The sequence below is a fragment of the Choloepus didactylus genome, chromosome 7 (genome assembly GCF_015220235.1).
Source record: "Choloepus didactylus isolate mChoDid1 chromosome 7, mChoDid1.pri, whole genome shotgun sequence".
Classification (NCBI taxonomy): Eukaryota; Metazoa; Chordata; class Mammalia; order Pilosa; family Megalonychidae; genus Choloepus; species Choloepus didactylus.
Genome location: NC_051313.1, coordinates 49082701 through 49226879, shown reverse-complemented (window position 1 = coordinate 49226879; position 144179 = coordinate 49082701). Strand labels below are relative to the sequence as shown.

The 144179-nt window shown below is 36.0% G+C and overlaps 1 pseudogene; it reads right to left on the bottom strand.

Annotated features, from left to right (window-relative positions):
* Positions 1 to 55144: 55144 nt before the first annotated feature.
* LOC119540560 lies at positions 55145 to 102012 on the bottom strand (annotated as a pseudogene).
* Positions 102013 to 144179: the final 42167 nt, after the last annotated feature.

Sequence of the window (144179 nt, the reverse complement as noted above, 5' to 3'; positions counted from 1 at the left end):
GAACTTTGAATAGGGGATGGGATCTGGTTGGTTTGTACAGTTTAGTGTGTATCCCTGACACATCCCAGAGTAATTTGTGCAGAATATAAAAAAGTATTTGAAAAGCCCCATTGAGGGTCTAGGAAAAAGTGTGGGAACACTAAACTTCCCCACCTGGGGAATTCCTGATATTCTTACAAGCATTGGAGACTACCCTTATAGTAGGCCAAGTCCTTGATCTTGGGGCTTGACCTTATGAAGCTTGTTATGGAAAAGGAGAAGCTAAGACTACTTATAATTATGCATGAGTCACCCCCAGAGAACTTTCTTTGTTGCTCAGATATGGTCTGTCTCTCTCTAAGCCCACTCAGCATGCAAATTGACTGCCCTCCCCCCAACATGGGACATGACTCACAGGGTGTAGGTCTCCCTGGCAATGTGGGACTGAACTTCTGGAGATGAGCCTGGACAGAGCACCATAGGATTGAGAAAGCCTTCAGGATCAAAAGGGGGAAGAAAAATGTAGCAAAATACAGTTTCAGGGGCTGAGAGAATTCAAATGGAGTTGAGAGGTCATTCTGGAGGTTATTTTTATGCATTATATAGATATCCCTTTTTAGTTTTTAGTGTATTAGAATAGCTAGAAACCATTGAACTACAATTCAGTATCCTTGATTCTTGAAGATAAACATATAACTATATAGCTTATGCAGTGTGACTGTGTGATTGTGAAAACCTTGTGGCTCACACTCCCTTTATCCAGTGTATGGACAGATGAGTAGAAAAAAGGGTGACAAAATGTAAATGAATAATAGAGGAGGAATGGATTATGAGATGTTTTGGGTGTTTTTTTTTTACTTTTATTTTTGGATTTTTTTTTTTTTGGTAGTAATGAAAATGTTCAAAAAATTGATTGTGGTGATGAATGCACAAATGAATGATGATGCTGTGAATAACTGATTGTACACTTTGAATGATTGTATAGTGTGTAAATATATCTCAATAATACTGCATTAAAAAACAAAAAACAAATGACAACACTTATGGAAATGAAAGGCAAAATAGAAGAAATGAAAAACACTATGGAGACATACAACGATAGATTTGATGAGGCCTAAGAAAGGATTCAGGAACTAGAGGGCAGGACATCTGAAATCCTACACCCAAAAGAACAGATAGGGAAAAGAATGAAAAAATATGTGCAGCATCTCAGGGAACTGAATGACAACATGAAGTCCATAAATATACAATCATGAGTGTCCCAGAAGGAGAAGAGAAGGAAAAGGGCACAGAAACAATAAGGGAAGAAATAAGCACTGAAAATTTTCTTCTCTTATGAATGAAAGACATAAAATTACAGATCCAAGAAGCCCAGTGTACCCCAAACAGAATAGATCTGAATAGACCTACTCCAAGACACTTAATAATCAGATTATCAAATGTCAAATACAAAGAGAGAATTCTGAAAGCAGCAAGACTAATGCAATCCATCACATACAAAGGAGTCTTGATAAGACTATGTGCCAATTTCTCGATAGAAACCATGGAGGCAAGAAGGCATTGGTATGAAATATTTAAGATACTGAAAGAGAAAAACTACCAAGAATTTTATAACCAGCAAAGCTGGCCTTCAAAAATGAGGGAGAGGTTAAAATATTTTCAGACAAACAGACACTGAGAGAGATTGTGAACAAGATACCTGCTCTACAAGAAATACTATAGGAACACTACAGGCAGATAGGAAAAGACAGGAGAGACAGAGGTTTGGAGAAGAGTGTAGGAATGAAGACTATTAGTAGGGTAAAGAGAGAGAGAGGGAAAACTATAAAAATAAAATAAGATATAACATGTAAAATCCAAAATACAGAATTGTAGACAGTAAACATTATGTTGAGTGAAATTAGCCAGAAACAAAAGGACAAAAACTGCATGGTCTCATTAGTATGAACTAACATTAATGAATAAACTTTAGGAGTTAAAAAGTTGGGAACACAGGTTATCAGGAGATAGAAAGAAGGTAGAGATTGGACATTTGATGCTGAAGGAGTACAGGATGTTTACCAGGATTGATTGTAAAGATCCAGAAATGGGTAACACAATATTGCATGATGGTAGCAAGATATTGGAAGTACTCTGAACAAAGATGAATATGAGTACAGTTGAAAGAGGAAGCATTGGGGCATGTATGACACCAGAAAGAAAGAGAGACGATGAAGACCAAGACTCTATAACTAACAGAAAACTAGAGTAGTCATTGCTGGTGATTAAATGTATTAACATAAGAATGTTTTTACATGAGGGAGAACAAATGAATGTCAACATTGCAAGGTGTTGGAAATTGGATGAAATGGGGGTGGGGGGAGGAGAGACAATTAATGCAAACTAGAGTCCAAAGCTACAAATAACATTGTAATATGTTTTGTTAATTGTAACAAAGGCAATATATCAAAGTTAAATGTCTATAAAAGGGGGATATAAGGGAGTGGTATGAGATTCTTAGTGGTGGTGGTGGTGTATGAACTATCCTTTTTATTTTATTTTATTTTATTTTATTTTATTTTTTTCTTCTATCTTTTTATTTTATTTTTATTTTATTTCATTTTTTTTTCTTTTATCTTTTTTTCTTCTTCATTTTTTTTCTCCTCTTCCTCTTTCTTTGTGAAAGACATGGAAATGTCCTCATAAAGATTGTGGTAGTGAATGCATACCTATGTGATCATACCAGGAATCATTGATTGTTTTCTCAGAATGGATTGTATGGTATGTGTATAAAATAGAGGGATACAAGTGCTGGAGAAAATGTAGAGGGATGAATATTCCTATTCACTGTTGATGGGGAAGTAAAATGGTGCAGCCCATCTGGAGGGCAGTCTGGTAGTGCCACAGGAAGCTAGATATGGGGTTGCCATATGGTCCTGCAACCCTGTTATTGGGTGTATATTCAGAGGGACTGAGAGTGGGGGCATGAGTGGACATTTGCACACTGATGTTTGTGGTGGCATTATTCATGATTTGCAATGGATGGAGTGGCCTAAGGGTACATCAACTGATAAATGGAATGGTGGACTGTGGTTTATACATGCAATGGAATATTGAGCTGCTACAAGAAGGAATGAAGTTTGAGGTATGCAGCTTAAGGTGAATGAACTTTGAAGACAGTATGTTGAGTGAAATAAACAAGAAATAAAAAGGCAAACATTATAATATCTCACTAATATGGACTAACAGTAATGTGCAAACTTGGAGAATTAAATCTGAGAGCACGGGTTATAAGGGGAAGGCTTATTGTAAAGGTCCCTAGATTTTAAGTTCCTACAGCAGTCACATCTATTCATGATTTGTAATGGTTATTTCTAAATCTGAGATGCTGAGCTGTTTGTGTGTGACCTGTTCTGTCCCTGGGGTTTCGTGTGTTTGTGTGGCACCTGGGACTTGAAGCCAGAGTTTGGCAGCTGTGAGTGTTGGCATTGCCTCATGCAGCAACTGATAAAGAGGCTGAAAAGGAAATTATACTTTGATTGGAGATATGAACGGAAAGGACTTGATTGAGATCAGGGTAGCTCAAACTAAAGGGTAGAGGATCATACTATATTTTAAAACGTCTGCTTCTGTGTGGGACCAAAGGAGAGATGTTTATTTGGTGCAAAGTCTCTATTTTCTGTAGCGCACTATATAATTTAACTTGAGTATGGTCAGTTTACTCAAACACCATAATTACCCAGAACCTTGAATTGGAAGTGAAATCTGGTTGGTTTGTACAGGTTAGCGTGAAGCCCTGATACATCCCTGAGTAATTTGGGCAGAGTATAAAAAGTATTTGCAAAGCTCCATTGAGGGAATAGGGAAAAACATAGAAGTATTAAACTTTGTCACCTGGGGAATTCCTGATATTCTTGCAAGCACTGGGGGCTACCAGTTTAGTAGGCTGAGTCCTTAATCCTGGGGATTGCCCTTTTGAAGTTTTTTATTGCAAAGGAGAGGCTAAAACTATTTATAGTTGTGCCTGAGTCACCCCCAGAGTACCTCCTTTGTTACTCAGATGTGGTCTGTCTCTCTAAGCCAACTCAACAGGTAGATTTGATGCCTTCCCTCCAACATGGGATATGATTCACAGGGTGCAACTCTCCCTGGCAATGTGGGACAGAACATCTGGAAATGAGCCTGGACAAAGCACCATAGGATTGAGAAAGTCTTCAGGATCAAAAGGGGGGAAGAGAAATGTATCAAAATAAAGTACTAGGGGCTGAGAGATTTCAAATGGAGTTGAGAGGTCATTCTGGAGGTTATTCTTATGCATTATATAGATATCCCTTTTCAGTTTTTAGTGTATTAGAATAGCTAGAAAGAAATATCTGAAACTGTTTAACTGCAATCCAGTATCCTTGATTCTTGAAGAAGATCATATAACTTTATAGCTTATACACAGGTGTGACGTCATGACTGTGAAAACCTTGTGGCTCACACTCCCTTTATCCAGTGTATGGACAGATGAGTAGAAAAAAGGGGGACAAAATTAAAATGAATAATGGGGAGGGTAAGGACTATGAGATGTTTTGAGTGTTCTTTTTTACTTTTATTTTTCTTTTATTCTTATTTTTAGATTGATTTTTAGTAGTAATGAAAATGTCCAAAAATTGTGATGAGTGTACAACTATATGATGACACTGTGAACAACTGTACACTTTGGCTGATTGTATGGTATGTAAATGTATTTCAAGAAATTTGCATTAAAAACTCAGTGAGAACATGAGTCTGCTCAGGGCAGAAGAAATAATAAATAATTAATTAATATATGACAAACATTTAGCACTCTTACTAATAATTAAAGAAATACAAAGCAAAAATACCTTAATATCCAATATGTCCCTTATCTGTTGGAGGAAAGATTTTTAACACAATAATGAGAAGATTTATTACAATTTGGGGAGGGAGATACACTCCTACTTCTACAATACTGGAGGGTGTTTAAACTTGTATAGATTTTCTGGAGGGCTAACTGGCGATACTTTGTTTCTACGGTTCCTGGCACATGATATTTAATAATAAAAAAAATGTGAAAATGGAAGAATATTGCTATCTTAATGGAACAGGATAATCAGGGGAAGGACGGTCCAAGCAATTTTTGGTTTAGGATAATATGACCATATTCAATTGCTATGAAGATTGTATGAACCGCTTAGTAGTGATCTTACTCAACTGCTGTACAAGATTGTTTATGAATATGAAGCTTGATTAAGACAGTAATAGGCAAATTCATTCCATATCTTAACCATGTCTTTGTGATCAACACAAAAAGGAGTTAAGAATTAGATACAATATTTATAAAGAAACAAAGGTAATGGAGAATGTGATGTTTTTAATAAAAATCATAAAAATCACATTGGCTTTACCATGGGATGTGTTACAATTGTTTGCTTTTCTACTAACATGAAAGATGAAACTTTATATTTCAAGTAGTCAGATTTCACATGCCTCCTCGTATGCTGTGTACACCACAAGTCCTTTGAAGTACTCACTCTTCTCCTTGCAGGAGTATGCCATTAGTGTTTGTGGGAGAGAAAGATGAAAAAAAAAATCACAGGGGATGAAGTATTAGGAAATACATGTTTTATTTACTAAAATGTTGAACTAGAAGATTTAAGTTTCATGAAATATTATGAATTCCTAAGGTATAGAAAGTGATAGAAAAGCACCATTCATTTCAATAATCTTACTTTTATTTGAAAGCTACAACTTTTTCTTTTGAGTTAAAGAACTTTGCAAGTTGTTTTATTTTCTGTAGGATTTGTCTATGTGGTTAGGATTTAGCAGGATGTAGGCTTTGAATATAAGTGAAATCTTGCAATAAGTGAGATAACAATCTCTGAAAACTTTCTAAAAGACTTATTCCAGTTGCACAAATTTATTATCTCCCAGTTTCTGTGCCCAGGAATGGGTTAAGTGAGTCCTTTGTGCAAGGTGTCACAAGGGTGAAATCAACTTGCTGACTGGGCAGCATTCTTTTCAAAATATTAAATCCTCTTTCAAACTGATGTAGTTGTTGGCAGAATTCAGTTCCTTGCAGTATTAGGGCAGAATATTGTCCCCATGCTCTTGCCAACTCTCAGTCAGGGGCTGCTTTTTTGATCCTAGAGGCCTCCTCCAAACTTCAGACTTCAGAAATGGCTCATTGATTTAATCAGACCTAACCAAATAATCTCCCTTTTGATTAATTTAAATCAACTGATTAATAGGAGTGACATATCATCATATTCCCAGATTTTGCCAGCACTCAGAGAGGGGAGGGAGGATAATGTATATTCTGCTTACCACAAATATGTGAGTGCAAATATCTTATTGGGGTTAATATGGAATTATTACTTGAAATTTTGACTTACATGTAAATGATACATTTGTCCTGCTTTACAGAAAGAACTAGACAACAATTAATTTTGCTAATATAGGTAAAATGGCTTTTTCTAAAAGTGCCTCTCCAAACCTTAGTGAATGACCTAGAATTTCACATTTTGAATAAAATGCTTAGCTGAAGGATAAAATTTACTTTTCTAACACTTTTTCTGCATGGAATAAAACTCCCCATTAGATCCACTGATGTGAATTAGAAAAAAAAATGAAAGGTTGATTCTTCTATTGTTACTAATATAACTTGACTAAAAGGATCTTTTCTGATAAGCCCTATCCAAGGTGCCTAATAAATGACATTTCTGTTATTCAATTTTCATATTAGTCCTCTGTAGTAAACATTGTTATCCTATATTACAGACAGAGGAAGAGAAGCTCAAAGAAGTTCACATCACTAGTAAGTGTCCAAGCTGGGTTTATATCTTTCCCTGCTCCCTCACCTCCCACCCCTGCACTGCACTGATGACTTAAACTCATTCAGATTAAAAACACAGTTCTAAAGCAGAAGTTATCCATGGAATCATGTATTCATAGGTCATAGAAAGATATATTAGGGCACCTCTGAAATAATTATTTTCCAAGTGTCTTCTATGGAAGGCTGAGATACTGGAAATGTGTCCCAGGGACTAACTGAGGGATGGCTTGGTGATGTTGTTCAGCCTTCTTTCAAATATATTCCTTACAGAGAGCCATTCTCTCTCTTCTAATACACCTATTTTAAAGGAGTGTTATACAGACAAGAAATTCATAAATGAGATCTCCTCAAAATTGAATACTTTTGCACATCAAAGGACTTTGCAGGAAAGTAAAAAGGCAGCCTACACAATGGGAGACAATATTTGGATACCACATATCAGATAAGGCTTTAAAATCCAGAACATGTAAAGAGATCTTGTAACTTAACAAAAGAAAAAAAAAGACAAACAACCCAATTAAAAAATGGGCAAGACATGGAGAGACACTTTTCCAAAGAGGAAATATAAATGGTTCAAAAACATATGAAAAGATGCTCAACTTCACTAGCTACTAGAGAAATGCAAATCAAAATCATAATAAGATATCATCTCACTTCTGCCAGAATGGCCACTATCAAAAAACAGAAAACTGCAAGTGCTGGAGAGGATGTGGAGAAAGAGGAGTACATATTCACTGTTGGTGGGAATGTAGAATGATGCAACCTTTCTGGAAGGCAGTTTGGCAGTTCCTCAGGTGGCTAAGTAGAGAATTGCCATATGATCTAGCAATCCCATTACTAGGTATATTCTTGGAGGAACTGAAGGCAGGGACATGAACAAACATATGCACACCAATGTTTATAGCAGCATTTTTCACGATTGACAAGAGATGGGAACAGCAAAAATGTCCATCAACAGATGAGTGGATAAGCAAATTGTGGTATATATACATACAATGAAATATTATGCAGCATTAAGATGAAATAAAGTCATGATACATGCAACAATGTAGATAAACCGTAAGGATATTACGTTGAGTGAAATTAGCCAGAAACAAAGAATAAATACTGTATGGTCTCACTAATACGAGTTAGTATAATGAGCAAAATCTGAGAGGTAAAGTTGAGAACTCAAGAAAGAGGGTAGAGACTGGGCATTTGATGCTGAAGAAGTACAGAATGTTCAGCAGGATTGATTGTAAAGATACAGAAATGGATAACACAATATTATCTGATAGCAGCACAATACTGTAAGTATAATGAACAAAATCGAGTATGAGTCTGGCTGAAAGAGAAAGACTAGAGCATGCATGACACCAAAATGTAAGACAGAGGAAACCTAGAGTGGATAATGATGGTGATTAAATCTGCAAATATAAGAAAGTTTTTACATGAAGGAGAACAAATTAATGTCACCACTGCAAGGTGCTGAAAATTGGATGGTATATGGAAAAATAAAATCAATGCAAACTAGGGTCCATAGTTAACAGTAACATTGTAATATTCTTCCATTAATTATAACAAAGGCAGTATACCAAAGCTAAATGTTAATAAGAGGGTATGTGAGGTATGGTATGGGATTCTTGTTGTTGTTTCTCCTTTTTTTACTCTTTATTTTTCCCTCTTCTTTCTTTGTGGAAGAAATGGAAATGTTCTTACATAGATTGTGATTATATCAGGATTATATGTGACTATACCAGGAGCCCTTGATTGTTCGCTTAGGATGAATTGCATGGTGTGTGAATAAAACCGTTTAAAAAAACCCAGAAAGATACAAGTGCTGGAGAAGAGGTGGAGAGAGATATACCTATTTGCTATTGGTAGGGAAGTAGAATGGTGTAGCCACTCTGGAGGGCAGTGTTGTGGTTCCACAGGAGGCTCAGTATAGGGTGGCCATATCATTCAGAAGAACTGAAAGCAGGGACTCAAACAGACATTTGCACACTAGTGTTTATGGCTGCATTTTTCAAGATTTGCAATGGATGAAGGTGACCTAAAGGTACATCAGCTGATGAATGGAAAGGCAAACTGTGTTGTATGAATACAACAGAATACTGAGGGGCTGCAAGAAGGAATGAAGTTGTGAGGCATGCAACTAGATGAATGGACCTTGAGGACAGTATGTTGAGTGAAATAAGCCAGAAACAAAAAGACAAACATTATTATGCCTCATCAATATGGACTAACAATAGTGTGCAAACTCCTGAGAACTGAATTTGAGAATATAGGTTATCTGGGGATAGAATGTGGGCAGAGATTGGGTAATTGATGATTTAGGAGTACAGAATGTTCAATAAGGCTCATTGTAAATGTTCCTAGATTGTAAGCTCTTATGGCAATCACATCTCTTCTGGAGTTTTAGCTGTTATTTCTAAATTCTGAGATGCTGAGCTCTTTGTGTAACCTTGTAGTTCCCTGGAAATTTGGGTGTCTCTGTGACATCTGAGACTCAGAGATAGACTTCTGCAGCTCCAAAAGGCATCATTACTCCATACAGTAACTATTAAAGAAGCTGAAAAAGAAATGAGAATTCATTTAGAGGTATGAATGAAATGGACTTGGTTAGGAATCAGGTAAATCAGAATATAGGTAAAGGATGATATTGACTGTATTTTAAAACTTCAATTTCTATGTGAGACTAATGGAAGAGATGTTTAGTTGCTACAAAATTTATATTTTCTGTAGCACACTATCTAATTTAACCTGTATGCTCCACTTATTTATACAACATAATTGCATGGAATCTAGAATAGGGAATGCAATCTTGTTATTCTATACAGTTTAATGCAATACCCAGATACATTCTAGAGTATTTGGGGCATAAAATTAGAAAGTATTTGTAATGTTCCTTGAGGGACAAGAGAAAAATGTGGAAATATTAAACTTCCTCACCTGGAGAATTCCTGATATTCTCACAAGCATTAGGGACTCCAAACTTAATAAGCCAAATCCTCAATTTTGGGGATTGCCCTTATGAAACTTATTCCTGTAAAGGAGAGGCTAAGCCTACTTATAACTATGCCTGAGTCATCCCCAGAGAACCTCTTCTTTGCTCAGATATGGCCTCTTTCTCTCAGCCAACTCAGCAAATAAACCTGCTGACTGCACCCCCCCCCCCCCGTACATGATTCCCAGGCATGTAAGTCTCCCTGGCAATGTGGGACATGGTTCCCAGGAATGATACTGGTCCTGACATCATGGGATTGAGAATGCCTTCTTGACCTAAAAGGGGAAAAGTAATGAAACAAAATAAAGTTTCAGTGGCTAAGAGATTCAAATAGATTTGAGAAGTCATTCTGGAGGTTATTCTTATGCAGTATGTAGATTTTTTTTTTTTTTTTTTTTAGTTCCTAGTGTACTAGAATAGCTGAAAGGAAATGCCTGAAACTATTGAACTGTAATCCAGTAGCCTTGATCCTTGATGACTGTATAACTATCATATGACCATGTGATTGTGAAAATCTTGAAACTGCCACTCCCTTTATCCAGTGTATGGGCAGATGAGTAATAAAATAAAGACAAGAAATAGAAGGGAGAAGGAATATTGGATGTTTTGGGTGTACTTTTTTATTTTAACTTTTTTGGTGTAATGAAAATATTCTAAGATTGAATGTGGTGATGAATGCAAACAATATGATGATACTGTAAGCCATTGACTGTATACTCTGGATGGATTATATGGTGTGTGAATATATCTCAATAAAATTGCATTAAAATATATAGATAGCAGGATACATTTTTGCCAACTTTCTAATTTTAAAATAAATTTATTCTTACAGAAAAGTAGCAAGAATTGTCAAGAAGCTCCTATTGCCCTTTTACTTTCTGTGTGTGTATGTGTGCTTTTACACATTTCTCTTCTCAGGTATTTAGGATTAAATTGGAGATATCATATCCCTTCACCTCTAAAATGCAATATTTTAAAGGCCAATCTAACTTAAAAAAAGTCTTCCTCTAATAGGGCAAAAATTATATTTTGAACATTCATTCACTGGTTCTAGTTTTGCTGCTGTAGCCACACAGAGTAAATATATGTCTTCCACAGATAACCCTTTGAAATTAAAAATGTCTACCATATATTTAAATCTTTCTTCAGGTATTGTTAACATTCCCCAAACAACCTGGGATGAGGACTTTGCTCCTTTTCTACACATGTGAGAGATTTTTATTCTCTCTATATTTGTTATTATCCCTACTTTTTTATCACCAGTGCCTGATTAACATGTTCTGTTTCTGCATATTGGACTTGTTCACATCTCTTGTCTGGACTCTGTTACCATGAAAGCAATCCAAGAATGTAGCCATGTTGCTGATGTTTAGCTACTGAGTGAAATTTACACTGAACTTCATGTTAACAAATGCCCCAGATTTTTAATTTTCCTTCTTATTGTGAGATATTTTGCATACATAAAAGAATAAATATTCCATGTTTTAATAATAAAATGACACCTGGGTTAAACATAGCATATCCTCAATCCTTTTTGTGGATCCTGTTTCCTTCCCTGATAATATATTCCCCCTACCCTATCCTGAATTTTATGTTTACCATTTCCTTATAATTCTCTATACATTTAACATGTAAGCATGTCTAAACAACTAATTACTGAGTTTTGAATGTTTTTGCACTTTATATAAAGGGAGTCACACTTTATGTATTTGTATGGTAACTGGCATATATGTGTCAAGTATACCCATGTTGTTGCCAGCAGCTGAGGCTAATTCATTTTCACTGGTATTACATTGTATAAAGATACCAAAATGTGCTTATCCAGTCTGCTGCAATGGATATATTAAGTAGTTTCCTTTCTTTTTCTTTCCTCTAAGTTATGCTGCTTTGAACATTCTTGAGCATATCTTGTGCACACGTGTAAGAGTTTTCTATAGAAAACCTAGGAGTGGAATTGTGTATCATTATCATTGTAGTCATTGACATAATCATAGCACTGTCAGGTTTCTCTAGGGTAACCAAACCAACAGGAGAATATCTATCTATCTATCTCTCTCTCTACCTCTCTATCTAATCTATCTTTATCTCCGTGTGTGTGTGTGTGTGTGTGTGTATGGATGTGTGTGTATATATATATATATATATATATATATATATATATATGTATATATATGTGTATATATATATATATGTATATATATGGTGTAAAAATTCTGAGATTTTTTTATAGGAATTGGCTCCTGCAACTGTGGGACAGGCAAGTCCAAATTACATAGGGCAGGCCACACACTGGAAATGCCACTGAAGGTTTTTGATGAATTTCACAGAAGCACATTGGTTTAAGAATCTGTTTCAGTTCCCTAGGCTGCTCAAGCAAATACCACCAAATGGGTCAGGTTAAACAATGGCAACTTATTTGCTCATGATCTAAGGCTGGGAAAATGTCCAAATCAAGGTGTCATCAAGGTGATGCTTTCTTCCTGAAGACTATGGTGTACTGGAGCTGGCTGCCAAAGCTCCTTGGTTCTTAGGACCACTTGTAAAGGCACATGGCAGCTTTTCCTGGTATCTTCCTTCTCTTCCAGGTTCCATTGACATTCAGCTTCTTGCTTCCTGTGGCTTTTTCTCTCTGAATTTCATTCCACTTATAAAGGACTCCAGTAATAGGATTAAGACCTATCCTGGGCCACACCTTAAGTAAAGTAACCTCATCAAATAGTCCTATTATAATGGGTTCACATCCACAAGAATGGATTAGATTTAAAAAAGAAGTTTTGGGATAAATACAGCTTCAAAACACCACAAATTGTGAACCAGAAACTTCTCTAATTGTTTTATCAATATCAAGACAGTTAATACTGACAATAGCCCTATGCAGGTATTGTTATTATCTCCATTTCACAGATGATAAAATTGAGGCATTGACAGGTCAAGTACCTTGCCCTAGGCTACACAACTAGTAAATGGCAGGGTCTGGAATTGAATTGGGGCCATCTAGCTCCAGAGTCTATGCTAGTATCTATTTACCTTACTTCTGCCTAAGTTGCTGCCTTTCTAGGGTATGCAAATGGTCAATATATGAGATAATTTTAACAAAATTATTTTCCAAAGTGTTGTACCAGTTTACACTTGCATTATTAATTTGAATTCTCCTGCTGTACAACCTCAGCAACATTTGAGATATCAGACTTTAAAATTTTGCAACATTAAGTATAAAATGATATCCCATAACAGTTTTAACATGCATTTCCTGATGTCGAGCATCATGTCTTATATATATTGCTCATTTGTGTTTTCTTTTTAGTAAAATGCTTGTTCATGCTTTTTGCTCATTTGTCTATTAGGTTTTATTTTTTTATCTTATATATTTTCAAAAATTTATATATATTCTTTATATTAACACTTTTCTGTTACAAATGATGAAATAGTTCCTTCTGGTTTGGGGCTGCTCTTTTCAACTTTCTTTTATAGTGTCTTAAGATGAAGAATTTTAAATATTAATGTGGTTTAATTTATTAGTTTCACCTTTATAGTTTGTCTATATTATTTACAAAAGCAAAAAAAAAACTTTTTTCCATAATTATGAATATTTTCTGTATTGTTTTGAAGCATTTAAGCATTTACTTTCTGCATTTCAGCACATAATCCATCTGGAACTGAAAGTACTTGTAAGATAAAGATGCATTTTCCTTTTTTTTAAATTGGGAAAAACTATTATTTCAACACTTCTTCCTCTCAGATCTGAAATAATGCTTTGTTAAATATAAAGTTTCCATATATGTGAGAATTTGTTTCTCTTTACTTAGTTCTATTGATTGATGTGACAATCCATATACTACTAGTGGCTCACAATGTCTAAACTGCCAGCAATGAAACCAATGCTAAGCCCCTGATGCTGCGCTATTTATTGAGGATACCAACTGGCTATTTTGTTGTGGAGCAGTCTTTCTACTCGATATTCCTACCTTCAGGTGTCAGAATTTGTATTATAGTCTGAAAGCTCAGCCTAAACTTCTTCTGCTTCCAAGCTCCTTATTCTTCACAGATATTTTCCCAAATAAATCTCTTACCCATCTAATCCATTTCTAGTGTCTACTTCTCAGATGTCCCAAATTGAAACATATATTCCTTCTGAAAGAATTTGCCTGTATATTTTTCCAAGTGCCTGAAGTCACTACCATCAGATGATCATTTTAGACTAAATCCACCTTGATTTTTTTGAATGATAAATGTTTGTTAGTAGAAATACAATTTCAGTTCCAATTTGTTCCCCTCTCATACGAAGGGACAGTGCATACACAGTCAAGTTTTCATACCATTTCCCATTGGATAACATTTTTTTCTTATTTACTCTTACCAGAGTTTGTACATGTAGGCTGTCCCCATTCCATGCAGAAGTCTCAATTCTGATTTTCCACCTTGCACAAGCTCTAATCTCTGTCTCCTGCCCTATCAATTAACCCATTAAAAACTTCTGCATCAATTTTCACTTTTGGTCGAGATGGAATAACCTGATCGGATTTGCTCTCCCACATGTAATAGCCAAAACAGGGAAAAATATATTATATAACAGTTTTCAAGACCCTGGACATCATCAATGAAGGACGGTGATCTCTATAATTATCCCAACATACAACCTTTAGAGTTTCCAGGCTAGCAGGCAGAACCCAGGCAGAACCTGGAAGATTTTTTGTGTTGAGGAGAGAAACTGAGAATTTTGGGCAGCTAGAGTTCACAGGACAGAGTACTGGAGAGGGAAAACATGCACAGAAATATAACTCCAGAGATATGCAGGGTATTCAGTTGGGTATTGGTCAATGCACGTTTTTAAGGAAAGCATTTGATGTTGAGGAAAGAAATTCCTCAAAGATTAAAGGAAACAGTGCCTGTTGCCTACAAGGGGACAAGAACAGTGCCTGTTCCAACCATCCAGACTGGGAAAAGTCATGATTCATGGGATATTATGTGGAATACAGAAAAGGATCTTGGCCTAGTAGTGGGGAATAAATACTCCTAGATTGAACAACACCACTAAGCAAATCTTAAAAGCAAGACCTGAAGAGAGCAAATGGTTTCCAAGAAACACAACTGAATCACAGATAAAAGATCAAGAATATTTAGAATAATATAAAAATACCCCAAACCTAAAAGGTTGAAATCATAATGTCCTGTATCAAATAAAAAAATAATGTCATGCAAAAATCATGAACATATGATCAATAATGAGGAGAAAAATCAATCAAAACTAACCAAGATGTAAGAATTAAAAAAAAAAAAAAGTACAGTAAGAGAGTTATAATATCTGTTTTCTGTATGTTTGAAAAATTAAGTAGGGACATGAAAGATAAGAAAAAAGGACCTAAATGAAAACTCTAGAGATAAAATCTAAAAAATATTAGTTTATAAATAATTGGATGGGATACTGCAGGTTGGACAACACAGAAAAAAAGAGCAGTGAGCTTAAAACATGACAATAGAAAATCATAGAAAATGTAATACATAGGGAAAAGAGAACAAAAAATATGGACAGAAGTGAGATATGAGATAGTTTTAAACATCTATAGATAAGTAATTAAGTAATCAGAACTCCTGAAGTACAGAAACAAGAAAGGGGGACAGAAAAATATTTTAATAAATAATAACCAAACATTTTCCAAATTTGATGAGAATTATGAACTCATAGATCCAAAGAATTCAATAAAGTTCAAGCACAAGAAATATGAAAAACTGCATTAAGGACTATCTTAAATTGTTCAAAACAGTTATGAAGAGAAACTCTTAAACAGACACTGAGAAGAAAGACATAGAGAAAAAAAGTGAAACAAGGCATCAGATTGCTATTTAAAGATGAGATAAGGTAGAAGGCAGTGGAGAAGTTGTTAAAAGGACTTAGAAAAAAAAAACCCTTTCAAATGGATACTATACATAGCAAAAATATCTACCAAACCTTAAGGCAAAATAAACAATTTTGCAGAAATATTAAAATGTTGAAACATTTCATCACCAGCATATTTCCTGTACAGGAAATGTGAAAGGACATTCTTTAAGCAGAATAAAAATGACATCAGATGGAAATATTGCTCTAAGCAAAGGAATTAAGAGCATGAGAAATGTTAACTATAAGGGTAAATATATAAGATTATTTAAACATCTACATTTCTTAAAAAAATAATCAAATCTTTAAACAAAAATAATAAAAATGCATTGTTGGGTCTAGAACATGTATAAAATAAAATATATAATAATAGAACAAAGACAGAAAGGAGAGATATGGAAATCTAACCACATGGATAATTATGGTAAATATAAATTGCCTAAATACTCCAATTGAAAGGCAGAGATTTAAAAACACCCAAATCGATGCTGCCTACAAAAAAGAAATCATTTTAAAAATGAAGACATGAATAGGTTAATGGTGAAAGAATGGAAAAAGATATGCCACCACTACACTAATCAAAGAAAGCTGCATTGGTGACTATGATATCAGACAAGGTAGATTTTGAGCAAACCATATTAACAGGAATAAAGAAGGTTGTTTCATAATGTTAAAAAGGACAAGTCTTCAATAGAAGTTAACAATCCTAAAAGTTTATGGATCTAATAACAGAGCTGGAAATACATGAAACAAATCTGATAAAATTGTGTGGAGAAATAAACAAATCTACAAATATAGTTGGAGATTTCAATACCCCTTTCACATTAATTGACAGAACAAATAGAAAGAAGATCAGCTAGGACACACAATATTTATACAATACCATCAACTAACTTGACCTAATTGATATTTATGGAATAGTGTACCTGACAAACAGCACATTGTTTTCAAGGAGACATGAAACATTTTAAAAGATGGACCATATTTTAGGCCACAAAACAAGTCTTAATAAATTGAGAGGAATTCAAGTCGTACAAAGTATGCTTTGTTACCACAATGGAACTAATTAGAAACCAATAACATAAAGAAATCTTGAAAATTACCTGAAATATACTAAAAATACACTCCAAAGTAACTCATGGCTCAAAGAAGAAATTAAGAGGAAATTCAAAAAGGATTTTGATCTGAATGAAAACGAAAACACCATATATCAAAAGCTGTGGAATGCCACTGGAACAGTAATTAAAGGGAAATGGAGACCATTAAATGCAGACATTAGAAGAGAAGAAAAATCTCAAATCTATTGCCTAAACTTTCACCTTAAGAACTTAGAAACATAAGTCCAAAATAAAGTAAGTAGAATAAATGAAATAATAAATATTAGAGTAGAAATCAATAAAATATGAAACAGAAAAACAATAAAGAAATGAATCAAACCAAAATCCTGTTATTTGAGATCAATAAAATTGATCAGCTTCCTGCCAGATTGATAAGGAATAAGAGAGAAAAGACACACATTATTAATATCAGTAATGAGAGCTATGACATCATTTCAGATTCAACAAATGTTAAAAGAATATTATGGACAAATTTATGTCAATGAATTCAACAATTTAGGTGAAAAGGACAAATTCCTGTAAAGACACCAAATACCAAAAGTCACTTACAAACAAATCGGATCACAAGAATCTTTCTGTATCTATTTAAAAAAATTGAATTGGCAGTTAAATACTTCTTATAAAGAAAGTTCAGCTCCAAATGTCTTCACTAGTGAAGCCTACTTTTCAGGAAGAAAGAATACTAATTCTACAAAAACTTCCTGAAAAGAGAAAACAAGGGAGTATTTCTTAACTTATTTCACAAAGAAGCATTACCTAATACCAAAATTCAACAAAGGCATTACAAGAAAACTACAGACAAATATCCCACATGCACATTTATGCAAAAAGTCCAAAGAAAATTTAGCTGTTAGAATCCATACAATATAAAAAGAATAATACATCATGAAAAAATGCAATTATCTCAGAATGTAAGATGGGCTTAATAACTGAAAATCAGTTAATGCAACTTATTGAAAATCAGTTGTCTACATACATGTGGATCTATTTCTGGAGTCTCTATGTTGTTCCATTGATCTATTTGTCTATGTATATTGAAAAACCATGATATCTTGATTCATGTACCATTACAGTAAGTCTTGAAATCAGGTAGTGACAAATTAAAAATTTATATGATCATCTCACTGGGTGCAGGAAAAGCATATGGCAGAATTCTGCATCAATTCCTGATTGAAAAAAAAAAACTGTCAGCAAAATATGAATATAAAGGAACATCTACAACTGATAGAGGGCATCTATGGAAAAGTTAAAACAAAAATCATAATTAATGTTGAAAGATTGTTTTCTCTATAAGATTAGAGATAAACAGGGATGTCTGATATCATCACTTCTACTCATCATTTCCTGGTTGTACAGTAAGGCAAGACAAAGACATACAAGGGAACCAAACTGATAAAGAAGAAGTAAAACTGTCTTTATGCACAAAAGACTCTTTTCATATAGAGAAAATCTGTTGGAAATCTACTAAAAAAAAATGTTTTTGGAACCATTAAGTGCATTTAGAAAAGTTGCAGGATACAAGATCAATTTGCAAATTTTAATTTTATTTTATGTACTAACAATAATGTTTTAAAAAACATAATAAATTTTATGTTATATATGAGAAATATTTGAAAATTGAATAACCATACAATTGATGATAGCATAAAAAATATGAAGCACTTAAGAATAAATCTGACAAAAGATTTATAAGAACAGTACACTGAAAATTATGAAACATTGCTGAGAGAAATTAAAGAAGACCTAAGTTAAAGAAGACATGTATCATGTTTATGGCTCAGAAAGTAATATTGTTAAGATGTCAATCCTCCCCAAATTGATCTATAAATTTAATGCAATCTCAATAAAAATACCAGTAGGCATTTTAAAAATTGATCAACTTATGAAATTCATGTAGGAATGTAAAGGATCTAAGATAGCCAAAACATTTTTAAAAATAAAACAGTGTTGGAAGTAGAATATACCTGATTTCAAGACTTACTATAAAGCTACAGTAATCAAGACATGATGGTTTTGGTATAGACATAGACAAATACATCAATGGAATGGAATAGAGTCTAGAAATAGATCCACATGTATATGGACAACTGATGTTCAATAAAGGTGCAAAGGCCACTCAGTTTCACAAAGTTGCTGGAACAAGTAGACATTTATATGCAAAAAGAACCAACACAATAAAACAAAGAAAGAACTTCAACCATCCATAACACCATATACAAAAATTAACTCAAAATAGATCATAAACCTAAATATAAAACCTTAAACTATAATTCTTCTTGAAGAAGACATAGGAGCAAATGTATGGCAAGTATGTTTTAGTTATAACACCAAATGCACAATACATAAAGGAACAACTTAATAAATCAGGCTACATGGAAATTAAAAACATCTTCCCTTCAAAAGATACTGTTCAGAGAATGCAAATAAAAGACATAGCCTGGAGAAAATATTGGCAAATCATATATCTTATGGAGGACTTGTAACTAGAATACATACATATATACATATATAACATCTCTGAAATCTCAATAATAAGAAAACAATCTGATAAAATGGGTCAAAGATTTGAATAGAAACTTCATCAAAAGATAAGTAAATGGAAAATATCCAAATGATGAAAAACTCTTCATTAGTTATTAGGAAAATGCAAATGAAAACCACAGTGGCTAAAAAACTATAAAAAACGGCTAAAATTAGACTGGCCGTACAAATATTGGTGTGGTTGTGGAGGAACTAGCGCTTGATTACAATGCTAATAATATAGAGTGCTACATGTACCTTAGAAGACAGTTTGGAAGTTTCCTTAAATGTCAATTATATGATCTAGCCCTTCCATTCCTAGGAATTTAGTTGAAAGAAATGAAAGTATATGTCCATATAGTTTTATTAACTGCATGTTCATTGCAGCATTATTGATAGTAGCCCAATCCAGGAGGTAGCCCAAATGTCCACCATCTGGTAATGATGAACAAACCGTGGGATAGTCATATAATAGGATAATATCATATGCAATAAAAAAGTGAACTCTTGATACACACTTCAACATGTATGAATCTCAGAATCTCAGAATAATTACTCTGAAAGATGTACAACAAAAATGTATATATTGAATATTTACACTCATAAAAATCTAAAACATATGAACTAATTTATAATAACAGAAGACATTTCAATGGTTGCCTGTGGAGGAGGATTTGGGAAATAGTGTAAAGGAGGGACAGCAGAAATGTCATAAGAAAACTTTTTGCAGATAGATATATTCACCATATTGAATGTAATGAGTTTTCCATGAGTTTATACATTTGTCAAAAGTTATCAAATTGTACACTTAAAATGCATGCAATTTATTGTATGCCAGTTATACCACAATAATGCTGATTTTGTTGTTGTTTTTCCTTATTTTTAAGTTCTGGGTCTACTAATTTTAGAGCCTCCAGGAGAGCTGCCAGTTTCAGAACTGTCTTCTCTGGGTTACTTCTTTCTCATTGATGTTGGCCTCTAAGGAAATTAATTTTCTTGCATTACTATCTTTGAATTTAAAATGTTAAAAAATATGTATCAATTATTTTAGTTCCTCTTTAGTGGAGTGGTTTTTCAGGATTTATAATTGGCCATACTGCCAGAGATGGAAGCCTCATTCTAAATATTTCCCACACAACCTCAGCTCAGAGCTGATGGTGAAATACTGAATTCTGAAACCAGTATGTGAGAATACCACCATACCTGTGAAATTTGGGGTCAATAATGAAAATGTGCTACTTTATTATTTTTGAAATCTTTGCTATTTTAATCACAACATATTAATGAACTTTTTCACCATTTTGAAAACCACACCGATAATAAAATTGCCTTCTATATCGGTATACTACTCATTAGAAAAATGTTCTACACACAGAGATAAGGACAAAGTATTTAGAATTCCATCAAATTATTAGTTGAAAGTAAATCTTTGGAATGTTCTTTCAGCTTAATTCCAACTTGCCTAACACAGTATTGTCATATTTATGGAAAGTCACTTATTTATATTATTCTCATGATATGCCACATTGTTAATTGTTTAGAAAGAGAGGTTATTCGATTAATAGTTCAACAGCTTCTAATAACCCTGCAATTCATCTACTTAAAAATAAATCCTAGAATTTTGGAAATTTTATATGCTAAGCCATTCTTCGAAATTCATGAAAATTTTCTTCCTCCATTAACTTCTATGGGTTTTCCTCAAAGATTTTCAATAGCATTTCTCTTATCATCTTAAAACTCTATACCTAGAATAATATTAACCAAGTCTAGTATGTTTATCCCATGGGACTAACTCAATGTCATAGGTTTAATTCCATGGTTCCCTAAAACTCTCCAGTGATCCTTAATGGCAGTCTTTTCTCATTTGAAAAACACCATTCAATCCTAAATATTAAATTCTAAGTTCTGACCCTACACTGAATATGGTATGAGACTTTCAATTTAAAATTAATGATCATTGCTCTCAAGTTTGATAAGTATTTTATTTTTCACTTACTACATAGAAGTTATCAGGCCTACATATATGACCATTTTAGTTTATTCCAATTATATTTTGATGTGATAATCTGCTCAATTTTCAACCTGTGGCATATAGACTAGGATTTTTGCCCTATATGGTTTAGGGGAATATTTTCAAAGTAAGGACACAGATGTAGAAAATATTTCAAGCCCTTCATCATTATGGAGAAATCATTTCATCACACATTTAATTCAAATTTCCTGAGTTTTGTTTTTGATTTACAACAGATTGCATCTATGCTTAATTATGTCTTTCCTCTCTAGAGTGAGAATATTTACTTCAATTCTTTTAACACCTTTGTTTATACTTAGACTCACATACCATGAGAGTAAATTATGGAATTCGAGTTACAGCATTTTTGCACATTCTGTCTAAGGAAATTTATTGAAAAGAACAAACTATCTAGAAAATAACTTACAGCATCTTCTGTTATTTTCTGAAATCTATTTTAATTCCCCAAGCAGAGATGGTATCTGCAATTATTGACAGCTACTTTAAAGTTATAAAGAAACATATTTGCATATCTACCACTAGAAGAATTTATGTGTTCAGTTTACGGATATTAAAATTAATTGTAAAATTCCACTATGGGAATTTGTCTTTTGATGTTCTCTGTAGGGGAAATTTTATGTTTTGAGATTAAACATTAAAAATAAAACTGAAAAGAATGTATGCTTTCATCCTGTGATTAGTGGGTAGGGCACAGAGACATCTCAACTTTTTATTAATTGAGTGTTTTCAAGGATCTGTGTTTATAATATGCCAGAGGAATACATTTCCAGTACTCTATGAAGACCTCAATTTCTCTTCTTAATAAATAGTATTATGCTGACTGCCTTTTGCTCTAAAAGAAATTATACCAGGCATATGAATATTATGGAGATATTTACTGCTAATACATCATTTAAAGGTTACAAAAAGCATTTAATTAGTATGTATATAATCAGAAACTTAATGGCAATGCCTGGTGAATTTCATTTCACATAAAGGAATATTTTTTTCCATATTAATAAGAGTAAAAATCAGAGGGCAGTTTGACCTTGTGTCCTGGAGTCATCTCATCCTTTTTCATAATTAAGCTTCCATTTAATTTCATGGCCCTTAAGTAACACAGTCCTCTGAGTTCTTAGTTCATGGCTAATTTTCTCCATCCAATGTTTCTGAAGAATCCTTCAATCTCAGTGAACATGGCTTGATAATCCCCCATCAACACACCACCACCCCACTGGGCTCTTGAAGTGCTGACAGTTCACACATAGTGCTAAAGGAGCCCATTGAAGTGTGCTGAGAGGACAGTCAGTCACTTTATTTCTCAGTAGTTCCCTTAATATAAAGGAAAACAGTAGAATATTTGAGATGGTGCTTACGAGATATAAAATCATCAAGCTGAAAATTGGAATGTACAGTCAGCATTTGAATGTTTGGCTTAAACTTAGGTGGACACTTCTTTCTTAAAGAGCCAGGTTCAGGGCTGAGCAGTTCTATGAGTTCATTGCAAAGCCCCAAATATTGACAAGGGAGGAAGAAAATGGGAAAGGCAGAAGGGGAAGAGAATAAATGGGAAGAAACAAAAGGATGGGAGAAAGTAGAAGGAAGATGGGGAGGGAGAAACAAGGCAAGTAAAGGGGTAGATGCACAGATGAAGCACAGTAGTGTGACAGTGTTGTAGTGGATATTCTGATAGAAATGCCTGGCACTGGTGCTACTAGTCAAGAATCAAGAAATAAGAATAAATATAATCTCAGCTTTTCAGGGCTCTTGATTGAATCCTCCACTATGACAACAGTTTACATCAAATTTCATAGGAAAAAAGGGGCAATAAAAAATTGATAAAGATACAGTGACATCTATATCAAGGCCTTCTATACTTGCTTTTAGGTGAAGGGATGGAAAATTAGTTCCCTAATCCAGTCACTTAGCCTGTCATTATCTAGAGTTTCCTCTTACATTCAAAGATATATCAAAAATGAAATCAAGTATTAATTTATTTGTGTCTGGGGAAGCACCAGTTGTTGCCTGACATGCCTAGCAGATGTTTCTTCTCTTTCCCACTGAAGGCCTTCTCTGGTAAATTTGGCTGGGGAGTAGGATGCATTCCTGGAAGTATAAGGTCTCTCCTTCATCCAAACTGCAATGGCCAGGTCAGTAGAAACAAACCCAAGTCCACTTACTCATGGAAGAGAAACTAGAAATCAGGCCTGAGGAGGGGGGAACTTATTATAAAGGGAGGGCAAGAAATGGCAGAAAGCCTGCCTGAAATATCAGAAAGTGGAAGGGTCATCAAAACATTGGACTAGGCTGCTTGTCTTGATGAGTAAAGCCTTTCTTCATTTACTGAGGAAACAGAAGATGGTGATTTCATGAATATGTATTACCTTTCTTTGCAGTAACCCATGCACTATTTAGATACGGCTCCACTGAACTGTTGGCACACTGCACACTGTGACAATCAGTCAGAAAGAGAGACATCTATTACCCTTTCCAATGGAGGGGTCTCATCACATGAAAGATAGTGAAAGCATAACTAGGCTTGCCTGCCAGAACAGCAGCCCTAGGTTTCCAAACCACTCTGTGCTTTGCAGGAGTCAGGGTTTCCAGCAAAAGCATGACTCACACAAGCACTACTCACATAGAGAAGAGACAGAACAAGGCCAACTTCACTAGTGGGAGTTGGTTCCCCATAGCCAGTAGGTCAATCAGCTATCCTACACCAAGAGCTGTTCTATGCATAGTTTGTGCCATAGTGGATAGATGCCATTCCCTCCCTGCCAGGAACACATACACCATGGGATAGGGGAGTGGGGGAGGTAGGGTGGGGATGGGAAAGTGATCTGGATGTCATAAAACCTGCCTACTTGTCTCCAGAGAATATTTACATATGCTTGGGACAATCTTCAGTGAATGTTTACATATGCTTGGGGCAATAAAGGAAGGAATGTACTGGCAGTTTCCTATCTGCGAGGGGATATGTTTTATTTTGCCAGGTCCACTACACCTGATCCAGACCACAGGATGCATTTGTGGATCCCAGGGAAAGGTTGCAGGCTGTTCTAGTTCTGTCCCCTACCACAGGATCCATAACTGTTGGGCTTACCCCATTAAAATTAGCAACATCACTTATTTGAGGGAGCCTAGTAAAGATGTGCATGAATGGGCCTAAATTCTTCCCAACAATTTCTTTTCATGTGGAGAGGAAACTTGATTCCCTTTCCTCTGTGATCAGAAAAATGTGAGGTAAAGGTCATAAATTACTCCAATATCTTGAACCTTATGGTGAACCCCATGAAAGTGCTCACAGAAATCACATAGAGAAATGAGTATCTTTTGTTTATCTAATTCAGGTAATCAGAAGGATGTATATTAGCCCAAAGGCCATTACGGAGTTCTGAGATACAACTTGTCCATTTCTTGGTAATTCTTCATTAAACATTTAGTAAAATAGTGCCTGCGGCAATTCTAGGCAATGAAATGAGAGAGAGTTCCCTACTCACTAAATGTTACAATTCATCAGGAGAGATGAAGTATCTTCTTACAATCCCTTAGGTATCATCAAAGTTTGGTAGGCACAAATACAAAAACAATCTACAAGTAGGCAATCATTAATAAGGAAGAAGTCAGAACATATTGCAAAACCTTACCTTTTCTCTTCCATCATGTCTTCTCTGAGTCCACAGTAAAGCTCAAAAAATCTGAAGAGCTTCTTATCTCCATGAACTCACCTTTTTTCTGGTTCTGTTCCTCAACTCCCCCATTATGCCTTAGTTTTTTTTCCTCATCATTTTTCTTGCCCTCAAAGGGCCTGTTCTCTCAGGGAGAAGTGGCAACAGGTTCTGCTGTCCTGATTGTACCTCTTCACTCCATTCTGGCAAATTAACACATGGATTCACTGGATATATTATGATAAGAGGAAACTCTAAATCTTTAGTTATCTTTACCATGAAGCATCTACAAAACAATCTTTTTTTTTCTTTTATCTTTCTTTTTTTGTTGTTGTGGCTAATATTAATTGTTATCCCCAGCAAAACTACAACATCTTTTGGAACTAGCAAACCTTGTTTTATTTACTCTGTTTTGCCAGGGTTAAAGACAGAAGAAAAGACAAGGAAGAAGAAGAGAGAAAAATCTTATTTTCTCACATAAATAAACTAAATAAAAACTTTTAAGAGGAAACTTAAAAGAATGAATATGACAGTGAAATAGCTCCCATAGATTTGGTGCTGAAGGAATGCCAAATGAAAGAAAGATCAATGTGGGGTGAATTAATTGAAGAGAACTGATACAAAGGTATTTATTATGGGTCTTTACAAAAATGTAAATATTTGTGCTTTTGGGAAGGAAAAAGCATATTTGAAGAAAGTGGAAAAAAAGAAAAGTGAAAGCCAGAAATGAGACTTGGAGTAAAGCAAGTTATAAAGAAAAGATAATAAGACTTCCTGTATAACTGGAATTGAGGGCCCAAATGGAAAAATATTAAGAGATGCATCATTATCAAGCTAAGTGATCTGAGTTGATAAAATGTTTTAAATGCAAGTATGGGGGCATTTTAGCCAATGAAGCTCCCAGAAAAGTGGCAGATAACTGTTCATACCCCAAAGCCTACTTCTGAGTTTTAGACAAGTACACAACTGCCCAGCTAGAGTCTACCATTCTCAGCCTACATTGCAGCAATATGAATTTATAGAGTTACAATTTTGCCAGGGAAACATGATTGGAGTCTATATGGGCAAATTCCAGATAACCTGCTGTAATGGCTTGTTATGTCAAAATGTCTAACCTATAGTCCCCAGTTGTAGAATCAAGCACTAATCTAGGAGTTCTGTGAAGGGATTTTTTTCAGTTGTAACTAACATGCCTGTAAGTAAGAGAAATTATTCTGGATAATCTGGGTGGGTTGACCTAATCAGTTAGAAGCTTTAGCACAGGATGAGGCTTCCTACAGAGAGAGACAGAGAGAGTCAGGTAGGGGGTAGGCAAGGGAGAGGGACAGGGGAGAGGAAGAGGGAGATGGAGAGATGAGAAATTTTGTCTGGAAGACAGTTTCAGCTATGCCCATGGAATTCCATCCTGCTATTGATTTTTCTTTCTTGCCTGTTTTATGGACTTCAGACTTGCTTAACCAGCTTCCATAATTGTATAATCCAATTTCTTATAATAAATCACACATACATGTAGATAGAAAGGTAGGTGGATATATAGATAGATTGATAGATCCCCTCCTATTGGTTGAACCCTGACCATCCAGCCAAACCATTGGTGACAGCCCATGAATTAGTATACAAATGTACCTCTAGCCATTTCTTCTTATAAGAAAAATGAACAATCAGGTTCACTGCTAGAAGTTCTGCTCACTGGGGGGAGTTCTGCTCTTGACTGCCCTTCAGAGGTTTCCCAGAAAGGGGCTTTAGTGCTGCAGCTGTTCACTTTCAGGTGGTACCTTCATAACATGAAGAACCATCTGTAAACCAGGCCCCAGTTTTCTCTTCCTCAGTCAACTGATTACAAGGAGCTCCCCAAGAGGCCATAGTTGTGGGCTGGCAAAAAGATGATGTAGCAGGAGTAGGGGCCATGGGCATTTGGGCCACTTCCTAATGTAATTTACTTTTGCCTTCAGGACCTGCTTGAGCCTTAGTTCTTATATACCACTTGATTTTATGATGGAGTGCTGCTGTGCACACTCAACTTTTTGGTTTGGTGGGTCAGACAATACCCAGCTCATGATAGGCAACTCAGGTCTCATGGCAAGTTGGTAGCCCATGGTTAAGCATTCAGTCTTTAATAAGGCCCAGTAGCACATCAAAAGCTGTTTCTCAAAAAGATAGTAGTTATTTACAGGGTTTGGCAAGGCTTTGCTCCAAAATCCTAAGGATCTGCATTGTAAGTCTCCTACCGGGGTTTGTCAAAGTTTCCAGACTGCATTTCCATTTGCCATTGACACTTCCAGCACCATTAGGTATGCTGGGTCATATGGCCTAAGCAGCAGAGCAGCTTGTACAGCAGCCTGGACCTGTTGCAGAGCTTCCATTTGCTCTGATCCCCACTCAAAACTAGCAGCTTTTCTGGTCACTAGGTAAATGGGCTGGAGTAGTACACCCAATTGAGGAATATGCTGTTTCCAAAATCCAAAGAGGCCAACTAGGCATTATGCCTCTATTTTTGGTCGTAGGAGGGGCCAGGTACAACAGCTTATCTTTTACCTTAGAAGGGATATCTTGACATGCCCCACACCATTGGACACTTAGAAATTTGACTGAGGTGAAAGGATGCTGTACTTTTGTTGGATTTATCTCCCATCCTCTGACATGCAAATGTCTTACTAATAAGTCTAGAGTAATTGCTATTTCTTGGTTACTAGATCCAATCAACATGATATCATTAATATAATGCACCAACATTATGTCTTCTGGGAGGGTGAGACAATCAAAAGACCCTGCAGACTAGATTATGACATAGGGCTGGAGAGTTGATATACCCCTGAGGTAGGACAGTAAAGGTGTATTGCTGGCCTTGCCAGCTGAAAGCAAATTGTTTCTGGTGATCTTTACTAACCACAATTGAGAAAAAAGAATTTTCCAGATCAATAACTGCATGCTAGGTATCAGATAATGTGTTGGTTTGCTCAAACAATGATACCACATCTCCAATAGCAGCTTCACTTGAAGTCACCACCTGAGAAAGTTTATAATAATCCACTGTCTTCCCCCAAGATCCATCTGTTTTCTGCACAGACCAAATAGAGTTGAATGGGAATGTTGTGGGAATCACTACCCCTATCTCCCTCAAGTCTTTGATGGTGGCACTAATTTCTGCAGTTGCTCCAGAATCCAATATTGCTTATGATTTACTATTTTTCTAGGTTGGGGCAGTTCTATGGCTTCCACTTGACCTTTTCTACCATAATAGCCCTCCCTCCACAAGTCATGGAACCAATGTGGGTATTCTGCCAGTTGCAGAGGGTGTCTATTCCAATTATGCATTCTGCAGCTGGGAAAATAACCACAAAATGGGCCCCAGGATACACTGTGATATAAACCTGAGCTCAATGTCAGTTGATAACCTGACATACATAAACCCCACTTTGACTGGTGGACCACAGTGACATTTTGGGTATCCTGGAATTAATGTCATTTCTGAGCCATTGTCTAATAATCCCCAAAATGTCTGATCATTTCCTTTTTCCCCAATGCACAGTTACCTAGGTAAAAGGCCATAGGTCTCTCTGGGAAGGCTATGAGGAAGAATACGAGTATAAATTTTTGGCAGTGTAGCAGGGTCCTGGCATTCTCTTCATTCAGTGGGCTCTGGTGCTGTAAACTCTTAAGTCTGGCAATTGATTAAGGGCTGTGACTCTCTGTTTTTGTAATTCAAGTTAGATTTTTGTTCACTTGACCTAGAACACTTCTGCTTATACAGATCAAGTAAGGATTCAGTAGACTGTCCATCTATTTTACTTCTAGGTACCCCATTATCTACCAGCCAATGCCACAGGTCTCTGCAATCAGATTATTTTGATTGCTGTTTTGAGTCTACTGCCCATTATGGTAACCATGACCACCTTGTCTTTGGTGATTAGGGGCTGCCACTTGCCCACTGTGTTTGAGGATCCAATTTCAGTGACAGCAGTTCCCACAGTAATATCTGACCTATAAAGAAGAAAAACCATGGAGTTCTTCAGTGAAGATGGAATTAGTCTCACAAATTTATTTCTCACAATCCTGCTGAAAAACATGACCTCTGGACATTCTTGGTATGGGTGAGCAGGTTTTACATGAAAAATCCACTCTAACATTACAATCTCTCTAAGCCTTTGGATCACCTTAGCTACACTTTACAAGGGCAATTTTGGCATTTTGACCTCAGGTAATGTAGGCCACCTTTGGCTCCATGTTTCAGCCAACTACCAGAACAAGCTTTGGAGCCCTCTCTAACCCCTTGAGCTACAACCCTGAAACCAGAATCTCTGGTGAGTGGACGCTTATCAAAAAATTCAGCCTGATCCAATTTTATAGTCCTTCTACCATTATCCCACACCCTTAATTTACTTTCCCACACATATTCCCCTGATTTCTGTCTATATAAATTGGAAAACTCATGTAGTTCTTTTGGAGTATTGCATACTTCCTTATGGGTCACACTTTGCACCTCACCTTTTAGGGTTTGTTGGGACTTCAGTGTAGTTATAGGTCTGAAAGAAAAGAGAGGTAGTGGAGGTGGGTCACAAGAAGAATTAGCAAGCCAAATACCTCAAGGCATGCCAGTGCAATTTCATCTGGTGAAACAAGATTAATCTCTCCAGACAGAGGTGAGAGGACTGTTTACACAGGGGAGGATGTTACAAGCTTATCAGGCACCCCAGGATTAATCTCTTCAGGTGGAGATTTGATAGCAGATTCTTCAGGGCAGGCTTGAGGTCAGGTGGCTGTTTCCTCAAAGCAGAACCTTACAGATTTGCCTGGCAAAGGCTCAGCAGAATTAAGGTTTTCAATGGCCCCATAACCATCATTATCAACCCATATGTCCCCACTCCAATTTTCAGGATATCATTCCTTTCCAATCAATGCCTTCATTTTGGCAGCAGATGCCCTGCAAGACTGGAAATTTAGTTTAATTTGTAATTCATCCACTTTCACAATGAGACTCTGGCTCTGGTTTTTAGAAATCTGAAGTCTGTGGCTATAAAAAATAAGATTTTCTTTCAGGGCAAACATAGAAACTTTCACACCCTAAGTGCTGGTTTGTATATATTATGTCCCCCAGAAAAAGCCATGTTCTTTGATGCAATCTTGTGGGGGAAGATGTATTAGTGTTCATTAGGTTGGAATCCTCTGAGTGTTTCCATGGAGATGTGACTCAATCAACTATGAGTGAAACATTTGATTGGATAATTTCCATGGAGATATGGACCCCAGCCACCAGGGTGGCTCTTAATTAAATCACTGAGTCCTATATAAGAGACTCACATGGAGCTTACTGCTGCAGCCTAGAGAGGAATGTCCTGAGAGAAAGCCCTTTTGAAACCAGAAGTCCAGAGAAGATGCCAGCCATGTGCCTTTCCAGCTAACAGAGGTTTTCTGGATGCCACTGGCCACCCTCCAGTGAAATACCTGATTGTTGATGCCTTACCTTGGACATTTTATGTAACCAAGTATTCCAGTGTGCTAATGTTGCCATTATTAAAATACCAGAAATGGATTGGCTTTTATAAAAGGGGGTTTATTTGGCTCTTTTAAAAGTACTCCAGTGATCTAATAAAGGCCTCCATATGGGTTGGGCAATGCCTCCATAGAAATAATTCAATGAAAGGTCTTGTCCACAGTTGATTGAGTCACATCTCCATGGAAACACTGAACCAATAAGTTCCAATATAATCAACACTAATACATCTGCTCCCACAAGATTGCATCAAAGATACTGGTGTTTTGGGGGACATAATACATCCAACCCAGTACACCAAGTAAACCCCCTTTATAAAAGCCAATCAATTTCTGGTATTTTGCATAATGGCAATATTGGCAGACCAGAACAGATTTTGGTACCAGGAGTGGGGTGCTGCTGAGTTTGCAAATACCAAACATGTTGGAGTGGCTTTTTAAATGGATAAGGGGAAGATTCTGGAAGAATGGTGAGGAACGTGACAGAAAAGGCCTAGACTGCTTTAAATAAACTGTTGGTAGAAATATGGACTCTAAAGATACTTCTGATGAAATTTTGAGCAGAAATGATGAATATTTCATTACCAACTGGAAGAAAGGTGATCCTTATTTTAAGTGGCAGAGAATTTGGCAAAATTATGTCCTTGTGTCAGATGGAAGGTAGAATTTGAAAGCAATGAGCTGGGATACTTGGCTGAGGAGATTTGCAGACTATGTGTGGAGGATATAGCCTGGCTTCTACTTACAGCCTATAGCAATATAAACTTAGAACTGAACTCTTTGATACAAGGAAAACAGAAATTGATGGTCTGGAAAACTCTGGGCTTCCAGAAAGTGAGACCCCAGAGGCTACAGCCCCATGTGAGGATTTAACCAAACATGGAAACTGACTGCCATTTCAGTACAAGCCAGGATTGGAGATGGAATTATCCAGAAGGGATTTGTGGAAAGTCCTACTGTCTGATAGTTTTGACCCCTGTAAACTGTATGCTAAGCCTACAGAATTTTTGCAAATTCTGTATAGAAAGAACCATTGCTGGTCAGGACAGAAGGAAATGAAGAAGTAACAAACTGGAGGAAAAATTTCTTCAAAAGCAGAGCCATGGAGATTGAGGTTTGGAGTCAAGAGGTCTCGGGCTGGGAGAGTGGAGTGGCCCACACACATGGAAAGTGTAAGTTTGTTCCAGAGGAAGAGAGTTGGCCTTCCACCTCAATGCTTAGGAAGAGTGCTGCTACTCCAGGTCCCAGAGAAGGTGGAGCACATTCCCTGGGGATTGGAGAGGGCCTGGCCACCACCCCCCCACTGTTCAGAGAGAGGAGAGCCTTTGACCCAGAGAGGCAGAGCCTGGGTGGCACTCTGTTTTTTGAGGAGGGTGGGGCCAAGGAAATGTGGTCTCCCCAATGTGTGGATATGTTGGAGCACTCACCCCAGCATTTGGAGAGAAAAGGGCTGCCACATAGGCCCTTGGAAAGGGTTGGACTCCTGCTCTCTAGCCCCAAGGATAAAACTTCCTTCTATAAATGACTCAGACTTTGAAATGTAATGAAGTTTGCCCTGTGAGTTTTAGGAACAATTTTGGTCCCTTAAACCCTGTTTTCCTTTCAGTTTCTCCTTATGGCAATGGGAATGTTTATCCTATGACTGTCCCTCCTTTGTATATTGGAAGCAGATAACTTGTTCTAAGTTCCACAGGTCCACAGTCAGAGGGTAATATTGCCTTAGGACAGACCATGCCTATAACTGATCTTGATGAGATATTGTACTTACCTATTGCTATTGAAATGATTTAAGTTTTTGTGATTTTTGTGATGGGATGAATGCATTTTGTATATGGAAAGATCATGTTTTTCTGGGATTCAGGGATGGAATGTGCTTGTTGTTATATATCATGTCCCCCAGAAAAAGCCGTGTTTTTTGATACAATCTTGTGGGGGCAGACGCATTAGTGTTGATTAAGTTGCAATCCTCTGATTGAGTGTTTCCATGGAGATGTGACTCAATCAACTGTGAGTGAAACATTTGATTGACAATTTTCATGGAGATATGGACCCCACCCATTCAGGATGGCTCTTAATTAAATCACTGAAGTCCTATGTAAGAAACTCAGAAAGAGCTTGCTGTTGCAGCGTAGAGAGGAACATCCTGGGGGAAAGTCCTTTTGAAACCAAAACTCCAGAGCAGATGCCAGCCACATGCCTTTCCAGCTTACAGAGGTTTTTCTGGATGCCATTGGCCATCCTCCAGTGAAGATGCCCAATTGTTGATTCCTTACCTTGGAACTTTATGGCCTTAAGACTAGAACTGTGTAACCAAATAACCCCCTTTATAAAAGCCAATCCATTTCTGGTATTTTGAATAATGGCAGCATTAACAAATGGGAACACCCTCCATGCAGTACTTAATTTGTAAATTTGAAAACTTCATCTAATCTCTTTCTTTTATAACTATATCTGGCATATTTCAGAATAACCAGCTGATAATATTATTCCTTTTAAATCTGCAAACTCTGAAACCATATGAATGCTGTCTATGTAGGAAAGTCTTCAATAGAATTTCTAATCTTAGTCTACATAAGAGAATTCATAATGGAGAGAAACCCTATGAATATCATCTATGTGGGAAAGCCTTCATTCAGTATTCTACCCTGAGACAACATGAGAGAACTCATACTGAAGAGAAATCTTGTGAATAGAATCTTTGTGGAAAAGCCTTCAGTCAATATTTTGCCCCTAGGTGGCATGAGAAAATTCACACAGAACAGAAACCCTATGAATGTCACCTATGTGGGAAAGCCTTAAGTCTCCTCAATCGATTGTGGATGTAATTAACCATAGATAAAATTAACTTACTGATCATTTAAATCCATGAACTGTCCTCACAGTATTAATTAGGCCAGTACTTGCTTAACCAAACAACTGGACACCACCACCTGGCCAAGTTGACACATGAACCTAATCATCATCCACTTCAATTGCCATAATTAATTACTGTTACTCCTTAGAATTATAATGTTTAAGATATATCCTTTAAATTTTCTACTTCTGAAAATCCGTGGCAGGGAAGACCAGCCTGAAGCCATACTGCTACACGCAGTTTCCTAATTTTCCTCACAATTTTTCTGGAGAGACTTTTGTTCATCTTTTTTTCCTGGTGTAGAATTCCACCCTTCCAAGATAACTCTTGCTCATCCTTCAAGACGTATTCCTGTGGTAAGTCACTGTGGCTGCTCCTCAACAGATTGAGTTAGCGACCCAAGTAGTAAATCTCTAGTCCTCTGTACTATTCTATTTTGTATGAAGCATGCTGGCAGGAAATTGTCTGTTACTCATCTATGATATGACCAGCAGGGCCTGCTCTGTTGAAACCTCAGCTATATTTCTGAGACATAGCAAAAATTTCCTTTGGTAGATCATTAAGTATTAACGTGATTCTTTCAAGTTAAAGTGGTATAAAAGACAGAGTCCTCAGTTTTGTACTGCTCTGTCTTGCTAGGTTTCTTGCTCCTTATTCCACACAATAGAACTTTGGGATCACATCTATGAAGAACAAGGGAGGCACTGATGACTTCTCATATATTCTTTGCTGGTTCAGTAAGAAAAAAAAAAAACAATTAAAAAGCAAAACAAAATGAAACAATAGCCAAAATGTAAGTTATCATTCTTATCAATGACAGCCTTTGTGATATGTCCTAGCTCATGCTGCTAAAATATGTCTCTGGTGGGGAGAGGGAAGGTGGACTTTGTCTTATTAATTGCTATATCACATGTCTTCATTCAATATCTGTCATGTTACATGTAATACTAAATGTTTCTTTAATAGTAAATATTTATTTAAAAAATCAAATTAATATGGCTAGACTGATCCTTTTTTTACCCAATAGCTTGTGGCCAATTTCCATTGATGCCTGTGAAGGTTTGAACGTATTATGCCCACAAATGCCATTATCTTTGATGTAATCTTGTGTGGGCAGACCTATCAGTGTTAATTAGATTGCAATTCTTTGAGTGTTTCCATGGAATGTGCCCCACCCAACTGTGGGTGATGACTCTGACTGGATAATTTCCATGGAGGTATGGCCCCACCCTTTCAGGGTGGGCCTTGATCAGTGGAGCCATATAAATGAGCTGACAAACAGAAAGAACTCAGTGCAGCTGTGAGTGATGTTTTGAAGAGGAGCTGCAGCCAAGAGGGACACTTTGAAGAAAGCACAGGAGCTGCAGATGAGAGACACTTTGAAAACAGCCATCTAAAGCAGACTCTTGCTCTGGAGAAGCTAAGGGAGGACAAAAACCCCAAAAGCAACTAAGAGTGACATTTTTGAGGAACTGCAGCCTAGAGAGGAACATCCTGGGAGAAAGCCATTTTGAAACCAGAACTTTGGAGCAGATGCCAGCCACGTGCTTTCCCAGCTAACAGAGTTTTCTGGACACCATTGGCCATCCTCCAGTGAAGGTACCCGATGGCTGATGTGTTACCTTGGACTCTTTTTGGCCTTAAGACTGTAACTGTGTAACCAAATAAACCCCCTTTTATAAAAGCCAATCCATCTCTGGTGTTTTGCATTCTGGTAGCATTAGCAAACTAGAACAATGCCTCGCTGGCATGTCAAATTCATTATTTCTAAAATTTAATTTATTATCAATCCCTAAAACTCTGTGCCTCCTTTGTTATTTATTATCCCATTAAATGGCAACACAAGACCCAGTTGCTCAAATTAGAATTCCCTACTCAACCATCTCCTACATTTATTCATCAATTCATCAATTGAGGTTCACCTGAAGGGTATATGTGTGTGTGTGTGTGTGTGTGTGTGTGTGTGTGTGTGTAATAATTTCCTTCTGTTCTCTGTGGAATTCACTCCGGTTATATTAATAGTCTCTTAGCAGGAAAGTTAATAAGTATGAGAGTTCTACCTTCCTAAAGAGTGTTAAAATGCTTTTCACTATAAATCATTACCACTACCTTCTATTACTCTCACACTTCAGGAAAAAAAAAGAGAACTAACTGACATTCCAAGTCTTGGCAAAATGGTATATATCTTATATGTAACCTCAGTTAAAGTTGCATCTAGCTAGTAGCACCTTATACTGCTTATTCCAAATTCTCATTGCAATATCTGTAAAATAAGATAAAAATTGAAAACTCAGAACACTAGGAATTCCCAAATTAAGAATGAAATTCAACCTATTAGTAACATTCAGGAAACATTTCTACTAATGACAATTATCATGGAACTGGAATGTAAAAATCAACATCCCAACAAAATATCAACTGCATAAGCACAAAACAATTACAGGAAAAGTGACAATCCTGCCTCCTGAAAGAAGATAAGAAGTTGATCTACTTTTTCCTTATGTCTGGTCTTTGGCTCACAACAATAAAATAGATAAACAAGTAGAGAGATATAGAAATTGGTAACATTCCTATGGTGTATTCTGAGTCACCCAGTGTGCTTTTCCATACATCACCATCACTTTCCTTATTATTATCTCTAAACAACCACTTAGAAACTGTAAATCACAAAATCCAGCTTGACAGGTGTTCTGGTTTGCTAATGCTGCTGCTTTGCAAAACACCAGAAATGGATTGGCTTTTACAAAAGGGGGTTTATTTGGTTACAAACTTACAGTCTTAAGACCATAAGTGTCCAAGGTAAGACATCTACAATAGGGTATCTTCACTGGAGAAAGGCCAATGGCATCTGGAAAAACTCTGTCAGCTGGGAAGCCATGTGGCTGGCATCTGCTTGCTCCCAGGTTGCATTTCAAAAATGGCATTCTCCAAAATGTTGCTCTTGGGACATTTTGTCCTCTCTTAGCTGCAGCTCCTCTTCAAAATGTTGCTCTCAGTTGCTCTCTGTGTCTGGGCCTGTGTGGCTCTTTTTAAAGTACTCCAGTGATCCAATAAAAACCCACCCTGAATGGGTGGGGCAACACCTCCATAGAAACAATCCAATGAAAAATCACACCAACAGTTGATTGAGTCACATCTCCATGGAAACACTGAACCAACAATTTCCAACCCAATCGACACTAGTATGTCCTCCTGCACAAGACTGTATCAAAGAATATAGCTTTATCTGGGGGACATAACATATACAAACCAGTACAACAGGACACAGGGAGGTAGATGAAAGGAGGTTTGTGAGATGGCCTGTGAGCAAGTCACTTCTCCAAAGATTTAGTACCTACAATTATAATTCTGTAGCATGAGGCAGAGACTGGAACAGTCCAAATAAAGTGGTATTATACACTTGAGACTATCCTTTTCCTTATACTTTTTCTGAATAGATTGTCAGAAACAAGGAGTGTAAGTTGGGGGCAAAGAGAAAATAATAGTAGTCAATACTTTGTAATACATTCTATTTTCCAAATATTATTCTAAGCCCTTTATGTACATTAACCCAGTTAACCCTCACAACAACCAATGAAGTAGGTATTAATATTATTGACATTTTTCAAATGAGGAGACTGAGTCACTGAAAGGTTAAACAACTTGTCCAAGGTAAGATAGCTAGTAAATGTCATAGCTGGAACTCATGCTCTGGTTTCAAATCCCATCCTCTTAACAACTATTGTATACTGTCAGGATAGTCTTGATTCAACAACACTGACAAGGGATCAAGCTAGGTTTTGTGCATTTAAACCAGTTGTTAAACTGAACCTGTGAAGGAGACTTGACCAATTTTCAACTAAATAAGGAGACGGATCAAATGGAATACACATAACTTTTTTGAGAATAAGCAGATAAACCAGCAAATCTACTGTTCCAGTGTGCTAATGCTGCCATTTTGCAAAACACCAGAAATGGATTGGTTTTTATAAAGGGGGTTTATATGGTTACAAAATTATAGTCTTAAGGCCATAAAGGGTCCAAGGTAAGGCATCAGCAAGTATACCTTCATTGAAGGAAGGCCAATGGCATCTGAAAACCTCTGTTAGCTGGGAAGGCACATGGCTGGCATCTGCTCCAGGGTTCTAGTTTCAAGATGGCTTTCTCACAGGACATTTCTCTCTCTAGGCATTTGGGGGTATTCTCTTAGTTTATTCCAGGCAAATCCCAGACCAGCAAAAGTCTACTTTCAAAGGCCGTCTTCAAAATGTCTGTCTTGGCTGCAGCTAACATCAGGGTCCTGCAACTCCAAGCATGTCTAAGCATCAGTGTCAGCAAGTGTCTGGGCCTGTCTGGCTCCTTTTAAAGTTCTCCAGTAACCCATCAAGACCCATGCTGAATTGGTGGGGCCACACCTCCTTGGAAATAATCCAATCAAAGGTATCACCCACAGTTGGGTGTGTCACAACTCCATGGAAGCAACTCAATCCAAAGATTCCAACCTAATCAACACTAATACATCTGTCCCCTCAAGACTGTATTAAAGAACATGGCTTTTTCTGGGGGACATAATATATCCAAACCAGCACACCTTCTATAGCATCTAAGAATGGTAATCTAATCTTGAGGACTTAGAGGAGGATCACACAGACCTCTGAATATTATTCACCAAAGACTTAGAGAATTTTTCAGAAATCTATTAGGATCCTCAATAAGATTCAGTAAACCTACAATGAATGAGAAACACATACTTGAAGAAGGTACCAGTTGAGATAGATAAAATAGCAACATAAAATTAAATGTGGGCTGGATAACATATGAAAGACTGAAAATAAGCTAAAAATATAAGAGAATATAAATATAAAGACAGTATAAAGATGAATACACAATGTAGAAAATTGAATGAATAATATGGAGACAATTTTTTTTCTTACTGGGGGCTATATAGGAACTCTGTACTTTCTGCATGATTTTTCTGTAAATTTAGAATTGCTCTAACAATTAAAGAATGAAAAAAAATTTTTCTTTAAAATTGTTTAAAATGAACAAAAGTTATCAGTGAAAAGCTGATACATACAGAGGACATAAATATCTGAGTTGAAAATTATGGGCATTCCTGTAGAAACTGAAATCTGGAACGGAAACTAAAACCACAGGGAAATGAATAGCCTCCAAGTATGGAGATCAAAGGACTCACTGCAACTGAGAGAAAACAGTTAAAAGACACCCTTTCTAAGATATTTGTTATTGCAGAAAATTTGCTATATGACTATATATCAAATGTACACATAATTATATCATTTCCTACTTACTGTCTTAGAGCCTGGATTTTCCACTTAAAATGTTTTAAATATTTTTTGCTTACTAAATATACATTTACAAAATAATTTCTAAATGGTTTGAAGTATTATTTATTTAATGACTCCCCATAATTTCTCTAATATAAGCTATGTTATAATAAACTTTCTTGTTTACAGACAACCATTAATTTCTTCAAATAAATTTAAATCAACAGTTAATAGAATATGTGCATTTTTAGAAATCTTGACATTAATCCTGAATATATTAAAGCAGATCAATACTCTAACAAAAGTAATGTCTTAGCATCCAGTTTTCATGTGAAATATAATTACATAAAGGAAATCAACATATAAGTACTGTTTCTTTTGTTTTTATTTTTGGTTTTTAATGGTATGTAGTTTTGGAATACAGATTGAGGATAACTGATTATCTTTCTCATAATGTAAAAGTTCTTTAATAATTGGTATAATCAACTTCTACATACCTCACTGTAATACTGGACTTCATAAAAATAGATGTGTTTTTTTTAGTTATCCTCCTATTGCCAGACCATAAACCCTCCATAAACCTTTGCCATAATTCACAAAATACATGCAAACATGTATTATTGTACATTATGGATTCAGTAAATTTTTCTAATACATTTGTATACATTCTGAAACCATTAATAAATCTGATGTATAGTTGCTTGTAAGATGGCCTGTGAGCAAGTCACTTCTCCAAAGATTTAGTACCTACAATTATAATTCTGTATAATATGTACCAGCACATATTCATTTATATGCTAGGTTTCCAGAATGGAAAATTTAGCAATTAGGACATTAAACTATTTGGATAGCTTGAAATTTGGATACATTAAAATATACATTTTGTGTCTTGTATTCTCATATTAGGTTGTGGAAAAATATCAGGGCACATATCCTGTGTCACTCCAGAAGGCAGAAATCGAGAATATAGAAAATGTAGCAAGAAATCTACTAGCTCATGGTGAAAAATAACTTTCATTGTCATTGCCACCATTGTACCTATGTTCGTCCTCCTCAATCTCTGGTTTATTCCAATATGTTTCCTTAACTCCTCTGAAATGAATCTCCCTGAAATTCTGCTCTCATTACATCATTTATATGCTCAGAAATTTCAGTAGTTCCTCAACAAGCACCTTACGCTGGTGTTCCAGGTTCCCTGTAGTCTGAATACAGCCCCCATTTCCTGGCTCATCCCCTCACTCTCATCTTTCTTGAACTGGACACACATTTACTGTCCATGCCCTGAGTAAGGTTTCTTTCTGTCAGCTTACTACCATTTTATTCTCTTAGTATGAATTTCCTTTTGTCCCATCTCTATCTCTACTAATCCTCTTCTTCCTTTAAGGTTGGCAAAATAGATTAGTGGGGACATGTCGGATAGAAACAGACTTTAGTTTGAATTCCAGATCCAACACTAACACGCTGTGTGGCCTTGGGGCAGCCTTCAGATATTCTGCTCTTTGTTTTCCTCATGAGTAATTTATAGAGGATGATATTTGCTACCTCCCTGAGTGCTTGTGACCCTTATATGGACAGGGCCTAGCACAGACTAAGGACTCAGGATATGTTAGCTCTTGTTACTTCATCTAAATGATTTTACAGTGTCCACCAATTTTAATTTGCATTATGTTTATCAGTATATGGACATTATTTTTAGACTATGAGATACTGATATCACCAATTTTGACACATCTCTTTATTCTTTCGGTGCTTAGCATGTAATTTTACTTATAGTAAACCTGAATTAAATACTAGATGAATAAAATAATCATTGAATCTATTCAAGTGACTTAAAAAAGGGAAGGTTTGTCTCACAATGCTTCTTGCTTCTAAAAGCATTCTAAGAGTGATTGACTAATTCACACAATGTAATAATACATAATGTTAATAATTTGGATGGGGATAGGAGCAAACAAACTCTCAGACCATTCTAATTCTAGGATTTTGACAGACCTTTAGCTCAACACAATTTATTATGGGATCACTGTGGTATTTGGGGCCAGGTAAATGGGTTAGGAGGCAGATGTCATGATATTTTCATTATTTTAGTTAGGAATTGTATTAAGAAAATATAATTTTCAAACATGATATTTGCCTAATAATGTCCACTAGAAAGCCATTTCTGGTATAATTAGAATGAACTGGGAATCCTGAAATTTAGCTTTTTAATGAACTAGCCTTGTGATTTTGAGAACACCCTTAACCTCTAAGGATCTGTTTCCTCATCTGTAAAATTAGGGCTTGGACTAAATAATCTTTGAATTTGAAATTTATAAGAGCTGTGAGGAAATTCCAAGTTCTGTAATACAGCAAATGTTAAATAGTCAAAAATTTGTATTTCTTCAGAATAGTACAAATTTGGAGCACATAAATATTCAGCAGGAGATGTGGCCAAATTCCTGACAAGCAAACTCTGGTGTGTTTTCTCATCAACCTAAATTAAACTGCAATTGTACCCCAAACAGCCTTATATGTCTGTAGACTCCTGCCAATATACCATTGGATCTCTCTTCTGCAGCTGTTTGTGATGTTCCAAAGAGACAAGTGAATACTGTTGTCAAATTAGAAGTGTAGAAAACGGCATCATTAAAGCATCATTAAAGCAGAATGAATAAATTAAGACAGTCCTGTAAGAGCATCTTTAACAAATAGAGAACAACTAAAGTATAAACTTCAGATTTTGTATAATTACAACTTCAATTTTTTTAAAAGCTGATATTTTAATTTAATAATACATAATTTTAGTTTGCAACTATATATTAGCTTTGCTGTGGTCAGGCAGTTTTATTAAAAAACACTTTGAGAATTACGTTTAGTGAAAAAATTCCTCAGTGTCAAATAAAAAAAAAATCTGGGTCTTATTGGTCTTTGTTTCATCCTGTGTAAATTAGGACTAGATTACATCCAAAGTGTTGCTAAAGTTCCATGATTCTCTGATTCTGAGTATTCTATTTAGTTTTCAATATATTAGCAAAAGAAGTTCTTTAAACATTGCATGCATTACAAAAAGGCATATGATATTTCCTTATATAGTAAATTACTTGAGATTAATTTGAGATTATTAATGGAAACAGCTTGGAAAGCACAGGCAAGTTAAATGTTCCAGGGAAATGGAATTGGAAACAGAAGCAGGTGAAAGATTTGAATATTCACTGCAAGAATCAGATAGGAGTAATACAGACTCATGGGGACAAATTAAGCATTTTTCTATTTGTCACAAGTGTATTTGAACTGTATAGTCACCTCAGATATTTAAATGGAGACTTGGCAGTACCAGCAATTGCTAATAGCAAGACTATGGGAATCAACAGCAACAATTTCCGGTAGGCACCAGTAAAAGGAAGCACATAATCAACTCTTAGAATTCAAATGAACAGGCACATGAGCTATCCTTTTCAAAAGAGCTGTTAGGCTATCTGCCACACTTAGACTTACTTTTGAAGATTATGTTTAGAGAAATGATGAAGGAAAAGGGCAGCAGGTGGTTAGAGAAGGCAGGAGAAATACTGTGCTTCACTTGGAATGATGAATAAACTTAGGCAACAAAGTTGTAATCTGAGCTTGTGGTGCAGGTGCTAATTATTCTTTCAGTGGCACCACTAGAGTTCAGGGACTGGGGCCTGATTTATAGCCTATCTTGGCTAGTACTGACCAGACATAAGTAATTCCAGATGCCAAGTGTCAATGGGGGCATTGGAGGTACCCAACGATAAATAGCTGTGATAAATTTTTAGATGAAAATTTGTTGTACCTCTGTCTTATACTCTTTTTGCTAAGTAAGAATTATTCTGAGATATAGAATGTGAATTTGTGCTGACGATGATTTTAAAACTTGCACTGAATTTCAGTATAGCTTGATCAAATTTATTTGACCTCTTCCCATCCCAACTCTGCCCAGTTTCTTACAGTCAACCTAGATTACTTAATGATAAAATCTTAGAGTAAAGTAAAAGTCTTCAAATAAATGTAGTAACTGTAATTTGTATTCTAAAATTTTTTTAAAAGATTTTAGAATTTCCTTTCATATTTGATGCATTTGTTGAACTCATACTTGTAATTCAAGACTTGACTTCAACACCACATGCTCTATGAAGTTATAATGAGCCTCTCACCCCAACTGTCCATCCCAAGGTTAGGCACATTTCTATAATACTGCAATTTGTTGTTGTTTCCATTTCCTTGCTGCTAAAATTAATACCATACAATAGGATGGCTTACACAACAAGAATTTATTGGCTCACAGTTTTGAGGCTGGGAGAAGTCTAAAATCAAAGCATTAGCAAGGTGTTGCTTTCTCCCCAGGAGACCTTGGTCCTTGGCTTTCCTGTCACATGGCAATGCATATGGCGATGTCTCCTTTCTCTTACAGGTCCATTAACTTCTATTCTTGCTTCCGTGGCTTCTCTCTCTGTGACTTTCTCTATATGGCCTTCAGTAATAGGATTAAGATCCATCCTGATTTAATTGGGCTACATCGTAACTGAAGTAACCTTATCAAAAGGTACTATTTATAATGGGTTCACATTATAAAATGTGAAATAGATCAATAACATATTTTTCTAGGCTACATAAATCTAAGCCACCACATTTGTTATTCTCCCGCACTAGGCTCCAAAATTCTGATGGCAAGGAATTTATCTCAATTGTGAGTAAATGTTAAATGGAAGAATGTATGGATGACTGGCTTGATGGATGGATGATGTGCTTATTCCTACTACTTTGACAACCAATGATAGCACATCCAGGGGTATGGGTTGAATAGGTTTACATAACAAGGAAAGATATAATCAGTAGCTTTTGAATCCAAGAAAAAGGGGAACACAGGGGTTTGCAAGCCTTCATATGCCTAGAAATCATATGGGGAGTTTTTATAAAAATACTGATATCTAAGTTTTATCCTTCTGTACAGTGGTTCTCAAAATTAATCTCTGGACCAGCAGCATCAGTATTATCTAAGAATTCATTAGAAATGCAAACACTTGTGTTCCATTATGGACCTGCACATATAGAAACTCCAGGGCTGAGACTCATAAATCTGTGTTTTATTAAGCCCTTCAGATGATTCTCAAGCACATTAAAGTTTGGAAACATGGTGAGATTCTGAGTCAAACAATCTGAAGTGTAACATGGGCATTCATATTTTTTTCAACAGTTCTTCTGACGATTCTAATATGAAACCAAAGATGTGAACCATGGAAGTATAACAAGAAAACAAAAACATATGGAGTCAAATTCATGAGGAACAAGAACAGAAAGAATATAAAGTAAAATGAAGGGGGAAAAGGTTGTGGAATATTGTCAAATACTGACTCAAGTTTTTGTTTGTTTGTTTCTTTGTTTCTTTGACAAGATGAGAACATTATAGAGGGAAACATTTGCTGGGCTTGTCCACCATGAGTGATTTGATTATTCTACAAAATCTAATGCCAGTTCTAGATGCAGGTTTCTTAATTTTCCAAGTCAGCTATAATAAATGTCACAGACTAGTTGGCTTAAACAATGGGAATTTATTGTGTCACGATTTTGAAGGCTAGAAGGCCAAATTCAAGGTTTTGATAGTGTTTTAGTTTTCTTGGCTGCCAAAGCAAATACCATGCAATGAGTTTGCTTAAGCAATGGGAATTTACTTGCTCACCATTTTGGGATAAATCCAAATCAAAGCACCAACAAGGATTCTTTCTTCCAGAAGACTGATATTCTGGGGTGGCTGCTGGTGATCCTTGGTCCTGGGCTCCTCTGTCACATGACAAAGCACATGGTGGCCTCTCCTGCCTCTCTCTTTTCTTCCAGGTTCTGTTGACTTTCAGCTTCTTGTTTCCTGTGACTTTATCTGTCTGAATTTCTTTCTGCTTATAAAGGACCTCAGTAGTAGGATTAAGATCCATCCTAACTGTGTTGAGCCACACCTTAACTCAAGTAATCATCAAAGGTCCTACTTACAATGGGTTTAAACCCATAAGAATGGGTTAAATTTAAGAATATGTTTTTCTGGGATATATACAGCTCCAAACTGCCACACTCTGTCTTCTGGACTTCCAAGAGACATGTTCTTTCCTATGCAAAATACATTCATTTCATCACGACTTCCAAAAAGTCTTAAGTCATTTCAGTAACAATGGTGAGTACAAAGTCTCTTTACAATTGTTGTGCTCTGTCCTGGGGCACAATTCCCCTCTGTCTGTGGACCTGTGAAATCTAGAAAACAAGTTATCTGCTTACAATATACATTGTAGGGATAGGCATAGGATAGACATTCCCATTCTAATAGGGAGGAATTGGCAAGGAAACAGGGATCACAGGTCCTAAACAATTCTGACACCCAGCAGGGCAAACTCTGTTAGATTTCAAGGCCTGAGAGTCATCTATGGATCAATGTCCTATCCTCTGTGCCTGATGGAGTGGAAGCCCCACCCCTTCAAAGTGCATGAACAGGGGCCATGCTTTCCTCCAACACTGGGGTAAAGGCCCCACCCTCCCTGTACATCAGGGTGGCAGCCAGGCTCTCCACAAACCCTGGGACATAGCTCACACCCTCTCTGAGCATTGGAGTGGCAGCTAGGCTCTCTCAAAACCTCAGGACACAGTGCCCACCCTCTCCAACCACTGGGTTGGTGGCCAGGCTTTCTGAACATGCGGGGGCACAGGCCCCACCATCAACAAGCATTCAGATCACAGTACTCTCCCTGGACAAGGTTCACCCCCTCCAAGTGCAGGGGTGGAACTGCCCTTTCCACACACATGGGTGGGCTTGCTCTCTTGGCCTGAAGAGATATCTTTGGTCCAGGCCTTGGCTTCCATGATTCTGCCCCTAAGCTATTCTTCCTTCAATTAGTCCTTTCTCTATTCCTTTCAATGCAAACTGGTAGTGGTTCTTCTCACACAAAATTCACAAAAATCCTTGTTGGCTTTGTGTGCAAATCACAGGGATCCAAACCTTCAGACAGAAGGAAGAGATCCTTCCTGCATAACTTATTTCTAACCCTGACTTTCACTGAAATGGCTGACTGGTTCCATGTTTCTTTTGAGCCTTCACATGGAGTCCTATTCGCTGGAGATTCTCTTACTGGAAGCTCAGGGAGGTCCCTGACAGAGAGGTCTCTGTCCCTAGTCTCAGAACACACTATCTAGATAGGCTCAGCCTTTTCCAAACCCATCAACTTCTGGTTTCTTTGTGCTTAAGAGTTCACTTTTCAGCTTATCCCTTTCTTCTCTCATTTTAGCATAAGCTGCAAGAAAAAAGCAGGCTTCACTTTCCATACTTAGATTCAAAATCTCCTCAGCTAAATATCCAAGTTCATCATTTTCAAGTTCTGTTTTTCATCTGACATCAGAATTCAATTTGCCAACTTCTCCGACACTTTAAAACAAGGATTGCCTTTATTCCAGTTTCCAATAACACATTTATCATTTTCTTCTAAGGCCTCTTTGAATAAAACTTTAGCATACATTTCTACCTACAGTCACCTTCAAGTAATCTAGGCTTTTCCTATTAAGCACCTCACAATTCTTCCAGTCTCTTCCCATTTCCCAATTCTAAAGCCATTTCTTTTTTCTTTTTGATATTTACAATAGAAACACCTCACTCTCCTGACACCAAAATCTGTTTTAGTTTCCTTGGCAGCCAAAGTACATACCATGCAATCTGTTGGCTTAAACAATGGGAACTTATTAGCTCAGGGTTTTAAAGATAAGTCCAAATAAATATGCTGTCAAGGTAGTGCTTTCTTTCTGATGACTGGCATTTTGGGGCTGGCTGCCAGTGATCCTTGGTTTTGGGCTCTTCTGTCACATAGCAATACCCATGGTATCCTCTCCATTCTTTTCCAGGCTCCGCTGACTTTCAGATTCTGGCTGCTCCCTCCAGCTTTCTCTCTCTCTGTGGTCTTCCCTATAAGACCTTCAGTAATAGGATTAAGACCCATCCTAATTGAGTGGGACACACCTTAACTGAAATAACCTCATCAAAAGGTCCAACTTACAATGGGTTCATACCGCCAGGAATAGATTAAGTTTAAGGACATGTTTTCTGGGGTACATAACTCCAAACCACCACAGATGGTATCAAGTTTTTTCTGAAATCTGCAGCATTCTGGTGGTACTTGCTGGTAATCCATAACTAAATCTTTGTCTCTGTCACATGGTCATCTCTTTCCCAATCTGTCTCTTATTCTTTGTCTAAAATTTCCCCTGCTTATAAGGACTCCAGTTATATTGCTTTAAGACACCCCTCCCCAATTCAGTTCAGCTTCATTTTAACTAAATAATATCTTCAGAGATCCTATTTACAAATGAGTTCACATGTACAGGACTGGGGTTTAGGACTTGAATATGTCTGTATGGAAGACATGATTCAATTCACAATAACATGATCTCCTGCTTCATAAGACAGACAACCTATAAGACTATCTCCTTTAAGAATCTTTGTCTATACCTGTATAGGTACAGCTATAGATCACACTCAATCTTATTTATTTCTCAAAGAATCCTTTGAGGGGAAAGAATTATTACACCCAGTTTTTGCAGATATGTAAAATGAAATTCAGAGAGTTTAATCAACTAGCCCAGATTCATACAAGTGAATGATATATTTCAGTTGGGATTGTGGCTCAAATCTCTTTCACTGTGCCACTCTGTTTCTCACAATCAAGACACTTGGGGCATTAACATTTTAAAGTATGAATCATAAAAATATTCTAAAGTCTGTAGTTAAAATCAGGTGGGAATTTTGCTCCTTATGTTCTATAATTATATTTACCTATTTCTTTATTTGTACTGAAATGTAAACAGGAGACCAGAAGGAAGTAACATATTTTAATGTCTCTTTCTGGCTAAGCATTTAAAATGCCATTAAATGCATTTAGCTTAACAAAATACTGAATGATAACTATTAAAATAATTATTTATAAATTAGGGAATACTGACTAAAGGTAATAAGAATGGTGACCAAATCTCCAAAGCTGGGCAGCACTGGAAGCAAAATGCAAACCCAGGTCTATCTGATCACAAAACAATCTGTCCACATTGATTCTCACTACAATGCATTTCATTCCCTCAAATATAAGGGAAGAAGAAAAATTACAAGTGAATGAGTTCTGAATTATTCTAATACTGAAAGGAATGACAAAGTTTGGAGTGAAAATAGCATGAGATAGGGGAGAAACGTTAACGTCAAATTAATAGCACAAATTAAATTTTTTTTTTATATATAATGGCAGGCTTTTTAGAAAGCAAAGGGAATTTAAGCAAATTCAATTCAAATGAAAATTAAAAGTGGAAAATTAAATGTAGTGCTGTGGAGATGGAGAAGAGAGTAAATATAACCTAGAAAATCATGGATAAATTAATGAAAGAAGAGGTCATGAAGACAAACTGAGAGCAAACCAGGAGGAGGGAAGGGATTGAGCATTTTAAGAAGAAGCAAAAGGAAGGAAATGCATAGCATGCTTTGAGAAGCAAGTACTAGGTATAGTTTGGAATTGAGGGTTTGGGGAGATGTGGCGAGAGTCAACAATAAAAATGGAAAGAGAGATTAGGGTCAAACATTCCAAGAAGTGGAATATCCTCTGGAATTTGTTGTGTTGTTTTGTGCAAAGGAGTGACTTAGAGGCTGGAATAGGGAGTTCTGGGACTTTGACAAGTTGAGGACCAAAGGTGTTGGTCTGGGTGAGAAAAAATGAATGCTTGAAATGGATACTGGGTACCACAAAGGGGAAATTGATTCACTTTTTTGAGAAAATAGTCATTTTTTTTGTTTGTTTTGTTTTGTTTTGTTATTTTGTTTTTGACATCACATATGGGAGAATGAGAACAGGACTTTTATGGATTGAATTATGCCCCTGTCCCCCAAATACATGCTCATTTCCTAACCTCTGGTCCTAGGAATGTAAACATATTTGAAAATAGGATCTTTGAAGATGTTATTATTTAAGGGGATGCCAAACAGGATTATGGTGAGGGGTGTTTTCATAAGGAAAGAGTATTTGCACACAAACACAGAGACAGAGAGAGAGACAGTTAGATGATAGAGGCAGAGAGTGTGTTTTGCCACCAGCAGTCAAGGAATGCCATGGATTTCCAGCCATCCAGCATGAGCCAGGGGAGAGGCATGGGATGCATTCTCTCTTTTAAGAGGAAGGATGCACTGCCAACACCTTAAGTTCAGAATTCTAGACTCCAGCATCAACTGAGACAAATCATTCCTATTGTTTAAGCCAACTAGCCTATGGTACTTTATTACAGCGACCCCGGAAAACTAAGACAAGGGCCCAAGATACAATCTTGACAAGAATGCCAAAAATGAGTAAAGAGAGGAAGTCTCCTATGATGGTCAAGTTTTGTGCCAAACTTGGATAGGTTATGGTGTCCAGTGGTTTGGTCAAGCAAACCACTGAGGATAGTTCATGGATTTAAATCATCAAAAGTCAATTGTATCCATGACTGATTACATCTACAATTAACTGAGGAGATTACCTTGAACAATAACTCGAAGGCCTTAAGTGAGAACTGAGGATTTTAGCAGTCGGAAGAGAGAATTTCCATCTCTACTGCAGCCAACCACCTTCTCCTGGGCAAGTCATCAAAAACCTTCATCAGACTTCCCGGTTTGTGGTCTGCCCTATAGAATTTAGACTTGCACATTCCCACAGTTGAGTGAGCCAATTTCTATATAAACCTCACAACATTTACAATGTATATGTGTATCTCCTGTCATTTCTGTTTCCCTGAGAACCCTGGCTGATACATGCCCCATAAAAGGAATTGAAAATGAAGGAGGATATTTTAGTTTCCTAGGTTGCTTAAAGCAGAAACCATGAAACGGGTCAGCTTGAACAATGGGAATTTTATCAGTTTACCATTTTTTTTTTGTTTTGTTTTATGTTTTTTTTGTTTGTTTGTTTAGATCAATTTTTATTTGTGCTTCTCACAGTGGTTAGAGCCACTCTATCCTCAGAAAAATTACAGCACAGGAAATGCATCACTGAGACTGCCTAAAAAAGTCTGTCCAGCAATCTTATTGCTTAAAATACACATATTCACAATAAGTGCCTGACACAGGAATGTGTTAGCATTTTGCCAGTCTTCCAACTGTGGCAACAACTTCTTCCTTATCATTCACCTGGAAAATTGGACTTGATCAAATCTCCCTGACCCCCTGTCTCTTTCATTGACTCTTATTACCATCTCTTTCACCAAGCAGGGTAGTCTCCTGTCATAGGGGTCTGACTGTGACCACTGGAATCAAGCCCAGTTCCATCAGTTGCATTTTATTTTTCTCATACCTATAGGGTAAGACACTGCAGTTAATGCTCAAACCGGGTCCCTTCTCTAATGAGAGAAACTTTGAGAGGACCAGAGTTCATCCATTTGATCAGTTAACTGAAGAAGAATTAATTTTGCAAAGCTCATGCTCCTTTGAGACACTTCAGTGAATTGTTTGGGATTAAGGAAGAGAAAAACAAAGGTGGAAGAAAAAAACAAAAACATCTACAGGCTGATTACACTCTCTCACTCCACTCTGGCCTGAATGTTGGACCTCAACAGACCTGCCAAACCCTCCTGGTAATTCTGGGCTGGTCTGACATCTGGACAACAGCTAGTCCAAGCTTGTCACCAAAGACCCAATTGAGCTTCTGTATGAAACTCCACCTTCTTCTTCTGTCCCACATAGGGTTGATGTTGAGAGTCAGGGGCAGCTGCAGGAGGCAGATAGGTCCGTTTACAGAGACCAGGACACAGGCCTCTGAGTGTCCACAGAGAAATGTGCAAATTACCATAATGGGTAGAGTAAAATCTCTACCCAGAGCACAGATCTGTGGCAAACACAGGGGACTGCCATTGACAATGCTTCTGAATGAATATACTTGAGTACAAAGTCAGACATTTGTTTGCTCAATAAATAGTAAATGTATAAAATAAATTACCTTGAGAGGGCCTTATTTGCTCCAAATGTTGTGGCTAACATGAGCAGAACAGCTGCTTCAAAGTATATTCACAGGCTGGAAGTTCACACACAACAAACAGATTATCCAAAAAGTCATTGTATTTGGACTTCACTTTGTTCAGGATGGGTTCTGTTTTGTGGAATCTAAACACAGATACATTTTACCTCAAAGCCTTGGATTTTATATATATGTATATTTTTCCTCCCTTACCATAATGTCTATGACTAGTCTGAATATTGCTGTGCAAGAATGGGGGAAGAACCAAACTCTTTATATCATCAGGGTTTGGATGGGGAATGTTAGTTTCAGTTATTTTCTTTTTTCCATTCAGATTATTCCTATCAGAGCTTAACTGGTTATCTGAAGCCAAACTACAGTGATAAGGATCTTGCAGTCCTTCCAGATGGCTGCCTTTACCCTCCCACCTGGGCCACTTAGACACTTTACATAGGCGATAGGAAAATGTATTATCCCATTATAAAAGGGGAGGGGGAAGACAAGGAAAGGGCATGAAAACCACAGATAGCCTAGGTATTTCTTCCAAGAGGTCAGTTAGATAAAAACAACAAAACTTACTCAGAATCAGAGAGAAAATACTGTGTGAGAGCCAGGCTATGGGGCTGACCATTCTTTGGACCCACAGCTTCCTCTGTTGGTGAGACATGAAGGCCTAGAAAGCAATGTCCTTGGGATGGGGAAGGGCACTGAGCACCTATGGGCCCAGACAAAAGGGCAGAGATACAGAAGCTTCTCCTCCATCCACCCCTACCATTTAGGATCTCCTGCTTACTGACAGAAGTTCCAAAGATAGCCTCTACCCAAGACTTCATCCAAAACATTTCCTCTAGCTCAACTTCAACCAGGCCCTTTGTAGGCCAACTTGGGAAAGAGCCTCCATCTCTCTTTTCCAGAACAGAATTCTTGCCTGCCCATGGTAAGGTTCTAATATTTAGCTTGCTTTTGTTTTTTATTTTTAAAAGAGAAGGTGGTATATAAACCTCCACAACTGAACCAGTCTGCAGCCAGCCAGAGTCTTCTGGTAAGAGGCCACTCAAGGGGGAGAAGGAGAAGATGGTGGCATAGAGAGGAGTGGAAGTTAGTTAGTCCCCCCAGAGCAATAATAAAAAGCAAGGAACAACTAGTAAAAGATCTGGGATAACTGCTGGGAGACAACCACTACTGTCCACACATCATGCAACAATCTGGAATGGAAGAAATGTCTGAGAATGCAGCATAAAATCTGTAAGTAAAAACTGTAGACCCAAGCTGAGAGCCCCCTCCCTCATGGCAGCCTGAACTGCAAAGCCTCATGGTGCTAGAGAGCAGCACTCTCTGAACAAGCAAATACACTTCAGCCCAGCTCCAAGTGTGGTTTTAATGTTAAACCACTCAATACAAACTATGAATCCCCAATAAGCGGACAAAGACTTTTGGTGATGACTGACCTTGGAGAGTCAGGGGATGTATCTGTCTCTGGATGGGGAGCCCAAAGGATTGGGTGTTATCTCTAGCTGATGGGTGAATCTAGGGGCCATAGACTGATGCTGAAAGGGGGCTTTCTGTGCCTTTCTCTCTGTCTCAAGCTGGGTGGCTCAGTGGAGAAAGCCTTAACCATTTTCAGCTCGCAGTGCTCTGCAATAGAGAAAGCCTCAGCCATTTTAAACTTGCAGAACTCTGAGCCAGACAAGGGTGGAGATAGCAGAGTCAGAGAAACAAAGAATCTATTTATATGCAAATGACCTCTCTCCAGGGGGCATATCTTCCCAAAAGGAAAGAGGTGGGGCCCAGCTCTACTACCTGCCTTCCATTCAGAACCCCAGAGCCTGGGGGAAAACAGCCACAGGCCACACCTCCTTACACCAGTCTGGAGTGACAGGCTGACAGGCACCACGTGCTGGGCAGAAAAGCACAGGGTGTATCAATCCTCTAAGACACACCATTAGGAAATCAAATACTGAATATTTCCTCCTTCTGGGACCTGAGCCTGTTCTCATCTGGGAAAACCTGATTGGGGTGGCCAAGGAGGTCAGATGCCTAGACAACAGAAAACTACAACCTACACTAAGAAAAATGAAGTTATGGCCCAGTCAAAGGAACAAACTTACACTTTAAATGAGATACAGGAATTTAAACAACAAATGCTAAATCAATCCAGAAAGTTTTGAGAAGATATGGCAAAAGAGATAAGGCTATAAAGAAAACACTGGGTGTACATAAGGCAGAAATCAAAAGCTCAAAAAAACAACTGGCAGAATCTATGGAAATGAAAGGCACAACACAAGAGATGAAAGACACAATGGAAACATACAACAGTAGACCTCAAGAGGCAGAAGAAAGCAGCCAGGAACAGGGGAACAAGGCACCTGAAAGCCTACACACAAAAGAACAGATAGACAAAAGAATGGAAAAATATGAGCAATGTCTCTGGGAACTTAAGGACAAAATGAAATACAAGAATGTATTTATCATTGGTGTCCCAGAAGGAGAAGAGAAGGGAAAAGGGGCAGAAGCAATAATAGAGGAAATAATAAATGAAAATTTCCCATCTCTTATGAAAGACATAAAATTACAGACCCAAGAAATGCAGCATACCCCAAACAGAATAGATCTGAATAGGCCTACACCAAGACACCTAATAATCAGATTATCAAGTGTCAAAGACAAAGAGACAAACCTGAAAGCAGCAAGAGAAAAGTGACCCATCACGTACAAAGGAAGCTTAATAAGACTATGTGCAGATCTCTCAGCAGAAACCATGGAGGCAAGAAGGAAGTGGTGTGATATGTTAAAGATACTGAAAGAGAAAAACCACCAACCAAGAATCCTATATTTGGCAAAACTGTACTTCAAATATGAGGAAGAGTTCAAAACATTCTTTGACAAACAGACAATGAGTTTGTGAACAAGATACCTGCTCTACAGGAAATACTAAAGGGAGCACTACAGACTGATAGGAAAAGATAGGAGTGAGAGGTTTGGAACACAATTTTGGGTGATGATAGCACAGCAATATGAGTACACTGAACAAAGATAACTATGAATATGGTTGAAAGAGAAAGGTTAGGAGCATGTGGGACACCAGAAGAAAAGAAGAAAGATAAAGACTGGGAGTGTATAACTCAGTGAAACCTAGAGTGCTCAACAATTGTGATAAAATGTGCAAATGTGTTTTTTCATCAGGCAGAACAAATGAATGTCAACCTTGAAAGGTGTTAAAAATAGGGAGGTATTGTGGGAAAAATACAATCAATGTAAACTAGAGACTATAATTAACAGAATTACTGTATTATGCTTCCTTTAATGTAAAAAGGCAATATACCAAGGTAAATGCAGATAAGAAACGGGGGCTTAGTGGAGGGATATGAGACTCTTGGCACTGGTGGTGTTGTCTGACTCTTTATTCTACTTTGATGTAAGATTGTCTTTCCTTTTGCTGCTTCCTAGCTGTCATGTTGGTTTTTTTTTTTTTTTCCTCTTTCTTTATTCTTTTTCTTTTGCCTCTCTACTTTCTTTGACTCTTCCTCCTGCTTTGTGGAAGAAATGTAGATATCCTTATATAGATAGTGGTGAGGGTGGTGAACACATAAATATGTGACTATACAGGGAACTATTGATTGTTTACTTAGGATGGAATGTATGGGCTGTGAACAAAACCATCTAAAAAACAAAAAAAAATGGATTGATGATGAAACCTTGAGGGCAATATACTGAGTGAGATAAGCCAGACACATAAGTACAAATATTGCAGGATCTCACTGATAGGTACTAATTATAATATGTAAACTCATAGACATGAAATATAAGTTACCAAGATATAGAATGAAGCTAAATAATGGGGAGCAGTTGCTTAATATGAGCAGAATGTTCAACTAGGTTGAACTTAAATGTTTGGAAATGAACAGTGGTGATGGTAGCACATTGTGAAAATAATGAACAGTGCTGAATGGTGCGTGAATGTGGTGGAAAGGGGAAGCTCAGAGTCATGTATGTCACCAGAAGGAAATTTGGAGGTCAAAAGACGGGAATGTATAAAACAGTGAACCTTGTGGTGGGCAATATCCATGAAATTCATAGAAATTTCTTCCATGAACCAGAACAAATGCATGACACTATTAATAATAGAGGGGCATATAGAAAAATATATATACCTATTGCAAACTATATACTACAGTGAGTAGTATTTCAAAGTTCTTTCATAAACAGTAACAAATGTACTATACCAATACTATGAGTCAACAATGGAGGGGGGTGCTGGTTAGAGATATGGGAAGATTTGAGTTTCCTTTTTTATTTTTGTCTTTATTTCTTTTCTGAAGTAATGAAAATGCTCTAAAATTGAAAATTAATTGCGGTGATGGATGCACAGCTGTATGATGGTACCAGGAGCAATTGATTGAACACTTTGGATCTTTGGATAATTGTAAGGTACATGAGCAATCACATTAAACAAAAAAAAAAGAGGCCCCTCAAGGAAGCACAGTGGTGCATTGATCTTGTCACCTGGAATTTGAGAGATCAACAAGCCCTTTGCAAATCTACCACACAACTGCCCATCAAAACTCTCAACCTCCCAGAGTATTACTCTAGTTCCAGCTCTGCAGACACTGGCAAGAGTGGCAATCCCTGGGCCTCCGGGACTTCCTTCTTCACCAAGGGCTGAGATTTTTGCCTTGCCTGGAATGAGACACAGCAAGGTTCTCTTCAAATAAAATCATAGAAAAAATCCACTCTGTCACGAAGAATCATCTCAGGACACAGTCCCAATCCCTTCCCTGGAGGCTTTTATAAAACACACATCTTTCTGACCCAAGCAGGTAGTTAAAAGGAGAAAAGGAGGAAAAGTGATGGGGTTGGAGTGTGAGGAATGAGTCACAGAACCAACTTCTCAGCTGTCCACAACACTGTGCTTTTGTGGGATAAGAGGCATCCACCCCCACCCCACCCCCAACTACCTGGAGCTGCAGGGGAAGGGGAGGGGAGAATGATGTGGCTTCCTCTGAAAATCATTTAATGCTTTTATTACCCTGGTTGCTTTGCCAAGTTCTCTGGTGCAGGCAGGGTCTGCTCCAGCTGGGGAGCTGCTGCTCTGGGAGTTTGGGGAGTCCTATTCATTGATGATGTTCAGCAGCAGGTACATGGGTAGCCATGGTGGGTGGGGGTGCCCAGGCTCTCAGGTCTGCTCCTCAGAGGGCTGGCATAGCCCTTTCTCCTCATTGCCAAGGGTCTGTAGATGGCAACTTTTGCAGAAGTCCAGGAGCCCACTCAGAGCATTGTCCGTGAGCATGCTGAACTCTTTGAGGTCATTGCCATGGTGGTCCCAGTTGCATACTCCTCAATGCATGAGTCACCCATGAAGTGGTGATGTTGGCCAGGTGTCATCTTTGCTGTTGTGTAGGGTGCTGCCATGCTCAGAGCTGCAAATTTTCAGCAGATCCTCCTTACATTCTGAATCTTTGTCCAGAAAGGACCCTGGATCCAGCTTCCCTGGCCAGCTCCATTCCAGGGGCTTTGGTAGCTGCTCAGACAGCTGACACATCAGAGGGTCAGGGGGTCTCCTGCTTATTCTGCTGGACTAGACAAAGGGTTGCAGTGCACCCCCAGGGGGCCATTGTTGGAATTGGTCCCCAGGGGGTCATTGCCTGCAGGGCCAGACTGTGGAGACAGCTGCTGCTGCTGTAGCTAGAAAGTACTGTATGGTGAGGGAGGAACTGGAGCTTGGTTCACCATTTCTTCATAAGGGAGTAGTAAGTAGTTTGGCAAAAACCCGAAGGAAATGGCAGTGCTGAGTAATTGTGGGCTTCCAGATAGGCAATTAAGTTGATTTCATGTTGCCACTCTGGGCCTGAAAGTGACGCTTGGCTCAGCGGTGGTGGCATACACAGCAGCAGCTCAGAATGATGATGATGGTCCATACCAGTCAGAACCACCAGAGTTCATAGTAGAAGTTGCAGTCTTGAGACAAAGCAGTCCTGTGCACAGCAGTGTCCCATGTCACATATGTAGCTTTGATTCTTGGAATCCACAATGGTTTCCTTATCCTTAAGGGCAGGCATAGTTAGACAAGCACCAGATGGGGACACTTGGCTTTCACCCTTGGAGAGTTGCTGGGGTTCAGCCCTGGTTAACAGGGGGCTGGGCAGTGTGTGGAGGAGCAGGACTGCCATGCCACCCAGGGCGAGCCTTCTTCTCTTTCTCCTGCTTATGCTCCACCCCCACTCCAGGGCCAGCACCTTCCTCCTCCTCCCTCTCCTCTTCCCTCTTCTTCCTTCTTCCAGCTCACAGTTTGAAGCCATGAGAATGTCCAACTCAAGGCATCAAGGCACTATTTTCTTCCTGAAGACCAGCTGCCAGTGATCCTTGCTCCTCTGCTACATAGCAAGGCACATGGCAGCATCTACCGGTCTCACCCTTTTCTTCCAAGTCTCATTCCTTTCAACTTCTTGTTATTATGGCATTTTTTTCTTTCTCTGTTTCATTCCATTTATAAAGGACTCCAGTAAGAGGACTAAGACCCATCTGAATGAGGTGGGTAACACCTTAACTGAAGTAGCCTCATCAAAAGGTTTACAATGGTTTTACATCCACAGGTATGGATTAAATTTAAGAACATTTTTTTCTGGGGTATATATGGCTTCAACCACCACACTCCACCCTCTGAACCGCAAAAAGACATGTTCTTTCTATATGCAAATACATTCACTCCATCACAATATCTCAAAGGCCTTACATCATTTCAGTAACAATACTAAGTAGTACAAAGCCTCATCAAAATAGGTTACATGTATGGTCTGTCTTGGGGCACAGTTCCCCTCTGTGGACCTGTGAAACTTAGAGAACAAGTTTTCTGCTTCCAATATATGGTGGAAGAACAGGTATAGGATAAAAATCCCCACTCCTATAGAGAGATATTAGAAGAAAACAGAGGCCATGAGTCCCCCCAAATTCTGAAACCCTGAAGGGCATACTCCATTAGATTTCAAGGTCTGAGAGTCATCTATGGAATGATGTTTTGTCCTCTGGGTCTGATGAAGTATCAGCTCCACCCTTTCCAAGTGCTTGTGCAGTGAACATGCTCTGCCTGAATAGTGGGGTGAAGTCTTCAACCTCTGAGAACACTGGGGTGATGGCCAGACTTTCCATATTCCCCCAGAAATATGCTCTACCCTCTCTGAAGACTGAAGTGGCTGCATTCTTCCTGATCAATGAGGAGGAAGGCCCACCCTCTCCAAGCTCCAGGGCAGACTCACCATTTCCATATAATGGATGGGCACACTCTCTTGGCCCGAGAAGATGTCTTGCTTTCAGAACTCAGCTTCTATGATTCTGCCTTTAAAATGACTTTTCCTTCAATCTCTCCTTTTTCTGTCCCTTTTAGTTCAGGCTGGTAATGGTTCCTGTGCCAGTTTGAATGTATTATGTCCTCCAAAATGCCATTATCTTTGATACAGTCTTGTGTGGGGAGACATATTAGTGTTGATTATATTGTAATTCCTTGATTGAATGTTTCCATGGAAACTGTAGGTGATAACTCTGGATAATTTCCATGGAGGCATTGCCCCACCCATTCAGTGTGGGCCTTGATTAGTTCACTGGAGCCCTATAAAAGTTCAGACAGAAGGAATGAACTTGCTACAGCCAAGAAGGACACTTTGAAGAAGGCACATGAACTGAGAGAGGAGCTGCAGATGAGAGACAGTTGAAGATGGCTGTTGAAAGCAGATTTCTGCTCCAGAGAAGCTAAGAGAGGACAAACACCCCAAGAGCAACTGAAAGTGACATTTTGAGGAGGAGCTGTAGCCTAGAGAGGAACATCCTGGGAGAAAGACATTTTGAAACCAGAACTTGGAGCAGACACCAGCCACATGCCTTCCCAGCTAACAGAGGTTTTTCAGATGCCACTGACCATCCTTCACAGAAGGGTACTCTATTGATGCATTACCTTGGACACTTTATGGCCTTAAGACTGTAACTGTGTAACCAAATAAACCTCCTTTATAAAAGCCAATCCTTTTCTGGTATTTTGCTTAATGGCAGCATTAGCAAACTGGAACAATTCCCTTCATACAGATCTCACATAAAACACTTTTAGTTTTGCATGTAATACACAGGGGTCCAAACCATCACACAAAAGAAATTTCCACATTTTCTTCTGGATAACTGCATTTCCAAACCTGACTTGCACTGAAATGACTGACTGGAACCAGGTTCAGTTATCCTCTCACATGGGGCACTATTCTCTGGAGACTTGTGTTCAGGAAGCATAGAATTTTCCAAACCATCAATTTCTGGTCTCCTTGTGCTCAGTTTAGTTCTCAGCTTATCCCTTTCTTCTTGCATTTTACTATAATCTCTAAGAAGAAGCCAGGCTGCACAGTCCACAATGAGCTTGAAAATTTCCTCATCTAAATATCCAGGTTTGTCACTGTCAAATTCTGCCTTCCATATGACATCAGAACTCAATTTTGCTGAGTTCTCTGCCACTTTACAAGAGTCATCTTTCTTCCAGTTTCTAATGCTCAATTCATCATTTCTGTCTAAGACCTCATCAGAAGTGTCTAGTGTCCATATCTCTACGAACAGTCTCCTCAAAGCAATCTGGGCCTTTTTTTATCAAACAGCTCACAATTCCTCCAGCCTGTAGCCATTACCCAACTCCAAAGCCATTTCCACATTTTTGGTATTTGCAATACCAGCACCCAATTCTCCTTGTACCAAAATCTCTTTTAATTTCTTAGGCTGCTCAAAGTAGATATTATGAAATGGGTTAGCTTTAAATAACACGAATTTATTAGCTTATAGTTTGAGGCCATAAGAATGTCCAAATCAAGGCATTAGGCAATGCTTTCTTCCCAAAGACTGGCTGCTGGTGATCCTTGGCTCCTCTGCCACTTGGCAAGGTGCATGGTGACATCTGCTGATCTCTCCCTTCTCTTCCAGGTTTAATTGCTTTCAGCTTCTTGCTTCCATGGCATTTTTTCCTCTCTCTCTCTGTATTCATTCAATTTTTAAGGGACTCCAGTAAAAGAACTAAGACTCATTCTGATTGAGATGGGTTAGACCTTAACTGAAGTAACCTCATCAAAAAGTTTACAGTGAGTTTACATCCATAGGAATGGAATAAATTTAAGAACATGGTTTTTGGGACTATATACAACTTCAAACCACCACAGAGGAGTTATTTGGTTGATGGGATAGACCAGAAAATTTACCTCAGTTGGAAAATTGTTGTATCACTTCCCCAAATTTCATACCCTCAGATATAACTACATTTTAACATATAACCATACAACCTGTGCTTTTATTTACTTAATTTTTTCTTTATATTGTCCCTAATTTTATGTATTTGTAAAACAAACTTTATATCATGATTATAAATAGAATATACCTATTTTTGTAATTCACATTAAAGTGGATATGTAATTGGGTATGGCAAGGATAAAGAAAAAGATTTTAAAAGGCCAAGCAAACTATGATTGGGGAAGGCACTAGATACTGCACACATCTGTCTATGTGGGTCAGGGGAAACAACAGTGTCCTCAGGTGGAGGGACAAGCTCCTTGGTCTTCAGGTTCCATGAAGGGTCTCAACTACGACTGATGGGGGAGGCAGGTCCTGCAAGGCCTACAAGAAGTTGCTTTTGCCATTCTCATGGTGGGAATTTTATCCTTCAGGTATCTTCCAAGTGCTTTGGGGATTTTGTCTTTCTGCCACTCTGCCTGCCTACACATGCAAGTCAGTGGTTACAACACCAGGGATGCTAGAAGACTTTTTTCAAACTTACAAGTTCTTCCTTTGTTCACCCAATGTCTTCTTTATATCTTTCATCTCTTTGCTGTATCTTCTCTCAACTCATTTATTTGATTCTTGAATTGATTTAGTATATTTGTTTGAACATCTTTAGTTGTTCAGCTCCTGAATATCAGTTGAGGTACAGTGGTACCTTGGTACTCATCATTAATTGGTTCCAGGAGGCATGACACATACAAAAAATAATGAGTACCAAATTTTTCCCATAAAGAATAATGTAAATAAATTTGATGCATTCCCAAACCAAAGACAATGCACACTTTTAAGGCAATATGTAAAAAGATATGGTTGTATATCATTCCTTTATGTGAGAAATAAACCTAAAAATTAATAAACACAGATTAAATAAAATAAAAATTTCACTTTACCTATACTGAGAAGAATCCATGACCTAATAGGATGATGGGAGGAGAGTGGTGAGGTAGGAGAGGTTACATGGAGTGTTGCTTGGAAGTAGAGTCCCCCTCCAATAGATCACTGGACACTTGAACTTCAGGGATTCTTTCTCTTTTCTGCCTTTTATCAGCTTGCACCACACTCTGTCACCTTCACTAAAAACTTATCCAATGAAGACCACTTCAGTCTTCTTTCCAGATTTCCTCAAAAATGTGAAATTGTTTGGTCTTTCAATAGATTCCCATTTCCACTTCTCAGATCTTTGTCCAGAAGGTACTTCTCCACAAAGTTTTGAACTTCTGCCCATTTCCCACACATTTCTTTTATCAAGGAACTGGGGACATCCTCCCTTATCTCCTCTTCACCTGAAGAAATCTTTTCAGCCACCTCTTGTTGCTGCTCCTTCTGTAGTTCCTGCAGCTCCTCAGGGCTGAGCTCTTCATGATATTCCTCCACTAACTCCTGAACATCAGCAGAATTGGCCTCCAGACCCATGGATTGGCCCAAAGATCCAGTATCCTGCACAACTCTACCCTCTGTACCTGCAGGCTTAGGGTCAACCTCAAACCTTTCGAAGTCTTTCTGAGTCACTGCTTCTGGCCAAATTCTTCCATGCCAAATTCACTGTCCTGTAAGAGACTTTGTTCCAGACCTTATCAGTAAAGACAATGCAGGATATTGAAACACTCCTTCCAGAATTCTGTTAGGGTCAAGTGGGTGTCAGAGGTGATCTCAAAGCACTTCTGGAAAAGCACCTGTGGGTACAACTTTTTGAAGTTTGAAATGACCTGCTGGTCCCTGGGTTGGGTGAGATGAGTAGTGTTGGGGGCAGGAACCTTACAGCGATGAAGCAGAACTCCTCCAGTAAGTCATCCTCCAAGCCTGGAGGGTGGGCAGGTGCATTGCTCAAAAATAGGAGAGCATTCAGTGGCAAATCTTTCTCCAGGAAATATTTTTTCACTGAGGGACCAAATATTTCATATTTCCATACATGACCCAAGCTTTGCTGTTTGCCCTCTACATAACGTGGAGCTTGCTTTTTATGACATTATGCTTCTTCAAAACTCATGGGTGTTCATTATGATAGACTAGTAGTAAGTTTTCAGTCTCCACTAGCATTCACACACAACAATAGTGAGCCTGTCCTTCATTGGTTTGTGGCCTGGTAATGCCTTCTCCACTTTTGTGATGTAGATTCTACTCAGCATTTTTTTCCAAAAAATGTCTGAACTCATCAGGTTAAAAACTTGGGGAATAAAACCCTCAGCCTCTATGTAGTCTTGAAATTCACTGATAAATTCATCAGCAGCCTTTTTATTAGCACTTGCTGCCTCACCATGCTTCATAACACTATGAATGCCCATCCTTTTTTACAATTATCAAACCAGCTGTGGCTGGCCTTAAAAACTTCAACACTCTCATCACTTGGTCCTGGTTTGTTTCTCAAAGGGCAGCATGCAATACTTTTGCTTTTTCACATATCATGGCTTCCGATACACTGTCACCTGCTAACTGCTTCTCAATTACCCAAATTAATAACAGCTTTTCAATTTCCTTGAGTGTTTCGGAACACTGCTTTGTTACTGCTTTAACTTCTTTTGTAACATCAGCCTTTTTATTACTTTATTCTTAATGATGGTGGAGACTGTTTTTCTAGGCATACCCTATTCCCTAGCAAGATCAGTAATGCAGTTACTGCTCTCATATTTGCCTATTTCTTTTCTTTTTTTTTTTTTTTGCTCAATGGTGGTGCAGAATAATTTTCTTTTCTGCTCAGTGCTATCATTGCTCATTTTCTTAGGAACCATTATGAGAAAAAAAAAAAGCACAAAAATACATAAAATTACCACAGAAGCTAAGACAAGACCACAAGGGATTGTGCACAGGGCAAGAGCTATCATGTGATTCATGTGTGACCCTTTGTTTTGGCTGGAAAGGGTAGCAAGTCATGAGGCAATGAGGCAACCAACATCTACAAATTCTAGCTTGCTCACTGAGTACCAAACAATGAGCACTGGGACAAAATTTTCATGTCAAAATGCATTAAGTACCAAATTCAACAACTTTCAAAGTGGTCAAGTAATGGTATGACTGTATTAGTTTATTCCTTTGACTGGGCCATATTTTCATGTTTCCTGGTGTGACTCATGATTTTTTTGCTGTCTAGGCATCTTATTTTCTTGATCAGTTTATTCTGGAGGTTGTTTTCTCTTTTTTGGTTGTCTTTGGTCTGTATCTGTTCTTTGTTTCCTCACTGGCCACTTGTCAAATTGGCTCTGCCCCCAGTCTTCCTCTCCAAAAAATCATGTTCCCACAGTGAGCTGCCACAGGGATAGGATACAGGCACTGGGCACCCCAGTAAGTTCCCTGTATGTGCTAAAACAAATCTTCTGGTTTCCAGTGGTGCTCTGCTTTTTATCAACCAACAAGACCTGGATTTGTTTTAGAGCCCTGCTTTAACAATTGGGTCATTTGTATTTCTCAGCCAAAATAGGGCCAGGTTTCTGTGCAGAGCATATAGATCAGCTCCTGTGGTCCTAAGAAAGGGTCTGCAGCATATTAAGTGTTTTTATTCCCTTGAACCTTCCACACTGTCCAACAGATGGAGCTGTTCATTAACTTGACCTCAGAAGCTGCTTTGCCTCTGAGCACAGACTGCATCTACACAGTGAGCTGAAACTGGGGCATTCCCATGCCTCAATTTGCTGCTCAAGGGTTGGGGGAGGATTTTCAGACCTAGGGCTGGAAACAGTCTCTGTTTATGTTTTCTCAGTCTCTCTTTCCCTCACTGACCTGGGCCTTGAAATGACCTCCCCTGTACCCTGGATCACCAAGTGGTGGGAGTATGTCTCACTGCTGTGGGAGATTTTGTCATCTGTGTCCCTGGTGGGAGGGGTCCTGTCTGCTATTTTTGTGCCTTTCCCACACTAAGCCTGAGTGAGTGGGAGGGGAGAGGACCGGCTGGTCTGAGATGGAAGATTCCTACCTGATATTTCTTCTCTTTCTTCAATTTGGCATTTGCAGGGTCCTTCTCCAGTCTATATCCTTCTCCAGAGTTTCAAACCATTCATAATTCTCTTTTTATTATTATTTTATTTTTATTTTTATTTTTTTGTTGTTGTTGTTGAATCTCTGGAGAGAAGTTTCCTGTCATTGTTTATGTTGCCATGTTGACAATGTCATTCACCAGGACTTTTAACTTAAAAGTCAAATATCCACATTTTCTACTCCCCTGATTTTCAGACAGTCTTTAGGTCTGTCTGATCCTCTTCCTAAAATAATTTAAAAATTGCCATGTGTACCACAATGTCAGACATAGATTAAAAATGATGCCTAAAACTGATAAAGTACCTAGACTCAGAGAATGTAGTACTGGCTTTTCTAAGCAGGCCTACATCAAAGTATGGCTTCTGTTAGAGCAGCTTCAATTTGAAAAACTTCTTATGCTAATAGAATTTTCTTACTATGTTTATAATCTTTAAAATTATTGTAGCTTTCCTATTTATTCATTGCTTACAAACATTTTGATTCATTTCACTTACTTTAAATAAAAGTCATGTTGAATTAAGATACTTCAATCAAACCTTTAGTTGTTGACATTTGTGCTATTCTAATAATTATATCACTATGAATATTTTCATTTCTCACTCATCCACAATGGAAGAGAGACAAGGTTAGAAAAACCATTTTGCTGTACATACTACAAGGACCCATTAACTATCACTGGCTGATACTGAAAGCCTATGCCTGGAATAAACACCTCACTGTTTAATTGGAGAGGGTTTAGGGCATACGTGAAGTTCCTGAAACTTTATGCAAATTATTAAATTAATTTGAGATAATTTTTAAATGAAATTAGGGAATATATCTTTCATCAGATTTGCAAATCGATCTACGAATCATACACATACATACACTTAATGAGAGAAAGGGGGGTGGGGGGGAGACTGCCTTTTTGAGTTATTTCCTAAAAATCAAACTGATTTGAACAACTATAAAGGCAGTTTGTGGGTCTCTGAGGTCAGCTTTGTAGTGCACATAGTTTCACCATCCTTCATCATCATGCAGTAGGTTGAAGTAGTTTTTATATTATTTTATTTTCTGTAAGCTTTTATAAGAGCATCTGCTTCCATGACAGAAATTAATCCTCAACTTGGCCTATGTAGTATATCCCAGGACAGCCCTGTGAAAATTATATTTTAGTTGTTATTGCCATGCCCATCCTGCTCTGCTTAATTAATGAAATAAAATAGAATATTCCTTCTTCTGTTTTATTCACTTATTTTCACAGTTTTCTCAAGGGCACTCCAAGAGTCCAAAGAACTGGTATTAGACAGGCTCCTAGCCCTCTGACAATCTCAACAGACCAGGAATATTATCAAGTGTCCTTGAGTCAGTCATCACACACAAATGAATTTGAGAATAATGTGCCACTACTTTCCCAATTACTGTAGATAATCAAGAATTGATTACAACATTATGAGAATAGTAATATGATTTTTTTTTGTAGGACAGCTTCAAATGGTTTTTATTTAAAATTTTCTCTTGTTGGAGAATATTTCTCTTGCGTTTTCTATCATTTATTCTCTATAATGATTTAGTAGCTAACCTCCACAGTGATTTGACCTTTACCATTTCTACTTGCTATTGTTATTGGCCCCCAATTCAAGCAAGAAGCAGAAGCTAAAGATGCACTATAGAAAAGGCAGTCAACTGTGAATTTCTCCTATCATTTGATGGAGACCTCTCTTGTTATAAAATGGACGCTTTGCTTTTTTTTTTTGTATTAAAAGCTTTATTATTATGTTCCTTAAAGAACTTTCAAAGTATTTAGTCATAGTAATTAGGAGTTTTGCTATAAAGTAGGATAATTAAAGTTGCATTGATTTTCTATTATGACTTCCGACTTTCCTAAAACACTAAATATTTGACTTTTGACAGTTCACTATATAATGTCCAATTTATATGATCCAGGGTATTGTTTTATACAAAATTACATTGTTTTACATTGAAATACATGGGAAATAATGAAGGAAATTATTAATGTGGACCAGAGCAGTAGCTGTCAAATTTGCTTATATGCCTCCAGTTTCTTCCTTTTTGATTTATCCCTGAGACTACTGCCAGATTGAGTATTTTAAAGCCACTTGGATTCTGACTCTACTGATCACAGCCAATCAGATCCTTCATACCATAACAGCAAAAATTTAGAATAGCATCCAAGGTCCTTCAGGATTTGGACTCTCTTGTCACTTCCCAAACATTTTTCTCATTACTCTAATCACTGTCTCTGTACCTTAGGTTCTAACACAATCATAGCTATATACTGCTTCCCATAGATGCCAATGCATGCCTGTTCCTTCTATCTCAATTGCTGTCTTGCTCAAAGTCAAATTTTAGTTTTTATTCTTTCACCTGACCACAAATTACTTCTCCCTCCCTTGATTTTATACATATCAATTGGTTGTGTTTATTGTGTCTCCTCATAATTAGGTAGTTATATATATTCCATGGCTCCCTGAATAAACTCTATACTCTTTAAGTACAGGACAGTGTCCTTTGTGCTTTGTATTAACAATAGAATCTATCATAATACTTTGAATATTGTAGACACCAAAGCAACATGAACTGAATGAAAAATCGAATGAGATGTGTTACTTGCTCTGTTTCAATGGTGAATGATGAAAACATTCATTAATTCAACAAATTTATGAAGTGTCCACTATGTCCCAGGAATTGTTTTCTGCCTAAATACTGATTCCCAGATCCATGCCAAATTCCAGAATGGATTTGGAACCTGGTCCTGTATCAGAGTTTACCTAGAAACCCAGACTTCTTCATATATTTTTTCCGCAGTCTACTACTTTTCTGCTTCCATATTCTGATGTTCCTCTAAATAAACCAGAAAGACCTTCCAACCTATAACTTGGAAAAATTTCTGATGTGGAAAATTGATCTCCCTCTACCCATGCTACTCTCTACTTCCTCAGAACGAATGCTGTTGGCCACTGTGACAACTAGGATGGCATTTGTATTCTCTATGCCTTCTATTTGAACTGATTGACTCAACCTTCAGGAGACTAATACCTCTTTCTTAATTTCTCTGATTCCCACCCTGTGGCAATCATAAATTAATTTACCTTTTCCTACAGGAAATTTTTGCATGGTGTGTTATTTATGCATTATATCAACAACTGAAAATTCCTGAAAATATTATTTTGGGAAACAGTTTATGTTTTCAAAATTAAACTAGTGAGAATCAGATGTCACAATCTCATGGTTTAGGTAAAATCTGATTTAACATAACCTTTATTTCATTGCATGGTGTTCTAGTTTGCTAATGCTGCAGAATGCAAAACACCAGAGATGGATTGGCTTTTATAAAAAGGGGGTTTATTTGGCTACACAGTTACAGTCTTAAGGCCATAAAGTGTCCAAGGTAACACATCAGTAATTGGGTACCTTCACTGGAGGATGGCCAATGGCATCCGGAAAACCTCTGTTAGCTGGGAAGGCACGTGGCTGGCGTCTGCTCCAAAGTTCTGGTTTCAAAATGGATTTCTCCCAGGACATTCCTCTCTAGCAAGCTTGCTCCTCTTCAAAACGTCACTCACAGCTGCACTGAGTTCCTTCTCTTTGAGTTAGCACGTTTATATGGCTCCACTGATCAAGGCCCACCCTCAATGGGTGGGGCCATGCCTCCATGGAAATACCCCATCAGTTATCATCTACAGTTGGGTGGGGTGCATCTCCATGCAAACAACCTAATCCAAACGTTCCAACTTAATCCCCACTATTCTGTCTGCCCCACAAGATTGCATCAAAGAATATGGCTTTTTCTGGGGGACATAATACATTCAAACTGGCACACATGGTCACCCTGATTTTGTTTGTTTCAGAAGACAAATACTTCAGCAGGCACTGCACTTGCTAACACTTAACAGTACCTAGCTCATTGTACATGCTTAAAACATATTTGCTGAATCAATGACATTTGCTTTTTGTAAGCATTAAAGATCAATGAGAACAAAGAACATCCGAGAGGGGCTTTGCAGTATGTGTGCGTGTGTGTATCTTCTTCATCTGTAAGACTGTGTTGGGCTCTCTGACTCCTGTCTTGTCTTCCATTCTCATTAGATAACCTGCATCTATCCTGGCTATGCACATGAATTTAACCTCCCTGGGCTTTACTTTTCTCATCTTCAAAATTATGGGCATTGATTTAAATAATCTCTAAATTCCCATCTAGCTCTGAAATCTGAGATTACATGGATTAATTTCCCTTATCTTATTCACTTCTTTTAGTATTTTTTGTTATTCTTGGATGTGTTTATCTTTTCCAAAGGACACTAAAGCACTAACTATCTTAAAAACACAGTCACAGTAAAAAGCAAAAGTGATAAAATGCATTCTGTTAAATAAATGTAATGGTATATGAATAATGTAAATTTTTTAGGACTCCTTATTTCAAAGTTGTCTTTGACAGTAGATTATTAACATACTGTTATTACTTGCTAGCTGCTCAGATGAGGAAAGGCAGAAACTGATGATAAAATGGCCTCATTAAAGTGGAATTTAGCTTTACGCTGAATGTCAAGTGTATAGATTCAGGCTTATAGTACATCTGGGCCCCTTGGCAGTTGCACTATCTGACTTTCTGCATCCCTCTGGACATTTTTTTTCCTCCACTACTCTGCACTGTTATTTCATTCCTCATAGCTTTATGTAGCCTAATTATGAGCTCCTCAAAGATATGAATCGTGCCCATATTTTAATTAAAGCTTTCAGTAAATTTGGGATGCTTCTATAGAATAGCAATGATTCAAAATAATATAAACCATATCAATTAATTTCAAATTGTCTAAGACGACGAATAATCTATGAAGCTACTTTATGTTTATTCTCATTTTAAAATTTGCATTTAGTTTTAATTCTGTGGAGATGAGTAGCTTAAATAGACACATTCCAAATTTTAAAAAGGAAAGAAAGAAGGAAGGAAGGAAGGATGTGGGGAAGAAAGGAAGGAAGGAAAGAAGGAAGGAAAGAAGGAAGGAAGGGAAGGAGGGAGAGAGAAAGGAAAGGAGAAAAGGGAAAAAGACAAGACTCTACTGCTTAAAAGAAATTTAATATATATTAAATAGCCCCAAGTAACATCTCATGAACACAAATAATATTCTGTCTATATTGATTATAAATTGCTTCACTCTCACTTGTAACAGCTTCTCATAGAAATGTATGCTTACTCTAAAAACACTTGAAAATGTAAAGTTTATCTTATTTATAGTGATGTTTGTAAGGGTGCTTAAAGACATGTCAGATCACACACATGAAAATATCTCTCAGAATTTCAGAATAATCCGTAAGATTTGACAACACTGTAAAATAAATTCTCTTCTACTTCCTTGTATATCACAACACAGAGTATAATGGAATATGTATAATATTTTAGAATTATTACTTTTCCTTCATAGAGAATCTTTTAAAACACAACTGATATTCAGAGTACTGATGCCTAAGGAAAAAAACTTTTTTTATAGTAACTTTTACTCAGTGATATTTGCCAAATTCACAGTGTTTTCACATCAAAGCAGGAGATCCTCTTAATTATTACAACAGGGCTGTATCCATTTTTTCAGGATCACTGGCAGAAATCTAGTTGGTCATTATGATTCCATATATAATCATGGCAGTAAGCTTCATTTGTATGTATTTGGAATTATAAAAAGAAGAAAGAAAAAGGGAAGGAAGGAAGGAAACAACCAGGTATCTGTCACTGTAATAACATATGGAGAACATACTATATTTGATTTTCTGCTTTCTTTCCTCAGTCTTGAGGCCCATAAAAATTCACTCTTGTTACTTTCTTGTAAAGGTTATTTCAAAACCAAGAAATAATTAAATTTCATAGAAACAGTAAGATCAATCATAGTTTGTAATTCTTCTTCAAGATGAATTTAGATATAGCAATACTGATTATTGTTTTCAATTTAAGTGCAATGCTAAAATTTCATAAGCAACCCAGTGATAATTGTTTTTTGTTGTTATTACTGTTATTTTGTTTTTGCTTTCAAAGTAAAAAAAAAGACTATATTAATATGCACATTTCAGAACATATTAATAATAAATTTCTCATTGGACTACTTTAATTCTATACCATTTCTATGCACACTGCCTTTTAAGTATTCATTTTCAACAGGAACACCTTGTTCCACCTGAGATAAAAGTTTCCAAACTTGTGATTCATTAATTACTTTTCTGTAAAATGTCAATAAATGTATTTCAATAGATTGTCTTCTCAAATAAATTTAGAAATTATTGTATTAAACAAAGCTAATCATGTTTCTGTATTATAGAACATTTTAGAGCTTTTAATATGATGACATAATTTGTGAATCTAATGGAGCTCTTATGTGGGGCTTACCACACTTATTTAACCATAAGAATTTTTATTCATAGAATAATTTTGTGGTAAATGGCATTTTGGGACAAAGTGTCATAAGACATTTTATACATCAGAGTAGTTGTCTATGCTTCAGTAACAAATCAACCTAAATTTTAGCACAAAATAGGTTTTTTATGTCTCTCTCTCATGCTACCTGGGATTCTGCTCATCAATCAATGATCACTCAAGGCTGATATTTCCATCTCAACATGTTGCAGCATAGATTGCCATGGGAGGGAAAGACAGAGACAGCTGGGGAGTTCACCACTTTCAAATAAATGCTTAGTCCCAGAATTGACACATACAATTTCCAGAATCAGATGTGTGGGCTGGCCATACCTAAATTCAGTGGATGGGAAAATTAGTCCTCTGTGTAATCAGAATTAAAAGAAATCTGCATACTGGTAAATATCAGTAATGTCTACTGTGTCATCTAATATTGGTTGAGGCAAGTCAAATACCTCTGGAGTAGGAGAGATTTGGAGATTGTATATTTGTAAAATAATATTAATAAAATGATACTCTTTATTGTGAGTTTATTCTGGGTCCACCACTGTATTTAGCATTTTCTATGTGTGTTTCTCATTTCACATTGACAATGTACGTAAACAATCTTCATGGTTTTGTTTGCAAATATCCTTAATTGTAAATGGGTAAAGGATAACCGTTTATTCTTTCTATGTCATACTAGAGCATTGTCTAATAAGACTATCCAAAGATTCTCTAACTTTTTAGGGATATATATATATATTTTTCATTTTTAAAATTTTATTTGGTATTTATTAGAGTGTAAGTTAGGTGTTGATTTGCATAGAACTGATAGTGAAGCCAATGCTTCCTTCAGATAGCAATGCAAGTGAATTTTGAGATGTATAGATAGATAGATAGATAAATAAATAAACATGTTAAACATTTCACCCCAAAGACTTTTTTTTTAAATTGTGCAATAAGGTATCAATGAGCTTTGTAGGTGATTTAACAATCTTATTCAAGCATTCTTTCTGTGAATAGAAACACACTGGTTTCTCTCAACCTTTAAAACCAATTTTACATCCTGTTGGTTTTCTCATTAAGAAGGTAGATATATTTTTGAATCATATTTCTATGAGAGTTACACTTTAAACTTTTTGAAAATTGTACTTTGATTATATAAATAAAGATGCCCTTCATGAGCTTAGAGCAACAGAAGAAATTCTCACATGGCTGAATCTGTAAGGTAAAGGATTCTGGAATTGTTGTTGACCACGAATACTTCTGTGGGCCAAGAAAAGGAGGAGTAGGGTCCACAGAAAGAGGAAGATAAGATGGAAGATGCACAGAGGAAATAGAAGGCAAGATGGAGAGGCAGTCTTGACATTATTCAAGTCATGATCCCACTTTTTTCTTGATGTTTAGCTCAGATCCTGTCCATGGTTTTCATTAGATAGCTTAGAATTATTATTATATATTCACTATTTCTTAAGCTAATTTACGTTGTTGCATTGTTTGGTTATTTTTAATGCCACACAAAATACATGAAATTAGAGGATTTGAACTATAACATATCCCAAAATATGTGGCTGGCTGAGTGTAATTACAGTGGATCCAAGTAAGGATTTCTTCACACTGGGTAGGCGTACATCAGCTTCTGTTATTCATTAACAGAATCCCTTTTTTCTATTGTCTATTGTCTCTAAGGCACACAGTAGGTGCCTATAGGAACTAGAAATTCAAGACAGCTGAAAGGAAGATATATCTTAATCTAGTATTTCCAAAGTACCCAACCAACCCACATATATCAAGTGTCTAATATGTGGACAACTCTGTTCTAGGTGTTTGGGAAACATCAGTGAAATAAAAAGACAAAAATCTCTCCCATCACAAGGAGCTTATATTTTGGTAGGGAGATCAGCTTTGATGAAACTTTGTCCTCTTGACGTGGCCTGCCATAAAATAGTTAAGAACACACAATATAAGCTTATTTTTCAAAAGGAAATCCTTTTTTGCCTGCTTTCAGATATATGTGATAAAGCATGAGATTACAATTACCAGGAAAAACATTCCAGAAAATGAGAGGAGAGGGAGGGAGCTTCTAGGCCCTGTAACCCAGCACCATTGCTGTGAGTACTTGCCAGAAGGCAAACGAGAATATATCTAGAGACAGAAAGGCTGAGTTCCCTGGCCTGTTAGTAAGAAACAGATCCAAAATAATGGATTTGAGCTTAAATGGCAAGTTGCCACAAGATTCCTGTATTTTGGTTACCAAGCAATGCAACTCCTTCAAAAGAAATTATTAAACAACAAAATTTTACGGATGTTTTATTGCCATAAATTTATAGACTGTATAAAATGCTGTACTTGCTTGTCTATGCAAATAGATCCCACAGACCACTCACCTGACCTAAAGGAAATGAACTGCTAAGGCAATACAAGTCCACTTTATCCCCTTAAGTTCCTGCTACTCTTTGCCCTATCTCACTCTGATCAGACACACTGCTTTTGGGACTTATCTCTGGCTTTTATCTCTGTTGGTAACTCTTAGCACCACCCCCCTTTTTTCCTAATCTTAATTCCCTCACCTTCTTTAAATCCTTTTTCCCATGACACTTTCTCAGTGAGATCTATTCTGCTCACTTGATTTAAAATGGAAAAGTTCTTCATCTATTTCTCCTGGTCTCTCTTGCCTTGTTCTATTTTTTTTCCATAGCATCTAACATCTTCACAGATATGCAATTTGATTTTATATTGTTTTTATGTCTCTCTACTTCTCCCCCATTAGACTCATGAGATTGTGAATGTGTTTTCCAGTTGCTAAAACAAATATCATACAATGGGTAGGCTTAAAAAATGGGAATTCTTTGGCTCACAGTTTTGACACTAGGTGAAGTCCAAAATCAAACTCCCAGTAGATGATGCTTTCTCCCCAGAAATTGTGGCGTTCTAGAGCTAGGTGCCCACAATCCTGGGCCCTTGGCTTTCCCATCACATGGCAGTGCACATGGCAGCGTCTCTTTTCTCCTTCTGGAAGGTTCTGTTGCCTTCCAGCTTCTGGCTGCTGCTCCCCATGGTTCCTCTTTCTGCATCCAATTTCCTTTGCTAATAAGTACTTTGGAAATATTCGATTAAGGATGACCTGCATCTGGTTTGGTTACACCTTAACTAATAACATCTGTAAGTGTCCTGTTTACAAATGGATTCACATCCACAAGACCAGCTGTTGGGACCTGAATATGCCTTTTGTGGGGACATGATTCAATCCCCAATAATATTTCATGAAGACAGAGATTTTTGTCTGTTCTGTTCAATCTTATTGCCCAAGTTTCTGGCACATAAGAGCAGCTATATAGAGATATATATTTGTTCCTGGCACAAAAGAGCATCTAGATAGCGATATATATTTGTTGTAGATTTGTTGAAAAAATGAGTAGATCACAGCAGAAAACAAACCAAAACCAAAACAAAACTTCTCCAACCCCACTCTTAGAAGGTAGTCCTGATAGACTATATAAGGCAAAACCTTCCAATAGAAACAATCTGCTAAGGAAGGCAATCAAATGGATACCTGTGAGATTCATTATTCCTGTTTTGGAGGCTGTGAAACATCACATTTGGGGGGCCTGTGGTCAGTGTTTGAGGCATCTCTTTTCCTGAAAAAAATTTTTTGCTGTTTTTATTCTGGTTTTCTTCCACATTTGTGTATCAGGTGTTTTGAAAGTGGATAGATTTATTATTTAGACCAGGGATTGTCAAAGAATAGCCTGAAGGTCAAATCCAACCCACTATCTGTTTTTGTACAGTGAACTAAGGATGGTTTATACATTTTAAATAGTTGAAATAAATAAAAACAGGGTAATATTTCATAACATGTGAATATTGTATGAAATTCAAACTTCAGTGTCCATACAAAAGTTTTATAAGAACACAGCCACACTCATTCCTATACATGTTGTCTGTGGCTGCTTTTATATAATAACTGCAGAGTTGAATAGCTGTGGCAAAGACCACTAAGCCCACAAGTCTAAAATATTTACTAGCTGGACTTTACAGAAAAAAGTGACTAAAATTAATACCACCAGTAATAAGACATATGAACACGTATACCCCCAGATATGATGCATTGACAAAGGCATATAACCTCTGAGATAGATCTCCTAACAATGAATAACGTCAATCTAATCAAAAGAAAACACTAGTCAAACCCAAACTGAGGGGACTCTGCAAAATAACTCCCCAGTATTTTTCAAAAGTGTCAAGATAAAGAAAGAAAAGGAAAAACTGATACTCTCATGGATTGGAAAACACTAAGGAGACATGATGACAAAATGCAGTGTGGGATCCTGAATTGAATCCTGGAACAGAAAAATGACAACAGTAGAAAAACTGCTGGCATTTACATCAGGTCTACATTTCAGTTTATACCACTGTATCAGTGTTGTTTTCTTAGTTTTGATAAATAATCTGTGGCTATGGAATTACTTAAAGGGAAATTGATTGAAATGTATGTAGAAATGCTCTGTACCAATTTTTGCAGTTCTTCTTCAAATTCAAAATGATCTCAACATAAAAAAGTTTTTAAAAATGCCCCCTGCTACTGTGTCCACCTTTGTTCAAAAGGACCCTAACAGTATTTGGGGAGGGTGAAAGCTATTGCACGGCTCCTTATTGAGTAAGCTGAGACTGGAAAACTGGGCCCACAGAACAGATAAGCTGCTTTCTAAGCTTTCTGACACTCTCTATTCCCTTCAGGAACAGTCATAGCCAGAAGAAAAATAATGAGCAGAAGGAGAAAGTCAGAGTGGCTTATCTTCTTTTCATGCCCAGAAGGAAGAAGAAAGACTGCTCTTAGAAACCAAAGGATAGAAAAGCTGAATAATATGTATTTCTCCCATACTTTATTTCTTTTTAAAAAACAATTATTTTACTGCCAAAGAACTACTCTTCAAGCCATAAAACGTAAGTATTGTATTAAATAGCATTTAAAACAAGAAGTTCAGCATATTTATCATTTTAATCACATTCTTCATAGATGTTTAAATAGAATAAAGTAAATGGCAATCTGATTCCCACATGTACAGGGAGATGATTGGAATAGCATTGCATGTAATATTTATAAATGAAAGATTTATTTTCAAAGGACAGAGATGAAATAATTTTTATATCATTTATTAGATCATAGGGACAAAGTATTTTATTATACATGTATATTTTGTACCACAAATTATCAATAGGTTCTTTATGTATTTTCAATCTAAAATAAGAAAAAGGGAGTGGGTATGCAGGAGTAAAATAATATGAATATTTGGATTCTGATTTCTTGTTATCATCATCAAGTAATTTAGGCAAAAGTAAAATTCAATATATTATGAAGTAATTAATGGCAAATCTCCACCTAAATAATTGGCAATTTCTTGTCGTCTGAAGTGACAACTCTTTGCCCTCTAAGGGCCACAGCAAGGAGAAAAAATTCAAAAAGTTACAGGGGTGGGTAGGTGAAATAAATGAGTGAAATAGACGGTGATGGAGGCTGTGGCAAACAGAAGTGCCCTTGGCTCTGCAAAATGGTGGCCACTGATAGTCTAGAGTTAACTATTGCCTTTTAGGTAAGCATAGTTTTTCCAGATCTTATTTTTCAAGAGAAGAAAAACTAAGATTTTTATATAAAATCTCTCCAGTCTGTGATTTTTTTCTCATGGGATTATTGGTGCTATTCGGCATATATAGTCCCGCTTCTCTGCCAAAGGCAGAATGGGCAGCCGTGACACTGAGGTAATAAGAGAGTAAGAAGATGGGTGGCTGCCTCCAGTGGCAAACTATAGACTTGTTGAAAATAACAAATACCCCCTGTTCAAAAAGAATTGGTAATGCTGGCTTATGAAAGGTTTTATTTACTATAGGATATACGATGGGAGTTGCTACACAGTGTGTCATGGGAACATAGGCTCAGGCACCATAGAAACTTTCAGCAAATGACTGCTTTATTACTGAGAGAGCAGAAAGGGTCCAAAAGAGCAGGGAAAGAAATTTCACGTGGCCCACCTCCTGGGGAGGACAAACTGCTCGGGTCAAGGTCAGTGGATGGCAGCTCCACATGCCCCACTTGGCCTCAGAAGGGACAGACCCTGTGCTGTGTGAGTGTGAAGTAGTTCTCCACCCAGAAGCAGGGAGGGGTGATGGGTGCTTCCACTGAGAACTCCTGCCCTGATGAGCATCTCAGGCTGCTAGTCCCTGGTTTCTGGGTTCTGGGTTTGAGATCTGGTCAGGCCTCTTCATTAGACCTAACATCTCCCCTGGTCTGTGGGATGGAAATGGACTGAAACATGGTTGCACAATACAATAGGAGGCAGAGGGTAGGTGAGGGCTGGGAGATAGTCTCTGAGCATGTGTCTGTGAGTTCCCCAGCAGACACCGTAAGGATAACTCATATGCTAAAGTATAGATATGAATCTCCAAGAGGAGACCATAATTCACAATTTTTTCTCAGTTTCTGAAGTAAAAAAAAACAAAAAAAAAAAACAAAAAAACAATGAAAAAAAAAACTTATGGCTTGGGGAATAGAGAAATGCCATGTATCTCTATAAATGTGCATTTATATCTGTTCCATATACTTAGGAAGTTTTGTTTTCTGGATATTTCTGTACATCTGAACACACACACAGGCATAAATTTTCTTCGAATTTTCATGTTTCAGAATTGTCATCTAAGTTTGATGAAGTGTGACCAGCAGAATATTTTACCCTGGGCAAATGTGAAGAATAATCTTGGGTTGGTTTAAAGCAGATGTTTGCAGAGACATATTCATATTTCTGATTTTGGTGCTCCAGTTTATTCTTTACTCTATGATAACATCTCAGCATTCTATAATCATTCTTCATCAATTCATGCTGGTTCAACGTATCCTTAACATGTTTCTTCCTGTGAACCTCACTTGTTGCTAGACTCCAGCTGGATTTGGATTCTTGCTGACATTCAATTCTCTGCACATGTCCTTCCAAGACCAATTGTCATTTCATTGTATTTAGATATGCTTGTATATGTATATAAATTTTCAATTCTTTTGTCTGAAGCAAAACTTTTATGTCAAATGTTGACATGTGTTACAAGTGAAATATCTCACAAGATGCAAGGTAAACATTTAACTGGGAACCAGGATACCTTGATTTTAGTTTTCGTCAGGAGCTTATTAATGATAAGAATTTCAGAAGACTGACCACACTTATCCACAGTTTCTTCACTGTGAAAAGAGGAAATCATACCAAATGGTTGGTAAAATGTCTCTCTTACTTTTCAAACTCTGTGCTTCTCAAATTGAAAATGAATCAAAATCACCTGTATGGTTTGCTGGGCCCCAACCCCAGAGATTTGATTTTGTGATTCCAGGGTGAGGACCATGACTTTGCATTTCTAACAAGCTTCCAGGTAATGCTGATGATTTTCCAGACCACGTTTTTTTTTGTAGCACTACCCTATGGAACATTGGGCATTGGCAATATTTTGCGGGTTAATTTTGGGAAAGCAACCAACTCTCTATGTCCAATTTTACATAATGTACTGAGTTACTCTGACATTTGACAAGATTGTATGGTTGGCCATGTAAGACACATGATATAGTAGTAAGGGTAAGGAGTTTGAAGTTACTAAAGCTAGAGATTGAACCCTAGTTATCTCTGCACATTTTGTGAATCTCAATTCCTCCATCTCTAAAATGTGTGGACAAGTAATATGTTCTTCAAAAAGATATTATAAGGATTAAATATATGTCAATATGCGCATTACATTTAGATTTCCTTCTTCATGACATCCCCCCTTCTTTTACTGCAAAGATTATTGTGTACAATTCAAGTAGCTAACAAAATAAGAAAGTTTAGTTCCTCCGATATTTACTTGATACCTGTGGTGGATTGAATTATGTACCCAATTTAGACATGCTTTTAATATTGATCTGCATTCCTGTGAGTGTAAACCCATTGTAAACAGGATCTCCTGAAGGTGTTAGTTTACTTAACATGTTAGTTTATTTGAGGCCAAATGAATGAGGCTGGGCCTTAATATGGATTACTGGAGTCCTTCATAAACAGAAGAAATCTGGAGAAAGACGAGTTGTCACAGACAGGAGTTGGTAACCACATCAGTGGGAACTGAAAGAAAAAGAGGACATACCTATAGGAAGCAAAGATGCAACCTAAAGAATCCCAAGGATCACTGGCAGCCGGCACCAGAATGTTAAAGCTTTGGGGTGAAAGCATCACCCTGTTGATGCTTAGATTTTGGACTTCTCCTAGCCTCAAATACCATCAAAATACATACCACATGTCCTCAGAAAGCTTCATTCTAATAATAGAGACTATGGCAGCACAAAAGGAAGGTAAAAAGCCCAGCCTTGCAACTGGGGAAAGGGTGAGATGACTGTCAAAAATGCAACTTAGAGAAATTCTGCTTTAGGTTGTCTTTAAAATAATTTGGTAAGTTAGAGAAGGAAGGTCTTTCAGAAAGTGTTGAGAGCAGAAGTAAAACAACAGAAGCATGAACTCTGTGGCTTTGGAACTCAAGAAACTGTAAGTTTTATATATAGCTTGTTAAATGTGCATTTTGAATTTCTATAAATATTGTAATAACAAACCACCTGATAAATTAGTTGCTTAAAATAACAGCAATCATTTATTTTTTTCATGATTTTTCAATTTGGACAGGCTTCCACAGGGATGGCTTGTCTTTGTTTCAAAAGGCATCACTCACATGGCTGGCAGTTGGAGTTAGCCATTGGCTGTGAGCTAATCTGGGGCTGTGGGTCAGGGGTCTTGGTTCTGCTCCAGGTGGGCATCTCCATGTGGCTGCTTGGGCTTCCTCACAGCTGGAATTCCAAGATGAGTGGTCCAAAAGGGGTGAAAGCAGACACAGATCTTTTTAGGCATGACATTAGGTTTGAAAACAGTTATCTCTGTAAACTGTGATTCTCATATTCTTCATCTATAGACCAGGACTAGTAAACTTACTTCATAGAAATGCTGTGATGTTTAATTTATGTAACCAATTATATCACAGACCTTAATCAGAGTCATTTCTGCCACATTATATTGGTGAATGTCAATCATGGGGGCAAGGTGGTGGTAATGACTGGACTTCACATTTCAATGGGAAGATGAGACAGAAAGTATTAGAGGTAGAAAAGATGACAGAGATAAGAACATGGAGAACTTTATGACTGATGCTAATTGCTTCAATTTCATCCCAAAAGTGGTAAGAAGTCATTTTGAACAGTGAATTGGCATGAACATAGTTATCTTATAATAGATTATTTGGGCAGCATTGTGAGCATGGAATTGAGAAGGGCACAGCTTGGGTGAAAGAGACCAGTTACAAGTGGCTGCAATTTTTCAGATGCCAAAGGATGAGAACTAAACTGGGAAAACAGTTGCAGAAGAGAAAGTGACAGAATGGAGATGACAGAGGGTTAGAAATTGGAGATAAAGGTGGGAGAAGAAGGGATTTGTTTAGGAGGACTCAAGGGAAGGCAATGTGAACAAACCTGGTGGTGAAATTAGAGGAGGGAGCTGTGGAAGGAGGATGCATTTAATTTTAGACATAATGGTTTAGAGGTGAATGAAAAATCTCAGAGGCAGTGAGTGGTGCTATTTTGAGCCCAACCTTATAGTTGAATTCCTGTTTTATAGGCAGATGGCCCAGAAAGAAAATATATCCATGCAGAATATTCTATTATATGTATCTAAACAGAAGTGATTTGTTTTTTGAGTCTTAAAAAGGTCCGTAAATTATGTAGTTAAATTTCTAAAGGAGGTATAACAATTAAAGTACTCTTAGGTACTAGATTAAAAGAAAATATAGTTCTTTTCAGTTTGTTTAAATATTAATTGCTAATTGGCAACTGTTAAACTTACATTAATTTATTCCCAGAAAGTGAATGTGTATATTCTTGTAGAGTCTTCTGTTTTAAAGGTTTTGTGCTGGCTAGTGCCTATGGATAAGTTTAATTACCCTAAATTATTTTGTATATCTTAAATAAAAGAGACATCAAGATTCTTTTTTCAGCTCTGTCCTGGACAGTATCCACAAAGTTGTTTTCTGCTTTTCTTCAACAATTGAAACAAATGGATTGCTATTGACCTCTTTTCTTCTCAATTCATCCTTAGCTATCCCCTTTAGAATACTGATTTTTTTTTCAGGAATAAACTCAACATAAAAATGTCACATGTTAAATGTGTTGATCCCTACTCAGTTTTAAATCTCTTTTAACCAAGAAGAGAATATTTACATTGTAGAACTTCTCTCCCCTATGCCCCAGTTTCTAGATGCAACTATCTGAGCCTAGAACCTAGCCATTTTCACCTTAAAAATAATTTATATGTTCTATCTATTACTTACACATATTAATAAATCGAATAATGTTAATAAGAAGACCTTCTGCTGAAATCCAGGACTCTTCAGCCATGTGTCCTCTTGTCTCACCCCATCATTTTTACCTAATCTCACTCTCCAGAGGTAAACTCTTTGGCCTGTTTCTGAAATTAATTCTTCTGGATTATATCTCCAAAATGCTAAATAATTTGCTTAAGCATTTATTTTTTGTTGTATTAACTTTAAACACTATATTGACATCCCATTAAGAAAGATAAGATTTAACTCACTCAGAACACAATCTCTTCACCTTCCAGTGATTTTACTATTTAACTAGGTGATTTTGAGTCATACATCCTATTTTGCCTATATATTAGAAGTTCTCCTAACCATATCCACATTTATTGTTACCTTCGCAGTTCTATCTTCTTTAAAATACATTTTACATTGCAAAAGCTTAATATTTTCAATTGTATACCCAAACCCTTGATTGGAAAACCATTAATCTGAAGTAACATTCCTATGATAGAAGTCGGCTGAAAGTGTGTTAAAATTATTTCTATTTTCTTTAGTTCTAATATCAAAACCCATTGTCAAGAAGAATAACCTGGTATCAAGGTCTGAAGATTAAATTTTCTTATCCTTAATCAACTACTTTTAATCATTATCATGCTTTGATTTGCTTCAGATTTGGACCAGGGTATTTTTATGTTTTTAATACTTGTTTGTCTTTTCCTTGGAAATTCTAGTCACCTTTTCATTGTCTTGAATTATTTGCCTTTATTGCAGGCTTAATTTACCTTCCAAATGTATAAACTATCAAGTCACATTTTTGCTCTCTAGCCCTGCTTCTCAGAGACTCCAGGTCCCTGAGCTAGAATTACAGCTTTTTAGGGCTGCTGCTCCATCATCACATCTTGACTTCCTGGATTTTAACCATAATTCCTGGATTGCTTACCTTTTTTTTTTTTAATTTAGTTTTCATTTTTTGAGAGTACATCCTGGAGTTACTGTCTAAGAAAGGTGACGGGTGGGAATGGAGAGTGCTTGCATTTGTGTAAGAGTAATAGGATTGACTATTCAGCTACAGATTTTTATTAGTCTTCAGATTTCAGTCTCCCTTCTTACTGCTTCCTGTACCACAACTACCTTTTTGAAGTCTTGGGTAAGTCAGGCATTCTTTTGCCCTTTTAGAGATTAGAGGCTCACAATTTCTGAACATCACTTCAGCAGTGACTGCTCCTCAATTCACTCTCTACCTTCCAAAAATTTACTAAAATTACATGTTCAATGATGGCCATAGCCTGTTCTCTTTTTGGTTGTTGGCTTATACTCATGTTCCATAAACTTGTTTTAATTGGGTCTTGGGAAAGAGAGGAAATGAATATTATGTTCTCTCCACCAATTTCAAATAGAAGTTCTACTTTATTCTTTATGGACTTCTTTAACATAATTGTTCAGTTCATTAAATATTTATTAAGTAAGAACGACGTTCTTTATTCTTGATAATGTGAGATCAAAGATGATTTCAAATATGAGATAACATGAGTTCAAAGACTGTTAGATACTATGAGTTCAAAATGCTTAAAGTTTATAGTCTAGTATAAGAAGCAAACACATTAGCAGATACTTACCATTCCATATAGTGAGAATATTAACTATAATTTTGGGCACCTAATATGTATTAAGCTTTAAAATGTACATTTTATTTGTACTCTCTTATTATTAAAGCAAGGCACATACTTCCTAGAATTACACAGGCAGACATGCATATTTTGTAGACAATTTCAAGAGAACCATTGAACCCCTAAAACTAAACCATGGGTGCAGAGAAGGTCAATAGATCCCTGGTTAAAAGTCCTGATGTAAGTAATTCATTCAATTATTTGCTTACTCAAAAATACTCATTGAGCACCTATTGTATGCTGAACATTATTCCAAGTATGGAGAATAAAACAGTAATGAAACAGACAAAAATCCTTGCCTTCTTGAAGTTTACAGTATAAGGCAGAGTAAAAAATAAATAAGTGAAATATATAGTATGGTATGTCAGGAGATGATGAGGGCTACGGAGGAAAATAAAACAGTAATGGACTTTAATGTGTGGTTAGGGGATTCAATTTTAAATAGAATGGTCAGGGAAGGCAAAATTGAGGAAAAGGCAAATAAGCAAAGACCAGAATGAGGTATGCGAGCAAGCATCATGGTGATTGGAGCAGAGCATGTTGGGTGACATAGCAGCAATTGGCAGCCCCCTGAGATAAGAGCACGCCTGGTATGTTTGAGGAGCGCAAGGAGGCCAGGGTGGGTGGTGTGGCATGAGAGAGGGAAATAGTGAGGTATGTGACCTCAGAAAGCTAGTGAGGGCTTCTGGGTCTATCCAGTAGGGCCTTATAGGTAATTATAACACCTTCAACTTTCCTAAGGTGGGACAGAATCAGGCAGATCGGATAAAGGTGTAACGTAATCTTACTTTCCTGACGAATCAAATTTTAAACAAATGCATTTATGATAAGCATTAGCTAGGCAAAGAGAGAGCAAGATCTTTTCAGGTAGAAGAAAGAGCATGTATGAAGACACTTAAGGTTTATCTTTAAGGGAATGATCATCATTGGTGTCTTCTCTCTATTTTTGCTCAGTGCTTGTCAGCTGTGAGATAGGATATGAAGGCTTTTCAGATACATTTTTCCTTGTGATTTATGGGGGTTAGAAATCCAGCATAAATGTCATGTGAAGGTTTTAAGACAAGTTTCTAATTAAATGGTAGATGCTTTTAAAAAAGAGAACCAGTTAAAGTTCTAAAAGCCTAAGCCCTGTTAAGTGGACCAACATAAAGCAGCAATTTTTTTCAGTGAAGTTGCTGCAAGCACAAAAATATAACTTGTTCCAAACTTCTAACAGCCAAAGCAGAGATCATTAGAGTTTCTAATGATCAAGCTGTAAATAGCTTGTAGGATATCCACACATACGCAACTGCCCAGGGCTGATTTTGCTTTATTTTGTTTTGTTTCTTTTTTTTTTTTTTTTTTTTTAATTTTTAGAAGCCTTAGTTTGAAGTCTTAGGGACTTCAATCTGGAAAAGAAAAACTTACATAATGGAATACAACTTTTTCTTTTTTTTATAATAAACCACTTAAGGCCTCAAAAATTATTGAATGGATGAATAAAAAATACTTCACTAGTCTATTTTATTTTTATAAATCTCTAGGAAAATTCGTAGTAATCTCATGCCAGTTTTCTAATACCAATAACAACAAATTTTGTCTCTGATTTACTGACACTCTCTATCTTAAAAAGGTCTTTTCCTGTAGTCCATGACAGAAAATCATTATTTCTTGGAAGCTCTCTTAAAAGTAGGTGTAAAATCACACAGAGATGAAACAAATCCAAAAATGAGCATTCCTAAAGATTAAATTCAATTAAGGATGGCAAATACCACAAGAACACAAGGAATATTGACATGCAGTTTTTTCCTTGATTTTTGAAATTATTTTCATTGAAAAGTCTATGGCATTGATGTACATAACTATTTTCTCTACTGAGCTGGTTTGAATCTATTGTCTCCCACAAAAGCCATGTTCTTTAATGCAGTCTTTTGAGGAGGATTTATTAGTCTGTTGATGACGGTGGAAACTTTGATTGGGTTATTTCTATGGAGATGTGGAACCTGCCCATTCTGGGTGGGTCTTGATTAGTTCACCGGACTATGTAAGAGAATCTAAGAGCTGACACAGATGCTGATGCTTGGAGACCCCTGAAGATAAAGACAGAAGGATGTTTGGAGATGCTAAGCTAAGAGATAAAACTCAGAGTTTGCCCTGAAGAAGCTAAGAGAGAACCCCCAGATGCTTAGAGAGAAACACCCTGGAAGAAAGAAGCAAGGATGCATAGGAGCTGAGACAGGAGCAAAGCAAAGACACATTTTGGAGAAAGCCATTTTGAAACACAACCTGGGCACAAAAGACTAGCAGATGCCAGCCATGTGCCTTCCCAGCTGACAGAGGTGTTACAGACACCATTGGCCTTTCTACAGTGAAGGTATCTTGTTGATGCCTTAGTTTGGACACTTTCATGGCCTTAAAACTGTAAATCTGTAACCTAATAAATCCCCTTTATAAAAGTCAATCCATTTCTGTTTTTTTTGCATAACAGCAGCATTAGCAAACCAGAACATCTACTTATAAGAGAAAAAGGATATCTCAGAAAACCTCCAAAAATGCTATTTGTGGTGAAGGAGGGGGTTTTAATTCTCTGATCAAAAACAATTGCTAAACTTTTTGTAGATACATATATATCTTTTTGCATTTTACTTATATACATATGCAATTACAATGAAATATATTTGAAGCAATATTCATGTATGAAATGATAATCATATGCTTAAGGAGAATTTGCCCTATTTGGAAATTTTTTTTAGTATTCACAAATTTATATTTTCACTTGCACATTTGTACACATATACCCATAGGATGGATATATCTATACTGATGTAGATATATACATACACATGCACACATACATATACATACATTACGTATAACATTTCAGAGAGATCATATTAGCAACTAACAAACATGGTTACTTCTGGTAGGAGGATAGTTTCCATAGTTAGGAGGACAGAAATTTCATCATGTGTATTTCTTAGTATTTGAATTTTTGTCTTTTACGTAGTATACTATATACATATATATTATTTTAAAATAAAATAATGTATTTTGATTTTTAATGGGATTATCATTAATTATTAATGATTCAAAATTCAAAAAAATATTCAAAAAGGAAAAGAAAAGCCAGAGTTTTCCAAGTACTATGAGAGCTGAAGGGACTTTTTCTAAATTTCCTGAATGGCCCTTTCCAGCAACCTCATGTTCATATTCACAAATAAGACAGACAAGATGATTGACAGTTGAGAGCAAATAACAATAGGATTTAATGTTTATCTCTACTTTCCTCCATACTTGGCTAGGGAAGTGGTTTTGTTTGGAAGCAGAGCATTGTATTGAAAGGAGTTAGATGTAATTGCATTTCATTTTGAAATCTACTTCCTTACTAGCTGTGTGTCCTTTGGTAACTTACGCTCCCTGAGCATCAGTTTCTTTATATAAAAAGAATGAATAATAATAGTTACTGTATTGGTTGTTGCTATGATTCAACAAAGTAGTATAGGTAAAACAGCTAGAATATAGTAGCACAAATATATGGTCCCCTTTAGGTCATTAGGGTACCTTTACTTTAGCTCTATAGCTTTCTTTCTGATTTTTCTCCAGTAAAAGGATACAATGGGATTTTAATTTTGAGCCTTGCCTCAGACTCTTATACATGCAAAATTTTATGAAGCTTTCTTCCCACAATCCTAAGGTAAAGATACACTTGATGCAGACTATTACCATAAGATGTTATAAAGTTGGCTCTTTCCATTTTCCTTCCCACCCTAGAGTGTGTATAATCACAGCATGTCTGTGGTTTGATTCAATTAAGATGAGACCTCAGCATGACTCTCATATTTACTTTAGCACCTTTTCCTGGAACCTCTACTTGTTCTTCATCCTGTTGACATATTTATTGCTGGTGCTATTACCTGTGGTATCTTTCAACATTAATTCTGTGTCCTGGAGATTTTCGGAGCCTACCTCCCAAGTTCTACAGCTTTGTTACTGAACCAAAAATACCCATGGTTTTACTGATATTTATATGGGTAAAGTGAGATTAAAACTAACAATTCTCAAACGAAATATTGTGCACTTGGCTGTTTTAATTAAATTGTACACACTGTTTTAATAACTTAAAAATAGCCAGATTTCTGGCTTCTCCTTAAAAAAAAAAGTGGGGGTCCACCCACTCAAGGCAACAATGGGCCAAAGCGTAGTGGCAGCTGCCCTTCTGGAAAAAGCCTGTGTATCCCTGTTCACCGCCATTCTCGCTTGTTTCTTTTACTCGTTTATCTTACTTCCTGGTGAAGCTAGGCATTTGAATTTATGACCTTCAGTGTGGAGAGATTTATTTTGCTGCTTCATCATGGAGCATATTCTGTTTAATTAAATTTGTTAAATTGCTTAATGCTCATTGAGTACTGTGGAAAGATACCCAGTTCCCATGGGGCGACAATCAGTATGCCTATAATGCTATGTGTATTCTCAGAAACACAGCTTTCAATTCCACATTGCATTTAAGATATTCTACACATATCTCCTAGTCAATTTGGTGTGTGGAGGCTCACAAAGCTAGAGTAAATTTACTGTCTTCTAGCAACCAGATTGTTTAACTACTGTTGTGACAGCATCATTCTCATTATCTCAGTCATCTACACAGATCCTCCTTCCTTAGACTACATTCAAGAGCTAGAAAAGTTGCTTTGAATTGGTGCAGCTAGAAAATAGTGAAAGGGTATAGTAAGAAAAGGTTACTTAATCAATAAAAGAATGGAAGGACTTTTGTCTTTATCAGATGTATTTCTGCACTTGCAAATCTATAGATACTCTTAAGATTAATAGCAATCTTTGAATCTCTAAGAATTGTTTTTATATTAAACAATAGCATTCTTAATTTTGATTTCTAATATTGACCTCAACTTTAATCATGTTCAAGGTTTCAGACTTTTATTGTTATCCAGTGTTTGTTTTCATCTAACTCTGAAAGTGTACTGAGGTGATCTTGGATTTTTGTTTTTTGTGAAACATTAGCTACATTGTATTTATGACACTGGGTGATCCTTAAGAGACAAAATGTTTGTGCCTGGAAACTTCATAATAGGCAACTAATCAGTTATTATTTTGTGAACTCTGTAATGGGCAAATGAAACACAACTCTAGTTTTCTATTATTAATGTCACATAATAACTGCTATTAAAAGTTTACAAGTGATTTAACAGTGGTCATTAGAGATATGATAGGAAATTCAATTTCATGAAATAGGGAAACATGAAAATATTTGAAACATATGCAAATAAATTTGATATATACTTAAAGATATCATTTTGATTTTCTTCCTCCAGTCTTACTGGAGGTCAGGATTCCCAGGTTTTTTTTTGCATATTTTCTCTTTTTCACTGCTTTTCTTTTAATAAATTAAGAAATATTCAAGCTATTCCGACTGACTCAGAAATATATTTAACTAACTTTTAGGTCTATGTTTAAAATGATAATCTTGTCTTCCTTTTTAAACTTGTAGATATTTATGGAAGTAAATTTGGTAAATATATACCAGTATGTGGGAAAACATTAAATCACTCACATTTTCACCTCATGGATATAACTATTATTATTTGAGACAGACATACACATTTGTGTTGTTTTCCTCATTTTTTTTATGTATGTAGTTCTTGTTTTACTAAATAGGATCTAAGTGGAATGGATATACTTTTAGATTAAAAGGATATCAGGGAAATTTTCACATTTTATTAAATATTTATCTAAACACTTTATTTTCATCAAAGGAATTTACCATAATGTATTAAAGCAATCCCTATAAATAAACACATAGTTTCCTTTAATTTGTATTATAAATAAATAATTCTGTTTTTAAGATCCATATATTAAATTGATTATTTGCCTAAGATACGTTTCAAGGCACAAGAGTTACTTGATCAAAGAATTCGAACTTTTTGGAGGCTCTTAGTAAATAGTGCCAAATGCCCACCAAAAACAATCAATAATTTACTTTGTTTAATTAGGTAATTAGGTAGGTAATTACATAATATCTAATTACCTGTTTGCCCTTTTCATCCCAAACTTCGTTAATCATTATCATCACCATCTTTAAAATCTGGATGTATTTGATTTCTAGGGAAAATAAACTTTCTTTTAATATTCAAAAGATAATGTATTTCCTCACTTAACTACAAAGTCCTTTGGTGTGGCTTTGGGCACAGGTATGTCCAGGGACTTTTTCTCCATTTCTCTGCTCTGTATGTCTCTTTGTGGGGTCAGTCTTCAAAAAGGCTCTCTCACAGAGCAGAAATAGAGGTTGCAGTTCCATAAACATATTCTCTTAGTGTTGCCAGCCAATGGAAAAGAATCTGTCTTCTCTGATAATTCAAGCAAAAATGAACAAGTTCTTAATGCCAGTTAGGCATTTATGTGTGTGTGTGTGCATGTGTGTGTATGACCTAATTTTTCCCTTTTCCTTCCCTATTAGTCTAGTCATTTCCTTTAAATGTGGAAAATATTTCCCATATTGTCATTTGCCTTTAATTTCCTTTTTACAGTTTTTTGTAGATGTCAGCAATTTAAACTTTTATGTAATCTTTCCTTACAGTTCCTTTTTGTTTTTTCACTTGAAAAGTCCTCCCCACTCCTCAAGTTCATAGGTTTCACATATACTTTATAGGTATCCTTTGTATTGTCTGTATTGTGGGAGGAGGTAACCAAAAAAAAACACGTGTTTTTAAGTAGTCAAGGATTTTGCTAACAAAATTTAATATTTTCTTTCAAAAGGTAATTGGAATATTATATATATATGAAATTTAATTTTATATTATAAGGTTCAAAAGTAAAGGACCAGATTGGAAATGTATTTCATTAGTAGCCTAATTTGAAGAGAATTGACATCTGTATTATATTTAGCCTCCCCAAGAAGAACCATGAACATTCTGAGGTTTATTTAAGAATTATTTTATTGCCCCCAGTAAAATTTTGTGCTTTTTTTATAGGTTCTAATGCTTATTTTTGAACATATTCTCAGGAATTTTAATACTTATGTGTATGATCCATATTTTCCTAAGAGGGTTTTAAAACTATTTATGGCTTTTTTGTAGGGTAGCTATAGCTATTAATTTTTTAAAATCTATTTTATGACTATCCATTTACTGAAGTCCTATGCTAGTTCCTTAATTTTATAGTTGATATTCTTTGATTTTCTTAAGAGATAATTTTAAAATCTGCAAAGAATAATGATTTTACTTCCCCTTTTCCAAAAGTTATGCTGATTGCTTCTTATTCTCCTCCTGTTGTATTAGCTAAAGCTCCCAGAACTATTTTAAATAATAGCAGTGGTAGAAAAGTTTTGTCTTATTACTGATTTAAAGCTTTCTTGCAGTCTAATTTACCTAACTCTTTTTTAACCAATAGAAGATGATTAATTTTTTAAAAATTCATTTTCATGTTCATGAAGACAATTTTTTTGCTTTATTTTACCAGTGCTAAGCCATTGTAATATGATTACCATAATGTATAATTCATGTATTGTTATTTTATTTTTTTATTTCATTAGCATTTATTTAAAATGTTTACATCAACATTTACAGGTAACATTGCTCTATAACACTCTTTTCAAACACTTTTTAGCCACCAAAGTCTCGGTTCAAATGAAACCCTATGGCAAAACCTAGCATGTAAAAGAGACTAACATGAAAATGTTCTGCATGAAAGAGGGATGTGAGAAAGGAGATGCTTCTTCCATTTTCTCATTTCACTCTCTACAGTCTGAAGAGATATTTGTCCTTCTTGGGTGTGGATATATGAATGCATATGTTTAATAAACATATTTGTTTTTATTTTCCTAAATATTGAATTGTTCACTTAACCATAAAGTATGTATTCTTCCTAATTAAAGGATGAAAACTTTTACAGAGCATTTTTGTATGACTATACCTTTGTATTTTCCCAGAAATTTTGACATTGTGTGCAATTTTGTGTTTTTGTTTGTCAGAAATAGCATTTAAAAGAGTTAAAATATTTTCAGGTGATTTCTGTTGATGTATGTAATAATTTTTATGTTAGCACAAATTGTTTAAAAGGCTTGTGCATTTTCTGCTGTTTGAAATGATTCAGTTTAGTAGTCTAAAATGGATTATTTCTGTAAATGGGTCAAAGATACTTTAATGGCAGTTATATTCTCTTTTACAGGATTTAGAATTTGGTATAGAAGTTAAATTATTTTTGTTTGAATAAAACAAAACAAAATAAAGTAAACTCACAGGTTCTGTGATTTCTTGTTTTTTTGCTTAGTTATTAACTTATTTATCCTTGAAACACCAGAGGGGAGCAGAAGTGTGGAAAAGTCTTCTACTACCATGGAGTTTATGTTAACTTCTTGTATTTTTAAGATTATTTGTTTGCATATTTGCTCTTCTTCTGTCCATTATTTATTCAGCTTGTAAAGGCTTATAATATTATATCTAAATTGTAGATTATGCCCTCTATAAAAATCAAATGACTGTACCTTTTAATGCACTATGCCTTTAATTTTAATTTTATTCTGACTCTAATGGAGTGAGCTAATTTCCTTTTGTTGCATTTATGTGGCATACATTTTCTATTATTATATATTTAATAATTCTCAGTCACTTTGTTCTAAGTGTGCCTCTGGTAGATAATAGTATATGAATTTGTTGTAACTAATCTATGAGGTTTGTCTTTCAATGTTGAGTTTATTCCTTTTATAGATTTTGTAAAAATGGATGTGTTTTATCTCACATTTATTATCTCATTATACTTTATATAGCCTTTGTTTCATATAGTTACATATACTCTGTACTTTTTAAAAATAAAATTCCTCAGATATACATCCTAGTTTTGAATTTTTTTTTCTCTATTAGAGAAGTTGTGGGTTTATGGAACAAAGGCATAAAATACAGGATTCCCATACACCATCCTATCACCAATACCTTGCATTGGAATGAAACACTTGTTACAATTGATGATAGCACATTTTTATAATTATACTATTAATTAAAGTCCTTGGTTTAACTTAGGGTTCACTGTTTGTGTAGTGTAGTTCCACGTTTCCTTTTAATTCTGTCACCTTTTATACAATTTAACATTTTCCTTTTAATCATATTCAGATATATATTTCAGTATGTTTAATTGTGTTCACAATGCTGTGCTACCATCACCACCATCCATTACCAAAACAGTTTAATCATTTCAAATAGGAACCCTGTACATTTCAAGCCTGAACTTCTCTATCCCTATCCTTATCTCATCCTCTGGTAACCTGTATTCTAGATTTTGACCCCTATCTCATCCTCTGGTAACCTGTATTCTAGATTTTGACTCTTTGAGTTTGCTTATTCTAATTGTTTCAAATCAGTGAAATCATACAATATTTTTCCTTTTGTGTGTTTCTCATTTCACTCAACATGTCTTCAAGCTTCTTCCATGTTGTCGCATGTATCAGAACTTCATTCCTTTATATGGCTGAATAATATTCCATTGTATGTATATAACACACTTTATCCATTCATTGGTTGATGGCCACTTGGATTGCTCCCATCTTTTGGAAGCTGTGAATAATACTGCCATGAACATTGGTGTACAAATATCTGCTCGAGTCCCTAGTTTCAATTCTTTGGGGCATAGACCTGGTTGTAGTGGGATTGCCTGGTCATATGGTAGTTGTATACTTAGCTTTCTGAAGAACAACCAAACTGTCTTCCATAGGGGCTGCTCCATTTTACATTGCCACCAGCCATGAATGAGTGCTCCTATTTTTCTGCATCCTCTCTAACACTTTTATTTTCCATTTTGTTTTAATATCTGCTATTCTAATAGGTTTTAATTGGTATCACACTGTGGTTTGGTTTGCATTTCCATGATGGCTAATGATTTTGAGCATCTTTGTATCTGCTTTCTGGCCATTTGTGTATCTTCTTTGGAGAGATGTCTCTTCAAGTATTTTGCCATTTTTTTGAATCGGGTTTTTGTCTTTTTGTTGTTAAGTTGTAGGATTTCTTTATATATTCTGGGAATTAAACCTTAATTGGGTATGTGGTTCCCAAATATTTTCTCCAATTGTATAGGTTGTTGCTTGCTTTCATGATGAAGTCCTTTGAGGCAAAAAAGTATTTAATTTTGATGAGATCCCATTAATCTATTTATTCTTTTGTTGATTGTGCTTTGGATGTAAAGTATAGGAAACCATTGAATAACTCAAGGTCCTGAAGATGCTTCCTTATGTTTTCTTCTATGAGTTTGTTAGTTTTAGCTCTTAGCTCTTACATTTCAGTCGTTCATCTATTTTGAGTTGATGTTTGTATGTGGTGTTAGGTAGGGGTCCTCCTTCCTTCTTTTGCAAACAAAGATCCGGTTTTCACTGCATAATTTATTGAAGAGACTATTCTTTCCAATTCTGTGATCTTTGCCCACTTGTCAAAAATCAGTTGACCATAAATATGAAGGTTGAATGCTGAGACAGTCTATATGTCTGACTTTGTGCCAGTCCCAAACTCTGTAGATTATTTTGGCTTTGTAATTAGTTTTAAGATCAGGAAGTGTTGATCCTCCAATTTCATTCATATTTTCCATTCATTTTTTTTAATCCAGGGCCCCTAACCGTTCCATATAAGTTTGATGTTTGGTTTTTACATTTATGCAAAAAAATGTTGTTAGAATTTTGATTGGGATTGCATTGAACTCCTTTGGGTAGGATTGACATCTTAACTATATTTAGTTTTCCAATCTATGCACATGCAATTGCCCTCCATTTACTTACGACTTTCTTAATTTCTTTTAGTAATGTTTTGTAGTTTTCTGTGTAAAAATCCTTTACATCCTTGGTTAGATTCATTCCTAGATATTTGATTATTTTAGTTGCTATTGTAAATGGAATATTTTTTCATAATTTTTTATTCCAATTGTTCATTGCTTGTATATAGAAACACTACTGATTTTTCAGTGTTGATCTTGTACCATGTCATTTTACTGAATGCATTTACTACCTGTAGTTCCTCTGTTGTGGATTTTTCAGGATTTTCCATATATAGGATCATCTGCAGATAGGGAAAGTGTTACTCCCTCCTTTTCAATTTGGATGGCTGTATTTCTTTTTCTTGCCTAATTGCTCTGGCAAGAACTTCCAGTATAATGATGAATAATTGTGGTGACAGTGGGCATCCTTGTCTTGTTCCTGACTTAGACGGAAAGATTTCAGTCTTTCACTAGTTAGTAGGATGTTTTCTGTGGGCTTTTCATATATGCCCTTTAACTTGTTGAGGAAGTTCCCTTCTACTCCTAGTGCTCTAAGTGTTTTATGAAGGAAAGGTGCTGGAGTATGTCAAATGCTTTTATGCATCAGTTGAGATGATTGTGTGATTTTATTCCTTCAATCTGTTAGACTGGTATATTAAATTAGTTGATTTTCTTATGCTGGACCAAACTTGCATACCAGGGATAAATCCCACCAGATCAAGGTGTATGATTGTTTTAATAAGCTGTTGGATTTGGCTGGCTAGTATTTTGTTGAGAATTTTTTTCATCTATATTCATAAGAGGTTATGGTCTTTTGCTTTCTAGTGGTATCTTTATCTGGCTTCAGTATGAGGTTCTTGTTGGCCTCATAGAATGAGTTAGGGAATATTCCTTCCTCTTCAATGTTTTGGAAGAGTTAGAGTAGATTGGAGTTAAATCTTCTTGGAATGTTTGGTAGAATTCCCTGTGAAGCCACATGGTCCTGGAATTTTCTTTGTTGGGAGGTTTTATTTCTTTCTTTTTATTTTTAGTTGTGGAAACATATACACAACATAAATCTTCCTATCCCAACCCTCCCAAGCATACCATTCAGTGAGATTAATCATGTTGCTGCAATACCCTTACCACCTTCCATTACTTCAAGTTTCCCTTCACCCCAAATGGAAACCCTTCACTCATTTTGCATTAATACCCCATAGCCCCTGCCCCCCACTCCTGGTAGTCGGTACTCTACTTTCTGCCTCTATAAGTTTGCATAGTCTCTGATATTTTCTTTGTGGTTACCAAGAGGCTTAAATTTAATATCCCAAATCTATAATAATATCATTTGCTTTGATACCAACTTAACAACATCAATAGCATACATAAAACTATGTTCCTATACCCCTCCAACCCCTACCTTCATGTAGTTCTTGTAACAAATTACATATTTATACATTATGAGTACAAAACCATTGATTTATCATTGTACTTTATGCATATGTCTTTTATATTCTGTAGGAAGTAAAAAGTGGAGTTACAAATAAAAAATACAATAGTTCTGTTTATCTGAGAATGTCTTAATTCCTCCCTCATTTATTGAAACACAGTTTTGCCTTACACAGAATTCTTGGTTGGCAATTTTTGCTTTCAACACTTTGTCTTCCCACTGCCTTCCTGCCTCCATGGTTTCCTGATAAGAAATCAACACAATCTTATTGACGCTCCCTTATAAGTGACACCTTGCTTCTCACTTGTGGCTTTCAGAATTCTCTCTTTAACTTTTGCATTAAACAGTTTGAGTATAACATGGTATAGTGTAGGTCTATTTATATGGGTGTTCTAGTTTGCTAATGCTGCCAGAATGCAAAACACCAGAAATGGATTGGATTTTATAAATGGGCATTTATTTGGTTACACAGTCACTGTCCCAAGGCCATAAAGTGTCCAGGGTAACACATTAACAATCGGGTACCTTCACTGGAGGATGGCCAATGGCCTCTAGAAAACCTCTGTTAGCTGGGAAGGCACGTGGCTGGCACCTGCTCCAAGTTCTGGCTTTCTCCCAGGACATTTCTCTCTAGGCTTCAGCTTCTTTCCAAAATGTCACTCTCAGTGTCTCCTAGGGCATTTATCCTATCTTAGCTTCTCCAGAGCAAAAGTCTGCTTTCAAAGGCCATCTCCAAAATGTCTCTGTAAACTGCAGTTCCTGTCTCAGCTCCTGTGCATTCTTCAAACTGTCCCTCTTGGCTGTAGCAAGATTGCTGCTTCCGTCTGAGCTTATATAGTGCTCTAGTGAACTAATCAAGGCCCACGCTGAATGGGTGGGGCCACACTTCCATGGAAACTATTCAATTAGAGTCTTCACCCACAGTTAGGTGGGGCACATTTCCATGGAAACAACCTAATCTAAACATTCCAACTTAATCCCTACTAATATGTCTGCCCCCACAAGATTGCATCAAAGAACATGGCTTTTTCTAGGGGACATAATATATACAAACCAGTACAATGGGTTTATCCTATTTGGAGTTTGCTGAGCATCTCTTATGTGTATATTCACATCTTGGGTTAAATTTGGGAAATATTCTTTGAATATTCGTTCTTCTCCTGGGACTCCCATGATGCATTTATTGGTACACTTGACGGTGTCCCACAAGTTCCTCACGCTCTGTTCACTTTTCTCCATTCTTTCCTTTTTTCTACTCCTCAGACTGGATAATTTCAATTGTTTTATCTTCAAGTTCCCTAGTTCTTTCTTTTGCAGCTCCAATCTGCTACTGAACCCCTGTAGGAAATTTTTTAGTTCTGTTACTGTGATTCAGCTGTTTGGATCCTTTCATAATTTCTATCTCTCTATTGCTATTCTCTTTGTGTTCTCCTATCATTTTCCTTACTTATTTTATTTCTTTGTCTGTGTTTTCCTTTTGTTTTTTGACCATATTTAGGACCATGATTTGTAACTCTTTGTCTGTAATGTCACTATCTGATCCTTCTTACTGATGGATTCTAATGCTTTAATCTTCTCTATTGCCTGAACATTCACTTCCTAATTTCTGTAATTTTTTGTTTAGACTTAGATAGGAATTTTTGGGCACTCTCCTCTTTAGCTCTCTGAAGATCCAGTATCCATAGTTGCTCTCCCTCCAACTAAGTGACGATGTCCAGTTGTCATGCCGGGATTCCTGCCTAAGGCATTCAAAATCACTGGTCTGTAATGTCCACATCTGGCCAATTGAATGCAACCTTTTCTGAAAATCTGGTTCCACTCTGTAAAATGGCATTACTGTACTTGCTTATGTTTTCTCACAAAAATTATGTGAATGCAGCCACCTCTGGCTGAGTATCCAGATATACCCCAGACAAAGACGGTGCCCAGAGCAGAACCACAGTTTGTGAACCGTGGGAAAGCTAGAAGGATTAAAGGGAAACCTATGTGTCAACCTGCTGCTCTGTCTAGCACCCACCAGGCTTCTCAGGGTCCTAGACACTGTTTTATTCAGGCTTCTAATCATCCCTATCTCCATATCTCCAGTCAGTCATTGCTGGAGAAAGCACCAGGACCCGATGTTTTTGGTGCTGATGCCTAGTTGCAGAACAGTCTGTTGGGAAGTTTTGATTACTGATTCAATCTTCTTACTAATAATTGGTTTGTTGAGGTATTTTATTTCTTCCTGTGTCAATGTAGGCAATTTGTGTGTTCCTAAGAATTTTTCCATTTCATCCAAGTTATCTAATTTATTGGCATATAGTTTTTCATAGTAACTTCCAAAGTCCTTTTTATTTCAATGGGGTTGGTGGTAATGTCCCCCATTCATTTAAAGTGTCTATTCCTTGTATCTTCTCTTTTTTATTTGTCAGTGCAGCTAAACATTTGTTGATTGTATTGATCTTTTGAAAGAACAAACTTTTGGTTTTGTTGATTCCTTCTATTGTTTTGTTGTTGCCCTTGTTTTCTATTTCATTTATCTCCAATCTAATCTTTGTTATTTCCTTCCTTCTTCTTGCTTTGGGTTTAATTTGTTATTCTTTTTCTAGTTCTTTCAGTTTTGAAGTTAGGTCTCTGACTTCATGTTTATCTTCTTTTCTAATGTAAGCATTTAGAGCTATAAATTTCACTCCCAGCTCTGCCTTTCCAGCACCGCATAAGTCTTGCCATGTTGCATTTTCATTTTCATGGGCCTGAAGATATTTCCTAATTTTTTTTTTTTCCAGTAACAAGTATTTCAACCCACAGCTTTCTGGCCTCCATGGTTTCTGATGAGAAAATGGTATTCAATCTAATTTGGGTTCCTTTGTATATAACATGTTGCTTTTCTCTTGCAGTTTTCAGAACTCTGTACTTGTCCTTTGCATTCAATAATGTGATCAGTGTATGATGGGGTGCACTTTTCTTCACATTTATCAGATTTGGTATTCTCTGGGCTTCTTGGATGTGTATATTCATGTCTTTTGCTAAGTTTGGGAAGTTCTATGTCATTATTTCTTTGACTATTCCTTCTGCATCTTTCTTTCTTCTCCCTTTGGGACTCCCATAATGCATATATTGGGGGGCTTTATAGAGTCTGTGAGGTTTCTTAAGATATTTTCTCTTTTAATAATTCTTTCTTCTTTGCGCTCCTTAGCCTGATTCATTTCAAGTTTCTTGCCTTCAAGTTCACTGATTCTTCTGCCATCTCCAATCTGCTCTTGAAAACCTCCTGGGCATTTTTCGTTCCAGTTATTGTGGTCTTCAACTCCAGTTGTTCTGTTTATTTCCTTTTTAAAATTTCTAACCCTTTACTTAGACTCTCGTATTGTTCATTCATTGTTTTCCTGATATCCTGCAATTCTTTGTATATTCCTTCATCTCCTTGAGGATTTTTAAGATCATTTTTTAAAGACTTTGTTCAGTATGTCTACATTCTCATCTTCTTTGTTGTTGTTTTCTGGATTTTTATCCTCTTCTGTTGGATGGGCCATCATTTCCCATTTTTTTTTTTTTTTTGCTTGCCTTGTACTCTTTTGTTGCACACTGTACATTTTAATGTTTTACAATATCAATTCTGGGATTTACTCCCTGAGTTGTGCTTTTTGTTGATTTTGTATCCAGCTGGTGACAAGACAGATTTTCTTGGGTCTCAGCCTTCCTCTCAAGAAAGTATGCCCAAGGCAAATGCAGTGTACGGGGTTTTCCCTTTCTTTCTTGGTCTCCATCTTGTCCTGGGTTTTTGTTTGTTGGTTGTTTTGGAGTTCCCCTATTTATAGGGGTTTGTTTGTCCCTGTGTTTCCTAGGAGACAGACCTCCCTTTCCCAGATGTTTGAATCTGACAGGCCTTTCTCCAGACCACTCCCCTCTGTAGTTTTTTGTAATTGGTGGATATTCAGGGTACCCCAAATGTTCAAGTTAGTTTACTGAGCTCCTTATCTCGTTTTGTTTTTGGTGTCCTGATGTCCTTAGGGTTTTGAGAAATATTGTTGCTTGTGGTTATGCATACTTTGGCAGTTTGAGATATTTGGCTGAAATTTGCTTAAGAGAACCTCCAGAATCACCTCCTGAATCCATTTTAAATCTCTCAGCCATAGTAACTCTACTTTATTTCTTTTCACGTTATATACAACCCATCTTGAATGTATTCATAAACAGTGATGGTGTATTCTTGTTGAAATCCCTCACCATTTACCTAGTTGTTGCTTTAGAACTGTTCTCAGGTCTTAAGCTGGAGAGCTTGTTGATATAAATTTACATTTCCTGTACAGCAATTTAACAGAGTGACTGTAATTGCAAGAGCTGTTCCAGCAGAGGAACTTCATTTCTGCATAGCTTATTCTCTGTGTTGATGAGGTGGTTGCCCTGGGAGCAAAGTTTCTGCATTTAGCTTTATGATTGACCTGTCTTTCTTGCCAAATATAAGGCATAATTGAACACATTCTCCTTTCTGGTACATCAGGGAAAACCCCAATCACTTTGTCTGTCACATAATCTGGGTTCTACCCAATTCAGCAGCTTTTGAATGCTCTGATGCTCAGCAGGGAGACTAGTTCCAATTGTTGTGCTCACTATAAGGTCTGTGGTCTACCTGTGCCTCCAGGCACATTTGCTCTAAAATAGGCAATGTTTCTGTGATCCTGCCAGGATAGTCTAGGCTTCCTTGGATGATACACTGCTTTCTCAGAGAATGCAGTTACAAGTTCATCCCCTATGTATGTCTCCAGTCTAGTCCTATCTCTTCCACAGCAGTAAATATTGGAATACCTTCTTGAAACAGGCTCTCTTGCTCTATATCTCTCCCCAGATAATCTCATCCACATCTATGGCTTTACTACCTATAGCCAAATCAGTCATAAATGTGTGTAACCATTCAATATCCTTCCTATGAGTGAAGATCTGGTGACTTGGCATTTCCTTTTAGATGTCTTAAAAACATCACTATCTAACTATGTCTAGAAGCATATTTACTATCTTCCTGTGCTCATATTTTAGGGAATGGATAGTGTGAGGTACCAGCTTTCTCTCTTTGGCTTTCATTTATATTTCACAAACCAGAAACCTAGGAGTCAAGTCCATCTTTGATACTTGCTGCTCCCTCCTTGGTGTTTCATATGTAACCCATCACATTATTCTGTTTATTTTTATATCTTAAGCATTTAAAAAATCTCTCCTGTTTTTGTTACATCTATCACCCTTGTCCAAATAGCTATTCTTTCTCCTATTTGCTATTATGATAGATTCTCAACTGCTCTACTTAATGTAAATCATCCTAAATTTTTATACTCTTTAAATCATTTCATTGAGATTTGGAAACAACTACTAGGAACTTTTGATTAAGTGCCTCTAATTTTTAACAAAGGATGTGATATGTTTTAGTAAGGACTGCAATTTGTTTTAATTCTGTTCTTGTACTAACACATCACCCGTATTTCCCTTTCCTTTGTAATGTGGATTTTACACACACACACGCACACACACACAGATAATACTGTTTTGTCTCCCTGCTTTTGTTCTTGTTCCCCTTCACTTTCTTTTCTACACAGCAACTGCAGTGATCCCAGTAAATGTAAGCAAGGTCATGTTACTCCTCTGCTCAGAACTGTCCAAGGCTCCTCAAATCATTGTCACTAAAATATCAAATTCCTCACCATGAATCACCGGGACCCACATGATTGACTCCTCGCTATCTCTCTGAATACATGTCTTATTGCTCACCTCCTTCTTCTGCTCTAGCCACACCGTCTTCTTCGCTGTTCTTTGAACACACCAGGCGTGCTCCTGTCTCACAGCCTTTTCCCTGGAATGCTCTCCTCCAAGATAATCATATGGCTCCTTCTGTCAACATAGAAAAAACAAGTTAAGCTGCAAGGTACTAAAGGTGTTTATCTGGAGTCAGAATTGCAATTCAGGGAGCACAGATTCAGGTAGCAACCCAAATCAATTGTGTCTTGTCTTGGCATTTCCAGGCAAGGGTTTTTAAAGGAAAAGAAGTTTAGGCAAGTTGATTGTGTTCAGTGTATATTTGGGGTACTCTAATTGTCCTTCAGTTTAGATAGTTAACTGAGTTCTTTATCCTGTGGTTTATTTATGGTGTCCAGTTCTCCTTAGGGTTTTGAGGAACATTATTGCTTGAGGCTTTGCATACTTCAGCAATTTGTGATATCTGGTTGAGACCGACATAAGAGTAACCTCCAGAATGACCTTCCAACTCCATTTAAAATCTCTTAGACATATTAGCTTTATTTTGTTATTTTTTTTTCTTTTAAACACTTCCATCACCATCTTGGAGCTTTGCTCAAATATATCCTCTTTACTGCACCTTCCCTTGCAAATGCTCTAAAATTTACAAATGCCCCAACCTGATAACTTGTCTCCTCCATTCCTACTTATTTTTCTCCTTAAGCACTTTCTAACATTCTTCACAGGGAAAGCAGGGAATTTTCTGCTGTGTTCACTGTTCTGTCACCTAGAAGTAAGCCTGAAACATATGGCTGCTCAATGAATATTTCTTCGAGTTCATCGTAATAGAAGAATGGATGACAGAGAATAAATCAATGAGTGTAAGGTATAATAGATAAGAATGTGGGCCCAAATAGATGTGGATTTAAATTCTAGGCCCATCATTTAGTATTTTTGAAATTTTAGGTAAATTATGACCTATCTCAGCTTTACTTTCCTGGGGAAAAATAATTACATTACTTTCTTAGTAGGTTTCTTGTGATGATTAAGTGATTATCTTATAATGTGTTTACCATACCACATAGGATTTAGCAAGTACTCAGAATTTTGGAACTTTTAATTTACTTTATAGACTTAATATGAATATGGTTAGGCTGACTTTGTGCATGTAATATTATGAGTTTATTGACGGTTACTACATCAAGAAATCTGATAATTATCTGAAATACATCAGCTTTTGAAAACTGCATAATACCAAACAACTTTTCTTCAATTTTGCAATATCTGGAGTTTCCCTATGGATATAAATTTTAAATAGCAATATCTCTTGTTTTATTGAAGTTTTGAGCCTGTAAAATATCAGAGAGATATGTGTTCCTCTATGTAATTCTGGCAAGTTTTCTTAGGGTCAAACTTTACCTTTCTTTGAACTCATTTTAATAAAATCTCATCATATAAAGGCCATTCACTCTTGAACAGAATATTAAGTTTCTTCAGTTTGCCAGAAATAAAATTGCTAGAATTTTTTCAATTTTTCATTTCATAGCAGTCCAAGATAAGATTAACATGAATTTCATTTGAAAAGGTTGTTATGAATTCTTGGTACAAATTTAATTTATGTATTTAAAAATGCTAAGTATAGATATTGGTGATGAGAAAGGAAAACTTGAAGGAAATCTGTTCCAATATAAGCAATAATTATACACTTAGTTATCATGTAGTCAACAATGGGATAAATATAAGTTTTCAAATGTCAGACAAAATCATTGTGCATTTTAGGTTCCCATAATTTCATTAAGATATGTACCTCACAAATATACAGATTATTTGCATTATGTGAAAATTGTTCTAGCCTACTATTATCATCATAACCCCAAATAATCTGCAAGTATTATGTCAGTTGAGTAACATCAGTTACCAATTTTTCTTCATTCTCCATCTTCAGCATTAAAAATGGTTTATTCTGAAAAATAATCATTAATGCAATGAAAAGAAAATAAATGTATGATGCCAGAAATTAAAAGAAAATTAAAGAGGTATTTTTTCCTAAAATCTAATAGCATGTATTTTGTCTTTTTAATCTTCAAAAATAAAAATCTCAAAACAGATTGTGATATTCTTTCTTGGCTTTAGGCAACGCTGCAGGCAGAAGTAACCTTCTCTTTTCACTCTATTTCCTTCTCCACGAGTAGAGTTTTGAAGATGTTTGCTTTGATGTCTTTTTCCTGATATATTTTCTTTTTTGTAAACCAAGAGTTTCTCAGTATTTTTTCATTCTTTATGTATTGGCCTTATAATCATCTTCCATTTTCTTCAGTTTTTAGCTTATAAAAGGAAACAAAGGGGGAAAATATTACACACACACACACACACACACACACACACACACACACACACACACACACTCTGAGCTGGCATTTTGTTTTTCATTTAGAAACAGTTACAACTAGTTCAATTCAAGATATTCAGCATTTTGGTGCTGGGGGAAGAAATTAAATGTGGGGGATACAATACGTAGAATATAAGATGATTTCCAGGTGGAAAAAAACACATAAATAAAGGCACATCTCTCAGAAATTTTGGACACATTAGGTGTCCTTGATTGATCTTTATTATATATATGAAAGAAAACAAAGATAAGCATGGAATTTTATGTTAAGACCATACTGTAAAGAGCCCTTAATGCTAGTTTAGGATTGTAGCAAACAACAAAATAAAATATTTTCCCAATGCAAGGATAATGAAATTTACATAGGTCATGTAAAATATTCTACAGGCCATGGAAATGAAACTGCAAAACTAGATGTGTGGATCCTCAGTGTCTGTAGGGAAACTGACATAGGCCAAGACCTAGTTTTCTCGTACAGAAAAATAAAATTGATACACTGCATAAGCAGGGTTTTTTTTGTTTTTTTTTTTAAGTAGAAATAGAAGGCTGTGTTGTCATGGCGGGTTAACGGAGTTAAAGGAAAAATTGATTGGAGCTTAATAATTACTGCACTAATGTTAGTAATAAACAACCTCAACGCCTCAGTGGATGATAATGAGAAAAATTAATGATTTGTCACACATGAGTTGGTGAGTAGTGGGTGTAGCTTTCCCTCAGGCTGCAGAATGCATTCCAGGTCTATTCCAGGTGTCTATTTGGTCTCCTTAGAACAATGGCTTCCTTGCACATGTGTTCTCACAGCAGGTGGAGAAGCAGTATAGGGGCAAGTGGAATATCTGATACCACTGAAGTGTTCAGCTTGCAACTGACACATAGTCTCCTTTTTCTGCATTCCAGTGCCCAGAGCAAATCATATGGACAAGCTCAGTAACACTGGGCTGGGAACGACATTTCATTGTCAGTTAACTATGGTAACTAAAACCAAGAGTGAGGAAGGGAGGGAGAAATGCAGAGAATTAATATAATCTTGCACAATTCATTGGCAGGCCCAATTTGTTAATGGTGAACAAATATTCTACCTTATCAAATTTGTAAGTTATATTTATACAAAAGCCAGAACCTGAGTAAAATTATTAAGCCCATGCCCAAAAATGTTTTTCTCCTAATTTCCTATCTTTCTTGCTCCTGTTGCTCCCACTGAAACTTCCTCATATTATTACAATGCAAAATAATCATAAAGCTCTCTCCTTCCCCTACCCCCCCAAAAAAAACCACTTATTATTTGGGTATATTGTCTTTTAAAGTTGTATAACAACCTTGGGGTTAAGAAAATGTTAGCTATTAAATTTCAAGACTTACAAAATACGTTATATACTTGGTCATCTATTCTACATATCTACTTTCCTTCACGACAACCCTGATAGTAGCCCTTAATATCAATGTTTTCCCAACTATGGAGAGTAAACAAAAAGGTTTTCTTTAAATACCTTTAGAAATATTTCAAATGGTCATTGTGCCCACATTCAATGTGTATATGTATTATCACTTCACTTCAAAAAATTTATCAAAATTTCACAGAAGTTGAGATTCCAGGAAAATACATTCTTAAAAATACAAGAACCATTTTTCTTGATCCTTTTTACAATTAATATATATTACAACTCCTTTTAATAAACAACATGGCATTCATTGTGTTCCTTATCCAAAAAGATATCTTGTTTTTCAGTACCTTCCTGTTAAAGAGAAATGTGAGTTTTTTTTCCTTTTAGATCAATTCTCTGCTGAACCTGTAGTAATATATTTTCAAGGTTAAGCAAATTAAAAATAAATGTAGCCTACTAGCACATTCCAAATGCAAATCATAATGTAATTAGATGGGTGAATCATCAGACTCGCTCATCATAAAAGTTTCCTGTTACATGAAAGAATTGGCCTGATACATTTCTCACAGTTAACATAAAAGTAAATGCTTTGGTTATCTTCTAATAAATCAAAACACAGTAAAGATAATAAAAACATAGAATAGATATTATGGTGGTTAAGTAAATGCATCAACTTGGCTAGGTTATTGTGTCTAGTTGGTCAAGCAAGCACTGTCCTGATTGTTACTGTAAGGATACTTTGTGAATTTAAATCATCAGTAAGTTGAATGAATCAATGTCTGACTATGTCTACAATCAACTAAGGAGACTGCCTTCAGCAGTGTGAGAAGTCTCATCCAATCAGCTGAAGACTTTAAAGGGAGAACTGAAGATTTCAGCAATCAGAAAGAAGAATTTCTCTCTCTACTTCAGCCAACCAGCCTCTCTTGGGGAATTCATTGAAAACCTTCATTGAAATTCCCAGCTAGCAGCCTTCCCTATGGAATTCAGACTTGCCAATCACCACAGTTGCATGTGTCAATTCCTACAATAAATCTTATCGTACCTAGATAGTATATTGGAATGGCATAAAAGAATTATACTTGGTGCCTCATCATCTTACTTAGCTTAGCCATGTTTCCCTTTAAGTGACCACCACAATTAACCCTGCCCTGGGCATGACAGCCATTAGCATGGCCTGTACCTCCAAACAATTTGGACAATAAGAGCCACGTTTAGCTCCTCTGAATGGCCACTATCACTTTTTCTCCAAACAGCCTCCCTTGACGCTTCTGCATTACATTTCATAGAGTTTGAAATCTCCAATACCCCACTATCTGTGGATAAGTCTTACTCCTCCCCTCTGGGTCACAATAAATTCAAGTGCCTGGGACCCATAAGCACTTCTTGCCTCCCTCCTCCACAGATGGTAGCAAGACCATCTCAGGAACCTGAGACAGGTAAGCCCAGAGGACCTCTCTGCCACCCACATTCTCTCCTCTCCCCCTCCAGGGCCATTGATCTAACAAAGCTGTCCTTTCATACATTCTCCTTTGGCTGTGTTTGCACCTTGTTTTAGTCTCCTAAACTGCTTAAGCAAATACTATGTAAAGGAGTGGCTTAAGCAATGGGAATTTAATGACTCAGAGAATTTAATGACTCATGGTTTTGAGGCTGGGAAAAAGTCCATATCAAGGCATTATCAGGTGATGCTTTCTTCCGGAAGAGTAGAGTTATAGGGCTGGCTGCTGGTGATCTTCCATCCGTAACTTTGCCGCATGGCAAGATACATGGTGGCTCTTCTGTTCTCTCCCCTCTCTTCAGGCTCTGTTGATTTCAGCTTCTGGCTACTCCCTCTGTGGATTTCTCCCTCTGAGTTTCACTATGTTTATAAAGGACTCCAGTAATAGGATTAAGACCTATCTTGATTGAAGTGGGCCACACCTTAACTAAAGTAACCTCCTCAAAAGTCTTACTTACAATGAGTTCACACAGACAGGAACCAATTAACTATGGGTTAGTACAGCTCCAAACAACCACATACCTCATCACCCAAAGAACTTTAATGTAATGTCAAAATATTACATTATGGGTTATGTTTCCCTGGAGAACCCTGACTATTCCACATATCTACAACATGAGTTAACATGGTAATCATTATATAATTTGTATAACCATTTTGTATTTAAGAAGAGAAAATTTACAGAATTTTCCATTTGCTAACTTTTTAAAGCATAAGCATAGTGTTTTATTATTACTGACAATATAAATAATATTCTCTTCTCTTTCTAAACATATATACATCGCTGAAAAGTTAAAGATTACTGTATGAAAATGTACTCTTTTTATATAAATACTACTAAGTAAATACTACTACATAAATAAAACTACTATAACAAACATATACTACTGTATACATACAAAATCACTCTATGTAGTACATATTTACATTATTAATAAATATATATTTTTATTATACATAGTAATTATTATTCTTGCCTAGTACATATCAAATAAGATAAAACAAAACATAGTCATTAAAGAGGCAATAAAACAGTCTCTTACCTTGAGATTAGCATTTCTAGAAGATATTTTAATGAAAATGAAAAAGCACAGATAGTTAATAAATATAAATATAAATAAAGATAAAAAAAGTTGCATTTTCCTGTGATAGATAAACTCCAGCAAACCTGACATTCTAATAGTCACTCCTAAATCAGGGAAGATAGATCATCTCTGACTATTTATAAGTTTTCACAACATGTTAGCTAAAATGAGGAAAATATGAATGGGCAAATTGGTACCAAAATTAGTGAGCATAGGGAGCCTACAGTTTACTATTTTACAGTCTCCTCTGGGTTTGCCTGTAATCACTCAAAAGCAAAGGATGAACAATATTATGAAACCATGGTTTAAAAACCCTTATTTAAGATAGTTTCCTCCCAAACATTTCCATTGTAAATTCTTTCCAAATATATTTACTCACTCTTCTCTTGTCATATAACACAAGGAGTTCTGTTGCACGGCTGGAACAAATACTTTAACAATTTAAAGTAAAAAATACATTAGAAATTGATGTTATCATCATTATGCATAGTTTTACTTATTTTTTTCTATTTGTATTTATGAGAGGCACATAAGCTAGTAGAAATATTTAATGTAAAATTACCTCAATTTTAATTTTGAAACACCTGATTCTAGTAAATCATATCAACCATTTTACTTATTTGTGGTTCATCTGTATAATTTAAACATTTAGTTTTAAAATGTTAGTGATCTTTTAAAAAATCCAGACTTTTAAAATCGGTATTTGGATTGATGCATATATTTTTGTTTTTGTTTTTGTTTCTACAAAGTTGCAGCCAAATTATAAAAGGAATGATACAGATTTTATGGGAAATTCATGAAAATTTCTTTAGAAAAGTTTTACAAATATAACTATATTCACATTTCTTTTAAAATAAATTTAAAAAAAAACAGTTTAAAATATGACTCATTGAAGCTAAAAAATATGCTATTTAATAATAGACAATGTGAGTTAGTGAAAAACTGCTAGGAATATTTTTCTTTTTAGTAGATAGTTTACATTTTACTACTATTATTCATTTTTGTAACGTGCCTTTTAAAGCTTGAAAATTTTACTTTTCAGCCAGTTTTATTTATTTTTTTGTCTGCTACCTATTGCAAATGTTGATATTTTGCATTTCTATTTCATTCATTACTAAACCTTCTCTAAACAGCAATGCTGGAACTTGTCAAATTTAGCTTAGTTATTCTGAAATTATGTGATTAAAAACTTCTTAGAGGTTTACATTAGAGTATACAAAAGCTAAACTGAGTCTCTAAATTAGCATTTTGATTTTTTAAAATCAGGTTAAAAAAAGTTAATTCAACATTTATCATACTTCTGCTGTGTACCAGATCCTTGAAGAGTTCATAGTGAAGTCAGAGATACGTAGTACCTTTTCATATTTGCAATTAGTTTCTTAAAATTTGCAGTTTACTATCAATGTCCAGCAATTTCCTGCTGCACGTGAAGTTCTTATTGATAAGTCTCTTGCACTGGGTCCATCCAAGTGGAGTAGACAATCTGGGAAAGCTAGTGCTTTGGTGGACTTTCAAGCAATCTTTAAATGTATACTAGGAAGAAAGGAATGAAGGACCAAATGATCCTGATCTAATATCCTTGTGAACATAGTAACAACTGACCTCCTGGCAAACAATATGCCAACAGGAGGTCTTTATATGCACATAGAATATATGCTTTTATGAATATATTGAATGCTTTCAGCAGGGTGTCTCTGGTCTAAGATTGCTTATAAGAAACAAACCTGAAATCTATATATTTATGGGGCATGACTTACTGGAAAATGTCTCATAAGCTATCTATCTATCTGAATAGAAAATAGATTTATTTTATAACTGTCTTGGATCTTGCTGTGTAAATATGGACAGCATACAACTTCCTTAATAGAGATATCAACTTTTAACTTGGGTAAGAGTGAGTATTCAATACAGGTTGAAAGGACCTGGGGAGACACAGAAAATTCTGGACACCTCTTTGCTTCACTGTGCCTCTTAAAATTTTATATTCTTGAAATTATTAGGAAAGATTAAACTGAGTAAGAGCTCTAATTTATGTGAGTCTGAATTGACAATGTGATTTGTTAGCTCATATGCTTGTTTGGTGGGACTGGGGTAAAAGTTATTTTTTAATAAAGAAATTATGCACACAAAGAGACTTGCTTTCTTGTCCACTTCTGGTAAAGCAGAGAAGACACTGTTTGTTGAAAAACTATAAAATATGTCTGACTTTTTTGTAGTTTTTCTTCTCTCTTCAGACTTCCTTAGAACATTTTTAATTTAGATAACATTTTGGAAGTATAGTAAGATCTGTGATTTAGGTAGTAAGCAAATCAGTTTTTTGATTTAACTAAAGTACACCAGGTGACATTTGGTTGAAAAATAGGAAGAGGCAAACTTTCTCTAGGAATGTTTGATTTTATTTGTTTTCTTCTTATTATTTTAATTTGATTCTAAGTACAGAGACTCTCTTGGTGATCATGTGAATTGTTAGCATTTTTGGTGAATGTATTCCCAGAGTTTCCAAACTCCTCATGCATGAACATGCTGGGAGGCTGCCTGGCTACTTTGCCAGCATCTGCTCTGGGCTTCCTCCCACCTGAAGCAATTTCCTTAAAAATCTGTTTATATCACCTTTCCCATGTGTAAAAAAGACAACTGCCAGGTGTCCTCTTTCCTTGGACTTCATTCTAACCTCCAAAGGGGAGAACACCTAATATCTTTGTAAATTATTATAACTGACATCAGGGTATACAGTGTGAGGAGAAGAAAGATATCTTAATTGAGAATAAAAATATGTACTTTATAGTATAATATATGCCACTAACTTAAGAAATAATCATTTGCAATTTACAGCTTTCAGGAAGATGTTTTGTTGGATATAATGACAGGATAGAAATCATATTTCTTAAGTCAATCACAGTGATTAAGCTACTACTTCAGAAGAACTATAACTATGTAACTAAATGAATGTCACATAAGACAGCTGGAAATAACAGGTACTTTTTGGGGCCAATAGGTTAGATATTGTGACCAAATGCGGCCACTTGGTATACCCTCACGCTGCTTCATCAGCAACCCTGAAAAGTTAATCACAGTTGTTTAATTCAAATTGTCCAATTCTATCTTGAAATTATTAGTTACATTTTAACGAACCATAAATGGTGAAGTTTTTATTTCTCCCACAAAATACTAATATGTTTTTACTTAGTAATCAGTACTCTGAGAGATTACTTTTCTGATTAGTTTTCTTTGAGAGGAGCCAGATTGTGGCATCATTTTCATTCAAAATGCAGCTTTGAACTCTCACCTAAATATTTTGCTTATTTCTCTCACAGTAGATGCTGGGTGGGTTTGCATGGAAGATTTCCGTTTCTACAAATTTATCAAATGCCTACTACTTTAGTTCAGGCATATTGCTAAGAGATGGTGATAAAAAAGCTGAATGTTGTCTGACCTGACAAAATTTATATTTTGCTGGGCAAAATATACTCAATATTTATAAATATTGACCAGATATTCTTGGTGGGAAAGTTTAAAAATTACTTTTAATAAAAGATCCAGGGCCAAGTCATTTAATAAGTGGGTTATTTCAAATTTTCAGAAGTAAAGGTATATATAAGAATAGTAAAGAACCAAGAAATATTGGAAAGTATCTGATTTCTTTCATTTGAATCCAGTATAATCCTGATTTTAAAAAGCTATCAATAAAAGCAAAAAGAAAATCACAGACTATGTAATTATGAATACGAATGCAAAATTATGAACATTACTCCAACAAACTTTACTTAAAAATGAATTAAAAAGCCATTTACTCTGAACCAAAAGTATTTTTAGAAAAGTTAAAGGATGATTAAATATTTTATGGAAATATTTGAATTTATCACATCACATCACCAATTATTTTCTGTATGGATGACTTTCAGAGTATTAAAAATATTCTGCTTTCTAAATTTTATGTAATTTACAATTCTCTTGCAGTGACTATAGATTACTTTCACATGCATCAAATATATATTTATATGTATTATAAAACATAAAAACAAACATGAAATATATTATTCAGGTTATCAATTTCTAAATCCTACATATAGAAATACATTTAAATTTTTTGCATTATCTTTGAGTATTTTACTAAACAATAGTAATATACAATATGCTTTTGTAGATCTAATGTGAAATGTGGGTTATGATGTTCATTATGGCATCATTTCAGCCTTATATTCATTTCCTTTTGTAGAGATAGTGTGATAAACCAACTTATGTTAAATAAGAAGTAGTATTTATTTATAGTGTCATGTTATATTTTGAAAAGTATTCTTTGAGTTTAAAATACTCTTTAAGTTACCCATTTCTAACACTATTCTCCTATCATTTATCAATTAATCATCATAACTTACAATACAAAGTAAATATGGCAGACCCTAGATTACAGCTGTCTGATAGAAAAACTCAAAACTTTTTCTGTCAACTGAATATAGACTGTATTTTATTTTCTGAATGAGATAATTGATAATTACAAAAATTGCACTTCTTGGTGAAAGGTTTATAAAAATGGGCTAATAGATGATCTCTATACATAGTTCTGTAGTGGTAAAAATTTCTCAATAAAGTCTTAATTAAAGATCTTAAAATGTGCATTCGACTAGTTACTCAGTGCAGAAAATAAGGGCCCAAATATAATCTCTGCCACAGATCTCTGAGTAGAGTAGAGTAGCACAGATGAAGAGCCATGACTTTATTATTTTCATTAATAAGAATATCAGTTTATTAAATATCTGCTCTGGGCTGGGCCCTGTTCTAAGAGCTTTACATACATAAGGTCACTTCGTCTTCACAACAACAGTTTATAGTGAGTGTTATTATTCTTATTTAAGAAAGCTGAAAGCTCACGGGTGGTACTGATTACATAAGATCATGGGATTAAATGAAATATCATAGTGTCAAGCTAATAAGGAAAATTAAATGGTCAGAGAAAACATACACCAGAGCTGGAAGAAAAACAATTATTGAGTGGCACTCTGAAATGGGCACAGTGTCAAGAGTGTGGATCCCCTATTACCCATTACATTCTGGGATGGGACCCAGTGACAAAGAAGAACCAGATGTCAGACTCTGGTAGATGGACCTTGACCTTTGGGCTGTGGGCCTATTTAAACTACATAATTAAGATATTATAAGCCTAGCTTGTTTAGAGGTTGGAATTCAACAACTCTATGATGGGAAGAGACTTGACTACCAGCCAAATCTCCCAGCTCAGCACCCATGATTGGAGGAAGGAACCATGGTGTTGTGCTTGCATCTGTCCAATATGTCAAGCCAGTGGCATGATCCTCCATCCTGGCTTCACCCAAGGTTGAATTCTAAAAGTTCAGCAGTGTTTGGTTTCTCTGGAGATTTGCAGGAGACCAACCTTCAGGGAATCCATCTTGGACAAGTTAACCCATACTCTCATATATCCAAATTGTTTAGAATTCACCCTGGCATTAAAAGCTCTAAATGTTTTCATTATTGTTTCCTAAGTATACCCAGATAGTTTGTGGTGGAGCTGGCATATAAAATCAGGCCTGCCTGACTTCCCAGCACACATTCTTAAACACTGTGCCATGATGCTCTTAATTAATTGTGCATATTCAATCATGTTCAGCTTTATCTCCAGTTACTATGAGAAGAAAAATGGAAAATAATGTGATCTTTCTTTCCCTTGTTGCATCCTGAAACAGCAGAACATTTTCTGACTGTACTAAGAAGTAGAAGAAAGGAATTCTCTTTCATTTCCATTTGCAATATAGAAATGGAAAAATCAAACAATGTATTTTTTAAATGAAAATGTTCACAAAAGTTAATATTCAGAATCAAAGACTAAAAGACATTCTGAAAAAGTAAAAACAATTCTATTAGTGGAGTAAAATATATTTAACATAATTACCACAGTTGCTGTTGATTGTGTCTGCCATTGTCTGCCATTTCCATTCTTTTTTCCATATAGAAATTTACACCTGTAGCTATATTAATTGTCTGAAGACTGTGGACATAGGACATACGTAAATCAGAGTTCAGCATATTTCTAAGCTCTGGCTAATAGGAAACACCCTTTTCCTCTCTTGCCCTAAAGATTTTTGAATATAAACCTAGATTTCTAGCAAAGTGTTTCCACATTCATGCAGAGCATCTTTACCAAAGAAGGAGAATTAAGCCAAGTCACAGGGAACTAAGGACAAGATGGAAATGGAAACAATGTTGAGGAAACCAGGTTCCAGTAATGACGTGGTTATCTAACAAAACCCAAGAAGTTGCAGCTATGGTGTTATGTGACAGATGCCCACATAGTCATGCAATGTGGGAGTTGGCTCACAACCTACCTAGGAGATATTTTCACTCAGAATTTCAAGAGCATTATAACTATTTAACCATGGTAATGGAGAAGATAAGAGATTGCAAAGAAAAGTGAGTAATATACAGAACATTTTGGAGGCAAGTGATTTACACACTGCATATTTGAAACTAGAGACAGCTAGAGTAGTGGAAATACATTTTACTCTAACTTTGAACTGAACTTGCAAATTCTCTGTGTGTTATTAAAGAGACTGTTGGCAACCAGCTGAAGTAGAATATGATTATAGTAGAACAGAAATTGTAAGTAAATTAGAATGTATGACTAAGAGTGGAGTGAGGATGAGGGTGGCACCCAGAATAACTCCCAAGTTCCAAGACTTGGTGACTGGGTACATCCTGAGAATGATAGTCAAGATAAAAAATGGATAGAAAGAGCAAATTTTGTTGTGAAAACAGTCGATTCCATTTGTGATATTTTGTGGCAATTCAGATGATTCAATACAAGTGTTATGCTCTAATTCCAAGTATTAACAATTATCAGTTGTTTATAATGAAAATCTAAAATATTTTAAATAAAAATTTACTATATGAAATCAACATTTGAAGGAAAAATATATTATAAGGGATGACACCTTCTGTATGAATTCAAAACGTGGTAGAGAAGGTCTTGAACAGTAGCGATTTTGTGCACTCTCTTTATAAGATCAACTATGTGTTTACTGATGAGAAAAATAAAATAAAATTTGGATTTTCACTCATAACTATTTTCTAAATCTAAAAATTACTGAAGATTACTCAATTGTACCAGGTGTCTTAATATCATTGAACAAATGCATTTTGTGCTTTAAGAATTAGTGCAACAATCTGTTTGGTGCTAAGGAAACTATTTGTACTACTAGTAGGAAGAGAAAGATCCAGTGTATACATTCTTCACTGAATGTTCATCTAGAGTAATCCCATCATTTCTTACATGATGAAACCTAATCACAAAAGTGTCGAGTGTCTTGCCTAAGGATCAAGATCTCCTAGCTGCTACTTCTGTGGTTTTCTAGAGTACATGTTGTCTAAGGGAATGATCACTTCATCGTTAAGATCTTTTCCTAGAGCTCTTTTAGGTAATATAGAGGGTTATTTAGTACGCCACCAGTTTCTATCAAGATAAAATTACTCTTTTTATTTTAACTCTCAGGCATCAAAATAATAGCTGAGGATGAAGCCCTATTTGGAATGAGAGAACTGATCATATTATGTTATAAGCTCCTTTGTATCGTTGATAACTAGCAGTGTCAGGTTGACACACAGTTGATGCAGTTTGCAGTTTATGTGTTGAATTAGATAGAATATATATCCTAAAATTCTGAAACTTGAATATCTATTTTAATGTAGTTATGCATAATATTATTTTAATATATAGTTTAAGCCTGCATTCATTAACATAGCAATAAGCAAGATTTAAACATAGAACTAGTAGATTTATTTAAGCAAGATATAATTCCTTAAAGCTCTGAGTAATTACATATTTCAAAGTTTAAATTACATTACATTTGAACCATTCAAGGAAAACAATAAATAACAATGCTTTGTGGAGTAGGCTAAAGTATAAGAAATATAACAAATTCAAATGTAACATTAGGAACAAACTAGGAAAACAGAAACTAACATTATAACTACTGTTTTTCATATAATCTGGGCACTGAGGATATACAAATGCTTTTTTATTTTTTCTTAATTGAGAAGGACAGCTATATGAACAGGGGATTTCCCCTGTAAAGGACAATATGAGAAAACAAAGGAACAACATTATATTTGATTTATATTTTAAGAAGTAGAGTAGATATTCTACACCCATTCAGATTTTTAAGTTGTCTTAAGTTAAGGCATACTTTTTCTTTCTTTTTTTTTCCTCTGGGAAGAAAACAGCTTTTATTTCACAAAAGATGATTTTTTTTCTTGTGCAAATAACTCAAATGTCAAGAAAATGATGTGAGGGAAATTGCTTGGAAAATTGCTAAAAGATACGACAGATATGAAACCTGAAAAATGTTGTTAAAATGCCTTAAAACTTCAAATTAATGTAGGGGTGGGGGTTTTGCTCAAGTTTTGTCTCACTCAAAAATTAATTTACTTTTGACTTGTATTTTGGTTAATGTTTCATTATTAGTTCTTTATTTTATGCCTTCAGATCTTTTGTATAGTCATTTTTTTCATTTAGTTTTATTCTAATATATAAACATCTACTTTATTTTAAAGAAATATCTGAAACTCAATTTGTTGAATTTGAGGCAATGTGGATGATATGGCTAGGACTTTCATTTGGCAGACTTCACAGGTTTGTTGTTAGATTCAACTGAGACAAAATGATTTTATATTCTTTGTGAAATATAATGAAAACATCTTTGAAAATTATTTTTTAAGAGACTAAGTGTTCCAGTTTGCTAATGCTGCCAGAATGCAAAACACTAGAGATGGATTGGCTTTTATAAAGGGTGTTTATTTGGTTACACAGTTACAGTCTTAAGGCCATAAAGTGTCCAAGGTAACACATCAGTAATTGGGTACCTTTGATAGAGGATGGCCAATGGTGTTCAGAAAACCTCTGTTAGCTGGGAAGGCATGTGGCTGGCGTCTGCTCCAAAGTTCTGATTTCAAAATGGCTTCCTCCCAGGACGTTCCTCTCTAGGCTGCAGTTCCTCAAAAATGTCACTCTTAGTTGCTCTTGGGATATTTGTTCTCTCTTAGCTTCTCCGGAGCAATAGTCTGTTTCCAATGGCCATCTTCAAAATGTCTCTCATCTGCAGCCCCTGTGCTTTCTTCAAAGTGTCCCTCTTGGCTGTAGCTTCTCTTCAAAACATCACTCACAGCTGCACTGAGTTCCCTCTGCCTGTCAGCTCATTTATATGGCTCCACTGATCAAGGCCCACTCTGAATGGGCGGAGAACACCTCCATAGAAATTATCCAATCAGAGTCATCACCTACAGCAGGGTGGGGCACATCGCCACAGAAACACTCAAAGAATTACAATCTAATCAACACTGATAACATCTGCCCACACAAGATTACATCAAAGATAACAGCATTTATGGGGACATAATACATTTAAACTGGCACACTAAGTATTTAAGTTTTGAATTCAAATTGCATAATTCTTTGGTGGTCATTATGTCTAACATGCCTTTAAAGAATACATCATGTTCAAAATAGTTTTTCAGGATATTACTTTATTTTTTCAACAGACTAATAAATTACTAAATACTCAAATATGTGAAAAAATATTTAAAATTAACATTTCCGATTTACTAATAATCCAGGTGTTCTTTTCAAATATAGATAAGTTCTACATTGTTTCCTTCCTCATAAGTTTTCCCATACTTAATTTTCCCCAAATCTGTTTTTCTAGGCCTTTATCTTTTGCTTCTATTCCTACTTTTTTTTTTTTTTTTTTTTTTTTGGTTTTTCTTTTCTCTTCTTTAATTAAAATTGCTTGAAACATTTTTGGTATCAGATATGAAAGAGAATGTTGAGAGTATTGGTTTTCCTCGAAACAGTGCAGACTCATGGATGCCCACCTTCTTTTTTTGAACCTTTTTATTATAAAGTAAAGCAAATACAAAATACGCTCATGCATGCACACACACACTTATAAAGCTTAAGGTGACTATACTTGCAACCATCATCCAGGGCCAGAAAAAGAAGCCCTTCCATCTGTCCATTCTCAAATCCAATTTGCCCTATTCTCCAAAATCAATCACTGTTCTGACTAATCATCTTCTTGCATTTCTTTACAATTTAGCATCTCAGTCTGCATCACTAAGTATTATAGTTTCATCGTGCTCTTCCCTATTGTAATGTCTTTAAGAAGTCTGTCTTAATTTATATATTCCCCCTGAACTCATTATTTCCTTACAATTCATCTGTTGAAGACTCCACACCATTTGATCTGCAGGGTTGAATTTTCTTAAAACAAAAGTTAAAATCAGTCCTCTAGGAGGCTGTATTACAATGTAAGTTGAATTCACAACTTTCATTGAATGCTTTTAAGTTAGAACATTGAATGGGAAGGAGTGGGTCACAAAATATATAGATAAGAATATATGGTGGGGGAGGTGGAGCAAGATGGTGGTGTAGAGAGGTGTGGAATTTAGTTGGTCCTCTAGAGCAACTAGTAAACTATCAGGAGCAACTAGTAAATAATCTGAAAATAAGCATCCATGAATGGACACACATCCTACACCAGCCTGGAATGGGTGGTGTGGCTGAGATCGTGGCACAGAATCATAAGTAAAGCTCTGCAAATACGGAGGTGGCACCCCTCCCTGCTCTAGAAGCTGAGCTGAAACACTTCTGTGTGGAAGAAAGAAACAGGTTACAGGGAAAGGAACTCAACCAAGCTCCAATTGCAGTTTTAATTAACGCATTTGGACTACTGAATACAAGCTTCAAGCATGAAGCAGGAAGGGAAGCAGATTACTTATGGCAGGGAGGAGGCAGGGTGATGGGGGAAAAATGCATGAATAAACAAAAAACAGGGACTTTTTAGAATACTGGAAGATGGCTGTGTCCTAAGAAAACTGAGGGGCTGGGGACTGGCTCTGAAAAGGGGCTTTTGCTCTTTTCCCATTTTTTTTTTCTTTCATTCTAAGCAGTCCATTAGAGAAAGTCTCAGGAATCTTCAATTCCATGCTGACCCAGGCAATTGTGGAGTTAACAGAGCCAGAAAGACAAAGGAGGAATTCAAATGGAGAAGATAACTCCCTAGGATGTATATCTTCCCTAAGAAAAGGGGGGTGGGACCAGCCCAAGTAGCTGCCTTCTCTCATAGAATTCAGACCCCAGGGCCTAAGAAAAAACAAACAACCAAATCAGAAACAACCACTTGGCTTCTGCCACTCCCAGCTCCTCACCAGGTCAGGATCCAGTGTGAATTAAAAAGACCACACCTCTTTATGCTGGTGGTGAGCTGTGGGCTAACAAGTGCCACCTGCTGGGCTGGATAGGGAAAGCATAGAGTCTAGAGGCCTCACAGGAAAGTCTGTCAACCCTCTTCTAGGACCCACCCCCAGGGAAACCTGATACTCAATACACCATCATCCTGAGACCTGAGCCCCTCTGGTCTGTGAAAATCGGATTGGGGCATTCATGGAAACCAGATGCCTAGACAACAGAAAATGAAAAATCACACCAAGAAAAACAAAAATATGGCCCAGTCAAAGGGAAAAAACTTACACTTCAACTGAGATACAGGAATTGAAATAACTAATTGTTAATCAAAAAAATCCCCTAAATTAATTAAAAAGTCAATCCAAAAATCAATCCAATGAGTTGAGGGAAGATATGACAAAAAAGAAAAAGGATATAAAGAAGACATTGGGCAAACATAAGGAAGAAATTGAAAGTTTGAAAAAACAATGGGCAGAACTCATGGAAATGAAAAGCACGACACAAGAGATGAAGGACACAATGGTGACATACAGCAGCAGATTTCAAGAAGCAGAAGAAAAGATCCATTAAAAGAAGAACAGGAAATCTGAAATCCTACACACAAAAGAACAGATGGGGAAAAGAATGAGATATAGGAATGACATCTCAGGGAACTGAGTGACAACATGAAGTGCATGAATGTATATGTCATGAGTGTCCTGGAAGGGAAAGAGAAGGGAAAAGGGACAGAGGCAATAATGGAGGAAATAGTCACTGAAAATTTCCCATCCCTTATGAAAGACATAAAATTACAGACCCAAGAAGCACAGCATACCCCAAAAAGAATAGATCTGAATAGACTTATGCCAAGACACTTAACAATAGGATTATCAAATGTCAAAGACAAAGAGGGAATTCTGGAAGCACCAAGAGAAAAGCAATCAATCACATACAAGGGAAGATCAATAAAACTATGTGCAGATTTCTCAGTAGAAACCATGGAGGTGAGAAGGCAGTGGTCTGACATATTTAAGATACTGAAAGAGCAAAACCACCAAGCAAGAATCCTATATCTGGCAAAACTATCCTTTAAATATAAGGGAGAGTTTAAAATATTCTCTGACAAACAGACAATGACAGAGTTTGTAAACAAGATATTTTCTGTACAGGAAACATTAAAAGAAGCACCACAGACAGATAGGAAAAGACAGGAGAGAGAGGTTTGGAGAACAGTTTTGGGAGATAGTAGCATAGCAATGTAAGTACGCTGAACAAAGATGACTGTGAGCATGGTTGAAAGAGGAATGTTGGGACCATGTGGGACACCAGAACAAAAGACAAAACATAAAGACTGTGAGCATGGTTGAAAGAGAAACGTTAGGGGCATGTAAGACACTGGAAGGAAAGATAGAAAGATAGAAGATAAAGACTGGGACTGTGTGGCTTACTGTAACCTAGAGCAGCCAATGATTGTGATAAAGTGTGCAAATATATTTTTGCATGAGGGAGAACAAATAAATGTCAACTTTGCAAGGGCTTAAAAAGGAGGTGGTATTGGGGAGAAAAGACGATGCAAACTAGAGTCTATAGGTAATAGTAACGTTGCAATATGCTTTCTCTAAACAAGGCAATACACCAAAGCTGCTTATAAGAGGGGGACATAAGGGAGGGGTATGGGATTCTTGGCATTAATGTTGTTTGACTTTTTAATGGTATTTTATTTTATCTGAAACTTTTCTTTTGTGGCTTTTTAGTTGCCCTTTTTTCTTTCTTTTTCTTTTCTTTTGTCTTTTTACTTTTTTCACCTCTTCCTCTTTCTTTGTAGCTGTATTTTACCTTATTTTTATTTTTCCTTTTATCCTTTCTATTACTGACCTTATTGCTGTATTTTATTTTATTTTTACTTTTACCTTTATCCTTTTTATTATTCTTTTGTTTCAATTCTTTTTTGAGTAATGAACATGTGTAAGTGCTAATTGTGGTGAAGAATGCACAACCATATGCTGATACTGTAAACAATTGATTGTACACTGTGGATGATTGTATGGTATTTGCATGTATCCCTATAAAATTGCAGGGAGAAAAAATAGAGGGACATACATGCTAGAGAGAACTTGGAGAGAGAGATGCATGTATTCACTGTTGGTGGGGAAGTAGAATGGTGTAGCCTATCTGGAGGACAGTGTGGTGTTCCCACAAGAACCTAGTTATTTGGGGGTTTCAAGGTCCTACAGCCTCAGTATGGGGTATATACTTGGAAGGTCAGAGCAGGGACACAAATGGACATTTATGCACTGGTATATATAGTGGCAATATTCACTATTTGCAAAAGATAGAGGTGACCTAAGAGTACATTGACTGATGAACAGAATGGTGAACTGTAGTGTATGCATACAATAGAATATTGAGTGGCTACAAGAAGAAATGAAGCTGTGAAACACTCAACTAAGGAATGGATCTTGAGTACATTTTGAGTGAAGCATGCTGGAAACAAGAGGACAAACATTATAATGCCTCACTAATATGGACTAACTATAATGTGTAAATCTTAGAGCACAGCTTATCAGGGAAATGCTTACTGTAATGGTCTCTAGATTGTAAACTCTTACAGCAGTCACATCCATTATAATGGTTATCTCCAAATCCTGAGTTGCTGAGCTTCTTGTGTATAACCTGGCGAGTCTGTGGAGCTTTGGGTATCTGTGTGACACTTGACACTCAGAGCTAGAACTTGGCAGCTGTGAATGTCAGCATTACCTCATATGGCAACTGTTGAAAGAGCTGAAAAAGAATTCAGACATTAATTAGAGAAATGAATGAAAAGGATCTGGTTAGGACTAAGGCAAATCAGGCCCAAAGGTAAAGGATGGCACTGACTGGGTTTTAAAACTACAACTTATGACCTGGAAGAAGATGGCAGCATAGAGAGGAGTGGAAGTTAGTTAGTCCCCCTGGAACAACTAATAAACAACCAGAAATAGCTAGCAAATTATCTGGAATAACTGCAGGGGGACAAACGTGACTGTCCACTCATCATACACCAACCTGAATTGGGAGGAATGCCCAAGATTGCAGCATAAAATCTATAAGTAAAAACTTAGATTGTATTCAAGCTCAGAGCCCCCTCCCCTACTTGCAGCCCAACCTGCAAAGCCTCGCTGTGATAGAGAGCAGCGCTCTTTCTAAGCCAGCAAATATAGCTCAGCACAGCTCCAACTACAGTTTCAATGAACAACATGGACTGCTCAATACAAGCTATGAATCCCCAAAAAGCAGACAGAGGCTTTTGATAACAACTGACCTTGGAGAGTGGGAGGATCTCTCTGGGACGGAGGGGGAGCCAAGAGGACCAGGTGCTACCTCTGGCTGATAGGTGAAAATGAGGGTGGACTGGCCCTGAAGGAGGGCTTTCTGTCCCTTTTTTGGCTCAGGGGAGAAAGTCTCAGCCATTTTCAGTTCTCAGCACTCTGACCAAGACAATGGTGGAGATAGCACAGGCAGAGAGACTATTCAAACGCAAATGATATCTCCAAAGGGGTGTATCTTCCCTAAGAGGAAAGAGGTGGGGACAGCTCTACTATACACCTTCCATTCACAACCAGACCCCAGAGCCTGGGGGAAAACAGCCATGGGCCACAACTCCTTACACCAGTATGGAGCCACAGGCTGATAGGTGCCACCTGCTGGGCAGAAAAGCACAGTGACTTAAGGCCTCAAAGGGTGTATCAATCTTGTAAAACATTCTCAGGGAAACTGGATATGATTGCCTCCTTCCAAGACCTGAGCCCATTCTGGTATGGGAAAACCTGACTGGGGTTACCAAGGACACAAGATGCCTAGACAACAGAAAACTACAACCTATACTAAGAGAAACAAAGTTATGGCCCAGGTAAAGTAACAAACCTACACTTCAACTGAGATACAGGAATTAAAACAATTAATAATAAGTCAATTCAAAAAGTTTAGGGAAAATATGGCAAAAGAGATGAACTGTGTAGTGGAAACACTAGGTGTACGTAAGTTAGAAATTGAAACTTTGAAAAAACACCTGGCAGAATCTATGGAAATGAAAGGCACAACACAACAGATGAAAGATACAATGGAGACATACAACACCAGATCTCAAGAGGCAGAAGAAAACACTCAGGAACTGGAGAACAAGGCACCTGAAAGCCTACACACAAAAGAACAGATAGAGAAAAGAATGGAAAAATATGAAAAGATAGAGAAAAGAATGGAAAAATTCTTCTCCGGGAATTGAGTGACAACATGAAATGCAGGAATGTATGTGTCATGGGTGTCCTAGAAGGAGAGGTGAGGGAAAAAGCAGCAGAAGCAATAATAGAGGAAATAATGAAAGTTTCCCATCTCTTATGAAAGACAAAATTATGGATCCAAGAAGTGCAGCATACCTCAAATGGTATAGATCTGAATAGGCCTATGCCAAGACACTAATCAGATTATCAAACATCAACGATAAAGAGAGAATTCTGAAAGCAGCAAGAGAAAAGATATCCATCACATACAAAGGAAGCTTGATAAGGCTATGTACCTATTTCTCAATAGAAACCATGGAGGCAAGAAGGAAGTGGGGTGATATATTTAAGATACTGAAAGAGAAAAAACACCAAGCAAGAATCCTATAGCCAGCAAAATTATCCTTCAAATATGAGGGAGAGCTTAAAATATTCTCTGACAAACAGACAATGAGAGAGTTTGTGAACAAGATATCTGCTCTACAGGAAACACAAAAGGAAGCACTGCAGACAGGAAAAGACAGGAGTGAGAGGTTTGGAACACAATTATGGGAGATAGTAGCACAGCAATGTAAGTACACTGAACAAAGATTACTGTCAATATGTTGAAGGAGGAAGATTAGGAGCATGTGGGACACCAGAAGGAAAAAGGAAAGATAAAGACTGGGACTGTATAACTCAGTGAAACCTAGGGGGTGCAACAATTGTGATAAAAGGTACAAATGTTTTTTCATGAGGTAGAACAAATGAATGTCAACATTGCAAGGTGTTAAAAATAGGGTGGGATTGGGGGGGAGAAATACAATCAATGCAAACTAAAGACTATAGTTAAGAGAAATATTGTATTATGCTTCTTTAAATATAACAAAGGCAATATACCAAAGCTAAATTCATATGGGGGAGGGGGGACATAGGGGAAGGGTATGGGATTCTTGGTATTGGTGGTGGGTCTGACTCTTTATTCTACTTTAGTTTAGTGCTTTTTTTCCTTTCTGTTGCTGTCTAGCTTCAAGTTTTGTTTTTTCTTTGTTTGTTTTTCTCTCTTTCTCTTTTTCTTTTTCATCTCTGCCTTCTTTGACTCTTCCTCCTCCTTTGTGGAATAAATGAAGATGTCCTTATATAGATAGTGGTGATGGTGCTGAATACATATGTACATGAGTATACAGGGAACTAACAATTGTTTAGTTAGGATAGAATGTACGATGTGTGAAAAAAAACATCTTAAAAGAAATGGGCTGATGAAGAAAGCTTGAGGGCACTATCTTGAGCGAAATAAGACAGACACATAAAAGCAAATATTGCAGCATCTCACTGATATGAACTCATTATAATATGTATGTAAACTCATAGATATGAAATATAAGTTACCAGAATATAGGGGCTAAAGAGTGGGGAGAGGTTGCTTATTATGAGCAGAATGTTCAACTAGGTTGAACTTAGATGTTTGGAAATGGACAGGGGTGATGGTAACATGTTGTGAGAATAACTAACAGTGCTGAAAGGTGTGTGAATGTTGTGGAAAAGGTAAGCTCAGAGTCATGTATGTCACCAGAAGGAAAGTTGGAGGTTAAAAGATAGGAATATATAAAACAGTGAGCCTTGTAGTGGACAATGTCCATGAATAACTATACAAATATTAGAAATGTCTCTCACAAACTAGAACAAATGTATGACACTATAACTGGAAGTTAATAATAGAGAGGCATATAGGAAAAAATATATCCTTATTGCAAACTATATACTACAGTTAGTAGTATTTTAACATTCTTTCATCAACAGTAACAAATGTACTATACCAAAACTATGAATCAATAATGGAGGGAGGTATGGTAGGGGTATGGGAGGATTTGAGTTTCCTTTTTTTTTGTCTTTATTTCTTTTCTGTAGTAATGAAAATGTTCTAAAAATTGAAAAAAAAATAATTTTCTTGATGGATGCACAGCTATATGATGGCACCGTGGGCAATTGATTGTATACTTTAGATCTTTGGATAGTTGTATTACTCGACAATCTCAATAAAAAATATATAAAAAATTGATTCTGGTGATCAACATACAACACCGTGAATAATTGATTGTACACTGTGGATGACTGTATGTGTGTGAATATATCTCAAACTGCATTAAAAAAGTAAATGAACAAGGGGGGGGAGGAGGGGAAAGGGATGTTTTGGATGTTCTTTTTTATTTTAATTTTTATTTTACTTTTTGAAGTGATGAAAATATTCAAAGTTTGATTGTGGTGATGAAAACGCAACTATATGATGATACTGTGAACAACTGATTGTACACTTTGTATGTTTTATTATATCTCAGTAAAATTGTGTTGAAAAAAGAATGTATGGTGGAACACAATGAATTCAAAATCTGATGATCCTCCTTTTTCCATATAAGCACTACTTTCTCCTCTGCAATTCTAATGGACTCCCTTGAGGTAATGCCTTGCTGATATTCCTCAGATACTACCTATGACCACAGACAGTCTAGAATGTGCTTGGGGGTCTGAAATAAAGGATATATAATGAGGGAGTATCATATGTACCAAAATAATTACAAGATTTTGCCAGCTTATGACAAGAGAAAATGGTAAACAGGGTAGTATATATATAGAAATAACCCCATATATTAGATGGGCCTCTAGGACCCAGAGTCCAGGAAGGTTCACTCCTTGGCTGTGGTGAAAAGGTAATTTGAGTCAATCTCATAGGTGTTCCTTTCTCTGATTATGATGTGCTTGAACAGTTTTATTATATTTAATATTCATCTGGCATTTTCCATTCTGTGAATTGTCAATTTTTATCTTTCATCAATTTTTATTGGGTTTCCTGTCTTTTTCTCATTGTTTTGAAGGAATTTCTTTTATCTTATCTACCTCCTCCCTCTTTTATTGGTTTATTGTGAATTTGTAAAATTACTATCTTTTGGGACTTAGGCCTAGCAATTACCTCATCAGGATCTGTCAACTATCTGTTGACTTTGATTATGTTGTTTTTTACTGATCATCAGACCTTTATATTGATGGATTCAACTTCATTAATTTTTCTTGTTACTTGAGTTTTTGGAGTATCATTACATGAAATCTTTTTCCAACTGAAGTTCACTTCTTCTTTCACCTTTTTGACAGATCATTCACTATTGCATTCTATTTTTTTAACCTATTGAGAATTTATTATTGATTTTTAAAATTTGATTTTGTATGGAAATCTTGCTTTACAGCACTATCAGTTTTTTTCCACAACTGGCTTGTGAGGCAATGTCTATCAGTTTTCAGGATCTTTTTGCACTTAGGTCTGTTTCTGGGCTCTTTTGTTACTTTGTTTCAATTTTTTATTTATCTATTCCAGTTTTAATACAACTTTTTAATTTTTTTGACTTTGTAGCATACCTTATGAATGTTTTGTTGTTGTCGAAAAATACTCTTAACATAAATTTTACCAATAATGGCAATTTAGTTGATTCAAAATATTGTGCCACCATCATTACTATATACTTGCAGGACATTTTGTGCTGGTTTGAATCTATTATGTTCCCCACAAATTCCACATTTTTTAATGCAACCTTGTGGGGGCAGACTTAGTCTTTTGATTGGGGTGGGACTTTTTGATTAGGTTGTTTCTATGGGGATGTGACCCATCCAGCTGTAAGTGAAACTTTTTTGATTAGATCATTTCCATGGAGGTGTAACCCCACCCACACAGTGATTGGCTGACTGGAATACTTTAAGACAGCTGATGGAAAGAAGGATCTCAGAGAAGCTGAAAGAGACATTTTGGAGAGAAGCTAAGAGCCAAAATAGACCTTGCTTGGAGATGTTAAGCTAAGAGATGAAGCTCAGAGTTTGCCCTGGAGAAGCTAAGAGAGGACCCCTAGACGCCTAGAGAGAAACACCCCAGGAGAACCCAGCAGAGAGCTGAGAGAAGCTAAGAGAGACAGAAGTCCAGAGACATTTTGGAGAAAGCCATTTTGAAATTCATCCTAAGAGCAAAGGACCAGCAGATGCTAGCCATATGACTTCCTAGCTGACAGAGGTGTTCCAGATGCCATCAGCCTTTCTTCAGTGAAGGTATCCTGTTGTTGATGCCTTAGTTTGGACACTTTTATGGCCTTAGAACTGTATACCCTTTATAAAAGCCCATCCATTTTTGGTATTTTGCATAACAGCAGCTTTAGCAAAATTGGAACAATTTTCATCACCCAAAAGGAAACTCCTATATCTGTTAAATAATCACTCTCCATTCTTTCTTCCCCCAGGACCTGGCAACCATTAATCCACTTTCTTTCTCTATGGATTTGCTTATTCTGGATATTTCATATAAATGGACTTATAAATTATGGGGTATATTATGTCTGGCTTCTTTCACTTAGCATATTATTTTCAAAGTTCATCCATGTTATAGCACTATCAATACTTTATTTTTATGACAGAACAATATTGCATTGTATACCATATTTTATTTATCCACCTATCAGTTGATGGACTTTTTGGTTATTTCCATCTTTTGGCTGTGGTAAATAGTGCTGCTATGAGCATTTGTGTACAAGTTTTTGTTTGAGCAACTATTTTTAATTCTTCTGGGTACCAAGGAGTAGAATTACTTTATCAAATGATAATTCAGTGTTTAACATATTGAAGAATAGCCAAACTATTTGAAAAAGCAGCTACACCATTTTATATTCCCTCTAGCAATGTACAAGGGTTCCGGTTTCTCTCCATACTCAGCAGTATTTGTTCTTTTCCATTTATTATTATTATTATTATTACCTTCTTAATAGGGGTGAAATGGTATCTCATGGTTTAGATTTGGATTTCCCTAATGGCAAATGATACTGAACATCTTTTCAGGTGCTTAATTGGCCATTTGCATATCTTCTTGGGAGTAATGTCTATTCAGGTCCTTTGCATATAGTTTTTAACTGGATTATTAGCCTTTTTGTTGTTGACTTGTAGTAATTCTTTGTAAATTCTGGATAGTAGACCTTTATTAGATATATGATTTGCAAATATTTCTTCCATTCTGTATTTTGTCTTTGCACTTTCTTGATTGTGTCCATTGATCCACGAAAGTTTTTAATTTTGATGAAGTCCAGTTTATCTAATTTTCTTTTGCTCTTTGTGCTTTTTTTCTCCAATCTAAGAAACTATTGCCAAATCCAAGGTCCTGAAGATTTATTCATGTTTTCTTCTGAGTTTTATTGTTGTAGCCCTTATATTTAGGATTTTGATCCATTTTGAGCTGGTCTTGTATATAGTGTGAGGGAAGTCTGATTGAATTTCTCTGAATATGGATAACCATGTCATCTGCAAATAGAGAGAAATTTACTTCTTTACCAATTTGCATATCTCTTATTTGAGATAATTTGATTAAGATGATCATGTGTTTTGTTTTTTCCTTTATTCTATTAATGTGGTAGATTGCATTGATTTCATATGTTGAAACACATTTGAATTTCTGGACTAAACCCATTTGGTCATGGTATATGATCCTTTTAAAATGCTGTTGGATTCAGTTTGCTATATTTAGTTGAGTATTTTTGCATCTGTTTTCATAAGAAGTATTGGGGGTGCAGTTTGAATTTCTTGTGGTGTCTTTGTCTTGTTTTGGTATCCAGGTCAAGGGAACCCTAACTAATACACCATGTAACATAATATAATCACATAAAGTAACATAGGTTGTGGGGCAGTCATGGGAATCATCTTAGGATTCTGACTACACATGTGTTTAATGACACACATACATAAATAACCCTTCTCCAACCTCTGATTCTTTCTTACCACTTCTTCTAGGACTATAGGTATACTAAACATATTATGTACATCATAATTTATTGCAGGGCACTATTTTAGTGATCTTTTTGCCACTATATAATTTATGTTCGTGTGTGTGTGTGTGTGTGTGTGTGTGTTTCCATCTGCTGCCTAACCACTTAGCTGCAAATTGTAGGTTTGGGTATTGCCGCACCCCCTTTTGAAATCAAACCTTGCTTTAGTCATTGTTGGGTCATTAACAATTATTTATTTCTTCCTCATACTTTAGTCTGATGTGGGTCAGTTGGAGTGGTACTCTACTCCACTGACTCACTCAGAATCCAGGCTCTTTCCATATATTGGGTTCATCACACCCTAGGAGTTTGAAATCCTTTGTTGGATTGTCTGTAATTTAAAATTATTTGAGCCAATAACTTAAAATCAGAAAATTTTATATCAAAATAGAAATTTCTGGTTAATTTTGGGTAAATACAATATTCAGCCTCATTAGACCTTCATTTCTAGCAAGCCTGTTACAGTGGCTGGCAACTGGTGCTTTAATTCTTCCCATTCCCTATCATTCTCACTGTATACATAAATGTGTATATATCCTGAATCACTAATTCATTTATCCTATGTACCTCTGTACACATTTGTCTGATCCCTTATACTCATTTAAAAAGCTTCCCTATCCTTATTATTTTCTAGTTCTTATCACTAGTCTTTTGCAATATTTCTCAACTTCACTATATCTGTAGGTCCAATGCAATTGCTCCAGGTCAAGCTGGTTAATTCTTGTTTGACAGGGTTAACAGTCAACATCCCAGAATGACTTAGGGACATATGTGATGATGTGATCGCTAATACGTTTCTAGTCTTGTTTTACACTAATCCTCTTACTGAAATATTTGCTGCAACAGACTTCACTTCCTTTTTCCATGCACACTTTCAGTTTCACACTTCGTTTCTAATAGTTTAGCTAAAGGATGTTAATTCTCTCTAGAATTTCTTTTCTGAGTTTACTTTACTGATGCTGAAACAAAACATTTTCATTCATGAATTTCAGAGCACTTTATTTATATAGCAGTTTGTTTTGTAGATTTTAGCAGTTTATAAATATTACAACATATTTATTTATATGGGGAGGGGACAGAAAGAGGGAGAGAAAACCAAACCAAAACAGTACTTTCCACAGAATAGCTGAAACTGGAAAGGTAGATGTGAATGAATAAAAGGGAGGTGATATTTGACAAGAAGCAGAAAGGAGTGGGAATGTGTTGAGAATAATTTTCCTATATTTGAAAATTAGACTTAGTCTATGTAGTTCTAGAGTATCATCAGTCCAGCAATATTAAAATATAGTTAAAAGAAAAAAGATTCAGCTAAAAATTAAAAAAAAATTAAAATTCTGTAAAATTAACACTGCCTAAAAATTAAGTTTCCTGGGTTGAGAGTAATTTCCATGTCAACAAATATTTCTGATACAAAACTAGGTGAATATTATTCTGGGGCATGAAAATCATCCATAATTTATGGGTTTTAATTATGTAACTACTAAATATTTTCCCCAACAGTGTATGACTCTATTGATACAGTCCATGAAACATTAAAAAATTATTTATAACTTGGTATTTCCATTTGTTTTTTCTGCTAATGGTTTCTGGCCACGGGACTTTTATTCTGTTTTGCTCTGTCCACTTTTCCAAATTTTAAAATTTTATTAAGAAACTAAATGCAATATTTTTAATTACCTAATGGAACATTTTAGTATGATAATATGAAAATATTTTAAAATGATTTCTGCTAAACACTATATTATTCTGACTCTGTGCCTGAAAATTGTTACTTGGAAAAAGTAAATGTTCTCTGAGGTTCTGCGTATTTTGGCCCTCTTATACCACAGACTCAGTGGTACACTTCAAGTATATCTTAATTACATGCTGAGTCTATTTTTAAAATATCCAAGTAATGAAAACAATATTATCTCTTTTTCTCTAGCACCTTAAAGGAGAAATATTGTTGATAGAGATAAAAAAAATCATAACAATCTTATGTTATTAATTATAGTTTTTATTACCTTAATTCTAATTTTAAAACATTACTTCTCTGCATTTTTCAATAATGTGAGGCTGTGGACCCTTTAAACTTTAGGCTTCTAAGTTCAGAAAACTATTTCTATGTTTGCTCACCAAGTAATTTTTACCAGTTTTCACAGCCATCTAAACATAGTTCCTTTTTCAGTACCTGACCTAAATGTATTTTCTTTGAACAGAACCTAAAAAACAGGGCCCCAGGGATATAGTACTACCTGAGCCATTCAATGTGAGGCAACGAAAACATAAATACATTCTTTCCAAGGTACTGGCATTTTGTGAGACACTAAATTGTTTTGTGATAGATGAACCCTATGAAAACACATCAGCTGTGTTAGAACAATCAAATAAACGATATTCAAGTACAGAAATACACCCTAGGGTACACAGACACATCATGTTGTGAAGCTAGTGGGGGATGACCCTTCTCTCTATGGCACAACTGAGACCTTAGTTAAAATACTATATATAGTGCCATGATACCTGAAAAATGCCAAAAGCTTACAACCAGGAAAATGTCAACAGCGTATAGGTGATCAAATAGCCAAAATACCTCAGCAAGGCAGGATGACAAGAGATTGATTTTAAAATAGAAAAGCATACACCAAATCTCCACAATCATGGAAAAAATACACACTTTTATATAGTGCTTTAAAATGATCCATATTGCCACAACCATGCTATTGTAAAGAGAAACATTTGTCACTCATGTAAAATTTCTATTTCTGGGTTTGTAACTTACAATGTTCATTATACTTGATAAAGCTAGAAAGAAAAGAAACATTTTACTTTATATCTTTACTATGTCATATCTTTGAAGTAATCATCTACTTTTGTTGCAGTATTTATTTGCTCAGTTAAGTGTATTTTTCTCAGTTTAGTGTAGTTATTATAATGTAATAATTGATAGTAATGATTAGGAAAAAAGCAATAGGAGAAAGATAGGATGGCAGAGATGGAATAGGTATAGATATATAATGTGATATGACTTTTTGCAATTACGTATTATATATTGATGAATGTTTATGTGTAACATACACATACTAGCATAAAATATACAAGTATATAATATTTAAATATATGTATATAAACATTTACGTATATACAGTGTACAGAAAATATATATTCTCTCTCTTCTTTAACTTCTCTGTTGATATTTTTCTCCCAGTTTAGATCAGGGTTGTGGAAAAACAAAGAAAAATACACAGGGTCTTTGTGACTATATTCCTATCTATTGGTTCGATGGGGCTGAAGTAATGGAAGTCCAATGTCCAATGGATCCAGGACAGAGTAATTTCAAGGAGTTTCTTTTTTTCTTTTTTTTTCTTTTTTCTCTCATTTGGTTTAGATAGAAATAAAGAGAAATCATTGTGTATATTAGGAAGGAGATTGGACAAACACCCTTGAATAAGGTAGATATTTCTTCTTCCTGAATTATGTTTTGTAACAGGAATTGATGGAAACAGCTTCTCCTCAAAAGAGTATTGTTAATACATTATGGTCATGGCACAATGATAGAGTGTAATTTGACTTAATTTCCCAGAAAGAAATCTTAGTTTATGTAAAAAGTTTAGTATGGCAAAAAGAGAATAATTATTGAACAAGTGAGTCAATTATGTGAGAAGAAACCAAATATTCAGGTCATGAGTTCAAAACATATACACATACACAAGCATACAAAAATACTGGGTAGGATAGAGGTAAACTTCATATATATATGTATATATATAGTTATAATATATATAAAATATATAAATTTGAAAATGTTTTTGTTTAAAAGCAGATCATTCTCAAAATCTCAAGATAAAATATTAACAGGTTTGTCTCTATAAGTTTCCATCAAAACAAAAACCAATACAAAAACCACAGAACCACAAGTTTAAAATTAAAATAAAATCTTAAAAAGAAATGAATTTACATGAAAACTCTTTGTTACAAATAAAATAAAGGATAAATTATTAAAAGGTAAATATATAATATCAATCAATAAAGACACTATCCCAACTGAAAAAAAAATCAGTGAAAGAATGGGAAGAGAACACAAAGGGCTCACAAATATTTTGTCAATTGTTCAAATTTAGTAGAAAAATATATGTATCTTTGAGAAAATAATTTATTTGTATAACAAATTAACAAATACTTGCAAACACTGTAAGACTGAAATATTTAATGCCAAAGAATAATGTTAAAAATAGTTTTAAGCAATATTGATAGAAGTTATGTTGGTACAGTACCCTTGGAAGGATGGCAATATATTATTTCATGTACTTATTGTATTTAGAGTGACTTAAAAACTTTGATACTATTCAACTCAGTAATTTATCATGGAAACAAATTTGAATTTACAATAATGTCAGGAAACATTTTCTAAGACTTTGCAACAGGCAAAAGTGACTACTGGATTTTCTTTTCTGTATATTGTCTAACAGATTTCCAAGGTATTATCTGATAATATAATCATGTACAGCTTTGATTGTCTTTTTATTGTCTAGTCCATTTTACTAGTGTGAGTATACAAGTTGTGTCATTGAATACTGATGGTAATACAAATTATTCTTGCCCAAAGCCACACAAATAGATACAATTGATTTCCCTTCTGTAGAAATATAATTCTGAACAATGAGTTAAATAAATCATTTGGCATTTGCTCATTTTATATTTTCATGATAAACATGTTTAACTTTTTGAAAATGATATTCTAATAAAAGCTCTATACTCCATGGTATGCATTGCAGTTTTATTTACAATAATGTAAATAAATAAAAGTAAGCCAAATGTCCAACAATAGCAAAACAGATAAAGGTAAACTTGCAGGATGGAGCAATGTAATTCTTAAAAGTTTGATATACTTTAAAATATTCTTATGTTATAATGTTAAGTAATTAAAAGCAGGATATTGCATTGAATTTGTGATAAGCTGGGGTCTAAAAATAAATACGAGTTAATAGAGCTTCCTTCTTTTCAGTGATTTATTTTTCATTCTATAATTTGTAGTTTTCCACTTTCTATTTAAAGCCTTTATTAATCTTAGCTCTAAAAAATACTGTTCACTAGAAAGAACTTAATAAAAACATAAGGGCATATAATTTATACTAAATAAATATTAAATAATATTTGAGCAAACAATAATGAGATCTCTGTCCAAGTGATTGGATTTATGTTTATAGGAGGATATTCAGATTATGCACATTTATATTGTGATATAGAGAGGCACTCTATAAAAATCTCACTCCCAAACCTAATAATAGATATATACAATGCTCCATTATGATTTATTAAAGCCATACTAACATTTTAACGGATGTTAATGAGTTAAAACGCTACTCCCTCCTGGAGATGCTTGCAATTTACTAGGAGTTTTCTCCAGAAGACACCTGAAACAAAAATCCCAACCTTTTGTTAAAAGATCAAAGTTATTCATTCAAATGTCAGACATCATGGAGTGCAATGGTGGTAGATAATTTTCTGCATATAATTTAACACCATAGATTTAGCCACTAAGTCTCCTGAACACTACTGGCCATGAAACCACTCTAGCTGCTGAATCCCCAGAGAATAAATAAAGCAGAAGAATCAAGAAAAAAAAAAAAGCCCCTTCCTCTTTTAATGTATCTTGAGACACTCTCTATTGGCAATGTCTAACATGTCATAACTAGCAATGGAGAAATGTTTACAGGGTCCATCCTCAGTGTGACAAAGTAGGGGAAAAGAAGAGCAAATTTGGAACTAAGAAGCAATAAATTGGTAACTGGCACACCCATAGAAACAATTTATTTTATCCAGGTTTGCTCCCTTAAGAAAGTAGAAACTGGAATTCTATTGTTAGTTGACTTTGCCATGTAGTAATTCAATCACAGAAATAGCATAAGACTATGGATATCTTTTCAAAGATCACTAGAATTTGAGTTGATAAGCCAAGACTAAGGGTGAATTTTTTTTCTTTTTTATATATGAGAATAACTACTTACTCCTACCCTGAAGAAGTCTCTTTTCTTAGAGCCTAGTTTTATTGTTCTTCTGCAAGTCCTTCCTTTAACACTCCACCTCTTCTTTTTTGATATACCTGTGTGTCTCTTGACTTTTGCATTTTCCACCTAAAATGAAACTCTGATTTTACTCTTCTTTGAATCTTGGTGAGTTAGGATTAGCAGTTGTTAGTTTTATTTGGTGATTTTTCTTATTCTCCCTTTTGTATGGTGTAGTTCTCCTACAGACCAAGGTTATTTCCTGGGATCAGTTCACCTTTCTCTGCCTCATTCTCTTTCTATGCTTTTTAGATAGGCATGTGGCTGAACATGCCAGGATATTTGTCCAAGGGCATCCAGGATATCTATGGCACAATCTTCCCTTCTCTTCCAACTGTCAGGGCCCTGTGTGAAGGTAATAGTGAAGACAAAAAGGATTTGGAGGTCCATCGTTAGATAAGATGGTTCAAAAGGGGCTATTCAGGTTGTTCTCCAGTGATCCATCATACAAATCATAACTGAAGACTGGGATTAAATGGCAAGGACCTTGTCTTGTGTATCACTGTCCCCAGAATCCAGAACAGTGTGAAACAGTACTGTAATGAACAGTTATATTTATTACTCAGTTGTTGTAAACTGAATATATGAATAGTAATTCATTTTTGGCTGTTTCTTCTACTTCCACTGTTATCTACTTTTCTAATCTTTTCAAACCAGTTTAAAATTCTGATGCCCATAAAACTTTGACACTCTCTGCTTCTTCTTGAAATGACACACATTAAAATAGAAAATTATCTTGTTTCCCATGGATCATAAATGCTTCATATCAGAAATTCGAATTTTCTCTGGACTTTATTTTCTCTTAGTGCTTCTGTATTTTCCAATTTTCCCTTTCTTACATTACAGAATAGTTTAGATCCCCCTGGGAATTGAGGCTTTGCACTTTAGCCTTTAAAGTCCACTGACAGCTCAAGATTCATTTTCTTTTTTGGTTTGTTTGTTTCTATTTTTCTATTTGCCTTTATATCCAGGTATTTCTGAAGGTTTTTTAAATCAACATCTTTGTCTACCAATATGTATGGTTTCATTTACTGAAGCCTCTGCTTTATTTTATTCTCTTTGGGGAGATTATCCATAGTGTGCACACTTTGAAGTTAGGATGTTTAGATTTGAATCTGTGCACAACTACTTTTTAGTTTAAGACCTTGGGAAAATAGCTTATTTAATTTCCAGTGATTTGTGAACTGAGAATAAGAACAGTCTCTTCCTCAAAGAGTTTCTTTCTATAATTCATATTTCTGGCATATAATCATTTCTATTATTATATCTTTAAACTATGGAGCAGTCTCTTACAATTTAAGGACATGCATTTGAATTCAGTCCATATGCATTCTTACATAGTAAATAGTGGGAAGTTTATACATGGTTCTCCTGAGTACTAGTCCACCAAGATTTTCTTTTTCCTTTTTCTCTGCTATGCAGAAATGGGAGAAGAAAATGAAACTTGGCCCCACCTGCCATTATCAAGGTTTAAGTAACAAATTCACATACTTGAATGCCACCATAGAGGTTTGAAAGGAAGCTCATAATTACAAATAATGAAGGAACTGCTCTAATTAAACTATATATCTTTATATGATATGATCTGTGGCAACAAGAATTTGTCAGTAAACATCTTGGTTAATTCAGATACAATTCTCAGCACCAAATTAGAGTAAATAATTAAGTTATTTTTCCATTATCCTCACAAACTGGGATCATGCTGCAGATGAAGGAATATCATGAATATTAGTGATAGATGGAGGATCTAAGTACTCTTCTTCTAGCCAACACTCTCCAAATTGAAGGTCAGAAAATTCCTTTGGGTATGGTTCCAAGAAAGTTAATTCCTAATCTTGGTGTGTAATTTACATACCTCTACTGAATGAAAAATCACCAGCCTAATCTCTCACCAGGCACAAGATCATTGCAAGAGGACAACAAAGGATGACATGTTTGAGGGAACAAGATATGGGTTTCTGTTAATAGTCACCTGGAACCAAGGTTCTCTGATATTTGGCCAGCACCATATTGGTTTGGTTCATTAGGGTGTACAACATTAGGCTTTGATTTTTTATTTCCCATATATCTAGCTATTAAAAGATAATTCTTCTTTCTTTCTTAGTTGGCTGGTCTCAGGCTATTCTGGTAGATAGCCTAATGCATTTTGACCAAACAGCATTGGAAATATCTCCAAAGAATGCTGTTTATTAGCAAAATGAACCCAATTATGTATTCTAAGGTAATATTAATTTTATATTTTATAGTGTATATCTTATACAATAATTTCATATTAATTTTATATTTGTATTATCTGCATATATCATGATTAGGTTGGGTTTATTCTAAGAATGAAAAGATATTTCAATATTAATAAATCAACATATATGACCCACAATATTAATAAAGTTTAGTAAGAAAAAGTTATATTTTCTTCATAGATGTACAAAAAGTACTTGTCAACATTCAACATCTATTTATGTAAATGAAAGCCTCAATGAAATGGAATAGAAAAAAATTTCCATAGCATAATAAATACGTATACTTCTGTACAAAAGCCAGCATCTTACTTTATTGGGAAATGAAAAAGTTAAGAATAAAACAGGGATGTTCATTATTTCCATTGATATTTAATGTTATGTTAAGGTATTAACCAAAGACATTTGATACAATAAAACAAGCGCTGGCATAATAAGAGTAAATTAAGATGAAAGATGGTATAGTTATATCTGAAAAATCCAAAAGATTCACCGGAAAAACTACTATCCAAACTTTGAAAATTTAGTAATGCAGCAAGTTGCAAAATTAAAATGTTACAAAAAATAAAAACAGTATCTTTCCAATGTATGACTAAATTTTTTTAGAGAACAGAAAAGAAACTAGAGAACAAAACAAATAAAAACCCTAAGCATGGACAACCAAAAAAATATGGAAAACCTGTATGATGTCAACAGAAATCCCCTGATGGAAAAATATACAAATGCAAACACTTCTTATATTCCTGGATAGGAAAGCATACTGCAGTAAAAATATCACTTGTTTTTAAGTTAAATTATAAGCTTAATGTCTTTCTAATAAAAATGCCATTTGCTATTTTTTTGTTGTTGTTGTTTTGGAGTTTATTATAAAGTTCATTTGAAGAAGAAATTTGCAAATATAGCATGGAAAATCATGAAAAAGGAGAACAATGAGGAGGGGTAGGCTTGCTGTTAAAATATAAAGTCCCTGTACTTAAAACAACATGACATTGGCTCATGAACTGACAGTAACACCAATAAAGAAGAAAAGAAAATCCAGAAAGAGACAAAATTCTGTATGAAGAAACAGTAAATGATAATGATGGTTTTTCAAATGAATGTTGAAAAGATTTTATTTTTAATATGTAGTGCTAAGATAACTAGAAGAAACATAATTAAATAATAAATGAAATTTTTTTCATGCTGTGCCCCAGGGTAAATTCCAAATGAATAAGAAATTTTGTCTAATTAATAAATAAACAAAAGTGAGTGTATGTGAGTAGATGTCAGTATACCAGATACAGTAACTGTGCGTCAAAGCACCTGACAGGTGCATTGAGGAGCCTTCAGGTAAGTCTAATCTCCAGCTTTCAGGGGTGCCAACTAAGGTCCCAACATTGTGAAACAGGAACAAGTTGTCCCCATTGTGTCCTTTCCAAATTCTTGACCCACAGATTCTGTGATCTTAATAAATGATTATTTTATTCTATTAAGTTACAGGAGATTTGTCATATAGCTAGAGAAATTGGAACACATTTTGTTAGTTGGTTGTGGGGGGCTGCTGTAACAAAAATCTGAAACATGTGGAAGTGATTTCAAGACTAGACTGTGAAAAAACTACTGGTGGAAGCCTAATTGCCCTTGAAGAGGCTATAGTGAAGGAGTGAAGGGAAGTAAAGAAAATGATGTTAGAAGCTGGAAGAAAGGGACACATTATGTAGTGGATAAAAGATTAGCCATGCTGTCACCCTGCACTAACATGAACAATGGACAATGTTTGTAATGAGCAATACTAGTATCATAACAAAAATATTAACAATTTTTTTTTAATATTATTCAATCTCTAGATGAAAAATCATAATCACTTGAGACTGTCAGAGAAATCACAGACACCTATAAGCAGGCATCATCCAGTCCTCACCTCACCTACCCCCACCTCCTTCTCTGGGGAAGTCAGAAATAGACATTGTGGCCATGGCCTGGCCTTCCCTTACCACAATCTCTTTCTCTATTGTGTGTGATTCCACAACCTGGGGGAGATTTTAAGTCTAATGTAAAGGCCCAGCCAGACCTTAAACCCAGAAACTAGGTGCAAGCAGACCCAAATGCTTATCAGAATAGGAATTCTCAGTGGTGGAGACCTCACACTCTAAGGTTGATAAAAACCACAATCAGGCAGTATAGATTTGTCTCTCTTTTCCAACCTGAAATGGGCATGAGGCGTTGCCAGATATGGACCCCAATCTGGAGCACTTTTTGACCTCCTGGTAGACCGGCTATGATGGGATTTCTTCCCTCGCTCTTTTGGGCTTTTTGTGCTGATTAAGTGACAAGGAGACTACTTGCCCTTTCTGGACTCTTTGTACTGTGCAAGTAATAAAGGGATCATTTGCTGCAAGTTTCTGTTGTGCCCTGAACCTGTGTTCCCATGACACAACTCTCTCCACAGACATCTTTCATAGATGATCAAAATTACTTTCAGTAAAATGCAAACTAAGCTTCTAATTAAAAAAATTAAAATAGGTTTGATAGATGCTTCATTAACGTAGGATAAGAACACAGAGTGTACGTATGTATGCAAATGTGACTTCTTGTGCACATGCATATAGTATGTCTATTCATAGATTAGTATATGTCTCTATCTCAAGAAAACTTTATATTTTATAGTGATATAAAAGAAACATTTCCATGTAAGCAAGGCACAAGACAAGAATACCAGTACCCTCTCCACAACTTTATTTTACATCTTTTATGGAGTGTGGTTGTCATTACTGTTACACACAAATATACAGCTATATTCTTCAAGAATACAGTAGGACTGTATACATAATTTTGGCCCCTGGATTGCAAACTGAACCTTTAATTGCTAGTTTCTGCAGTTTGAAAGAGTGACCCTCTCATCATCCTCCCTTCCTGAGTGACTATAATGAACAAAGGCCTACTACCAACTCAAAATGCACATGGTACATGAGCTAACATAAGCGTTTGCTAATATAAGCCCTGGAGATTTGGAGACTATTTGTGTTATGGGCATATGACTTACATACTGTCCCTAATTGATTCATAGAGGCAGTGGCCAATGCAATTATATAAGAGGAACCAAATATTTAATTCTAAACAGAGTACAATGTGACAAAGAATTTTTAATATAAAATTAAGTAAGCATTCTTGAAGCAGAAGAGAAAAAAATCTGATTAAAGTCTAAAAACCCTCTGCAAAAATAGGGAGTTGTATAAGTAGTGAAAGCAGATTGAGAAAATAAAATCATATACACACACACACACACACACACATATGTGCATATAAATGTGAACTATGAATAAAAGTAATTAAAATGTCCCATATTCTTCTAGGTTGATTATTTGACTTGGAGCATATGGAATTCAGAAAATAAAATTCTAATTTTGACCATTTTTCTTTCAAAAAACTTGATATATTATTGGCATTTTTAAAAGGAAAGCAACATTTTGTTTTCTGGTCACTATTACTGATGACTTGAAAGAGATATCTCATTTTATGTAAATGGTATATTCTTGTTTAATTTTATTACACAGCTTAATTTTTAGCATGTGAGTACTAATTTGCCAGACTTCTTAGAACCAAGCTGAAGAAATCATTGAGTAATTTTCCTTAAAATGTAAGCATGAAAAGCTATAATCCTGTCTATTTATGCAAAATTAGAAACCCAGTTTTCAAAATGTCTTGGACTTCCAACCATTTCTCTCTTTATCTCTTTATAAGACCAAGTAGGAATTGGAGAAAACTGGTCATTTAAGACTATCCTGATAGGAGAGTTATGGAATGAGAGCGTAGAGAGTTACAAAATAATATTGGTGATGCTCCATAAAAACAAGCATTCATAAAATGAAAGTTAGCAGATGTTTATATTTTAAGTTGGGACTTTAGTAAGTCATGGAGTGTGCAAATGTTATATGAGCTTTTAAATCTAGAATGACTATAAAACCATGTATATAATTTATAATTACTTTGTATATAATTGTATGTACATATATATGCTACAATTGTATAATACACTACAATTTTATAGATATTTTTAAATGTTCCATTTGCTATAGCAGAGATTTCCCTATGATATGCTCCATGTAATTGTCCAAAATTATACCTACAAAGTGATAGAGCTGGAGCTTGAACCTGGCTGTGAGCATGCCAGAGGCTGTGCTGAAATAACAATCACACACATCTTCTCACCTGTTGATAGAAGCTTAGATGAAAAGGTATCTGTGGTAAAACTGGTTTAGGACCCTCTTAGTTTCCTAGGCTACTTAAGCAAATAATGTGAAATGGTTTGGCTTAAACAATGGGGATTATTAGCCTACAGTTTTGAAGCCAGGAAAATGTCTAAATCAAGGCATCAGCAAGGTCATGCTTTCTCTCCAAGACTGTGGAGTTCTGGGGCTGGCTGTCGACAACCTTGGTCCTTAGTCTGTCACATGGCAACGCATGTGGAGGCATCTCCTGGTCTTTCCCTTCTCTTGCAGTTTCTGTTGATTTCAGCTTATGGCTGCTCCATTTGTAGCTTTCTTTCTCTTTGCCTGAATTTCATTCTCTTATAAAGGACTGCATAATAAGATCAAGGCTCATCCTGATTGAGGTGGATAACACCTTAACTGGAGTAACCACATCAAAAGTCTTACTTCCAATGGATTTACATCCACAGGAAAGCATTAATTAAGAACATGTTTTTCTGGGGTACATATAGTTCCAAACCACCACAGACACAGAGGATTAAATAATATTAGACATATTCCTTTATAGCTGGAATTTTCAGTCTTTGATATGGTAATGCATGTTGTGAATATTTGAAAAGGATGTAATATATAGACTTGTCCAAACATATATCCCAGTCCCTATTATTCCCTCAAACCACTTTTTTGTATGAGTATTTCAAGGAATTCATTTTGTGAACTGATACTACATTAACACACTTAAAAATGGTTATCATAGAAGTCCGTTGATTTGGGACATACTCCAGATGAACAGATAAAACAATTATTAAACACTTTTAATAATACTATTTGACATATTGTCCATGCATATACAAAATGGGTAGCACTTGGAAAAAAGCAAAATCAGTCTCTTACCTTTCTCTCTTGCTCCTAACCTTGTTCTCACATACTTCCATTGAGTACTTATTTTTGCTGACTTTTGGGAAAATTTGCTGCATTCTATATCAGAGCCTTTCAAACTTTATTGCACATATGAATCACCTCAAGGACTCTAGTTAAAGTGCGTATTTTGATTTGTTAAGATTGGAACAGTGTTCAAGTTTCTGCATTTCTAACAAGCTCATAAGTGATGGTGATGCTGATGCTTATGTTTAAACCACAGTTTCTCTAAAATTGTAGCAAGGATGATAATCACTAAGTGTTTTTCCTTCCTCTGATTTTATGTACTTTAACAAGATAATAATTTAACATAATTAAAAAGCGATATCTTATGTGGAAACTTTTTTCCTGCTTTGATATAAATTGTATTACCTTTGTGGTGATATAAATAAAAATTTTGAGATATATTAAAGGTAAATGATTCTGTAGGAAAAATGAGAGAATTTTGTATTTCCAGTGCCTAGCACAGTTATTTCTATACAGTGCTCCCCCACATAGTGGGACCAATTTTATTGACAAACAAGTTCAAGAATGGACATTTAAAACAAAACAAAACAAACAAACAAAAAACCTGTAGAAGATAAAGCTATAAAAATTAAAGCACTTCAAATTCACCCAGAATTTGTGACTACATGTTTTTTTATTAAATTCAGTTCTATTGAAATACATTCACACACCATGCAATCATCCATGGTATACAATCCACTGTCCACAGTATGATAACATAGTTATGCGTTCATCACCACAATCTATCTCTGAACATTTTCCTTACATCAGAAAGAACCAGAACAAGAATAAAAAATAAAAGTGAAAAAAGAACACCCAAATCATCCCCCCATCCCACCCCATTTGTCCTTTAGTTTTTATTCCCATTTTTCTACTCATCCATACATTAGATACAGGGGGGTGCGATCCACAAGATCTTCACAATCACACTGTCACCCCTTGTAATCTACATTATTATATAATTGTCTTCAGGAGTCCAGACTGCTGGGTTGGAGTTTGGTAGTTTCAGGTATTTACTTCTAGCTATTCCAATACATTAAAACCTAAGAGGTGTTATCTATATAGTGTAAAAGAATGTCCACCAGAGTGACCTCTCAACTCCATTTGAAATCTCTCAGCCACTGAAACTATTTCGTCTCATTTTGCATCCCCCTTTTGGTCAAGAAGATACTCTCAGTCCCATGATGCCGGGTCCACATTCATCCCCGGGAGTCATATTCTGCATTGCCAGGGAGATTTACAACCCTGGGAGTTGGGTCCCACGTAGCGGGGAGGGCAGTGAGTTCACCTGCCGAGGTGGCTCAGTTAGAGAGAGAGAGGGCCACATCTGAGCAACAAAGAGGTACTCAGGGGGAGACTCTTAGGCACAATTACATGCAAGTTTAGACTCTCCTTTGTGGTAATGAGCTTCATAAGGGCAAGTCCCATAATCGAGGGCTCAGCACATCAAACCTCCAGTCCCAATGTTTGTGACAATGTCAACACCAGTCCAGGTGAGGAAGTCCAACACATCCGCACCTTCCCCCAGATCCTCAGGGCTGGGGAGGGGGAGGCTGTAAATATATTTTTTATTATCTGCCCAAATTACTCTGGGATGTGTCACTATTTCACTCCAGCCTATGCTAACCTACTGTATCTCACTTCCTATTCAAAGTTCCATGCAATTGTGGTGTTTGAACGAATCGACTGTAGAGTTGTACTGTTTAGAAAATTTAGGTCCTGTACCAAATAGGTATCTCTTCCCTTGGTCTCATATGGAAGTTGAAGTTTTAAAACACAATCAGTTTCAACCTTTACCCTTTGGCCTGGCTTGCCCTGGTCTTAACCAGACCTGCTTCATTCATATCACTAATTGAAGTCTGGGCTCTTTTTCAGCTTTTTTTTAAATTTTTTGACAGTGGCTGTAGGCACTAATACTGACATTCATATCTGCCAATCTCTAGCTCTGAGTTTCAGGTGTCTCAGAGATATGCATTGTTCCAGAGACCAATCAGGTTATACACTAGGGGATCAGCATCTCAAAGTTTAGAGATAGGCCTTACAATTCAGGGATAGAGTTAACTGCTGTAAGAGCTTACAACTTAGGGACTATTACAATTATTATGTCCATGTTAGGCTATGTTCTAAGATTCAATTCTGAGTTTATACATTGTAGTTAGTCCATATTGATGAGGCATCATCCCTCTCACCATGTTTTCTCCAACACTTTTACTCCTATATATATATTTTCCTACAATTTTATAGAGTTATATTCACATGCCATACATTTATCCACAGTGTACAATCAGTTGTTCATGGTATCATCATAAAGTTGTACATTTATCAACACAATCAGCACTTGAACATATTGATTACTATAAGAAAAATTGTTTTTTTTTTTTTTAGCAATAAGAAAAAAAAATGATAAAAAGAAAAATAACATGTCATACAATACAATATACTAGTAAGGACAGCAAATAACACCACTACCAAGAATCCCATATTCCTCCCCTATATCTCCCTCTCATATGCATTTAGCATTGGCATATTGCCATTGTTACATTTAATGGAGGTATATTACAATGTTACTGCTGACCATAGACTCCAGTGTGCTTTGATTATGTTTTTTCCTGAATACCATCCCCTTTTCAACTCTCTACATGGTTGACATTCATTTGCTTTCCCACATGCAAAAACATTTTTATATTTGTATATTTAGTAATAGTCATTGGCCACTCCAGTTTTTGCCATGTTATACAATCCCAGTCTTAATCATCTATCTTTACCTCTGGTGTCATACATTCTCCTATCCCACCTCTTTCAGCTTTACTCACAGACATCTTTGTTCAGTGTACTTACAATACTGTGCTACCATCACACAGTATTATGCTATCTATTTCTGGATCTATGCAATCAATCCTAAACATTCTGTAGTCCTTCAGCATCAAATGGCTGGTCTCTGCCCTCTTTCTATCTCCTGGTTGCCTGTGTTGTCAGCTTTTAACTCCCAAAGTTTGTTCATTAATGTCTGTTCATATTAGTGAGACCATACAGAATCTGTCCTTTTGTTTCT